Below are 144,179 nucleotides of genomic sequence, written 5' to 3'. Positions count from 1 at the left end.
GAAGGGAAAAGAGAATGATAACATGCAAACAATGTAGGCATTTAAAACAAGTAGTATTATTTAATTTGTATTGAATATAATCAAAGAGCACTTTAATGAACAGGACATAAACAAAACATAGCAGGCACATGGCAATGGACAAAAACAATAATGTAAACAAACCCAATGAAATTGCTTCAAAGTGACTTGGTAACATTGTTAAATGTTGATGACAAAATTGCTTAATTTTTGTACAAGATATTACTTAATTTATTCCTTTTACTGTACTAACCCGCTGACATGCAAAAAATCCTGACAAAATTCTCAAACCAAGAATATATCTTTGGTTTTCTTTGAAGGAGTCGATGTATGACACCCTCTAACAGTGATTAACAGTAAATTCTCCAAACCATTTTTGAATTTTCTCAACGTTTTTCCATGAAAAAAAAAAAAAACAGGCGATACAAAATCTGTCAAAACTTATACGTCTTGAATGGAATGTAGAGCCATTTTCTTGCTTTGTGACGATTTCCATTCACCTAAAATGTAATTAAATTGAAATTATATAGTTGGGAGAATTAAGGAATCGATCAGATCAGTTTTTCTCAATTTGTACCGTGAATAGTGGTCCGTTTTTCGCTCAAATGTTTGGATTATCTCATTGCATATTTTAAACATAAAATACAGTTACAATTGATTTGTCAATATTGAAATATATATATTTAACATGATAAGATTGCTTGGGCAGCAAAAATAAGAAAACAAAATATAACATGAAGTCAGGAAAGCGGAGAGGAGAAATATAGAAAAAAGAAACAAAAGAGGAAGTTGTAGAAAATGCATGTAAATCAACAAATATAAATTGCATACATGTATTTTTAAATAGTCATTAAGACAATATACGAATATAAAAAAATCATTGTTGAAGTTTGATAATGCAAGTTTTTGTATTATCGCTTAGAAAAAATGATTTTATAAAATATAATTATGATTAAACATTCCTTTTCATTCACATATAAAATGGCTATTGAAGGGAAAGGGAACGAAATTGTGTTATGTTGGTTTGTTATTATCGTATGGACAGTAAAAACCAGGAAAATTCAACATTTATGAAGAAAATATAATACAAATAAAAAATGAAATCAATTCATCTATTTTTATTAATTGGGCTTGGCTTTATTGAGAGGATCGACAAAGTAAGGTATGGGGCTATTTCGGAAACGATTGGTTTTGCACTTGAACTGTTGAAATATAGATGCATGGTCAAGGGCATGGGTATGTTTTTCAGAAGAGGTAACCAGGTACTAAATGTTGGGTGTTTAGCTAAGGATGTAGCGAAATCCAGACAAAGCTTTATTCTTCTGGATTCAAGCGTAAACATCAGCTGAACATCAGTTGGACTTAATTAGTGTCTTAAAACTAACTAACTTTGTGGAGGTCCATTTGAATCTGCAATTATAAACGTAATATTGAAACAGCTTAAATAATTTACGCCAAGAATTTATCTTCTTTCTACAATTATGGGTAAAGTAGGCAGTATTTAATCAATTGTATGGAAATCTGGCCGGTTCTTATAACATTTGGTCTCTCTCATTTTCTCTACACCTTCTTACTTTAAGGAACCCTGGAACCACCATAAGTTTGGTGTCAATTGAAAGAAAATTTAATTATACATATTTCTATATCAATTTAATGAAATTGAGATTAATTATCATCGCAGTTTTAATTAAAAACATTGGTAATAGCATTTAGATAATCTAATTTCCTTTTATATGACACCTTGAACAGTGGTTCAAGGTTTTCTTAACGTATATATTTATTGATTTTGAAAAAATAACTTTATTTTCATTAATGCAAAGTTGACATTTTGATTCGACAATGTTATCAAAATTCAATGCTTGGAAATATTCGAAGTAATGACTATAATAACTAACGAAACGCTTAAATACAGCCCGGCATAGCACCTAAAGAGCTCTCCGAACGCTGCTGAGATCACAGGATGGACATGATTTGCACAAGCAGACAATGTCCCATGACATTTCACACATTTTCAGTTTCTGTTTTTTCCATCTTATCTTGAGTTCTTTCTCTTACTTCACTACCGTCAGGGTAAATTTATAATATATTACCTCACTTTAAACCCCGTGCATGGTTTTATTTTGATGAAAAATGCGGTGAAATGCGGTGATTCGACAATGTTATCAAAATTCAATGCTTGGAAATATTCGAAGTAATGACTATAATAACTAACAAAACGCTTAAATACAGCCCGGCATAGCACCTAAAGAGCTCTCCGAACGCTGCTGAGATCACAGGATGGACATGATTTGCACAAGCAGACAATGTCCCATGACATTTCACACATTTTCAGTTTCTGTTTTTTCCATCTTATCTTGAGTTCTTTCTCTTACTTCACTACCGTCAGGGTAAATTTATAATATATTACCTCACTTTAAACCCCGTGCATGGTTTTATTTTGATGAAAAATGCGGTGAAATAAAAATATAGGAATCTGTCGCTTGTAAACAAAATAAGACGTCATTGTATATTTAGCTGCACACACCACGGTATGTGTATGGTTTTCAATTTGAAAGTCTGGTTTCTTTGATTGTTAATTAACCCCTATCCTGTGTATTTACAAACAAAAGATTTTAGTTATCAGAAACGGTTTCATATCCCCTTTTGAATGGTTTGAAATGCCATCACATTTATATACACTTAACTCACTATAATTTGAGAAATAACAGCTTTGCTATTATGTTCACTCCTTATGGGATGTCCTCTGCTTGGACAGTATTGGTCCATTAAGTGACGTCGTTAAAACATCGTTTTTTTTTTTCTGACGAATCTCTCGTTTATCCCAGATTATATGGAGGTGGTAGTATTTGTATTGTTATAAATCACCGGATATATAGTTGACCTAAAACTTGTACGATGGTCAATTGTTAGCTTATCAGTTTCTATAATTATATTGATACCTTAGTTGACATATTTGTGATTTTATTTGAATTTCCACTTTTCAAATGTATTTACTTTTTTTGATGGCCCCTCCAATTTAGGGTCGTTCTCTTAAAAAAATAACCCTCTGAAATATTGTGTATGCAAAATCTTTCGAATAAACAAGGTGTGCTTAGTTTGTGTGGAAGTGGCAAGCATATAGCTCCGTTTTATAGTCTCAATTGACAACGACCCCTATCGTCAGAGTCAGCAGCCTAACATGTTCGCCTATGGACTTTTCCCACAAAAAACGTTAAAGTTCTTTCTTTTTTTCTTTTTTTTTTAACGAAAAGCACATCCACCCCGACGTACGTTATCACTAGCTTATTCATTGGAACCCTCATGTCTCATTTACTTTTGAAATTTTACCCACCGTAATTTCATCAAAAAAGGTCGCAAGTTCGCCATTGCCTATATCACACATGTACAACAAGTCGAACTTTGGACTCAATTTACCACGCGATTGTAAGGTTATAAGTCAAGCACACGAAGGATAAGAAGCATGAATTATCAAAGATCAGTTCTGATTTGTTCATTATATCCATTTCATCCGACCCCTACCGTAATTGTTTCCATTTAGTAGAGGCAAGCATTTTGCCGAGGTAAGCAAAAACATGAATATTCATGAACGGTCAGACAATACAGCCTTTTAGTACGTAACGCATAGGGAATATAAATGGGCGATGATCCGTCCAGGAGGTATGGGTCAGTGGTTTGTGCTGGCAATGTTCCAGCGAGCGAAAATGAGACAGCCGGAGCAATATGCAAAAACCTCTTTTTGTCTTTTGCCTTCCACTTAATTGTTGTAGCTCAAAGTTTGACAATATTTCGGCATACTTGCTCTTTCAAATAAGGAAGAAGAAGAGGTAAAGTATCTGGCGAATACAATACCATCCCATAATGTAACAAATATGCGTGGCATAAAGCAGGGACAAATTAAATTAATACTTAATTGATAAATTAATTAAAAGTTGATGAAAATATTTTGTCAACAAATTTTTATGCCTAATTTGTATAAGCAGCGTCAAAGTTCATATTTCAGAAATACCAGCTTTAGCGAATTCCCCCTTTTTTGAAGCGTTTTCGGTGATATCCTTAGATTTTATTGTAACCATAATAACAACATACAAATAAAGCATCAAACAATATTGTGTACACTCAGGGGCGTACGCAGGGGGAGGGGGGGGGGGTGGGTAAGCGGACACTTTTTTTTTTTTTTGGTCTCGAAATTTGAAAATTTGACATTTTTTTTCGTTGGGGGGGGGGGGGGGGGGGAGGGTAAGGTCACTTTACGTTAGCCGTGGGCATAATTTTTTTTCTATTATTTTTTTTCAATTAAAAAACAAAACAAAACAAAACAAAAACAAAGGGGGGGGGGGTTACACACATAAAAATACCAAAGGGGGGGGGTTGAACCCCCATCCCCCCCCCCCCCCCTGCGTACGCCCCTGTGTACACTGAAGAAACAAAAATTCAAGCGCAGGTAAAATACAACGAATATATCTTCCCTTCTCCCCCCCCCCCCCCTTTCTTTTTTGTTCCTTCTAAATTCCATTGGCATATAGACCTCTTTCATCTCCTCCGAACTGTACATATTCTCCACCTAATACCTTAAACAAGCAAACACAACTGCCTATCACATAACCCCTCTCCCATACAGCTACGAAAAAAAAAACTCGTCTACTATTTACCCTGTGCCAAGTATTAAGGTAATCATCGTCGACTAAACTCTTCCATAGAACATAGACTTCTCTACTATCCTCATAGTTGTGGATGCTGACTAGATGCGCCCCAAGTCGGTTGCATGCATGACGTGCATCGTGCCAATCCACCTCATTTGAGTTGTAATAATAGCACCGGTTACCAACTTGCATGAACCTCTCAGGACAGCATCCTTGGGACAGGCATGCGATGGCGGCAAGGAGAAACAGGCTGATGGTGAAGTTTGAACTCATTTTGCAAACCTGTAGTGGAGACAAACAGAGAAAGGGGAGAGAAACATCCAAAGATCTTAGAGACACACCTCTCCAGATGGCAGATATATATCATTTTTGTTTTCTTTATCAAGTTAGTGAACATGTTTTTTTTTATTAGAAGCGCTTTGAGCAATATTTTGTATTTGGATTTTGTGCTAAAAGAGTAATTATGTTACTTAAATGCATCTTTTAACAATTACCAATCTGAGATGCATTGCTATAACGTGTTGTTAGTGCCTGTTATATGGTATGATATTGAAGCCCTAAACAAATTGCGCTTCGAAATGATTACGGAGTGCCCCCGAAAAGTTAAAATCTTTGAGTGACCGGTTTTTCCATACTCACTTTTTCCAAATAGACTGTAATTATATAAAATTTGTTAGGACATCGAAATTAACTTTTTGTCATAGGGTTCCTGGATGCCTGTTGGCAAGATCATTTTCGGGGACTTTCCCCATATTTTCACAAAGTAAGCCTAATTGGGTGATATTTCCTGTTATGTTAAACTCTCATGATCTTTCTTTCCAAAGTCTACAAAACTCCCTGGGAACTATTACAAATGCATAAATAAAAAGTAAGACAAGGAGAGGGGGAGATAGAAAGAGAAGGGAAGCTACGGACGAGAAGGGAGAGGGAGATAGGGAGAGGGTGTGTGTGTGTGAGAGAGAGAGAGAGAGAGAGAGAGAGAGAGGGAATATTGCCTTTGACACAGTTTACGTTGTCAGAACAAATCTATATTGATCGTATTCCTCTAGATGAAATGTTATGGTATTTCATTTTATCTGGCATCATAAACAAACATTACAAATCATTAATACAGAATGAATAATAGGCCAGTTTGTGCTTGAACGTGAGGCCCCTGTCCAGTTGATCAGATTATTAAATTAGATATCTATTCAAACTTATTAAGAAGAAGAAATACAAAAAGGACCGACCCTTAACCATCAGCAGGAATCACCCATTTATATGCACATACCCACAATCAATCACAAACACACAAAAGCAAAACAAGAAAAAGGAGAGTTCAGAGTGAGAAAGGGCGGAAAGGGAAAAGATGAGACAAAAAAATAGTTAAACGGAAGAGGGAAAATTGATAAAGAGCGGAAAGAGAAGAGGTGAGACAGAGAAAGAGAAGAAACGGAAGAGGTGGTAATGACAAAGAGCGGAAAGGGAACAGATGAGAATGAGAAAGAGAAGAAAGGGTTTACTCTTACAAGGATAATATCGTTTCAAAAATAAAATATATTTCTTAAACGAGAAAGTGCAGAGCCTGAGCTAAAGTTATGATTTGATTGGATTTGATTTGTTGGTTTCTATATAATATTTTAAATATACATAGTTGAAACATACATAATGTCCATCAGTGTAATATGATTTACGTTTCATAGTACAATACATGATACTTATATAGTAAAGAACATAGATATTACATAGGAGAAAATTACTCATTTTTACAATTAACATGATATAGGAGGGATACAGCGTAAGCATGAAGCTTGAAATGCTTGCGACCCTCGATTAAACTGAACTAAACTAACAACGTATATTACATTTTAATCATATGAAAAGAGAGAATTACTTGCGATATAATAGAGAGAGAGAGAGAGAGAGAGAACAGATAGAGAGAAAGAGGGGAGACTGTAGCATTCCAAAATACCAGACACGTGTCGACATTGGATGACATGTTTATTATACGTTGAATTTCATTCATCTATTCCTGTAACATATTTTTTTTTCTGACATACGGATGGTCGATGTTGTAAATATAGTACTAGGACTAAAAGATGGCAAGAGACCAGGATATGATGATATTGACTCCAAAGTTCTCAAGAAATGTATAATTGTTATGCCTTTAACTTATATTTATAATGTATCTGTACAAAGTGGTCACTTCCTGGCACCGACAAGTTAAAGTTAGCAAAAGTTTTGCCTATATGTAAGGGTGGCGAAAAGAATGTAGGTTCAAATTATCGACCTATTTCTCTTTTGTCTCTTTTTGTCAACATCTTTGAAAACTTAGTTTATACTAAATTGATGTCATTCATAAATATAATATTTTATATAATAGACAATTTGGGTTTCGCTCAGGACATTCTACTGCCCTGGCTTTACTAGAATCTATTGATAATATAAATAATGCCTTTGAAAGTAAGCATATTGCCTTTAGTATCTTCCTTTGCCTTTCTAAACCATTTGATAGTATCAATCATGGCATATTATTAAACAAATTAGAATAATTATGGAATAGGGGGAGTATGTCTACAATGGATAAAAAGCTATTTGAATAACATAAGTCAGTTTGTTTACTTGGGTGATATCAAGTCGTCTTTACTCAAGATTTTCCTAGGTGTACCTCAAGGTTCAATATTAGGGCCCATTCTGTTTCTACTTTAGATTAATGATGTGCAATATGTTACTCAACTTAATTGCCCTACAATATTTACAAGCTTATGATCAATCCAAAAAGACACAATGTATGGTGTTTAAGAAAAGAAATAGACATCTTGATGGAATTTAGGATATATACATCAATAATTACAAGATTGTTTACTGCACAATATTTCTTGGAATTGATGTAGACGATAGCCTGACTTGGTCTTGGCATATTGATGAAATCATGAGGACAATACCACGGTGCGATTGGAGTATTGTATAGAATTAGGCCGTTCATTCCTTTGAGAATTCTAATCAATTCATATAACACATTGATCTTGCCACATCGTTCTTATTGTAATAAAGTATGGGGAAACGTTCAAATGCTTTACTAAATAAGATATATGCATTACAAAAAGAGCTCTGCGCGCAATAACCAACTCTCATCCCAGTACACCAAGTGAGCCTCTTTTTAAGAAACTTAAAGTCTTAAATATTTTTCACATTTGTACATTGCAAAGCGCCCTATTTATGTACAAATATGTCAACATCTTGCTTCCTGAGGTTTTTAATAATATGTTAGTATTGGTATTGGTATTGGTATTGGATTACCCATTCAGCTTTGTTAATATAACGAAGCTGTTCTTCCCTGGGGTCCAGGATTTAAGATATCAACAGTTATTATACAACATACAATACAATATAAAATAATATAACTTAAATACGTATGAAACCTAAAACATAGCAGAGAAGCATAAACACCCCCCCCCCCATCCCAAGCATGTTTCATTACAGATCAGAATAAAAATTGATTTCTTAAATTTAGATTTTTGCAAAAAGTTTTAAACTGTTGGATAGCTTAAAAGTTAACGGTAGGGCATTGTACTTAATACGTAATCCTTTTATACACAAACATTTTACGGCAGCATTCACTCTTTCGCTTGGGGAGTTTAATATTTCCTTGTGATCGTAGAGAATATGGATAGTTACAGTATTTGAATGACTCCTCTAAATAAGAAGGAGCCAAATTGTTGAGGGATTTATAGACCATTTCATTTAAATGCAATTTACGTCTTGAATTGAGAGATTTCCACACTAATTTAACATGAATATCGTCATTTGAAACATGGTAATAAAAATTAATTTTCAAAATGATACGACCAGCCCTTTTTTAAACTGTGTTAAACTCTGAAATGAATCAGTACAATACCAGATATTCCAATAGAGCAAGTGTGCTATTTTTAAAGTATGAATCGTCCAGACAGACGGTCCGACACTTGGGACCACACCTATGGAATTCATCACCTGATGACATAACAAGCTTGTCTTTTTCAAAGGCAAATATAAACAATGCCTTTTTGAAATATTAAAATATGGTGCGAAAATATTCTTTGTGTATAATTTTCCTTCACACGGACCGCCTGTTTCACTTTTGTTGTGTACTTAATTATGTTCTGTAACTACCAATATATTATTATTTTATTTCTGGAGAGCAGCCCTTGATATGTCAATGGCCTCTGTTGGCTACACCACAGTATCAAGTATTTGTTTTAGGTGCTTTAAATTCTCTGAATATTGGTATGCTATTTTCTTGTTCTGTTTTGTTAATCAGATATTGTATGTACATTTTTGTAGGCCTATGTTTTTTATGAGAAGTGTAAATAAATGAATATAAATGAAAATTATATAGAATGTGGTCTTATAGCTGAAAGGGTGATGGAAACACAAAGATTAACCCTTGTTATAGTATGATACGTATTGAATAAAGAATTAGTTCTCAACATGTCATCAACAAATACTGAAAGAACCCCTGTTGTGATACTTAACCACGAATTCTGACATAATAGTTAAAACTCTGGGCGAATTTTTAATTTAACAAGTAGTGGTAGACTGGAATTACGAAAGTCACTTGTTTTTAGTCGTATTGCACGTGTTTGTAAATTATATAGTCTATCAATATATATTGGTGGGTATACAATATCTGAGTTTGGGTAAAAACATATACTTCTTGAAAGCTTTAAAGATATATTAGCAGTATCCCGTCAATGACATTTGAATGATATGTGCCATATGCATGATCCCCCCTGCTCTCTTTATTTTTCTTTCTTTTTTCCTTCATTTTTTAGCCGGCCAAAGGGTGGGGGGGGGGGGGGGGGGGAGGGGACACATACTGACTGTACCCCTGCCTGAATCCGCGTCAGAATTGATTGCACGAATAGTGAATAAGAATGAACGGATTTTAAATTGTTAAAGCTGATTTAACGCTGCGAGTGCGGCATGATGCCCCCCCGGCCTTATTAGGGTTAAATGAAGTCGCAACAAATATTTTATATACATATAAAGATGTTTTTTAAGTTGGGAAACTCAATTGTTCGCGAAAGATTCTCTTTCAAACAAAGCAAGCCGGCATTTCAGAAAAAAACTTTTTTTAAAGTAGTACAATACTGTATATACTTAACAATATATTTTATCAATTTCAACTCAGAAACATAGCCAAAAAGTACTCCATTATAAAATGGAATACAATGATGGCACTGATATAAAGCGCTCTTCTAAAACATTTGTATATCAACGCACACAATCATTTATCATATTAATGAAGTTCAGAAATAAATAAAAATATGCTATGAGGGCATATGAATGATTTATTGATTGCAAAGAAACTACCATATGTGAAGAAAAAAAATACATAGAAACCCAAACAAACAGATAAACAGAAAAACAAATTCTAGCCTAGGATTTTAGAGCAAACAATTATGCGCATTTGATTTTATACTCTTTCTACAAGCTGCTTTTAGGACTTTTGTTTACTTTTAAGAAAATATTCATGGTGCCAACGTTTTTTACAGTTGCTTTTTTTTCTCCAAAATATAATAGCCTTAACATAATCATGTTTCACTTCTAACTTACCCAGTGAAATTAGCGCTGAATAAAAGAGACAAGAATGCGGAAATAACTTCAGTATGTGGCAAAAATCTTCTAGCTGCTTCTAAAAGGAAGAACTCGAATGACTGCAAAAGATACACTCTGATATGCTCGATAAATGAATCGATGTCGACATTCTAAACTTATTTATATAAAAATCGCTTCACATTGAAGCGCGTTTTCAGATTGTGCTGTATTTCGGTGACGTCGCACGTTACCGTACGTGTCGGAAAAAAGTAAACACTTCGTAAGTTTCTTCCAGGGTCCTGTTTTATGAAACATGTTATCAATAACAAGTGCTATTTTTTAATGACAAATTTACTTCCAGCCAATCAAATGGGACGATTGTATTCGCTTATGAACGTTATTTTAACTTGATGTTAATAACATTTTTGTTATGACACAGGGCCCTCTAAACGTTAAATGGTTATGCAGGTATTTCAAGAGCATTTTTTTCTTCAGGTGCCTTTTTATTTTGCTATCTATCCACTCTAGCACAATAATAATAATAATAATAATAATAATAATAAGGGTGGCAAAATTATTTTGCCCCTTTCATGAACCAACCAAATCTCCTGCTCAACTCTCTACTCCACCGTCTTATAAAGAATAGATTTATATTTTCTATGTTATTGATGAAGCATAAACTTCTGGCAAAAGCAGTATATGAGTATGTAGAACATGCAATGTATTGGGAAACAAAATATATAAAAACAAAAAGGCATTAAACATGATCGAAGCCAGGAACGCCATTAAGAATGACTTCGACATTTTAACCATTACGGATAGAGCATCTTTCTTCTTTTCTTTCTTTTTCTCTGTTAACATCCTTTTTTCCCCAAAACCTCTCTCTTCTCCTTACTTTCTCCTCCCCCTCCTCTCTCTCTCTTTCTCTCAATCTCTCTTTTTTCTTTTCTTTTTTATATATACTTTTTTAATAGTTCTCTGGGAATTTTGTAGCCTATGTTGACCCGTAGATCATCTCAGGTGACAAATGCTCCCGGTTGAGGAAGGACCGTATCATGAGAGTTTAAAATAACGAAAAAAACACCCAGCCTGTATTCAAATTAGGCCTACTCGGTGAAAAATGGGGAAATTCCCCGCACATGATCTCGAAAACAGGCGTCAGTTGTGCTTCTCTTATTATTTACTTATACCCTCAGCTCCCCTAGTGAAAACGAAACAAAAATCATTCCAGCAGGGCACTACCCTTCCCCTCAACATGCCAGTGGTAAGACAACATTGCTAGGGAATATGATTTAAACCCTTTTTTACGTGAGAATGTACGTACTTGTTCCGTATTAAAAAAAAGATGCGGTTTATTATATATTTACTTGTTGCTTTAGAAGAAAATCATCAGGAGGTTTGTGTAAGCAGAATTTCTCATGATTCCTCTGGTATTATGACCTATTAAAGAAGTCATAATCTGCTCTGTGCCGATGCTGTGTTTAATTTAATTGTAAGCTATGGGATTCCGCTTTGGGAGATATCAAATTAAAAAACAATACGTTAGTACAGCTGGACAACTTTGGGTACAATCCCTTTATGCAACCTATGATGTTACTGGGCATTTCGATTAATTAGAAATTAACAAAAATATTAAAGTAAGCAAGAACAAGCAAAAACAAGCAAGAACAAGATGAAATACACAATTAAAGTAAATTAGAAAGAAAGAGAGGAGGAAAAAATATAAGAATTGGTAATGACAGATCGAGGTGATATTTCATCGTTTGTTGGTTTGATTTGTTTGTGTTCTCATTTTCACATTATGTTTGATCAATTTTACTTTTCTTTTGTTCTGTTTTCGCTTGACCTGAAATTTTCAGACATCAGTTATGCTCCTCGTGCAGTTAAACTATACCCTCAGCTCCCCAAGTGACAAAACAATAAATAATTCCTACAGGGCTCTGCCCATCCCCTCCTCCTGTCACTTGCAAAATGATATTCACTAGGGAATATGAACAATTAATACCCTTTCTATTTCACGTGAGAATATGCGTACTTGTTCCGTGAAACAATGCGGTTTATTTTATATTTCCTTTTTGCTTTAGAAAAAAATCACCAGAAGGTTTGTGGAGCCAGGATATTACACATTTCCTTTGATCTCATGACATATGAGGTAATAACCTGATTTGTGCCGATGCTGTGTGTGTAGTTTATTTTATTTTTGAGCAATGAAATTCTGCTTTGGGTGATGAAAAAAAAACATTACGATATTTCACCGGACAACTTTGGGTGCAAAATATGTTTGATCCCTTTATGACACATATTAATTTACTGGGCGTTTCAATTAATTCAAAATGAAAACGATAAGAAAGAAAACAAAAAAAAGAAAGGAAGAAAACGAAGGTAAGCAAGCAACATAGAAAAAAAGAAAACTAAAGTAAGTTAAAAAGACGAAAGAAAAGAAGAAAAGAATTGGAGGTAAAAAACAAAGAGATAAAATTTAAGTAAATAATAAAAAAAATAAAAATAAAACTAAAGCTTCGATTTGTTCCAGTCCCTCAAAGGCGCCTATTTTACGTAAGGAAAATGTTCCTTTTCCCTCCTAATAAGTGCCTCTTCTCCTTCGTCCCTTTTTAATTATACTAAATGTCGCTATCCCAGTCTTAAAGGTACCCTTGTACTAGGACAAATGTCCCTTTTTCTGTGTAGTAACTGTATTTTCCCCTTTGAATAGATACTCCTTTTCATCTCTGATGATAACCAATTTTTATATGATAAGTGTCCATTTCCTTTTAATTTTTTTTTTCTTCTGAATAGTGCCCTTTTTGCTTTCTAATAATTGCCCCTTTATCTTCCTTAAAATTCCCCTTGTTCACCCCTAATAAAAGCCCCACTCTTAAGGAACAGTTGAGCTGTGTGCGTAGAGGGCGCTTCACACAAACAAATGTTGTGTGATAATAAAAAACTGAGTGTCCAATTGTTAAAGAGCATACAATTTAAATGACAAAATCATCTTTGTTTAACAATGAGAAAACGAGATATCGCCGTATACGCTTTATTGCAGCCAATGCCGACGTTAGCTTTTCCGTGTTGTTTATAATACGCACAACCAGTCAGCCTATTTATTGGTATTATTAATTAATTAATTAATTAATTAATGGTCACCGTATTTGGGGGAAAGTGGAGCTAAATTGGTATGATCGTATTGGTTAAATTTCAGATATGAAGATTTTCATTACAAAAGTAGCTAAATCCACTTTGGGTACTTCTGAGTGAATAGTCTTTTTTATTTTTGCACTTTTCCTTTTAGCCATGTACCTTCATGTTGTTATAAATGTTAAATGTGTCACCCTGGACAAATAATATATTATAAGAAAAAATCTACCCGTTATTTCTGATTTTTGCTATACCTTTAGATTTTTTCTACTTCTTTTGGATTTAGTTCATTTTTAAATGAAACATGGTTTAACTCATTTTGAATTGAAACGTATTAAGCTTCTTTTGGAATGAAACGGTGGTTTTTTAATTACTTTATTTTCAAAATGTAATTGTGATTACCCTATTTGTATTATTTAAAATAAAATGTTTTCCATTTAATTTGAATAAATATCAGCGACTTTATTGAGAAAAAAAAATTATACACACATTTTTTTATCACGCAACCTGTTAACTTTCGAGAATATTCTTACATTTTACATTTTTCCAACACAAAAACAAACGCCGTGCATACGCCGTAAATGATATGAATCAAAATTTTAATTTGAGAACTAATACTCATCGGAGTAAAAAGCACTATCAAAGTTTAACCCTTTGCTTACGGGAACCTGGTGGACCCTGTGTTAAGCATATGGGACCTATACAATTCAGTAGTTAACGGGTTAAACAAAATCAAAACTTTAGAATGGATATAAAGTGTCAGTGATCTCTTTTCTCTTCTTCTAGAATGGATAAATCAATTTCAGTTGCACTAGGCGAGTACAGAACCACACAAATGCACAACATTTCCTATGAAATCAAAGCTCAATATGCAAATGAAAATAAATAACATTATTATATAAATAGCTTAAAGAGATGTTATACATTATGAGACTCTTGATTAAATAGATTGTTAAATTGTGAAATCTATGTTTGATGATGATCAAAAGGATACATAAAACAGCCATGATTATAACGGTTTTAAAATATATGATATTATCGAGATATCTATGACTAAATATCACTGTTTACAAGCTTTCATCATTGTTCTTCCTCTTTCTTGTATGATTAGTAATATCGATAAACTCTAATCTTGGGTCCTTCATAATTCAAATGTCATGCGCAAAACAGCTTATGTATTATTTTCGAAACAAAACGATCACAAGCAGAAATGTGACATTTTTGAAGCAGAAAGCCATGTTTGTGTACGTGTGCGTGTGCGTGCGCATTATCGATCGTCCGAGACCAACTGCAAGAAAACACACCTTTTGTCCGAGGACGAAATTTACTTCCGAGGACGTAACATGCTGTCCTCGGGAGTAATATACGTGCAAAAGGATATTCTACGTCCGAGGGTGCATCTGACCTTAAATAAGGCCTGTCCTCGGATGTTCGAAAAGAAAAGAATCGACACACTTAACACTCCCGTTGGTATATCGTCGTGTGTGTCTTGAAATGTTAAGAGCGCCCCCTGCGGACACACAGATCCTCGGGATCGATCGTTGTGAGCTCGCGCGCGCGAGCTTGCAAAAATGCAGCGCAGCTAGCTGGCGCGTTGTATTAGAAGCGCGAGACTCGACCGTGTCGTCGATGACCGATCGTGCGCGCGGGACTAGAACGGTGGCTTATTTCACGATTTGGCCCTTATTGGAACGATGCCGGTATCACTTTATGGACCAAAAGGGGTGATAATTACGGCCAGTTTATTTAATTATAATTTTATTTTAATCTTTAGTTTTCAGTTCAATCATTTAATCAGAACTAGAAGATTGGGACAGGTCTTTTTTATATTTGTTGATCGTCTGGTTGATTTGGAGAAATTAAACCAGTTCATTGAATTCAGTGTTTGGGAAGGCTCGAGGCCAGATGTTATTTGGTGCCAAGGTGAGTAAAGTTAGACCTAGTCTATTTCTGATTCACACATCTTTTTCTGGGGACTCTGGTGTGGAGATGTACTAGTGCACTGAACTTATAGTTTGCAATGTGTATGCATGTATGCATTAACAAAGTGTGGAGCCTTGAGGTGTACTGACCATGCATGGGAAATGTTGAGCCATGCAAAAATTCAAAGATTTTTATGAATATTTGCATGAGAAATGTATTAAAAAATGGCGGCGGAACATTTGGGGGAGGGCTGGGGTGTGTTGCCCCCCCCCCCCCCATTGAAATCAAATCAAATTATATTGATAATGAAAACTAGAGTATTTTTTATGTACATGTATAAAGATGGGGGTGCGGTGTCCGGAGACTTAACACAAATAAAATCGCCTCCTTCTGCCTTTGAATTTCACAAAAACTATGGATCAAATAACAAAAATAATCATGAGCATTTGTGATTTATAATATTGTCTTACATTACATTCAAACAAATTATGAAATCTTGCTTCCAAATTTCTTGAAATTGCCGTTTTGTCCGGATACCCAACCCGTCCGGACACCCAATGACACCCAGTGACATAATATACAAAATAAAGACAACAAAACAACAAAAACAAGAACAAAAAAAAGAACAAATACTTTTCTATAGAAGTATTTCAGCCATTCCGGGTAAAGAAATTGTACACCTAAAAGTATGAATTAAAGAACAATTATTTAGGCATTAATTTTGCTGCATGATATCATCTGCTATTGCTAATTAAGTTCTACACACGTATTGTTAATATATTTTTCATCAGATTTTGTTTACATAGAGAGGGTTCATTTTGAACCCTTCCAAAAAGTTCCGTAACTCGACTTTGAGGGGATATCTTTTTTGTTACGGAAACTGTTTAGTGGTATATATGGAAAGATTCATTTCCTTTTGATAATGATATGCCATCTGTTCTGATTGTGGAATCACGGATTATGCAGAACCCCAAGATATATAATATAGGGAATGTAAAAATTAAAATGCTAAATATTGTTTTCTGACAAAAGTTTCAATTTTTTTCTTGGTTTGAGGGACTTTGTTGGCAATTGCATAGGATGGACTGAGTTTGAATGATGTTGATGCTGATGCAGGAAAGTCCACACACTGTGTATATTTATTTGCAAAATGGACTGAATGTGTGCGGAAAAATGTTGAACTCCGTCATTAAAACGGTCTTATGTTTTGGACAAGTTTGAGATATTGGTATAGTTTTAAATTTACTTTTAAAAAACTTTCCACTTCAAACCCTAAATAATGCAGTAATATGTCATTCTTTATGTTTCAGATAACTCATACATGTATGCACATAATGGGAACATGTCCCGTCAACATCACAAATCATTCATTTAAAACATTAATGAAGTAATCATGGCATGAATACAAGGAAACAACAACAATAACCAAAAGGAGAAAAGACCAGACTTTTTTGTTAGAAAACAATGGATTTTGCTAGATATATATTAAGGTCTACTGTGCAGTCCATGATTACATAATGAGAACAGATTGCACACCATTGTAACGAACAATAATGAAGCATTCCAATAATACAAGTTTTACCATTCATAGATCAGTAATCATTCCACAAACTTTTTTGAGGGCTATATATCCAATCAGATCTATGGCTTTTTCATTTTGATTGTGGCTTCTACCTGCTTTTCTCCCAATAGACTTCCCATCTGGACTCCTGGTCAAATATTCCAGCACCTCCACCCACTCCAGAATCCTCTTTTTCTTCATCTTTATCTCTATCACCTCCATCTACATCAGATTCCTTGTCATTTAATCTTTCCCTTGTTGTTTTTCCTCCATCTCCACCATCTTCTCCTTCAGAATCCTTGGCTTCTTTTTCTACTTCTTCGTTATCTGCATCATCTCCATCTACATCAGATTCTTTATCATTTAATATTCCCCTTCATTCTCCTCCTTCCCCACCCTCTTCTCATACCTGTTCTATGTTTCATATGTCTTCACCATCTCGCACCTCCCTGTGTTCTCCATCTCTTCGAGTTGATGTTCAGTTGTATATTTTGTTCATCCTCTCCATGTTGATTGTGGTATTGATTGTATTTTTTGTGATATTTTGCTTGTAACTTCTGGTATTCTTGTTGCTGTTGTATCATTGTTCATCTATTTCTTATCATCACCACGCATATGGTATCGGGATTTTCTCCCTGCATGTACTGATATTCCAAAATAATATGGTGAGTGATTCCATATGCTATTTCATTGTATTTATTTTGAACAGATCACTGAAATCCCCAGTGCAAATAACTCATTCCTTTGGTCTTCATTTTTATCATACACTATAAGGGTCCTATTATACTATGGGGTTTGTCATCTTTTGTCTGTTTGTCTGGTAGCAGATATTTGTGGGGATAAGTCTACTTCCATTTTTAACTTAATATTTTTTTTGGGTATTTTGAGAGATGAAAAGTACAAATTCACACTTTATTTTTGTTAAGCGTCTGTACACCCCCCCCCCCCCCCCCCCTCTCCCCGGAAAAATAATTTTAAAAAATCCTTCATTGATTTTGGCCTTTGTTGGGCATAAAGTACATGTTAAACAATATTTGCCCCTTTGTAACTTCTTAAATGTGTTCCTCTAATTTATTCTCTGAGCACACTAGTGATTGATGGTGCATGCGCAGGAGTGTCACTGCTGTACATGAGAGAAAGCCTCATCTGGGTCATGTAGCATATTTAAATTTAGTAGATCATGCCTTTTTTCAAGATCAGACTTGAAGGAATTGACATTGCAGCAATTTATGACTTTGGATGGGAGATTGTTCCACAAGGTTTTTTAACGCAATATCTTTCATCATGCTATCTTAAATTTTAACTGGCCTTTGAGTCAAAATTTGATAAACAAGTTTCTTTGCAACCAAAACTGTACAAAAGGATAGCTTTACTAGGTAGATCAAAAAAAATACTTAACGTTCGTCGGTTTGAAATTGTTAGCATATGCTTTGATATTGCCATTAAATGTAAAAAGTATACTTATAAAACAACATAAAATAATGTGTCGTTTGGTTTTGGGTGTACCAACGTGCACCCCAACCTCACAAGTTTTGAATAGACTAAAGTGGGTCTCCATTTTCGACCAATGGAAATTTCACCAATGTAAGATGGTTTTTCAGGCTGTTAATGACCTAGCTCCACAATATATATGTAATTTGTTCTCTAAGTTATCTAATATTCATTCTCATAATACACGTTCTTCAAGAAATAATTCTGTTAAACTCTTACCGGTAAAAACTGAAATTGGAAGATCAAGTTATGTTCATTCTAGTTCTGTTATGTGGAACAGTTTACCCAATTTTGTTAAGAATTCACAAACCATCTCACAATTTGTTAAACATTTTTGGTATTCTGTTAAAGTTAATTCCCAAAATGCTGATCATTAGTTTAATTTAATTTTGCAGCCTAATGTTACTATTTTATGTATGTATACTTTACCTTTGTATTTTTCATGTATGTGTATTTTTTGTTGTAGGGCCCCAGTGAAAAACAGTGCCTTGATCACTGATTAGGCAACCCTACTAAAATAAAACAAATACATAAATAAATAAATAAACTATACTTGGGGTTTAAATGATACATGCAATTTATGGAAGATTGGTAACAAGCTGTTAATATCCTCACTGGATCTTCACCGCTTTGAGTATTTTGAGACGTCATCTGGTTTCTTTGAAAAACCCAGTCTATCTTGTTCCATGGATGTTTTTTGTTAAATTACAAACAAATTTAAGCTTTGTATTAGTCCATCAAAGGGGGAAACCCTTTTCAAAAATTAGGTATTTTTGTTAGCTCAATTATTTGGAAAATCAATGCATGTGTATCAAGTGTTTTTACTTTAATGCAAATATTTAGACCAAATCTATGACAGCTTTTTACACATGGATGGGCATAGTTTTAAGAATTTAATTTGCAGTGAACAGGGGAAAAATAGCCCCAGTACATAAAATTTAACCACCCCCCCCCCCCTCCCCGGCAGCTGGAATAAATCAGACATTTGAAAGAACTCTTTAAAAATGAACTCCAGACCAAAAAATAACTGAATTTTATAAAAATGTTCCAGAAAAATATTCCAGGGTAAAAAAGTAATGAAAATGTGATAAGAAATAAGGTACTTATGATTTTTTTTTAGTTTCCCATATTTTTAGAAAACAATAAGTCACAATTATTCTTCTATATACCTAACCTGCAAGGGCTGAATTCAATAGATATGGTTTAGTGATCCTACTGTGATTCTGTTGTGATAAAGCCTTTTGCAGGTTTAACCCATAGAGGTACATGCAGTGTCACCTTGTTGGCAGTATCTCCACATTCCAGAAAGCTGAGCGTTTAGCAACATAATTAGAGAAAAATACACTGAGTATTTTGAGCCTCTTTCCAGTGCAATGTGATTTTGCGTTCCTGAGTAAGGGCAGTTTGAATGTAGCAAATCACTGCGATCCTTAAATTGGTAATTTGCAAAGAAAATTTATAAATCACTACTTCTGCGTTAGCATTGGCCGTTTTTGTTCCAATTTTTTTCACAAAAAAATCTCTTTTTGATGCTATTATATCTAAATTCATTTATTTTTTATCATTTAATAGAGGGGAAAAAAATACATGTTGCCAATTTAAATATTGATTGAAGATTATTTTTTTATTTCCTAAAGGCTCTGTCCCTCCATGGATTAACAGGTAGAAGAAAAATTGTGACTGGCACTGTATGAATATTCATTTTAGTGAAGAGATGATGTTATACCATCACAATTTCCTACACGATTCGATTACAGAAAATGAGAAAAATCTCACTCAAATGAGAAAAATCTCATTTTCATGCAAAATAAAGTAAATCTGTTTTCTCTCTATAGATCTCCCAAAATGGGAAATTATGTCTACTATGACATATTTCAGGGTTATATTTTCAACTACATTTGCCAAAAATTTTATTTTTCTTGATTTCATCTTTATGATTTGTGTGACCTGATGACATCATCACTTCACTCAAATGAATATTCATATTGACTGGTCAAGAAGTGTTTTCCGAATCATAACTTCCATCTTTTCATGATTTTTGTAACATTTTGTAGGGAATATTTTTTTTTCCTTTTTATGAATCCAGTTATTTGGGCCTGGAGTTCTTTATTAATTCTAAGTTAAAGAGGAAAAAAAAGGGGGGGGGAGTGACATATGATATGTTACTTTACAGTTGACATACACTGTATAACTAGATGTTCATGTAGAGCATTTCATGATCCTCTTTTGACAGAGTCAGAGACGTAACCGCCGCATCTCACCCTACCATATAGCGGAGAGGTGGTGCGGCCTTGGAGAAGATCAGGAGGGATTTAAAAAAAAATTATCAACGATGACATAGGTACTGTACACATAGATTATGCAGTTTAGTAGTGGCTGTATTGAACTAGTCCTTTGATGTGCAAGTCATGAGATCAAGGCTAGTTAAACCTTTAGGAAGACTTTTTGTATTTTGGTTCAATACCTTTTGATTCAAGGCTCTGAAAAATATGGTTCACAGATAGCAGCATTGTACAAGCAGAAAGAGAGAAGAAAAAAATCTACACAAAGTCTGATCATTGTGATCATTTATCGATCATTAAACACAGAATTTTCAAAATGAATATAATCACTAAGATTGTAAAAAATCCTTAAATTAGCAGCATGTTTCTGCATTTGTTAATGTGATATTGAAAGATTTGGTCCACACTTGTGGTCGATTGTGCGGACATTCAGTAATAAAAAGAAACGTCAATTTTAAGCATTTTCTGGAGGTAACCCCCCCCCCCCCCACACACACACACACCTTTGCTTTGTATGACCATGATTACATGGTACTCTGCCATAAGGTTTTTTTTGTTTTACTTTTTTTTTAACTTTAACAAAATATTTTCCTTCTCCACTTTTAGGACATGGACTTGTGACAAATAAACCCTTTTTAAAGGGAGATTTCCTCCTGGAATATCGTGGAATATTGTCCATTGCTGATGATCAGGATGATGAGAATGCGGATTATGTTTTCCACTTCTCGCATAAAAGTACCGAGTATCGGTGAGTGATTTTAAAATCCTGTTTCTTCAGTTTATGCTGACTAACATTTGCATGCTTTATACATGTAGTCGAAGACTACATAAAGCATATTATGAAATATTATATTATGTTTTAAAAATATCAGCAAAATCATGAAAGTGTCTGTTAATGCAGTTTTTGTCTCGCCTGAACGATGTTCTGGCAGAGACCTAGTAATAGGAGTGGGCTATAAATGGATGATTCTTGATTTTCTTTTTGCAACAGCATGAAATGACAAAATATTTTGGCTTAGGGTCTGACAAAAATGTACGCCGGGCCAAACTCCATACCTGCCAACCAAAAAGCGGAATTTTTGTCTTTTGCATTTAATTAGGGGGTATCAAATATTTAGATGTTGATTACTATCTGAACACAACAATACCATTATCCATCCACCCGTCTTCTCATAACTCTTTATTATTAGCTGGTATTAACATTAAGAAAGCAAGACGCAAGAATTTCTCAAGATTGAGCGGTGTGCCTTTGTGAATTACAGCCAAAAATTTAGAGCACCTTGCATATCCGAGTCACAAGCACGAAATGCCAGTGAATATTGAAATATTGAAATACATTCTATTTAGAATCATTCACTGGCATCTTTTCAATTTGGTACCGCCCCATCAAACGTAAAAGCTTTTAGGTTTGTAGCTCTGAAAATAGAAAATGGCTACCGATTTACCCCCAAACTAGATTTTCGGGCATAACTAGTACAATCTTCCTCTAGTAACATGAATGTCATCAGTCCAATGTTGTTGCTGCCATATTTCATATCCAGTACCAGCCCACATTAGGTGGTCCACTTGTAGAGCTTCATCCCCATGGTCATTCATGTAGAATAATGTTGCAAGGACTATATGGAGGAAAAAGTGGTAGGAGGAAAGACTGGAGATATTGTAGGATGCCAGAGAAGCTGAAACTAGAATATTTATAATTTTTATAATAATAACAATGTCCCATGTGGTCGCTGCCATATTTCTTATCCAGTACGAGCACGCATAGGTGGTCTACTTGGAAAGTTTCATCCCCATTGTCATTCAAGAAGAACACAATTATATCATCTTTTAGTTCCCCTCTCTCATCCATAATAAAATCGAGTGGTTGTTGAGTTTGGAAGATACAGGTTCAGGAGAGTGAAATATTCTATTCTCAGCTTCTCTGGCATCCTACAAGATTTCCAGTCTTTCCTTCTACCACTGTTTCCTCCATATAGTCCTTGCAACAGTGTTCTACATGAATGACCATGGGGATGACATGACCTACATGTATCAGTGTTGTGGTGCCTTGATGCTTGGCCTTAAGGCCTGTTTTTTCAATGCCTTTGCCTTGAACTTGGTCTTGGGGTTTCAGGCCTTGGCCTTGGCCTTGCCTTGAGGGGGTCATGCCTTGGCCTTGAGAGTTTGGGCCTTGACTACAACACTGACATGTATACGCGTGCTCGTACTGGATATGAAATATTGTAGCGACCACATGGGACTGAATATATCCAGGGCATTTTAGGGGAAGATCGTACCAGTGCATGACCTTGAAAGAAACCTATAATTTATCAAGTAGAAAGCCAAATTTTGGTTTCAGCAATGCTAGAGAAATGGAGGATTGTGCAAACTTGATCTAAGTTAATATGTCCTCATACGTTTATACAAACCTAGACTGTGTTACTTTTGCAGCGCATGTTGTCCTCGTACATTTATGCAAACTTGAGCTGTCTTGCAATACAATGTCCTCATAAATGTGCGCAAACTTTATCTGTGTTAATATGTCCTCATAGGTTTATACAAACAAAGACTGTGTTTCATTTGCAACGTATGTTGTCCTCATAGATTTATGCAAACTTGAGCTGTGTTACCTACTTTTTTTTACCCACTTTTTTCAGTTAACACGTGCAAGCCTATGGGAGTGTGTAAAAATGGTATTATACACAGCCCCAATTGTGGCAGCCCCCCCCCCCCCCCCCCCTCTTTCAAAACGTTCCGCGGCTCCTGCTTAACTTCTTAGAAAAGTGAATATACGTTGCAAGAAACACAAATCAAGTTTGCAGCAACTCATGGGGACTTTGCAAATCTGCAGCCTGTAACATAGAGAGATACGATTAATTTTGCAATAAATCGTATCTCGATATGGTACATAATTTGCCATAGACTTGCGATTAATATTTATCGTAAGTTTAATTGCATGTTTTATAAACCCCTGGACTGTGCTACTTTTGCATGGCATTTTCTTCGTACATTTACACAAATACCATGTCCTCATAAGTTTGCGCAAACTTGATAAGTGTGAAATAACTGTGCAATAAGTCCTCGTGTGTTGCTGCAAACCTGATGGCCCGAATTCACAAAGCAAGGTTTAGCTCAGACCAAGGTTTAAGTTTAAACCTCCTTTTGTTTCGCCAAACCTCCTTTTGTTATTTATAAACCTGGTTTGTAAATAACAAAAGGAGGTTTGGCGAAACAAAAGGAGGTTTAAACTTAAACCTTGGTCTGAGCTAAACCTTGCTTTGTGAATTCGGGCCACTATGTGTACATGTAATGTCCTCATAAGTTTACAGAAACTTTACCTGTGTTAATATGTCCTCATAATTAAGTTTAAACAAAGACTGTGTTACATTTGCAACGTATGTTGTCCTCGTACATTTGGTCATTTTCAAACGTGTGAGACGCGACATTTTGAGAGACAAAAGGGCCTGTATCATTCCACTTGGAAATGAATAGTGGATCATACCTATCATATTTGGTAAATTGTAGGATGGTCTCATTCTACTACCAGTTTGAGTTAAATTCTGTATTTCTTAGAAAAATTACGACTACCGTACAAAAAGGGGCGTGAGAGACACGACAAATTTTGGACATGGTTTTTGGACTGCTATCAGTGATAATTTTATTCGTGCCCAACTAAACCTCCGACACTTCCATGACTGCTGGTACTTGTGTACTAGTAGTGTACCTTTCTAAAATATATAGTCGTAATAAATCATCTCGTCTCAGTGATAAATGATTCTCCCCTAAATACTGTGAGAGACGCGACATCCAAATCGTGAGAGACGCGACATGTCCACTTTAACTTAAATTTTTGATACTTTCTCATCAATAGGCAACAGTGATAGCACCTCAAATTGAAAGATATTAACCATTTCTTACTATCTGGTCCAAATTTGATTGATGAAATAATGCAAGAGAGGAGAAATATAGAATTTTCTAACATTTTGTGAAGCCCAGTCCCACATGTACAATTTTTTGTGCAGTTTTCATTTCTCCTATAAGGAGAAGGCGGACATCCAAAAAATTTTCGAAAAATGAAAATTCATATTGTATTCACATGGTACGTGAAAGAAAATTGCCCAAAAATATCATAAGTTTTGAAATACGGCCAATTGACAATTAAAAAAAATGTCCACTTATGTTTGAAAATGACCATTTATGGAAATTTGAGCTGTGTTACCTATTCAATACAATGTCCTCATAACTTTGCGCAATCTTGATCTGTGTGAAATACCTTTGCAATATAAAGTCCTCATGTGTTGCTGCAAACTTGATTTGTGTTTCCTATATATCAATGCTCGTAAGTTTACAGAAACTTGATCAGGAAAAAAGTGTTCTTCTTGAACGACAATGGGGATGAAACTTTCCGAGTGGACCACCTATGCGTGCTCGTATTGGATATGAAATATGGCAACGACCACATTGGACTGAATATATCCAGGGCATTTTAGGGGAAGATTGTACCAGTGAGCTTGTCGGAAACCTGTCATTTATCCAGTAGAAAGCCAAATTTTGTCTTCAGCAATGCTAGAGAAATTGAGGATATCTTTTCGATAAATATACTTATTTATGCAAATTAGCCCAATCCATTGTTCATAACGGATGCTAGCACTAGACATGTACCTGATAGATTTTACCACTTTTTAATGCACTTACAGATTACAAACATAGGGTAAGACACCAAATCCAAACAAAAAGACGTACAAATCACAAAGTTATAGCTGAAAGTGTGATCTGGGGGCAAAGTGGCGGCCATTTTGGATTTTGGTTGGACCCCAAGCCAAAAATTTTGTTATTCCATGTTGAGATAGAGTATTAAATGGAAAACAAAAAAAGTAGTAATCACTTTTCCTGTCTGTTGGTTTTGTTCAACTCGCTCTTGTTTTTCTACTTGTTGATCAATTTCGTTCACACTTCGAACAAATGATCCTCAGGTAATACCAGACATGAAGTGATAAAGATGTTGAGGTCAAAGGTCATCTATTGTTTGGTTGCCCTCCACCGACCAATTCTTTGAAATTAGCCCGACCTGATTATTTATATTTTTTTTATTTGTTTTAAAACTTTTCATTCACATAGAAATTCATAAATGGCCATGCGTTTTGAACTCGCCTCCTTTTGTGTTACCATCCCCCAAAATTAAAGCTGACAGTCACGCACCTTTCAGCATAAAAATGCCAATAACTTTAAAAATATTAACTCTTTCCCTGCAAAAGTATACATTTTATGAAAGGAAATACCCTGAGGATTTCAAAAATGCCATTGAAAATGGGATAGGGTGGAGTTGTAAAATGTTATGATTGAAAATATTTGAAGTGTGATGATTCCAAAAATACATTTCAAAATATATCTAGATCTGCAATTCCTTTACCCTGACTGTTAGTTTCTCATCATATTTGAATTGTTCAGGAAATTCCCTTTCAGATGATATCGAATTGTATGGGGTATCTCTATTCTATAATAGAAATATTAATATGCAAATATACGCAAATTCTCAGCACACAAAATTGTCAATTTGGAGGTTAAATTTACAAAAAAGTGATTACTAACAAAATAAAAATAATAAACATAAGCAAATAAAAGCACACTTAATTACCTTTAATTCAAGACCAAAACCATAGGTCTAGCCCCATGTATACCGAAATTATGAACGTTTAAAGCGAAAAACCCTTAAAATGCATTGTCTCCATAGAGTTTGTGTGTGTTAGTATGGTGGAATGTGACATTTTTATCACATAATTCAAGAAAAATAATACTTATCAATAATAAGTGTATACATAATGTAGCAGGCATCATTACCTTCAATATGAGACCAAAATCAATTGAATAGCCCCATGTTTGCCAAAGTTATTTACGTTAAACTGTTTCGCATGTCGCTCCCATAGATATACTGTGTACCGCTCCCCCCCCCCCCCCCCCCAACCGACTTTGCCATGTGTCATTCTATCTTACGTAGCGTCGTTATTTTACGCGCGAACGAGTTTATATTTGCAGATGTGATAGTTCTGTTAATTAGCTTTAGAATGCTACCAAATTCAAGACTATTACCCTATTTTTTAGGAAAGATATTAATATTTATAGACAATGAAATGTGAAAAAGCGTAAAAAAACCCAACATTTTGGGGTGGTGAGTTCAAAACACATGGCCAAAAATACATATGAAATATGTTTTTCAAAGAGTCATTAAAAATAGTCTATTGGAATTTCTTTGCCCCTCAGTAATTATTTTCCAACAGACAGCAATAGCCATCTGTTTCTGGTGAATAATTTAATTTGGGGGGATTTTTAGGGTCCTGGCGAGTTAGAGGCCAGAGATTTTGGTCCAATTTTTCATATAAGATGTCAAAACTAAAAATAAATAAAACAAAAATTTAAAAAATGCCCGACCGACCGACACTATTTTTCAAAAATGACATTCTTGGGCGACCAAACAATTTTTTTTCTTGGCCTAAGTGAGTTGAGAACTTCCAGTACTGTGTACTATAGATCTTATTCTTGGTTTGTTCATTCTCTCCAGGATTGATGCATCAGATAGCAATTCTTGCCTCGCTAGGTGGGTCAACGATGATCATGTGCATCCAAATAGCATCATGAAAAAGGTTGCATTTGATAATAACTCCCCACATTTGTGCTTGTTTGCTTTGGTGGACCTTAAAGAAGGTGTGGAACTAGCATACGACTATGGAGTAAAGAATTTACCTTGGCGGCAGGTAAATGGAACATGTTCTTGTTTGCTGATATTCTAATGTATGCACTTGGTAAAGGTGAATCTTAATGGGAAGCTTGCTTATGAAGTAACCTAATGCTATTAGACCTTTGACATTCAAGATAATTATAATGTGATAAAAGAAAGAAGTGTACCTCAATTTTTGTAAATGACTAAATTTTGCTATATAATTAGACCTCACATTGAAAGACAGATCCACATTTCAGAATAAACCCTCAGAAAAAACAAAAACTTTCAGGATAATTTTCTGTTAATGATGATTTATTAATTGTTTTCAAATTAAAAAGTAATTTGAAGTGCCTTGTTAGGTAAGAAAATAAAAGAAGGACAAAAAAATGTTTGCCAAACATGGTTCTGATACCTTTTATCCTCAAATTGGTCCCCCCCCCCTCAAAAAAAATTTGATGGCAATGGTGAGCGTAATAATCATCTTTACTATGGAGTCGTTACTATGTTTATGATACATACATGTATAATACCATACCTGTAGATGCCTTATTTGCACTTCCGTATTCGGCCAGAACATAAAAGAAAAGGAATAAAAATGGGGACAAGGTGAAATATAAAAAGGGGGAAAAAAAGAAAAAAAAAGTTTTAAAAATACAAGAAAATAAATGGAAAGAAAAGGGGTAAACAAAAAATATGGCAATGATGAAATGTTTCATGTCTTTCTCTCATGTATTGTAGCCCAGTCTGGAAAAGGAACAGAACATACCATCTTCGGTAAGTATAGAGATCCTCAATTAGTGTGTTGAAATTGCTTAGTATTAAAACATGCATGTCCTCTCTTGAATATGTGAACAATTTCTATGTCAAATAATCAGTGTACATGTAATGTTCTCAAACACTTATGGAAACAAGTTCATTGTTGCATTGCAGTGTAATCTAACAGATTTATGCAAACAAGTGTTACTTCCGAATTGTTACAATGTTTATGATACCTGTAGATGCCTTATTTGCCTTCTCGTATTCGGGCAGAATAGAAAAGAAAAGGAACAAAAATGGGGACAAGTTGAAATATAAAAAGGGAAAAGAAAAGAAAAGTAAAAGTTTTAAAAATACAAGAAAATAAATGGAAAGAAAAGGGGTAAACAAAAAAAGATGGCAATGATGAAATGTTTCATGTCTTTCTCTCATGTATTGTAGCCCAGTCTGGAAAAGGAAAAGACCATACTATCTTTGGTAAGTATAGAGATCCTCAATTAGTGTGTTGAAATTGCTTAGTATTAAAACATGCATGTCCTCTCTTGAATATGTAAACAATTTCTATGTCAAATTTGCAGTGTACATGTAATGTTCTCAAACACTTATGGAAACAAGTTCATTGTTGCATTGCAGTGTAATCTAACAGATTTATGCAAACAAGTGTTACTATCAAATTATTACAATGTTTATGATACCTGTAGATGCCTTATTTGCACTTGCGTATTCGGGCAGAATAGAAAAGAAAAGGAACTAAAATGGGGACAAGTTGAAATATAAAAAGGGAAAAGAAAAGAAAAGGAAAGTTTTAAAAATACAAGAAAATAAATGGAAAGAAAAGGGGTAAACAAAAAAAGATTGCAATGATGAAATGTTTCATGTCTTTCTCTCATGTATTGTAGCCCAGTCTGGAAAAGGAAAAGACCATACTATCCTGAATCTCCTATTTCAACTTTAAAAAAGTTAAAAGCAGAGAAAATGTATTAGAAACTTGATAATGTGCATAATTTGCAATACTACAATGAAGTACATGGACAAATAGTCCACTTAGTTTCTGGGAGAGGATACACGATTTCTAATTGGCTATTGAAAGGAGTGCAAAAAAGAAAATAATACAATTGAGACAGAAAAGAAGAATGAAAGAGAAGTTATAAATTGGACAATGGAATGTCCACATTTATATACAAAGTCGTTACATATTTCTGTGCCAGAATTTGTTGCACGATGTCTTTATGCCTTTATGGAGACAAGTTCCGTGTTACATTTCCGTGTAATGTCCTCAGACATTTATGCATATTAGTTTTATGTCTCATGTAATATTAGTCCAAACAAGAACTTTTTTGCACTGCAATTGTCCTGACACATTTATGGAAACAAGTTATGTTACATTCACAGATTAATGTCCTCACAAAGCTGTTCAATCAAGCCCTATACTGCATTAAAAACACAATTTCTTTCTCTCTGAATAGCAGAACGAGACATAGTGTGCCATTTTTATGTAAATTCAATGAAAATTATAGGGAGATTGAAAGGGATATTTAAAAATTATCTGATATTCCCATGTCACAAAGAATGCTGCAATGCATTGCATGATGCAAGCCAGACTGCTAGGTGCGTTCTGCTTTTGCTAGTTTATATTATGTGATTTTTTTTAATTTTAACACCACCGCAAAACAAAAGTTGTATAGGTCGGCCACTTGGTCCGTTGGTCCATCTGTTTAAAATTTTGCTGATCAAAGCACTTCTTGTTTTTTAGAGATGCTTTTAATATTTCACACACATATAGGTCTTGTGAATGTAAAACGCCCTGTTTTCATGTGCCAGAAACTATGATGCCATGGTTACAGCACATGGCAATAAATCAAATAGAAATATTGCAGATCAAATTACTTCCTCATATTGAGCAATGGTCAGGAGATTCAGTACACACATGGAGGATGGGGTATTATAATCATCTTTACTTTGGTATATTTGTATGCCTCCGCCCACCGAAGGTGGTGCCGGAGGCATTATGTTTTCGGGTTGTCCGTCCGTCCCGTTTTCGTTCTCGCGATAACTTTAGAACCAATAAAGGTATCAACTTGAAACTTTTGTCATGTATGCTTATGGAAGGGACAATGATCTGATTAGATTTTGGAGTCATGAGGTCAAAGGTCAAAGGTCACAGAGGTCATTGAATACATGAAAATGCACTTGTCTTGTGATAACTCAAGAACGATTCCACATATCAACTTTAAACCTTGGTCATGTATGCAGATGGGAAGCCCAATGATCCATGCAAATTTTTAGGGTCATGAGGTCAAAGGTCAAAGGTCATAGAAGTCATGAAATACATAAAAATGGCTTTTTCTAGGGATAACTTAAGAGCAGTTTGACATATCAGCTTGAAACCTTGGTCGTGTGTGCAAATGAAAAGCACACTGATGCAAGCAAATTTTGGAGTCATAAGGTCAAAGGTCACAGCGGTCATTTTATACATGAAAATAGTCTGTTCTCGCTAAAACTTATAATACGTTTAACGTATGAACTTGAAACATTGGTCATGTATTCATATAGGAGGGATAATGATCTGATAAGATTTATGGATCTATTAGGTAAAAGGTCACAGGGGTCATTGAATACAGGAAAACAGACCATGGTTTAGCTTATCAACTTGAAACCTTGGTCCTTTATGCAGATGGGAAGTACAATTATCCATAGGCCATGAGGTCAAAGGTCACATAGGTCATTTTATACACGGAAATGGCCTTTTCTCGCAATAGCTCATAATTTGTTTGACAAATAACTTTTATCATGCGAGGATATGGGAAGGACAAGGGTCTGATTAGATTTTAGATTTATGAGGCCATCGGTCACATATGTCATTGAAAACATGAATGTTCAATTCATGTTCTTGCTATTATTAGTATGCAGTATAAAGGAAGTCATGTGTTAATCTTATTCAGTTAAATATTTATTTCTGATTGCGTGATATAAATGGGAAAGATAATTCTGATCACGTGATGGCGGAGGCATAAATTCCGACTGCGTGCGGTCGAGGATTCATCTAGTTAATCCAGAAAATAATGTTGTTCTTTCTCTCTCTCTCTCTCTCTCCAGAGCTCTCAAATGAGAGGGATGGACCTCCTGGGTCTATGGAGCCAAAAAGTAGCCATCCTGTTGCAAAAAGGTCAAAAGGTAATAATAGCATGTAGTTCAAACTTTGCTTGTAGTCCTATTTAAACCCTAATTTAGCCGGGTTTTGGGGGTCTTCTTTTGCCAGAGGTTGATTTAACTCCCCCCCCCCCCCCCCCTCCCATCTTCAGATCTTGGCTACTGGTTGCACGATCACTGCAAAAATCTGCATGCAAGTAGAATATAATGTAACTACGCAATCTAAGAGTTAACATCACAAGCTATGTGCATGCCGAATTTCGGCGCGATTGCGCGATCAACGGCCGAGATCAGAAGGGGGGACCCAATAACCCCCCCCCCCCCCCATGGACTGAAGTGATCGAAATATCCCAATGGGATTAGGGTTAATTGCATGTACATGTTTGATATGTGACAATGTACTTTAGAAGGAATTGTGAAAATTTCTTGATTTAGATGACTTTTTGCATCACATGAAGTTGTCCTTAGGTTATCAAATATGCACATGCTTTCTTTTCACTCTCCTATAAAATCTCTTTTCATTTACAGCGGAACGCATTACCTGGACAGCAGCACAACACCATGCTGTAGACACATTTTCAAAAGAAATTACAGGACATTCCGAATTCCAGGGAAAGAAGAATGTGAGGAATGTAGAAATAAGTATCCTGAACTTGCAACACTACCCTGGACTAAGATTAAATACAGGGTTTATAACATTATTAAACAAAACAAACTAAAATCCTATTGAATCCATCTTACCTCAATGAAGAAAAGTGTACACACACACATGTATGTATATAAATATGATTTATTGCACTCCATGCAAATCATGAGGTTTGATTCAATCACAAGCAAAAACAAATAAATGAATAAAATGATAATAATTCAATTGTATACTATGCAAACATTCAAATAATTTATATAAATGTCAGATAATACAAAGCAAAAAGGTTTGTAATTAATATGGATCACCTTGATAAAATTATAGCTGCAAGAATGGTAATTTGTATAACTGCTGTTGAATTGTCAAACCATGAACAAACTTTCTACACACAATCGGAAATTGCACTTGAGAAGAAAAAAAACGATACAATAAATTCATTGCTGAAATAAAACAAACATAAACATTCCTTTATAAGAAATATGGATGTGATTGACATTCAATCTGCATCGTACAGCATGGACTGCAATGTATTATAACAAAGAGAATATGCGTGTGTGTCAGCATTTCTTTTATAAGCAAAGTGTATAAAGGTGGAAAGTGTGCACATGTGCAGAATACTCCATCCACATTTTATAGCTGTACTGTGCATTACTTGAAATTAATATTTTTTCCTGACCTATTTGATTTCTATCCCAAGTTATGTGTAAGAGATCAAAATAAATATTCCATATTTCCACGATATTCCAGGAGGAAATCTCCCTTTGAAAAGGGTTTATTTGTCACAGGTCCATGTCCTAAAACTGGAGAAGGAAAATATTTTGTTAAAGTTAAAAAAAAAAGTTAAAAAAAAAAAAAACCTTATGGCAAAATACCATGTAATCATGGTCATACGAAGCAAATGTGTGTGTGGGGGGGGGGGGGGGTTACCTCCAGAAAATGCTTAAAATTGACGTTTCTTTTTATTACTGAATGTCTGCACAATCGACCACAAGTGTGGACCAAATCTTTCAATATCACATTAACAAATGCAGAAACATGCTGCTAATTTAAGGATTTTTTACAATCTTAGTGATTATATTCATTTTGAAAATTCTGTGTTTAATGATCGATAAATGATCACAATGATCAGACTTTGTGTAGATTATCATTTAAGAAAAATGAAGAGGTGATTTCTGAGATTTTGTACATGTAAGAGAAAAGTTATTTATGCATTATGAATGACTAACTGCATGTATGTCAAGTTCCTGTTGTCAGTGTTGAGTTTTATTAAAAACAAATCTTTGAAAATGATCTACATGTGTACTTGAAGTGTTTAAATTTGCTTGTATCTGAATGATGTAAAGTGGAACCTTGTTGAGATAAACTCCTCATGATCGCTAAAAGAGATAAATACCTGTGCAAAATAAACAGATAAAGTTTATATGTCCTCATAAGTTTATACAAACAAAGACTGTGTTTCATTTCCAACACATGTTGTCCTCGTACATTTATGCAAACTTGAGCTGTGTTACCTATTCAATACAATGTCCTCATAAGTTTACGCAATCTTGATCTGTGTGAAATACCTGTGCAAAATAAACAGATAAAGTTTATATGTCCTCATAAGTTTATACAAACAAAGACTGTGTTTCATTTGCAACACATGTTGTCCTCGTACATTTATGCAAACTTGAGCTGTGTTACCTATTCAATACAATGTCCTCATAAGATTGCGCAAACTTGGTATGTGTGAAATACCTGTGCAATAAGTCCTCGTGTGTTGCTGCAAACTTGATTTGTGTGATGTCCTCATAAGTTTACAGAAACTTTATCTGTGTTGATATGTCCTCATAAGTTTATACAAACAAAGACTGTGTTACATTTGTAACGCATGTTGTCCTCGTACATTTATGTAAACTTGAGCTGTGTTACCTATTCTATACAATGTCCTCGTAAGTTTACGCAATCTTGATCTGTGTGAAATACCTGTGCAAAATAAACAGATAAAGTTTATATGTCCTCATAAGTTTATACAAACAAAGACTGTGTTTCATTTGCAACACATGTTGTCCTCGTACATTTATGCAAACTTGAGCTGTGTTACCTATTCAATACAATGTCCTCATAAGTTTACGCAATCTTGATCTGTGTGAAATACCTGTGCAAAATAAACAGATAAAGTTTATATGTCCTCATAAGTTTATACAAACAAAGACTGTGTTTCATTTGCAACACATGTTGTCCTCGTACATTTATGCAAACTTGAGCTGTGTTACCTATTCAATACAATGTCCTCGTAAGTTCACGCAATCTTGATAAGTGTGCGTGGTTGACCTCTGTCGAATGCTGAAATATGACATTTTAACATTAGAGAAAGCCACCTCAGACGTATACCAAAACAAGAATCATGTCCTCTGATGTATAGGTCTATGATAAATGTTTAAACTTAAACAAACGCATTCAATGTTGTGAGCGTCCTTTAAAGCATTCTCTTTTTTAGGGAGTCTTTTCACCATTATGTCCATTAGAGCTAGATAACACCTGTCCTCAAAAGAAGGTAGTTTACCATGGTCCTCGGACATAATAGGCGTGTATGTATGTGTGTGTGTGTGTGTGTGTGTTTGTGTGTGTGTTTGTGTACATTATGCCTGGAGACAAAGACAAGCCAGAGGTGTGTCTTCTATACTGCGCTCTGATTTGTCAATTGGATTGAGCTCCTTTTGGAATAGAACCGATTTGGATTTAGCTCCTTTTTGAATGAAACATGATATTGTACCCTACAATGTTCATACTTTCTGGATAAATTTTAGAATGTGATATAGTGCATTTTGTTTCAATGTAAGAAATCATTATTTTAAGACATAAAACCCAATTTTGATAAAATATGGATTAAGTTCCTTTTGGAATCAAGCTCTTCACATTTTGGGGTGTAAAATGGGCTTAAATGCAATTTTAGATCCTGAAAGAGCACCTGTAATGTCATAAATAAGAATAAGAGCAATAACCATGCACCTCGAAGGCACTTGCGGTCTAAAACAAGAACTTAAAACATTACAATTTTCACAAGTTTTAAATGCTTAATTGACATTTTCTTCACCTAGGAGGGGGGGGGGGGGTTCTCTCCGTCTTTCACGGTGCCCCCTTCCTCCTCCAAAATGACTAGATCCGCTACTGTCTCGCATCCAGCTCAAGTTGGTGCCTCCTTATTCGCCTTCTCTTAAAGGTAAAGACAAGTTATGGTCATGCGATTGCATTGTGAGAGAAACGTTGTGGAATCAATCAGAAAAGGTTGATTATATAGCATATAAGTATTGGTGTGTACTATAAGGTTCTGGAATCATCAAAATGATAAGAAATGTCTCTCCCTCTCTCTCGCTCTTTTACTCTCTTTCTTCTTTTTTGTTATTTACCTTTTGGGCGTGGAACTATCCTCAAACCTCCCCTCCTCCCTCCTTCCACTGGTACGTGGTGGTTTGTAAAAAAGTGCAACGCGACCTATTGGCTGGATGTTGTCCTTCTATTGACGGAAATGTTTATGTCAGCTATTACTCATATAACGAGAAAATGTTGGCCTTTGACAATAATCGTTTGCCCTTTATAATTGTCTTATTAGGTCAAGGATCGACATTTATTTCAGGTCGGATGAGCAAAATTGATACCTTATTTCTGACAGCGGCAGGTCACTCCATTAATGGCATTGGTCAATATTTTAAAACACACGTAATGATACTAAATGAAGACTTTTAGGCACTTAAGATAATAATTCTTAACTCACACGAACGGCTAAGATGCTCACTGATAATAATCCATCAAACACGAGGATTAGGTACAAAGCAAAACGTATCATTTTGTATTCAACAATTACTATTCGTAGCACAACAAGTCTCTTAATGTAAAACCAACGAAGCCATATTATTGAATGCCAATCATGTCAGATATTTTAGCATTTTGTCCTTGAAGTAATTTCTCTATGCCTAAGCCCTTATAAAACTAAGAAACTTCATTGAAATTATATTCTTTATATTAAATCAAGTCAATTTTCCGTCTCCAGGATAGCCATTAAGTATGAATTTGTTTTGAATGAAACATGATATTGTACCCTACAATGTTCATACTTCCTGGATAAATTTTAGAATGTGATATAGTGCATTTTGTTTCAATGTAAGAAATCATTATTTTAAGACAAAAAACCAATTTTGATAACATATGGATTTAGCTCCTTTTGTAATCAAGCTCTTCACATTTTGGGGTCTTAAATGAGGTAAATTGCAATTTCAGATCCTGAAAGAGCACCCGTAATGTCATAAATAAGAATACGAGCAATCACCATGCACTTCGAAGGCATTTGCGGTCTGAAACAAGAACTCAACTATCCTTTTTTAAAGTTCGTTCGTTACTTTAATTAATGTCGTTTTTTCTTATAAATAATTTCCCTTTAAATAGACATTTTGTAATTTGTCTTTACAAAGTGTGCTCTTTAAACATCTAAAGTTTCAAAGAATCGAAAGAATCGATGCAGCTTTGTGTAGTAACATGTTTGCTATTTCTACTAACACAACGAAAGGCACTGTTGAGAATACGAAAGGCCCGACAAAATATGGGGCATTTACATTATTAAATGTCATTCATATTAATGTTTAAAAGAATTATGATTACCATACCTACTATGACAAGAAGTATTTTTAATCATCTCTCATATCCCGATACAATACGTGTATATGCATCTGATCCATCTGAATTACGTGCATATAACAAAAAAACTTTTTTTGCATGAAAAAGTGAAGTTTTCTAAAAAGTGCGTTTCTTCCCAGCATTGGGGTTCCAGGGAGGCATTTGGGTAACCTTTCAATACGTATAATATACAAACAGAATATGCAACTTCTCTGTCCTTTTGTCAGAAAAAAGCATATAAATCCAGCATAATGTCGTTTCTTTTTTGCTTTGGAGAAGAGCAAAATAGCAAGTTTCAATCACACTTTGACCATTCTCTCAAGCCCTCACTCGTTCAATTGTTGATCATGTAGCATATAAGTAATGGTTCAGTGACCAAGCAATGGCCTCGTAACTGTGAGGCCCCAGGATCAAAACCGTGTCGATGTGTTTATATATTAGTGCCCATTTGGGGGCATTAATCCTCATTATTGTCATTTATGACTTAGGTGCGTAGGTCCCCTAGTTTATAAGCATAGTAGCATACACATGCTTTAGCAGTCACGCAAAACAAACGCTGGCAAATTACTATTCAATACAATCTGAAAGTGTATACTATTTAGATCTATTAGGAATAAATCATTGTCAAAAGAAACCATGCCCAGTAGTGTCCATGCATGAGTGATAATTGTCCTCGGTGGGTAGTTGTCCTCGGGGGGTAATTCTACTTGGGGGTAGTTGTCCGTGGGGGTAATTGTCCTCGGGGGTAGTTTTCCTCGGGGGGGGGGGGTAATTTTCCTCGGGGGGTAATTGTCGTCGGGGGGTCATTCTCCGGGGGTAATTTTCCGGGGGGTAATCGTCCTACGAGGGTAGTTTTCCGGGGGATGATTTTCCGGGGGGGGGGGGGGGGGGGGTGATTGCCCAGGGGGTAATTGTCTTGATACGACCCCAGTCCTGTCCCCTTTTCCTCATAATAGAAAGTGATACAAACATTAAGGAGGCCTCGCGGAACTTTATTCAATGCTTCAGGAGGCGATGCTCCCTGAAAATAAGAAGTTGCAATAGTTAAAAGAAGTGAAAACGAATCCCATTTCTTCCCCCACCCATAATTTGTTTTTCTCTTTTATTTGGTTCGCTATCTCTCTCTCTCTCTTTCTTTTTTAGTCTATTTTTTTTTCTTTTTTTACCTTTTGGGCGTGGAACTATCTTTAAAGTGACTCGGTAACATTGTTGAAGGTTGATGAAAAAAAATTGCTTAATTTTTGTATAAAATTTTACTTAATATATTCCTTCTACTATACTAACCCTCTGACATGCAAAAAATCCTGAACAAATTCTCAAACCACAAAGATATCTATGGTTTTCTTTGAAGGCGTCGATGTGAGGCACCCTCTAACAGTGATTAACAGTAAATTCTCCCAATCATTTTTGAATTTTCCCAACCGTTTTTCCATGAGAAAAATACATAAAACAGGCTATACAAATCTGTCAACACTTAACTGTCTGGAATGGAATGTAGAACCATTTTATTGCTTTGTCACGATTTACATTCACCTAAAATGTAATTAAATTGTCCTTGTCTTGATGCTGAACAGGCTTTGACAAGTAGCAAATAGAAGTAGAATAATATAGTTGGGAGAATTAAGGAATCGATCATATCAGTTTTTCCCAATTTGTACCATGAATAATGATCCGTTTTCACTAAATTTTTCAGATTATCTTTAATTGTACATCTAGCATTGAAGTCACTACCTTAGCACCACTATCTCTCATCTGAACAATGTTACCAAGTCCCTTTAAACCTCCCCTCGTCCCTACTACCACTGTTACGTGGTGGTAGGGACATTCTCTGGGTCTGTGAAAAAGTGCAACGCGACCTTTTGGCTGGATGTTGTCCTTTTATTGACGGAAATGTTTATGTCAGCTATTACTTATATGACGAGAAAATGCTGGCCTTTGACTTTGAATAATCGTTTGCCCTTTATAATTGTCTTTTTAGCTCAAGGATTTTCGACATTTATTTCAGGTCGGATGAGCATAAGTTGATACCTTATTTGTGACAATGGCAGGTCACTCCATTATTGGCATTGGTCAATATTTTAAAACACACGTAATGATACTAAATGAAGACTTTTAGGCACTTTAGATAATAATTCTTAACTCACACGAACGGCTAAGATGCTCACTAATAATAGTCCATAAAACACGAGGCTTAGGGACAGAGCGCACAACTAATCATTTTGTATTTAACAATAATACTATTCGTAGCACAAAAAATCTCTTAATCTAAAACCAACGAAGCTATATAATTTAATGCCAATCATGTCAGATATTTTAACATTTCGTCCTTGCAGTAATTCCTCTTCGCCTACGCCTTTATACAACTAAGAAACTTCATTTAAATTAGTTTTTTTTTTTTAAATTAAATCAAGTTAGTTTTCTGTCTCCAGGATAGCCATTAAGTAGGATTTTTGCAATTTAACCATAACGCATAGAGGATTTTTTTTTAATCTTAGGGGTCGGGGCAAAATGCAATGAATTATTGAAAATTTATTGATTAATAAACCTTTTTATTTCACGTGAGAATGTACGTACTTGTTTCGTAAAACAATGCGGTTTATTTTATATTTCCTTGTTGATTTAGAAGAAAATCATTAGGAGGTTTGTGGAGCCAGGATGCGACTTTGCGTTTTACACCCTGGCCTGGACCTTTTCCCAATAAATTTCAAGGAACCGACTGGGAAAAGTCTATCCATGACAAGATATTGCGCGCGCACGTAGCTCTTCTGCAATGCTCAACGTACGTCCTATATGTCCAGTGTCGCGGTACGCGGTACATGTACTTTTGTATCGAGACGTACGAGTGAGAGAAAAACAACGAATAACAACAGAAGGAAATAGAGAAAAACAATAAATAATTAAAGAACAGAGAGGAAACAAAGAATGTCATAAGCAGAGAGAGAAAACAAAAACTAACTTGAAAGAAAGAGAGAAATTAGAGAAGGAATTAATCAAAGTAAGGAAAGAGAGAAACCAAATAATATTATGGTTTTTGTGGTTTAATTCCGCCTTCTTCAGGGTTTCAATTTTTGACGTGTAGCCTACTTTCAAACCATTTGCTGATTCGGACCCCCCCCCCCCCTAACACACGTGTACACATATCGACACATACACAGACTACACTCGACATAATATGTGTAATGGTAATGTAATACATAAACTGTGATTTAAATATTGCACTCGTACCATTTTCTATTATTGTGGGATCACGTCTTTCATTTTTTAAATTCATGTCATTTGTTTCTAAGACCTAATTTCTCTAATTCTCTTGACCCCTCTCCCTTCATATTTGTTTTCTAAGACCTCCCCCCCCTCATCTCTCTTCATATTTGTTTTCTAAGACCCATTTCTCCCCCGCCCCCCCCCCCCCCATCTCTATTCATATTTGTTTTCTAAGACCTCTCTCTCTCGACCCACTCTCTCTCGTATGTATTTCTCAGACCCCTCTTTCTTTCTCTCTCATTAACCCCCTCTTCATATTTGTTTCTAAGGCCTCTCTCTCTCTATTCATATTTGTTTCTAAGACCCCCCCCCTCTCTTTCTCATTTCTTGATATTTGTTTCTAAGACCTCTCTCTCTCTAGCTCTCAATTCATGATATTTGTTTCTAAGACCCCCTCTCTTTCTCACTTCTTGAATTTATATTTGTTTCTAAGACCTCTGTCTCTCTCTCCCTTTCTCTCTTTCTCATTTTAAATTCATGATATTTGTTTATAAGACCTCTCTTTCTCTCTTTTTCCATTCATCACTTTGTCTAGTGTAATGTACAGACACATAACATATAAAGGAAATTATACACCAGTTTTACATGAATTCATTTGCACTTTATTTACTGCTTTACATTCATATACTTTTTGTTTTCGTGAAGGTAATCTAATCCTTCAATGTCAGAGAAGTAATACAAAAGATACAGGAGTATGTGTATGCATAAATAGTTATATAAAGAAGAAATATGTAGTAAAAGTGAAAGCAAACAATAGTAGAAATTTGAACAGATAATTTGACAGTGTGTTAAGATTTAGATGCAAGAAATGACTATAAGAAATTTTTATTTGAAAATACATGCACATGTAGATAAAAAGAGATCTGAACATAGGCGGATTCATGGGCGCAGAGGCGTGCACCGCACTTTACTTTGGAGATAACGAACTGAATACACATAATAATGGATGATACGTGAAAATAAGTTAACTCATGAACTGTATTAAGTTAGTAAGTTACACCTTAAGTTAGGCCCTCCTGCAGTCCTAGACTACATAACGTTAGATCTAACGTTATGTTTGTTTACATTGTTACTTATGCTTAGCTAGTCCAATTGACATTGCTGTTGTTAATGTTGACTGACAGACAGTACTGACAGTGACAGTGACAATGTGACACTGTGCAGCGACTCACTTAGTCTTACTCTTAGTTTTGCTAACTATGGATGCCTAACAGTTACAGTTAATCGTACTCATATAACTACTATTCAAAACTGGATTTACAGTATTCATACCCGCAAAGGCGTCTGCATTGCCACTCCGTCATCATCCTCGATGAATTCCATCGTGCAGCAAGCTTCTTAACTTGTTGTTCTGAACTTGAAATCCTATATCTTCTCCCTTAATCTTCAGTATTGCAGCTGCGTACGGTGTGTATAAATGCTGCATCGACGTACGTCTGTGCATGTACGATTCGATTTGGAACTGGCGCGCCCGATCGAGGAGCGTAGACTAGACTCATTCAAGCAGTTTCATTGCTATTTACCGGGAAAATGTCCAGGCCAGGGTGTAAAACGCAAAGTCGCAGCCAGGATATCGCACGTTTCCTCTGATATTATGACCTACAAGGTCATAACATAATCTGTGTTTTATTTCATTTTTGAGCTTTGAGATTCCGCTTTGGGGGATGAAGAAAATACATTACGAAAGTTCACTGCACTTTTCAATTAATTACAAATGAACAAAAAAAAAAAAAAAAAGAGAAGAACAAAAAAAAAAAGGAAGAAAATCAAAGTAAGCAAGAAAGATACAATGACAGAAACTGAAATCGAGTTAAAATGTCAAAAAGAAAGAAGGAAATAATAAATAAAGAGAGAAATACAAAATAAGCCCCAAAATGCCTATTTTACGTACAACTAAGCAAAATGTTCCATTTTCTTCCGAATAAGTGCCTCTTCCCCTTACCTTCCTTAAAGTACCCCTAGTTCACCCCTAACAAATGCCTCAATTTTAAAGGGACAGTTAAGTTTTGTTGCAGAGGGTATGATCGTATTGGCTAAATTTCACACATTTTCGGGTCTAGAATTACCTTCATAAATCATAGCAATTTTAGGTCCTAAAAGAGCAATAGAAATGTCATAAATAAGAACAAGAGCAATAACCATGCGCTTCAAGGCATTTGCGGTCTGAAACAAGAACTCAACTATCACTTTATCAAAGTTCCGTTCGAAACTTGAATTAATGTCGCTTTTTCTTATTAATAATTTCCCTTTTGAAAAGTGTACTTTTTACCGACATTTTCTCCTGTTCTTTACAAAGTGTGCCCTTTTGCGGTAATCTAAAGAGCAACATATAGTTTTACAGAATCGGAGCAGATTTGTGTAGTTACATGTTCGCTATTTCTACCAACACAATGAAAGGCAGTGTTGAAGAATATGAAGGGTTAGCAAAAATATCGGGCATTTACATTATTAAATGTCATTCATATTGTGATATAATGAATACCCTACTTGCTATGAAAAGAAGTTTTTAATCATCCCTCATATCCCGAAACACTCGGGTAACAAAATGTAATAAACAAACAAATATCTCACTTTCTCTGTACTTTCGTCGGAAAAAAAATATATAATGGTAGAATAATTATTTTTACCCAAATTTATTGAATGATTTTGACAATCATTTATTCCTAATAGATCTAGATAATAGTATACATTCTCAGATTGTATTGAATGACAATTGGGGAGTGTTTTTTGCGTGAACAGGAAAAATTCCTCTGTAGGGCCATGCATTATGAATCAAGGCATGCCCACATAGAAGATTTTGTAATGTTGGGGGTCGGGGCAAAATGCAATGAATTATTGAAAATTTATTGCATTTTCTTTGTTTTTGTTAATTTGTGTGGGAGCGTCGACGTACCCAAGCGCCCTCTGCGTACAGTCATGATTTATTGGCTAAGCAATGGCCCCGTTACTGTGAGCTCCCGGGATCAAAACCGTGTCGATGTGCTATATTAGTGCCCTTTTATGAGGCATTAATCCCCATGACTGTCAGTTATGACTTAAGGACGCAGGTCCCCTAGTTGATTAGCATAGTAGCACCCACATGCTTTAGCAGTCACACAAAACAAACACTCCCCAATTTTCATTCAATAAAATCTGAGAATGTATACTATTATCTAGATTTATTAGGAATAAATCATTGTCAAAATTATTTAATAAATTGGGGTAAAAATAATTATTCCACCATTATGACCAACAGTGTAGTAATCCATTGTAATGTCGTCTTTTTGCGATGTAAAAGAGCTAAATAGTGATTTTCAATTGCATTTCGGCCGCTCTCGCAAGCCCTCACTCGTTCCATTGCAGTCAGGCTGTGTTGGGGTGGGTGGATGATGAATAAACCAATTGCTAGCTTTCTTCTGGTATTAGACTTTTTTTGGATTGGTTGTATAATGCTGTCGGAATTTACCCATTCACATACTATGGAATTATCTGCCCGATGAACCAAGTGGCACGTGACCCCTGCATTCAACACTGTGTGGGAGTTAGTTTGTGGTGAACTTCTTTCATGAGACAAATCAAAGCAAACGTTTCCATAATTATGTGCCTCCTTTCCATTCGTCCTGTATTAATTTTCTTAAATTTCTAGCATTTATTATTCATCTCATTAAAGTAACATATCATATTAAAGTTCTTATTCATTCTTAAATCATGAGATTGTGGTCTCAGTAAAACCCGATCAGGATCGGTAAATCCATCTCCTAATAAGATGTTATCGATATTTGTTTTTATTCACTCGCTTCAGACTATCACACTCAACTGCAAAGTATTGTTGTAAACCAGAATCTTGGACCACTTAAAAAGAAAAATCTTTAACGTCATCCCTGATAATGTAGAAGGTCTAAATACCAATTTTTGTTTTCACTTTGAGGATTGACCTTTGCAGTTCGAAAAGGAAAAGGAAAAATAAAAATGTGAGAAAGATAGATTCTGACAAAATCAAAAGGTCGTCTGCCACGCTAGGCGGCAGATCACCTAAACAAAATAGATTCTGACGGTAACCCCAACCCTGTGTATAAAATCACCTTTAACTGAAACAAAACTTGGAGCGCAGACTACCTTCTGATTATTTTGAACAAATGCATAGACTAATCGTCGGTCCTGAATGTTCAAAATTGTAGAGAATACAGGCCATGTTGTGTTCAAGATGTTTGCAAAGGTCTTGGCGACGTAAAAGCCTCAAAGAGGAGGTCCCCCTGATATAAAGTTGGTTTTAATACAAGCAGACAAATGAGAGGAACAGGTCAATGAAAGTTTGAGCAATTTCCGATAGAAATAAAGTCTATCTCTCACGTAGATATTAACGCGGGTACGTATATAAATATAATTATGTGGAAATCTGACCGGACAAACCTTTTTATACACTTTCAAAGAAAACAAGTTTAAAGTTTAAAAGAAAAAATACTATGCTGTTCGAAGATTGAGCTAAGTATGTTTTACAAACCGTGAATAGGGTGTTAAGCTTTAAAGGGGCATTTTCCCCGTATTCCAGAGGGCGTTCAAAATACGTACCCGCTGGCGGACGGTGCTAGCTGCCTATTGACATCAACAGAATACGGCTCTTACGCAGATGGCATGTTCCGAATGCCCGGACAATGCCGATTATCGCATACATGTGCCGAAGTAATACCAATCGCAGTTCGGCTCTAAGATTCGGCTGCTGTTTCCGCCCACTTTCGTGACGTCGCGATCAGCAGGCTAGGCCGCGCGTACTTTGATTGACAGCTGTATGCAAATTAGAAGTCGACCTTCGGAACCAAGATGGCCATGACTAGAGCAGCGATAACTACACTGGCGGGAACATGCCCTTTTAACGCAGGCGCGGATTCAGGCGAGGGGGGACAGGCGGCCTGTGCGACCCACCCCCTTCCTTTTGACGGATAACAAACAAGAGAAAGAAAGGAAAAAGAGGGGAAAGGGAAAAAAATAAACGTTAACAAAAATCAAAGATCTGGGTTAGATTTTTTTGTACGCGTAAAGCACCCTACCTTTTAGCCACGGACTTCCCGGTCAATTTTCAAACTCAATTCACGCGACTTTGTGTATACTTTCAACAGTCAACATGTTATTCAACATTTTCTACTGTATTGGCTGTATCATTTCTCTAAAGTTTGCTTTTTTTTCCTATACAGTCGAAAATAAAGCCTGTGAACAGTATTTGGTTCACAATAGCATTGCAATATAGTTCAAAATACATTTTATCATAAAATGTGATGATTTTCAGTCTAATAGGACGACCAAATGACAAAGAATAACAAAAGTACATATTATGTTACATATCGTGAACATATTTTATAATCACATGCATAAAACAATCAGCGTCAATATGTAAATACATTTAAGGTCACTTATTCTACGAACATTGAATTCCAGGATATTTGTGGGCGTTAGAATATTTACATGATTAAAAAATCGTCGACGGTCAACGAACCATCGAATCGGTCCCTCCTCTGTGTGTTATATATATGGACCATTTTGACTGATTCGTCAGTTCGTGTGACCGCTGACCAATCATTTATTTGTGACGTGTTGTATCCACATATGTAATTTATTTTTAAATGAAAAAAAAAAAAGAGGAATAAGATGGTGGGTCTTAGTTTAGAAGATATGTTTAAATTTCTATTTCTTTTGAAATAACCGGGTCTGAAGGAAAGACTACGCTCTATACCCATGTTATTCCACAGGAATAAGATGGTGAGGTCTTAGTTTGAAGATTTTTTTTTTTTTAAATCTAATCACATGCTTTTGTTTGCTTTTGTTTTTTTCCCGGAAAGGAGACATCCCACCGACAGACATCGCATAGCCCTTGGCCGGTATTGGAGGTGCCTAGGCTACGCATGAACATGCAAGCCGAGAAGCCTGTTCAATGTACCGAACCGGGCTGGCCAGAAAATACGCACAAAACGGTCAAATGATTTTATGTTGACAGCCTGTCTGGAATCTCCGCAAAATGCGAAAAATTGAACAGCGTCGATTTTTTTTTCCCTCCTTTTTTTGTTGCTTCCATTTAAAATTATTAACAAACTTGAATTCGGCTTAATATTCATAATTGAATGACACACGCCCTTAAAACTCTAAACAACAACAACAACAGCTTTATTACCGGGTCTTAATACACCAGTTTACAGTTGTATCAGTGCGCATGCGCAGACAGTTGACCTCGGGTCATTGGCCCCAAAATTGGGGCCAATAACCTCTGACCTCTGGTATTTATGCGTAAATTAAGATTGCGCCCATGCAAATGATGATGTGCGCGCACAACGCAGCGCGTAGGCAGTGATATCATCAACATTTGCATGGGCGCGGCAGCCGATCTAGGCGCTCTAAGATGGCGGCGTAATCGGTCGTTTGGCGAGCCGTGACGTCAATGCATAAGGTCTATACGGCAATGCGTTCTTCGATCTACCCATTCCTGCTGTAGCTACTACTGCTGTTTCCTAATGCCGGACAAGAGATTCAACTCCCCGTCCAAAAACGGTGGATCGACCGAGAAAAAACAAAGAAAGTTGCCCGTTGATTGTCAGCGATCCAACGCCATGTCTTCGCCAGCCGGCCCCGGCAGCTCCCGGGTGAGTGACGCGGCCGCTGCGGCCCCTGTTTGGTTCATAGAATATGAGAGGCGTTTGGATTCAAAGTTTGATGACCTGCATAAGAGACTGGATTTTCATGAAGCTGCTTGTGAAGAAAAATTCCAACATCTGGAAAAGGAATTGGCTGCAGCTTTTGATAAGATTGACGACCTTGAGAATAGATCTCGAAGAAACAATCTAATCTTTTTCAACTTCCCTGAAGGTGAGGAGCCTGATTCTGCCAGTGGATGCAGTGAGTTGATTTCATCTTTTTTGGCCTCTATTGACAAGAATCTTGAGCATGTTCAGATCGAGAGGGCTCACCGCACGCCCCCAGGTCCACTATCATCTCGTGGACATCCCCAGAATGGCAGCCAGTACAAGCCGAAGGATCGTCCAATTCATGTTTGCTTCAGTTCGTTTCAAGATCGAGTGAGGGTCCGGAAGGCATGTGTTGCTGCGTTCAAGGAGGGGTTCAAGTTCAAAGAGAGATCAAAGTTATATGTTGCAGAGGATTTCAGTCATCGCGTTCAGGCTCGCCGTAAAGCTCTCCTGCCTGAGTTAAAGATGTTGCAGCAACAAGGAAAGCGAGCATTCTTTGTATACCCTGCGACAATTAAGTATGTCCAAGATCACCAGCTGAAGGTTCACAGGCCAGGTGTTTGAATTGCAACTGTAGTACACCATAACAACACTGTGATTATCATAGTGGCTGTCTCGTACAAACCGTCTGACTTTCACAGAAAACTTTTATATTTTACAAGATGACATGCCTTGAACTTAACGCGTTTTAACTTGCTGGACACCAGATTAGTTTAGTGATGTCGGTCTTTTTAAACATATTTTGTTCACTTAAACTTTTTTAGGAATTCTCGGGGTGCCCTGGAGGTGCCTTGTTTTTGGTTACCCACGATTCACCATTGGGGATAATAGTTTTTATTGTTCTTATCCTTGTTGATACTGGTTCATTATGATTAATTATGAGGCTCTAAGGTTTTCTCATTCTTGCCACATACTGTTGGCTGCCTTTACAGTTTGTTTTGTTTTTGGTGGGTGTTTGTGTGTATGCTTTTTTCACTGAGTGTGTGATGTGTGCCCTTTTCCCAGGGGTTCTTTATCATGAATCAAATTGTGTACATTTTTAGGATATTACACACTTAAAATAGTTGGGCAAAAAAATGCCCAACTTTTAACCAACACTGAGCAACATACGGTCCACACAACTATTGGTTAAAATCTGCCCAACTGATGTTGGGTAATCAGTTTGCTATGTGGTTGGGCAAATCAAATTGCCCATCAGTTGGTGACCCATCATATTTTACCCAACTCTACAATTGCCTAACAGTTGGTTATATTTTCAGTTGGGTAATTTCTTGCCCAACCAATTTTACCCAGTTAGATATTGCCCAACCTTCTATTTGCCCAACTTTTGAGTAAGTTTAATGTTGGTTAATTAAATGCCCAACCAGTTTTTACCCAACTCCCAGTCTGCCCAACTATCAAAACACCCATCTATTGGGTAATAATTGCTCAACAATTTCTCTGCAACATCCATTTGCCCAACTCTCAAAACACCCATCTATTGAGTAATAATTGCTCAACAATTTCTCCACAATATCCATTTGCCCAACTATCAAAACACCCATCTATTGGGTAATAATTGCTCAACTATTTCTCCACAATATCCATTTGCCCAACTATCAAAACACCCATCTATTGGGTAATAATTGCTCAACTATTTCTCCACAATATCCATTTGCCCAACTCTCAAAACACCCATCTATTGGGTAATAATTGCTCAACAATTTCTTCGCAATATCCAGTTGCCCAACTCTCAAAACACCCATCTATTGGGTAATAATTGCTCAACAATTTCTCCGCAATATCCATTTGCCCAACTCTCAAAACACCCATCTATTGGGTAATAATTGCTCAACAATTTCTCCGCAATATCCATTTGCCCAACTCTCAAAACACCCATCTATTGGGTAATAATTGCTCAACTATTTCTCCACAATATCCATTTGCCCAACTCTCAAAACACCCATCTATTGGGTAATAATTGCTCAACTATTTCTCCACAATATCCATTTGCCCAACTCTCAAAACACCCATCTATTGGGTAATAATTGCTCAACTATTTCTCCACAATATCCATTTGCCCAACTATCAAAACACCCATCTATTGGGTAATAATTGCTCAACTATTTCTCCACAATATCCATTTGCCCAACTATCAAAACAACCATCTATTGGGTAATAATTGCTCAACTATTTCTCCACAATATCCATTTGCCCAACTTTTTAATTCGTCTGTTGGATAATCATTGCTCAACATTTTTTCCATAACATCTATTTGCTCAACTCTTTTTCTCATCTAAAGGGTAATAATTGCTTAACTGAAACACAAATAACATACACAGTAAACACATGTTGTTGTTTACATCAGAAACGTAAAAACAAAACTTGTTCACATCAACTACAACATTACAATTTTTGGTGAAAAAAATACAACCTTTTAAAAAAAGTAAATGCAAATATAGCCCCTGTTTGGTGCAGCATGACAACTTTGATGTACACTGTATGTATCCCATGTACTCCCATGTGTGGCATAGTGTTCATTTATCCTGACACACCAATACTCTGCCTTAGAGTGTTACACATGCACACATTTTTTTGAAGTGAAAAAAAAAGAGGAAATAAATTCAAATCCCTCTAGATTATTTGACATGTGCAGAAGTACCACATGAAAGTTTGGCTATCTGTGATGGTGAACAGGTACTGATCAAATAACAAGGATACACACTGCCTACTATAACTTTTTGATTAGATTAAAGACAACAAAAATCAATTGACCCTACCTGCTATACTCAGTTTGATTGATTTTATTGATATTATCAATAATATCAATACAATTTTGCAAAATGTAGATGAAAATGTTGACTTCTCTACTTCTGCTTTGCGCGATGTAAATTAATGCATGCAGTCCATTCAGCAGAGAGTTCAGCGTAGGGTCAATGGACGATACACATTACATGAAAATTAATGGTATATGTAATTTACAATCATATACCCCACTTGCTGTTTTAAACGTCATAAATATCATAGCTCATGTTTTATGAAGAAATATATCATTTTGATGTACGAGTTATGAAACAGTACTCTTGGGATTAAGACCAAACACGATAAGCATTTGTATACGCCAGTGCAAAAGATTTATAGCCAATAATATGTTTTGTATTTATACTTGGCATATATTCATTTGTTTTCTTAAACTTTCAAGGTGGGGATGTTAAGCAATGATTGGGATAAAACAATTAGGCCTTTATCATTTTTAAAATGTACACAAAGACTTCTGCTGTGTATAAATTCTCTCTTTTTTTTTTATATTATTCAGCGATCCTCACCCCACCCTCAAATCTTCAGTCTTACACAAACATGTCTAAATTATGTAAAATAATGTGCTGAATCCAACTCAGTTTGTCTTTAAGGTTATTTTGTCCAAAATAATACTTTTTTCCAGTTTTTTTTCTCCCAAAATAAACTGGTTCAAGTAGCCAAAATGTGCTAAACGATGATGTGTCAGTTTCATCTGTAGGAAATATATCACCAGTAATCATCCTTGGCGTGAACACATCATGATGGCTTATGGCATGTTCATGAAGGCTCGGACCTCCCGCAGCTTTGGTGTAAGATGCTCCCCATCGGTAAACTGGAACACCACAATCTGGAGAAATTTCCAAACAGAACAGCTTTGCGGCTGATATTCGATATCCATCACATAAAGTGCCTTAAAGCACAAGTCGACTGCTTTAAGCAGTGTTGCGGCAGGAAGTATCCTCCTCTCTACTACGACGTACGCCTGTATTGGTGTGAGAATGTTCCCACGCACAACAACAAATGGCTGTGACCTGACTGCTTCATCAATGTTATCAACATAAGTCTGGATGTCGAGAACCTCCTGTAGTCCAAAGAGAAATCAAGAAGAAATCATTTGTAATTATATGGATTGATATATATATATTTGATGCTTGTCGAATGCTTCTGCTTATGAATCCACAATCACCTACAGGACACCCAAATTTGTTTATGCATGTTCATCCCTGTCCCATCAAAACATTACTGGGTATTCTTACATATCCCTGCGGCAAAGGTCAACTGTACCCAAACTGGTCACGTTCAGAGCATTACATCAACTAAGCTGGAAGGCATATACAGCCTGTTAATATAAGCATGCATTTTTCACATGTCATTTGCAGGTTAAAGGACTTGCTTGCATTCATGAGTGAAATGCGATGTGATGACAAATCTGAGGCCATTTGTAGTTGTACCACAGATAATGACGAACTGACTTATTAAGATTAAAGCGCCTAGTGTTGCCCCTGCAGGGCCTCCTTGGGGACCAGCGTGCCCATTACTAGGAACTTGAAAATGGTTGCTTTTCAAGTTTTACACAAATAAAATGTTATGGCAATGCCTTATCTGGTAAGAACATAGGTATTGCATTTCAACCTCAATTTCATCAGTTGTCCTAGGTTTGAAACTCTTAACAAATTAACTATTGAATTTGTTTGTAATGAAATATGATTACTATGGCAAGATTTTAAACACAAACCAAAATATATGCCTTACATGTCATTACTTTACCACCTCCCCAGCACATATACTTACTGGTTGAACGTCAATGAAGGACGACAATGTTTCTGCAGTGGTGTACGTTCCTCTCTTGGAATCTTTCCTTCCTCGGAACAAGACTGGGAGCATGTAGAATCCAAGATTGCTCTTTTCCTCTAAAAAGAGGGAAACAATGAAAGAGTTAAGTAATTAAGTCCCAATTACATATGAAGAAAAGGTGCAACAGCAAACAGGTCAATTATGGAACATCTTACAAAATGTACAGTTATATACAGCAAATTAAAAATAACGGTCGAATACAACAATTATTTTCTACAAATATGGGTAAAATCACTCAACGTAAATGTCAGTCAGTAATTTGGAGCTCAGCTTTCTGAGTAAAGAAAATCAAAATTGCACAAACTTCAGCATAGCCTTCCCAATGAGCTTTAAACCACCATCCCCACCCCAAAAAGCAAACAAACAAAACAAGCAAGTAAAAGTATGCTAAACCTTTGTCATGGAATCATGTTTTTATCATATGTTGTACATGTATTATATGTTTCAGAGCACTTTTATTTATTTCAGTTCAATTCCTTACAGGGGGGATATTAGACTCAATGTTTGGTCCTGGCCACAAAAATAAACATCATATAGTGTAATTGAAATAAATTCTTTTGACTTTCTCTCAAGTCATTTTCACTAATACTGTCAAATGTGTGTTCTGACACCACATACCAAGACTGAGTTTCCCAGGGTCATGAATGTTTTCGAATTCGGCTCTTGCACTTCTCCAGTTGCCAGTTTTCTCGGTGAAGTCCACTACTTTGTTACAGAATGTGGGCCACTTCTGGTACAGTGCGTTTGCTTTCTCTGGGAACAATTCTGCAAAATCTCCTTCAATCTGTAATTGTTAGGATAGTTATAGAAGCCAGATTAAAGGTAGGATATCTTTCATTTGCATCTTCTCTTTACCATTTTGCAAGGATTTGAATGGTACACACTAACAATTATCGGTTCAATAGGGATGCACGATTTCTGTAGGACCGTGTATCTCAGATTGTTAAACGATCCCTTTAAGGAGACTGCTAAAGTAAACCTGCCCATGCAACCAAAAAACAAAAAAGTTACTTCTCAAAACATGCGACTCTAGTTTAATTTAATGTCCTTTCTTGTCACATGCAGAAGAAAAATCAAGGTCCACATACCATTCCAGCATCGAGAAGTCTGGGATATGTGGTAAGAATGTTCTTCACACAACAGTCACTTCTCTTGATCCAGTCATGTCTTTTTGTTGCTGTTTGTTTCATGTAGTCCTTCACCATGTCCTCTGGCTCCTTGTTGTTACGCAGCCATTCTTCCATTGTCGTGATGTTATCATCGTTCACAGACTCAAGATCAGTATCTCCTGGATATAATGCAACAGAACAATCAACAATTAGCATGTATCAACAAGTTTTTGATGATTGTATTGGAAGGGGGGTTTTAGTTGACATTGCTCATGCCCCACCAGTTTGTTATGGCACAGCATGACTTCATCAGCCGGATCTGAATAACTCATAACTTTAACTATATGAAAAAGTAGCCAGAATACCTTGCTTTTGAGACTCTGCCTCGTCTTCAGCTACTGGTACCCTCAGGGACTTCTCCTTTTTTCTGACATACCTCAGATGCTCCTCCAGGTAGCCTGTTGCTGGCCGTCCCTTGGCCCCCACGCAGTACCAGGCCTCCTGCTCAAATAAATTAAAATTCCTTCATAATTCAACTTCAAAAACAGTAATGCTCAACAACATTTGTTAAACATTAATAATAATCAAATAAAAGCACAATAAAATTCCAGTGTAAACTGTACATTTACATATTTTGTTACATATGTCAGTGTTTGCAATAACAAGGTTTGTCCTCTTAAGTACCTATTTCTAACTGCACACTGTTATATTCCAGCAATGTCATCAGGTCATTGCAAAAACAAAGTGAATGATGGATAATTCTGTGAATATCCATTACTCAATGGCATGCAGACAAAAGTCTAAATATTAAGAGATGTGTCATTACTGGATAATATAACTTATAAACAAGTGGTAAAAATAAACAAAAATATTGCACGATTTAGTGATTGATGCCATATTAGCTTTTCATTATTTGTAAGCTTTTCAGGCCTGTCTACTGTCAAATTTACTATTGCCAGAGATGCTCTTATAATGCTTGTGATAATGTGATACAACATGCAATTGATTGAGCATCTCCAATATAATAAATACAAGAATAACAAAATTGAGGAAGCTTCATAGCAAGTTACACAAAATAATATGATCCAGTATTCCAAAAGTTATTGCATAAACACATAATTTATTTGATTTAGACCTTAAAGTAGCTTATTGCTTCTGGCTCAAACAGAAACTTCTCATAAAATTTCACTTTCTTGTAAATGGGGTCTGTGGGGTAGGGACAGATGGAGGTATGGATGGACAACCTAAGAATTAAGGCACCTCCAAGTAATAAATGCCCGCTGTGGTAAGAATCAATCCATAAATCAGTCCAGAAAAAAGTGGTGATCTGAGCCATACCTGAGGTCACATATATTAAGGAAAGCAATTCATGGACAGGACTTACATAGCCAAGTGGAGATTCTGGATCTTTTAAGAAAGGAAAGCTTGTCACAAGGGCATGGGCCATTGATGCCTTCACAAATGAGCTTGGCTTGGTACCATACTCCCGTATCAGGTACTGAGTCAACATATCCACAACAGTATGCCGGTCCCTTTTGCTGCAGAGATTTGTAGCATTGATGTTCCTTAATGCTGCTCTTCCCATGGTGGTCTCTCTCAATATACAAGCAATGTTCTGCAACAGATAAAGGATTTTTTTTTAAAGATCAGTAAATTCAGAATAAACAAGTGAAATGTGACAGCATGCAGTCGGTGGGTATATCTCTGGCTGTCCGACCTCCTACAATAAGCCCATCATAAATCACTCACTGGGCATTCCTTCCAAACTTTGTTCTGATAAAAAATTTCAATGAAACCTTGAAACTGACCTTAGACTAGCTTAAAACCCATAACCCCAACCAAACATTTTCCATAACATTCCTTTATTCATTCATACCTAAATGTACCTACCAAATCATATCACTAGCCATTCTGCAGATGTAGAAATAAAATGGTATTTTTAGTAAAAACTTGAATAACCTTTGAACTGACCTTTCACCTTTGAGCCCTGCTGCTTGTCAGAAATACTGACAGACAGATAACTCCAAGACATAATGCCTCCGGCACTCTTATGTGTGGGAGGCATAAAAACTGATGAATGATGGTGACTCGACATGCCCACTCTTCAATTGTATCAGCCCACTATATACATAAACTTACGAAATGCACTTTCTTGACCCGTTTCAGGGGAGGATGTTGATCAGGACTCTTGGATTCTGGGGAGTCGTAAAGTGGCGTATCCAAACTGGGCTGGGAAGGGCTTTGTCTGGGACTCCACTCACTTCCTGTTACACAAGAGAGATCTGAGCAGTCATCTAAGGAGAACACTGATGGGCTTCTTGTCGACGTTGATGCTTGTTCCATGCTTTGTTGATTTGCAGCATGATACTACAATAAATAAATGAAAAATAATTGAACTTTCAATGTACATGTAAATGACTGATTATTCTTTACATTATTAATGACACAAACAGCCCCAGGTTAGACTTTAGTATCAAGTTTATTCCTTGAAGGGGAAAATCATTCTCACTGTTTCTGTACCCTTGTCCTGTTTAAAGCAAACCCATAATTGAAAAGTGGTCACTCATGAGCCGAAGCTTCTTCAGTACATCTATAATATAATAATATCCAGTTAGGAACTTTCACTTTAGGCAGGAACATGCATTGGTAAAAAATAGCACATTTCCGGGGCCTCAATGAAGTACATATGCTAGAAAAACTTGGCATGAGTCATGGTACATTTAAGAAATTACAACATAATATGAATGAATGCAAATATAACAGACACATTTTCAGATACAGAAACAATGAAGTTAATAACGAGTTAAAAAATTCAAACCAGATATTTACTGTAAAATTTTCATTGGAATAATCAAAAAATTTTAGCAAGTCAGTACAGATCGCTCAAGGTTAGCTTCTTAGCTATTTTTTCAATCAAAATGTGTAGAATGATACACTAAGAACTGATTCATAGATATAATTGTAATTGGAATAACAGTTTCTTTCTTTTGCTTTGTTTTGGTTCTGTTCTCTAAGACAAAATTTGCAAGTGCACCTGTAATGTCTAGTTGTAAAAATATATCACTTGCTTGCAACGTGTTGCCTACACGTACCTTCTTGTTCCTAGATGAATGAATGGTGCACCACAATATACAAGCAGCGCCCTCTTCCACTATAGGACTGGACAGCATTGACTGGCCTGTGATCAAACAGGTCACACCATTCAACAGCAGCTTGTGCTTCCTCTCTGCCCACCTGTACTGCAAATGCTTCAACATGTCTGTTGAAGTACAAGGTCTGATACAGCCGAAGGAGCAGATACAACTTTTCTTGCACCACTACAATATGCTGAACACGTCCAAACGTGGGTCCATCATCATCAGTCCAATATAGAAGTACATCAACACCTGCCCGGAACTCATATCCATGAATGTCCACTTTCCCAGCAACTGTAACTTCGGTTCCCCTTCCACAGTTAATTTTTTTGCAAAGTGCCTCATCATCAAGTAGATCACCAAGCATTGCTGCAGCTTGCTGTGACACATTGATATCTTGGCTATCCAGTGACTGATTTGATACTGACCTGTAGCACCGTGCCATTTGGTATCTGTTAGCCAATGTTTTGACAATGTTTTGGTAGTTGCAAGATACACTGGCAATCTGCTTGAAAGGTCTGTGCATTGCTTCAAAACGCAATGCTGAATACTGGGTCAGTGGCCCAAGGTGTTTCAGTGCACGTGGGTAATGCACAAGAAAGTGCTGCTTCGGAGTTAGACTAGCTTCAGGGAAGAGCTGCATGAAGAGCCTGTGGTGATCATCAATCATTGCCTTCAGGACATAGATGGCAGACTTACTGATACTGGGACTCATAATGATTTTGAAGATGTCAATGATTGACAGTAAGAGTTCCCACTCATCACACATCTCATCAATCTTGTCTCCTATCATGAGAGGGATGTTGTATGCAAGGCACGTCATCTGTGCTGATGTCTGTCCACTGGCAGAATATGGATTCTTCAGTGATGCCTGCCTGATTGGGCTTGGTCTGTTTTTGCGGTCCACAAAGCCAAAATTGAATGAGGATATTCTACTGTTCACCTCATCCAGTGTTATGAAACCCTTCTGAACAAGTTTACTCAAAACAAGGTGCATTTCCAGGGGCAAGACTCCCTCTGTAAAATCATGCATTACATCTGGACATAAGTTTTGGGTGGAATGGTAGTAAGGCAATTCATTCAAAACTGTTGCATGCTTCAAGCCAGATTCTGACAAGGGCTTTTGAAGATCTGTATCATAGTTTATTTCATCACGGAGATATTGGGCATCCTCTTTTGGCTGTTTCTGAAGCAACGAGCGATGCCCTCTACAGAATCTACAGTAATAGTTGGCACGGAAACAGGTTGTACATCCCAGCATGGCATGAATGCCAAGATTGTCCCCTACAACTTGGAATAAGTAGGGTTTGACCCTACCCTCAAACTCTTTGCACTTGATAGTGAGTCCATCAGTCCACATCTGCTGCAGATCATCCTTGATTACCTTCAAAACTTCTGAGATGCCATATTTACTCAAAAGCGGAGATGTGATCATAGCTGTGAGCATGATATTTTCCAGCCTAGCCTGGTATTTCCTGGGAAGGGATAACACACTTGTATAAAAGGCACTTACCTTGTGTTTGCCGCGTTTTGACCCAAGCGGATTGGCTGTCTCAAACTCATCATTGTACAACAACAGAGGCACTAAGAATTCACAGTCTTGTCTAGCAGTAGCTTCCTGCCTTTTATAATAGTGACCATCTTTGAATGAATACAAAACATCATTATCTTTTGATCCTTTTTGAGACAGTATGGCGTTCATTACTCCTGGTCGCTCTAAGTATTGTTTAATAGTGTCAGCTAGTGGTATATATTGAAAGGTTTCTTTTTGTGTGCTTTGCAGTGGATCACCTGTCTTTTGATCAATTTTTGGTTTTAAGCAAGTTCCCAACAACACCTCACAAGGCTGAATGAAATCACCTTTCTCAGAGAAATATTTTTTCTGTTGAGTATCTGACATGAGCTCTGAAAATGGATTCTTTGAATTCTCGAATACATCTTGTATATCAGATCTCAGCTCACTGTTAGCTGCATATTGTGGCTCACTTAAGATATCCATCACATCCTGTTGCACAGTTTGTAACACAGAAATAACCAAATCTTGTGCGGTTTGAATGACCTTGTTGGTGTGTGAAGCAGGCACATTAGTCCTTGCCCTGAGTTCTGCTACAAACTTTGCTGCAATATCAGGTAGTCTCTCTGTTTGCGTTTCAAAAGAGACATCTTCCTGCTCACTGCTTTCTCCAACAAACAATGCCTTTTCCTGGTGCAGTTGTTCCAAATTCCCTTCAGTGTTGTTATTCTTTCCTACATGTAGAACAGATCCTTCATAACAGGTTTCACTTTGGTGATCTGGAACTGCTTTTGTAGTTGTGCTTGACGTCTTTATCCGTGCAGCGTGCTTTGAAATGAGATGTTTTCTATATCCTGATAATGTACGAAATGTTAGTCTACATGCCCCTTGCATGCATGTTATACTTACATTTTTTCCCCTGGTTGTTGTATGTGTGTATTTTAAATGATGGAATAGGCAAGAAATATCCCCCCTAATTAAATCAAGACACTGAAAGCATCTGTAACTATCCATAGTGAGATATTGTGCCACACTATTGTCCTACCTCTGCACGCCACCCAGCGAGAAACTTCAATCGAGGTCCAATCTTGGGTATGAAGGATGTGATTATACTTTCACTTAGAAGGGGAAGGGTTTCCACATCAACTTCATTTTCTGGAGAAGAAGAGGGAGAGATTGATAAATAAGGCTTAGTGCAGCATAAACTGATTGTTTTCATATAATACCACAAACACACGTATGGTTGCGCAAATTAAACAAAAGTATATGTTTTAGATAATGATAAGCTGTAAACATTTGCTCATGTTCCAGCTAAAATATCTTCCATTTTGAATAAATCGCATAATCAATGTTTTCTTATTCCACAAGGGTCTATGAAAATCTGAATTTTCAAATGCGATTTTCTCGAAAATTTGGTCTTCGTATAGAAAACTTACTTTTAGATCATACTAGCGAATTGTATCAACCAATTGCTATTTATTTTCAGGTGATGTTACTAACATCCACACAATCAAATTAAGAATGGAAACCTTTTCTAAAGTCATACTAGTAATCACATTAGTTTAGTCAAATTGTGCCTAATTTTTAACAATGTTGGGGCCTATTTAAAGTATAAAGATTAGTTGCATCAGCAATGAATTTGATTTCAAAGAAAGTCATTCAACTTACCAAATGAATCAGAATGATTTGAGAGTTAGCATAGAGGTCAATGTATGCTGATTGGTTAATTAACATTACTAATTCATTGATAATCATATGTGTCTTCTCCATGTGCACTGTCATGCCTATTACTTCAACTTTAAACTGCCATACCGGTAATTGTTTTTTTCAACCTTTTGCGGCTGCCATGATATTGTCTGCATTAGTAGCCATGTTTCTCAGCTTTAGTATGACAAATAACCTAGCTTTATCTGACCAGGGTTTCTCAAAAAGTCTAGCACTCAAGCCTTTCACAGGCCACTTACAGTACCATACAACCATATATAAATTATAGTGTGTTACCTTGAATAGAGGCAACTGACAATTGTTTATCCTAGAAAAGATAATTTGTGGTGTTTAATAATTCTTTTGTACAGCTTATTGTTCAGTGGTGTGAAACATTAAAAAAATGCATGTGCTGGAACATTTCACTGATATGAAGCAAAATAGGACAGTTAATCCTGTACTAACGAATGTCCTTCCTCCATGTGCACCTCCATCCCAAAATCGAATCAGTTCGTTGGCTTTGCAACTTGCAAGATACATGTACATGTCCCAAGTTTGGATTGTAATCCGTCCATCGGTTCTAATGATTTCATTGAAATCTGGACATGTAGTAAAATAGTGTACAATTTTGTCGGCATAATTTGGTGGCTTAAGCATCTGTAATTTTTCCATATTTAAAAATTATTTTCAGAAAAAGATTTTTTTAAATGAGAAAAAATGTACCCATGTTAAAAATTGTGCCCATTCGTGTACTACAGCGAGGTCACTGCAATTTCGAAAACCACCACAGCCTCTTGGTTTTGAATTAGGCTATTAATATGGGCTAAAATGTGGGTCAACTGCCTTTTAGTTGTGACAAGGAATATCGCAATAGCACATAATTAATAGCCCCATTTAAAACCAAGAGGATGTAGAGTCTATGCTCTGTAAAACAAAGTTAGGCAGATGTTACTGGGCAAATCAAAGTTTGGCGCGTTTTTGTCAAATAATTTCTCCCAACCATTTACTGTATGAAGTTACCTAATAAAAGGTCAGAAATAAGTTGGGTAGGTGTTACTTGGTAAAACTGATGTTGGGCAAATTTTGTCCAACAATTGGGTTATTTTCTACCAACCATGTAGTTACCGATGAAATAATTGGGTAATATTTTTGGGCAAATTAAAGTTGGTCATTTTTGTCCAATAATTGGGTTATTTTCTACCAACCATGTAGTTACTGATGAAATAATTTGCCCAACTAGTGTCGAATATACTACACATTATGGTGAGAATTGGGTGAATTTCCTATTGGGGTAAATTTTGTTGGTTAAAAGTTGAGTATTTTCTTTTCATCCAACACTGGGTAAATCATGCAAAATCTTTAATTTACCCAATAGTTAGTCGGACACATAAGTGCCCTCATGTTGGGTAAAAATTGGGCACTTGCCCAACATTTTTTTAGAGTGTTTGGATTTCAAAGTCCTGTAGAAAATGAAAGGGCAAAATCCTTAACATGGCAATGGGCAAGACAAATTGTCTCACTTTTTGAAATCTAGACTTCTAGATCTACAGGAAAATGAAAGATCATAAGATGATCTTCCACAAAATAATGTTCATAAAATTGTACATTATTTGACAACTTCAATTTTCTGATGAATCATTCAGTTCAGTGTTGATTATTAAATATAAGTAGGCCTAGATCTAGATCTAGACCTAGACTAGATCTAGTATAGTAATACCAATTTCAGATAACAGAGATAATTGTTCAAAATTACACCAGTCCCACGTACTGTAATACTATCTGGGTACACACCTACAAGTATGTGGTCCAATGTATTGGACCCACAGAACTCTTAAATACGTATTTAAGAGTTCTGTGATTGGACCCCATACAACCCATGATCCATAGAAAATGGAGGGTATTGTGTTATGTATGTATTGTAGCAGGAAACAGCACAGAAATCCGGGTTTTGGCCTGGCTTTGGGTTTTGTAAAATCTTGAACAAAATATTTTTAAATATTCATTTGTGATCTAAAATTCATGGAAACAGTACAATTTGAATTTGATATCTATATCAATCAAATATTAGTTTGGATTAGTAACACATGCATTAAAAGAGCAAATTTGAGGCAAAGTTTAATAGACCAATTGAATTGAAGCGTATTCATTAACCATTGCTGAGGCATATAGAACTAGTCTACATGTTGCCCATGTGTTATGGATATGGGAACAAGTCTACAGCAAGTACCTGTTGATCATGTTCTAAACTTCTAATCTCAATAAGATGTGAACGTACCTTCTAGTATCTTTAACACTGACGGACATCCCCACCTTTGAACGATTTTGGTGAGAGGGTCTATGAACCCATCTTCACTTGAACTATCTCCGCAGCAGTTGTCGAGCTCCATTTTTAGACCCTCAGGCTCTAGCATGCAAGACTCCGATATGATGCGTAATGTACGTACGACGTACGTACAGGCTGCTAGTTACGTTGGTGTATCATATAGCTCGAGCTCCCGGGCCGGGACGGCCGCGCCGGCTAGTATACCGAGTAAATAGAAATAGTACTGCGCATGGCATGCTGATCGCGAGAGACCAGGCCATGTGCGCGCTACCCCAAGACCAATACCAGGCAAACTTTACCCAAGTCTGGTTAAACGTAAGTCTAGTCCCCATTGAAGGTTTCCACTGCCATTTACGCATGCGCGTAATTGACGATGATAGTGTGTACGTTCCATGATCATTACTTACGTAGATTATGTAACTCTATAGGCCTACATGGTTAAGATGGCTCAGTTTTCACAAAAGATAAATCTTGGACTCTTTCAGCATCAAACTCGCACAAATTCATCGTCGCTTCAACACTCTGTTATTATAATTTTAAAATAGAAGTAAATGGTTACAATTACAGGAGAGATAATTTCAATTTTTCATAGCAATATTTACACAGCATATTGTGAGCTAAAGAAAATTGAGCTAAATATATTTGGTAAAAGTCGGTGGTCAATTACTACCCTATATAAGCAAACAAAAAAAGGCGCAAAGTGAAATTGGGTAACAGGCGTTGGTCAAATCAGTACCCAATGTATGAGCAAACAAAAATTGAGCAAAGTAAAATTCGGTAAGTGGTGATGGGTAATTATTACTCAGCATATGAGCAAACAAAAATATGGGCAAAATAAATTGGGTAAGGGGCGGTGGTCAATTATTACCCAATTATGAGCAAACAAAAATTGAGCAAAGTAAAATTCGGTAAGTGGTGATGGGTAATTATTACTCAGCATATGAGCAAACAAAAATATGGGCAAAATAAATTGGGTAAGGGGCGGTGGTCAATTATTACCCAATTATGAGCAAACAAAAATTTGAGCAAAGTAAAATCGGGTAAGTGGTGATGGGTAAATATTACTCAGCATATGAGCAAACAAAAATATGGGCAAAATAAATTGGGTAAGAGGCGGTGGTCATTTATTACCCAATATATGAGCAAACAAAAATTTGAGCAAAGTAAAATTGGGTAAGTGGTGATGGGTAAATATTACTCAGCATATGAGCAAACACAAATTTGAGCAAAGTAAAATTGGGTAAGAGGCGGTGGTCAATTATTACCCAATTATGCGCAAACACAATTTGAGCAAAGTAAAATTGGGTAAGTGGTGATGGGTAATTATTACTCAGCATATGAGCAAACAAAAATTTGGGCAAAGTAAAATTGGGTAAGAGGCGGTGGTCATTTATTACCCAATATATGAGCAAACAAAAATTTGAGCAAAGTGAAATTGGGTAAGAGGCGGTGGTCATTTATTACCCAATATATGAGCAAACAAAAATTTGAGCAAAGTAAAATTGGGTAAGTGGTGATGGGTAATTATTACTCAGCATAAGAGCAAACAAAAATTTGGGCAAAGTAAAATTGGGTAAGAGGCGGTGGTCATTTATTACCCAATATATGAGCAAACAAAAATTTGAGCAAAGTGAAATTGGGTAAGAGGCGGTGGTCATTTATTACCCAATATATGAGCAAACAAAAATTTGAGCAAAGTAAAATTGGGTAAGTGGTGATGGGTAATTATTACTCAGCATAATTATGAGCAAACAAAAATTTGAGCAAAGTAAAATTGGGTAAGAGGCGGTGGTCAATTATTACCAAATATATGAGCAAACAAAAATTTGAGCAAAGTGAAATTGGGTAAGAGGCGGTGGTCATTTATTACCCAATATATGAGCAAACAAAAATTTGAGCAAAGTCAAATTGGGTAAGTGGTGATGAGTAATATTCCTCAGCATCTAACAATTACCCAACTACTTGGTAAATTGCTCTCAACTCCTTGGAACGATGTTGTTGCTAAATGTATAATAATTGGGTAAATATAATGCCCTGAAATAGATTGGGATAAAAATTACCCAACTTTGGAAACGATTTCTCGACCAACCATCAGTTGCCCAACGAAATTTACCCAACTCGCAGTGGGAATGTGCCAAAATTACACAACTACAGGCAAAAATTACTCAATCCTAATTTGCAAAATAATGTTGGTAAATTTCTAGGCGAATTTCTACCCAACCATCAGTTGCCCAACAAAATTTACCCAACTCGCAAAGGAAATGTGGCAAAATTACACAACTACGGGGCAACTGGTTCCCAACCCTCATTTACCAATACTGTTGGTAAATATCCGCCCAATAATTAAGTAAAAATAATTGCCCAATATTGGTTAAAACACTTAAATGCTTAAATGGGTAATAATAGCCCAGAATAACGAATTTTTTTAACCAACCAACAATTACCCAACTAAATTTACCCAACATTTTAAGAGTGTACTTGTTTTGTCAACTCACTGTTGCTACTCTAGGTTTTTACTGTTATATGATGTTACAGATTAATACTTTTAATTGCAGAGGACTGCATGACAATTTTAAAAGAAAGAAAGTTTTTAATTTTTTAAGAGAATTTGGGTATGATATAATCTTTCTTCAGGAAACCCATTCTAGGATAGATGATGAGAAGCTGTGGCGTACTCAGTGGGGAAGGGGAGGCAGTTTTTGGCAGCTATGGTTCCAATAGCCGAGGTGTGGCTATCTTGTTTAAAGCTTCTTTGAAAATATCAGTCTTATCTTTTCACCTGGATCCTGAGGGAAGATATATTATCCTCCATGTTAATGTTAATGATGTACTCTTTATTCTTGTCAACTTATATGGCCCTAACAAAGACTCACCAGATTTTTTTTGTTAATGTTTTTGCTAAGTTAGATGAAATAGGTAACTCTCATGTTATTTTAGCAGGAGATTTGAATATTGCGGTAGGCCCTTTAGACTATGAGGGTTCTAATGCAACCCACTCTAATGCTCGTGCCAAAATTGCTTTTAATATGTATGTAGAAGAACTAAGTCTTGTAGATGTATGGAGAAGAGATCATACTCATGATAAGATTTTTACACGCCATCAGAAAATTCCATTTGTTTCATCCAGGTTAGACTATATTTTTATTTCTAGTGATTTGTTGAATTGCGTAAATAAATCTAAAATTGTGACTGGTATTTGTTCTGATCATTGTATGGTAACACTAGCACTGTCACTAAATGATTCACCTCGGGGCAAGGGATACTGGAAACTGAACACTGCACATTTGAAACATTCAGAATTTTGCAATTTCATTAAAGACAAAATTAATGAATTTAAGGAATTTCATGCTGAATGTGATCTAAATCCACATATTATTTGGGATGCATTCAAATGCACAATGGCTGGTCATTGTATGGAGTATTGCAGTAGAAAGAAAAAAGAAAAGAATTTGACTAAGAATAATTTACTAAAGAGTATATCCTTACTTAAAGAAAAAATTGGTTCATTGAAAAAGGATAATAGTTCAAATGAAGAACTGCAAGAATTATATAGCAAATTAGAAGTTGAAGAAGCACAGTTGAATGAACTTCTGGATACTGAAACTGCTGGCTCTATAGTAAGGTCTAGACTAAAGTGGGCTGAACACGGAGAAAAAAGCTCTAAATACTTCTGCAATTTAGAAAAACGGTCCTATGAAAGAAAAACTATACGCCAACTGAAGGCGAACAATGAGCAAATCATCACTGATCCTAAAAGAGTACTTCAGGAAATTCATTCTTTTTATAAAGCTCTATACTCTTCAGAGGTATCTCTTGAGGATAGGGACACTATCAAGGATTTTATCCCCCCTTTGAATATACCTACCTTATTAGATGATTCAATTTCTGCTCTTAACAGACCTTTAACCAAAAATGAACTTTGGACTACATTAAAGAATATGGGAACAAATAAGTGTCCAGGACTAGATGGCCTTCCTTGTGAATTTTATTTAACCTTTTTCAATGATATCATAGATTTATTACTCCACTCTTATAATTATTCCTTTCAAGAAGGAATTTTATCACAATCTCAAAGAAGTGGAATAATCACGCTTCTTCCAAAAAAGGGTAAGGATCCATTGTTAGTGAAGAATTATCGCCCTATCTCTCTACTGAATGTTGACTATAAATTATTAGCCAAAGTTATGAGCTCCCGTTTGAAGTCTTGTATAAATTCTTTGATACATACAGATCAACAAGGGTTTATGAAGGGACGCAACATTGGGGCCAATATTCGGGTTATAATTGATTTAATTGAATACACAGACTATATGAATGAGCCAGCTACAATTATTTTGTTAGATTTTGAGAAAGCGTTTGATAGAATAGAACATGATTATTTATTTTCAGTCTTGGACTATTGTAATTTTGGAGACAATTTTATAAGATGGATAAGGTCTTTTTACAATGACAGAACTAGCTGTGTGTTAAACAATGGTTTTATGTCCAATCCGGTTGCAATTAAAAGAGGAATATTCCAGGGGTGCCCAATATCCCCTCTTTTATTTATACTAGCTATTGAAATTCTGGCTATTTCAGTACGACACAATCCAGGGATAAAGGGAATTTCAGTTGGCAATTTTGAACAGAAGATAAGTCTTTTTGCAGATGACACAACTTGTTTTTTGAATGGGGAAACAGTTTCCTTTAAACATTTATTTGAAACGTTGACTCAGTTTGCAAAATTTTCAGGTTGTCGCATTAATTTAAGTAAGTCAGATGCAATTCATATAGGAAAGCTGAAAGGCAGTACAGTTATTCCGCAAGATGCATTAGGGTTGAATTGGAAATCAAAAACGTTTAAGGCTTTAGGAGTGGTTTTCTCATTGAACACAAAAATGCTTTATGAACTGAATTTTGTTCCCAGACTTGTCATTATAGAACAGATTTTAAATTGTTGGAGGCATAGAAGCCTATCCTTGTTGGGCAAAATTGCTGTTGTAAAGTCGCTTTTACTCCCCCAAATGTTATTTTTGTTTTCAGTATTATGCATTGACCTGCCAAACTCTTTCTTTAAAAGATTAAATGGTTTGCTTTTTAAATTCATTTGGAGCAATGGCAATGACAGAGTTAAGAGAGATATATTATGCAATGATTATGAAGAAGGGGGTCTAAGGATGATTAATCCTTTAGTTTTTGCACAAGCGCAGAAAGTTTTGTGGATGGCTAAACTCTTAGACGATAAATATGAAAGTTGTTGGAAAACAATAGAAATATATATTCTTTCTACCTTTTGTGATGACCATCTTGCCCTTTTTAAGGCAGATGCCCCTGATTCGGTTTTGGCAAAACTTAAAAATTGCCAGTTAACAGCGTCTATTAAGACATGGTATTTACGGTATATAGGCAAGAGATGAAAAGAGAACTAGGTTTATGTCAGTTTCATTTACAAGAGTTTATTTGGTGGAATAGAAATGTAAGATTGCAATATAGAACACATTTTTTCTATCCAGTTTGGTATGAATGGGGTATTCATTCCATTTTTCAATTACATAATGGTTTTGGTAACCCCAAAACATTTGAAGACCTCGTAATTGAGTTTGACATTCCTATTAGAGACCAAAGAAAATATGACTCCCTCATGAATGGCATATTTTTGGAGTGGTTTGATAATTCTCTTAATGTGGATGAGAATATATTTAATCAAATTTTTAAAGATCTATTAAATCAAAAGAAAATGTCTAAGTATACATACAATATTTTGCTAAAGAAATATAGTTGTACTAATGCCAAAAGGGAGAGTAAATGGGAGGAACTCTTTGGCCATCAACCCAAAGAGAAGGATTGGTCGATTATTCATACGAGTAACTTTTGTTGCACAATTGAGACTCAGTTAAGGAGTTTTTATTTCAAAATTTTCCATAATGCTATTGGTTTTAATGCATTTTTGTTCAAGATTGGGAGAAAGGAGTCTGCTAATTGTTATTTTTGTTCAGATTTTCCAGAAACTTTAGATCACTTGTTTTGTGACTGTAGGAGAGTTGTACCACTGTGGGAAAAATTGGTGGATAAGATTAACACTGGCACTGATCACAGTTATAATCTGACTCTGTCAAAATTTAATTTTTTGTTTGGGATACAGTCAAGGGACAAATACGCCTCTTGTATAAATTTTCTCTGTTTATGTTTAAAATATTACATTTACTCATGTAGGTTTCAGGGAAAAGAACTTATTTTCGAAGCATTTGTTTCAATGGTAAAGTTCAAACAAAAAATAGAATATAAAATTGCCCAAAAGAAAAATAAGTTACAAGTCCATTTTAAGAAATGGTCTATCAAGTTTAACTGAAATTTAGGAGTAGTCTTGCAAAGCTCTGTTGTCATTAACATCTTCCTTGGCTTTTTGAACTGTAAACTTGCCCTCTGGGAAAGTATATGAGTGTGAGTGTGTTTGTGTGTGTGTGTGTGTGTGTGCGTGTTTATGGGTGCATGAGTGCGTGCCTGTTTTTTAGTTTTAAGATGATATTATATTTTATATTGCTGCTTTTACTCTGTTAATTTTTCAGAAAAAACAATAAAAACAGAAAAAAAAAAAAAAAAAAAAACATTTGCATGGGCGCAATCTTAATTTACGCATAAATACATGACCTCTAGGTCATTGGCTTTGTTTAAAATGGCGCACACAACTGTAAACTGGTGTATTTGGAAGATGGAGGGGTCTTAGTTTAAAAGTTTTTTTTTTTTTTTTTTTTTTTTTTAAGTTTTGAATAACCGTGTCTGGAGGAAACACTACGCTCAATACTCATGTTCTTCCAAAGGAATAAGATGATGGGGTCTTAGTTTTGAAGATTTTTAAAAAGTTTTGAAATAACCGGGTCTGGAAGAAAAACTACGCTCTAAACCCATGCTTTATTACCGGGTCTTAGTTTGGAAGATGGTGGGGTCTTAGTTTAATTTTTTTTTTTTTTTTTTTTTTTTTAACTTTTGAATATCCGGGTCCGGATGAAAGACTACGCTCGATTATCATGTTATTCTACAGGAAAAGGATTACGGGGTCTTAGTTTCGAAGATTTTTTTAAATTTTTGAATAACCGTGTCTGGAGGAAACACTACGCTCAATACTCATGTTCTTCCAAAGGAATAAGATGATGGGGTCTTAGTTTTGAAGATTTTTAAAAAGTTTTGAAATAACCGGGTCTGGAAGAAAAACTACGCTCTAAACCCATGCTTTATTACCGGGTCTTAGTTTGGAAGATGGTGGGGTCTTAGTTTAATTTTTTTTTTTTTTTTTTTTTTTTTAACTTTTGAATATCCGGGTCCGGATGAAAGACTACGCTCGATTATCATGTTATTCTACAGGAAAAGGATTACGGGGTCTTAGTTTCGAAGATTTTTTTAAATTTTTGAAATAACCGGGTCTGGAGTAAAGACTGCGCGCTATACCCATGCTTTATTACAGGGTTTTAGTTTTGAACAAATTCGACAAAATATCACTTCAAATTTATTACATTTGTGGGTAAAGTGGTTATTACATTTGTGGGTGAAATTATTACATTTGTGGTTAAAGTGTTATTACATTTGTGGGTGAAATTATTACATTTGTGGTTAAAGTGTTATTACATTTGTGGGTGTTATTACATTTGTGGGTAAAGTGTTATTACATTTGTGGGCGTTATTACATTTGTGGGTAAAGTGTTATTACATTTGTGGGTGTTATTACATTTGTGGGTAAAGTGTTATTACATTTGTGGGCGTTATTACATTTGTGGGTGTAACACCCCTCCCTCTTCCAACATGTCTAGATCCGCTACTGCCTCGCATCCAGCTCAAGTTGCAGCCTCCTTATACGCCTGTTCTGAACCCAACAGAAATTGCCCATTCTGCTGTCAACAGGTTTTTTTTCCGTCCAGAATGACAACGTCGAGTTTTCACACTGGAAATATTTTGCTTAACCCCGTACTATAGGTGGGGTTAAGCCTATTCCACTTTCTGGTCAGACTGGCTTTTACCAAAGTGGGCTAAAGTTGGCTAACCCCACCTATAGTACGGGGTTAACTAACCCTGCAAAATAGCAGGGCTAACTCCGCAATTGTGGTGCTAACTCCTGCTAACCCCGCAATTGCGGGGCCAAGCAAATGAATGAGAACAGAAACGAAAAATAGTCCGGTACTTGCAATGGAACGTATCGCAGCGGGCCAGATGTGAAGTATGTCCAATCATAACATTTACGATATCCGGGGTTAACGAATTGCAATGAGAACAGCGTGAATTTTCTTATTCCGGAATTGGCGCTAGTACGGGACTAAAAACAGCGTGTGTGAAAAGCCAAACAAAATAGTCCGGGGTTAAGGATAGTACGGGGCTAAAGCTATGGTCACAAATCAGAGCAGCGACCGACCGATCAGTAGCCTGCTCGGTCGCTGCTGGAATTAGGCATCGCCCAGCGATTAGGTCGGTGCCCGGGCGGCGACCGCCCAGGCACCGAGCGTATTTTGGACGGCGAGTGAAAAGTGAGCAGGCGCCGCCCAAATTTTAACTCCGCTCTAAAACTTCAGCGGCGACCGAGCGATACCCTAAAACGAGCGGTGTCTGGGCGGCCGCTGCTCGGTGGCCGGGCAGCCGCCGGGCAGAATTGGTTAAAAACTCGCCGCTCGGCCGCCGAGCAGTCTACTTTTGGGTAATGTGACCATAGCATAAGCAAAGTACGGGGTTAAGCAAAACCAGTGTGAAAAGAGTATAACGACCGGGCAGTGCATGGCTCAACATGCAGGTATGAACATGCAGCAGTGGAGGTGTGACCTCATCCAGCGTGTCGGAATGATGAATGTAAATGTCATCACCAAAGAGAAGTGTACCCAGTGGTTCCGTTACACTCATGTTCTATATGCCACGATGTCTTGGCCGTCAACAATTTGAAGGTTAAAAAGAACATACAGTTCACATAAAGGTATGTTGCTTTATGAACTATATACATATTTTTTCAGGAGAGTTTGAGTAAATAGGGCAAAGCATGTTCCTCGAAGTATTCAAGGATCAAGTTTACATAAAGTGTTACCGATCTTCAGAGGATATTCATGCCTTTGTATTACAACAATTAATTTCAGATTTACAGGAATCAGTGTCGAAATTCAAGTCAGAAGTGCTGATTATTTACTGTACACCAAAATACCCTATAACTGTAATCATTTTGGGGTATATACCGGAATGTTAGATTTTATCAATGTAACAACAAAAAGTTAAACACATCATCATATAACTTGCCCTTTACTCATGGCACACACATATTAAACACAAAGTTGTAAACAGGGTATGAGCAGCCTTGATAAATCTGTATAGGAAGAGATTTAGTCTATTAAAGATAAACTCCAGTTCTGGTTAAAAAAAATCTAAAAAAAATCTCACAGAATCAAACGAAACTTACACTGAATGTTCAAGATTACAAATAAATGACATGTGCCAAACAATTTTGGAAGAAAATGTGCACTGGCTGCGAAATGAGCATAGCAAGACAAGGAGATCAAGGTAGTACTAGCCCCGACCCCATTTGTGTTGTCCCATATATAGCTTTCCGTGTACAGTGTTTGCTACTTTACCAAGACTTGGCCAAATTTATTATGATTTTGATGACTCCAGAACCTTGCAGAGCACACAAATACTTACATGCTACATGATCAACTGTTTCTGATCCATTCTACACCTTTTCTTTCACAATACAATCGAATTACCAGAACTCACCTTTATCTTTAAACAAAAAATGTCCAACTGTTATTCACAAGGCACTTCGATGAAAATCAACACTGGAAACAATTTGCTAAATTCCGACAATTCTTTTAATCAGCAACTCCAACAATGGTGTACAATTCACCTTAATATATTTTGTATAACCTTCAGATAACAATCTGTAATGATAATAAACAACCAAATAATAAACAAATCTTTCAGCCTGTAAGCATGTGAAAACACTACAGCTAAGTTGGTAAGATAATGATTACCATGCGTTAATACAGATTGAATATGACATGACACAATCTTAAAGTTAAACTTGATCGAATCTCTGTGTGAACACATCCTGTATTGAAGTTATGCAGTAAACAATTAGACAGTACACACAAGCACACATATGAGTGTGAGCAGGGCCACATTCAGACGTGATCCGTCAATTAAGTTCCTATGCTAAATAACTGACAAAGAAAATTGTTTCTTTCCTAAACACTTAATTTTGTTCTAAATTCGGCATAAACTTTATATACGTACCAGGACAACAATTATCCCCTGAAAAATCAACCCGGAAATTTACCCTCCGGAAAACTAACGTTCCCCCCCCCCCCCCTCAATTGTTTTAAGGGGATCGCCCCCCTCCCCTCAACATTTGAAAAAAGTTCCCAAAAAATGTATAGCAAATACTGACCAAAGACTGCAACACACTTTTAAGGCTTTGGAGGGCCCAAGAGTGCAGCGTTTAGACAAATGAAAATGCAAAAAAATCTCACTCGGTAGCTACGATTCCTCACATAATATTCTTCAAAGTGTACCAGTAAATGCCAAGCAAAGTGGAGTGTGTACAAGTATATTGCTTGTTTTTATACTGTAGTTTTGCTAATTAGGACTGTAATTTCTTAATACAACAAAACTTGAAAAACCTGTGAGGGAGTAGTCACTTCCGTCACCTTCACCCCTCTCATTCACTATTGCTCACTCGCACTTGCGTACTCATTGGGGGGGGGGGGGGGGGGGGGGGGGGGGGGGGGGGGGGCTTTGGGGGGGGGGGGCAGTTCCCCCCCCCCCCGAAAAAAAAAATCAAAAAATAAATAAATCAAACGTGGTTTATTTATAATTCGATACCAGTGATTTACAAATGTTGCTGAAATGGCATGATTTTTCCCTGATCTTCCGGGGCTCGGGCCCCTGGTTGTTCATCTGACCGTAATTAAATGCCTTAAACGCCTGATCTTCTGGGGGCTCTGCCCCCTGGACCCGACCAAGGGCCCTGAGACAGCCCCTGGATGCTCATCTGAACGTAATTTAATGCCTAAAATCCCTGAGCTCCTGGGGGCTCCGCCCCCTGGACCCCACTCCAATTAGTGACCTGCATTCCAGTGTCACATATAAGGTATCGAAATATGCTCATCTGACCTTAATAAATGCCTAAAACCCCTGAGCTTCATGGGGCTTTGCCCCTGGACCCCACGCCAATTTACGCTCCACTTTGCTTTGCTTTGCTCTACCTGATCATAAATACTTTAGCCCCCCCCCCCACTTTGAAAAACGTTCCCAGGGCCTGCGTAACATGTAGGAGTGGTGGTGATGTAAATTTGTTTCTGCCCCCCCCCCCCAAAAAAAAAAAAAAAAAAAAAAAAAAAGTTTTTGCTCATTACGCCACTGCTCTCTCGTTCTTCGAATTTCGTCCCCCCCCCCCGGTCATGAAAAGAAATCGCCGCCCCTGGTAATTGATTAAAGGGGGAGATTTGGAAGTGATTTAGGAGATGTTTGGTCTTTAGCAGAGGTAAGATCTCTCCCCTCTATACAACCAATTTGATCTATAGGGACCATTGGTAGCGATTTAGGAGGTGGCAGATCTGCGGCAGAAGTAGGGTTTCCTGGTTCCACAGGGGAAGTCATTCCACTTCTGCCTGTCAAAGTCATTGCTACCTCGGTTAAGGGGAGAAATACAATCTTCTCCCCTGTGGTTGTTAGGTTCGCCGGGATACCACAGGGAGTAATCCATAGGGGTCCCATCACTCCACTCAAAGAAGTTTTCGTTTTGCACGTCATGTAGTCCAATCCAATAGGCCTACGCGAGGGGGGAAAGGAGAATGATTACATGCAAATAAGTAACCAGTGACAAAATTGTATTATTATTTAACTTTGTATTAAAGAAAATCAAAGAACACATTAATGTACAACACATAAATAAACGAGTTTTAACAGGCATATTTCAATGGAGAAAAGGGCAATGTAAGCGAACACAATAACAATGCTATAAGAACATGCCTCAATTGTGTAAACATCTGATGAACATGAGTTAAATTCAATCATCAATTTCGCCAATGAAGACCAAATCTACCCTTATCATTGGATATTCTATACCCTAAATCCTGGTGGGACTAAATAATGAATGCCTTCAAACTACCTCATTTTGGGGAGGTCCATTTGAATCTGCAATTTTAAACGTAATATTGAAAGAGCTAATAGACTATACGGCAATAGATTATCATCTTTAACTAGAAAAAAGTTGTTATATCTATGGGTCTAAAGTAGGCATTATTTAATCAGTAATTGTAGTGAATTCTGGCCGATTCTTATAAATTGTTATCTCTCTTATATTCCCCACACTTTCTTATTTAAAGGAAACCCTAAACCACCATGATTTCGGTGTCATTTGGAAGTAAATTGAATTGTTTACTTTTTGAGAAAAGCATAACACTTCTAGCATAGTTAGCTTTCACCATAAAATTTATTTTCAGATGTGGAGGGAAGCCAGATTTGACCTGTGATGACCCTGAGAGGTAAAATCCAAAATGGCCGCCAGTCCACATGGTCTATTAAATGTACAAACACGCTTTAGAACCAAATAGTCCAGAAACAAACATGTTTAAAATGTCATTTCCAACTTAATTGGGGATATCAGTTCATTTGGTAATAATTTAGAGATCGACAGAAGTCAGGATTTGCAATCAGGTCAAGGTCAAATTAGGCCAACAAAGTGATTTGTATGCCTCCGCTACAAAGTACAGTATACGTATTGCGTTATCTCAAGAACGGATTGACGGATTCTCGCCAAACTTGGGTCATGTATGTATCTTGCAAAGCCAATGAACTGAAAAGATTTTGGCCCGTATTCTGAAGTCAGGTTTAGTTAAACCCAGGTTTAACTTTAAACCCGGGTTTAACTAAGCCAGACTTCAGGTCTAAGTATCATTTCAGTTTCTGAAAGCCAGGTTTAGTTAAACCCAGGTTTAAGTCTAAAACCCAGGTTTAAAGTTAAGCCAAGGTTTAACTACCATGGAGATGTAGTCTGCTTCTACTGCACATGCTCAGTACAGCTCATCCATCTTCAAGGGTAGCTGATATGGCCTTTATAGGCTTTGTTATAGCTGGATTTCGTGCTGCAAATTTAATAATTTCAATTCAAAATATTCGACACAAACAAATCTCTTTCGAAGCAACCATTGAACGTTATGACGTGATTTTTTGTTTTGTTTTACCCTTTGATTTATTGTTAAACTGCTGAAAAAGTCTGAATCGAGGTGGAATTGATCTTTACGAATAATAAATAATACAAAAATCGGGATTCTACAATTTCTGCATGCCCATGCAGATTAGTCAAAACTTCCAGAACAACATAAAAATGCTCTAAATAAGATTTAGATGACTAAAAGAGAAACTAAAAATGATCAAAAAGACCTTCTTGATGCAAAATAACTAGTCCAAAGTCAACATTGCTGAAGCTCATTTGTTTGATTTTTAGTTTTTTTTTAGGACAATGGAATCCTTTTTCGAACCGACATGTCGGGTATCATGATCCCCTTCTCGGTCACCGTGCGCGCATATCATCGATCGTGCGCGCATTCATTTGTACAAGTACACACGGTTTAGAAATATTGCATTGTCCTAACAAAAAACGCTTAAAATTCGACCATATTATATGAGCTTCAATGTTGACTTTGGACTAGTTATTCTGCATCAAGAAGGTATTTGTGATCATTTCTCTTTCAGTCATTTTAATCTTATTAAGGCCTAGGTCTAGATCTAGATCTAGACCTCTAGTGCATCGTTCGGGGCATCTTAAGGATGTTCTCGATGTTTTGACATCATAATATAAATAGACTAGGCGCGCCTAATTGGTCTAGGTCTAGAGTCTAGACTAGATCTAGGGCAGATTCTACCCAAAACTCTACTAGATCTAGGTCTAGAGTTCCGGCTTAATACACTCGTCGGCTCTTAATTATACTAATCCATGATTGTCTTATAAATATAGATTATTCTAATCCAACCTTAGGCCTACAGTTTTATTTTATCTCGCATTTGTTTACATCGTTGGGACGCAATTTGAAAATGTGTATTGCACTCACAGTTTCAAAACTACGTGAGCATAACGTCAAACTAAAGGTATGGGGCTACTATATTTGTTTTCCTCTGCAACAAAGTGATACGTGTTGATTTACTTTGGCAACTTTTTAGTTTCAAGGATTGTCGTACTATACAAATCACACAATCTTATATAAAATATAAAATCTTAAGACTTAGAAAATATTAGGCATAAAGATTCAATAAGCAAATAAAGTATCCAAATTAATGTTCAAACTTGCCGAAGGCATAAAATCGCAAGGCCCACTTTTATCCGCAAGCGATGTGTGTGTCTCTCCAATGTTGGAGTCAATGCAAATCGCTGTTTGTTTGGTATTTAAAAAAAGACAGCGATGACAAACAAATCATCGTCGCCATGATTGTGAAAGGTTTTTTTCTTTCCACAAGAGCTCTCTCGCGCGCCGGTCTCATTATTTGCAATAATTCGTCGTAATGTCTTTTAATGTTGTCTTCTTCTCCTCTGAATATCCAACAAATAGACTAGTTAGACCTGACTTAAGCCAGACTTAAACTAGGTGTACCCCAGGTTTAAATATGTGTACAATTTCCACAGAGTTAGACCAGGCTTAAACCTAGGTTTAAGTTAAACCCGACTTCAGAAACGCAAAATTAAACCTAGGTTTAAATCTGAGAGTTAGGCGAGGCTTAGACTAGACTTAAACCTAGGTTTAAAGTTAAACCTGACTTCAGAATACGGGCCTTTGGGTGTCACGAGGTCAAAAGTCACATGATTCATTATATATGCAACAATAGCCTGTAATAGCATTATCTCAAGAACCGATTGCTGGATTCCCTTTTATGAATATTCATGAGTTTTCTAAATACATGATTGGTCAATTGGTGGTCACGTGATAAAATATAATTTCACTATTTGAAACAAATCTCTGCCAGAGCTCCGAATATCTTCCACTATTTTTTCATGGGCAGAACTGCGCATGCTCTATGAGATTTGCAGGTAGAAAAGCATTGTGACGTCACATCATGTTCAGTCAAAAATAATGCGCAATTAGCGCGTCTCATTAAATGCGCGTTAATATAACTGTACGCAGGTTAAATTGACAAATTCAAACTGATTAGGCGGTGTCACACAGAAAAATCCCGACCTATCTTGAATAAACCAGATTTAAGAAATCTATTTTTTCATTTCAGTCGGTGACAGACAGGTTACGAATAATCCGGATAACTAAAAACCGGATTGTTGATGGGCCATTGGGCACGCGCCGTTTAAGCATTGTGACACTACACGTTCAATCGAAAGTATGCGCCGTTTAGGTAGATAAGCATTGTGACATCACACGTTTAAATGAGCGCATTTAAACGTGTGATGTCACAATGCTTATTTATAGGGATTATTTCAACATTGGTGTCACACAGAAAAATCCCATAAATAAACCCATGAAAAATCCTTTCAAGGGAGAATTATCTTGCTTCATATGAGGTTTTTTGAAGGGATTTTTGAAGGGTTTTTTGAAGGGATAATTGATGTCAGACAGCCAAAAAGAGGATAATTAAAAACCGGATAACTAAAATCCGGATTTTGGGGCTCTGTGTGACACCGCCTATTATAAACTTCTCCAATACCCACTGTGGGTGACATATAAAGTTAAAAACCCTATTGCCAGCCAATCATTAATCAAACGCCAAACCTGGTTGATGTGTATCTTGCAGAGCCATTGAACTCATTAGATTTTGGGGTCACGAGGTCAAACGTCACAGGGCTCATGTATGCACAAAATAGTTTGTGATCACATTATCATTAGAACCGATTGACGTATTACAAGCAGACTCAATACGTATATTGCAGAGCCAATGATCTGATTAGATTTTAGTGTCATGAGGTCAAAGATTAAAGGGGTCATACAGCGTGTCCACACACAAAACAATTTATCCCGAAACTCTATAACGAAACGTCGTATAAAGAATCATCATATAAATTTCAGAGTGTCAACACACAAGAAACGTCGTATAAATAATCACCGTATAAATTCCAGGATGTCCACACACAGAAGAAAGTAATCCTGAAATTCTACAGCGAAATGTTGTATAGGTGCGCAGTTTGCTACTGCGGTCATGAAATGGAAGCGGAAATGAGAGGTCTGGTCTCCTTTCACTCGAGGTCACGTTAAGCCCCGCCCAGTTAGTTACACTAGTTACACCCCCCCCCCCCCCCCCCCCCCCCCGTCCACACACAACATTTTTCGTGATTAGGCGTGATTCTTTATTGAGTTTCAGTTCGAAACGATGCCCAAACCTGCGTTTCGTTAGACTTGTTCCGTTATACGACGTATCGTGAGTGAGCGTCCACACACACAATTTCATCGTAAAACTATCGCGAAATCATATACAAAATCAAGTTTGATTATAATCCATTAACAGGTTCTTAGAATATCGTGATTACAAGCTATTTATCGTAAACATGTATGACCGCTTTAATGTTTGACCTCAAGACACTAAGATTTAATCAGATCATTGGCTCTGAAAGATACGTATTGAGTCTGCTGGTAATCCGTCAATCGGTTTTAATGATAATGTGATCACAAACTATTTTAGCATACATGAGCCCTGTGACCTTTGACCTCGTGACCCCAAAATCTAACCAGTGCATTAATAATAATAATAATAATAATAATGTAACTTATATCGCGCCAAATCCACTCCGTGGAGTGCTCAAGGCGCGTGTAAACAGGAAAAACGATCAAGACTTGAAAAGGAATGTTTTGAGATGAGTTTTGAAAGAATCAGAGGATAAACATTTGTTGATGTCTTCAGGAAGGCCATTCCATAATTTAGGACTAGAGTATGCAAATGATCTTTCCCCCCACGTTTTGGTAATTTTTAAGGTCACAAGAAAATTGGAAGTGGATGAGCGTAGAGGTCTTGCAGGAGTGTAGTTTTGGATTAGAGAGATAAGGTATTGAGGAGCAGAGCCGTGAACTATGGTGGCCCTGAAGGGACATCGCGAAAAGACTAAATCGTGAAAAATATGCGATAAAATTCACGATATCGTCAATTTTATCGCATATTTTTCACGAAGAAATTCACAAAATCGTCAATTTCTTCGTGAAAAGTTCACGATAAAGTTCACGATAACACGATATCGTCAATTTCTTCGTGAAAAATATGCGATAAAGTTCACGATAAAATTCACGATTTCGTATATTTTATCGTGAACTTTATCTTAAACTTTTTTCTCCTGGCTTGGGCGCTTCGTAAACAAAACCAGCCCTAGCTTGATTGACATGAATTTGAAGACGATTAAATATTATGACGAGACGTTTTTACGATGATTTCTGTGAAAATGGTAGGTTTAACTTCATATTATGCTCTAGAGTCTATTTGTATTTTATCTTTGACAAGATAGGGATAAAAGTAATTGCACAGCGGAAAAATTACCCGGTATGCAATGGTCTAACGTTAGAGATGCACTGTTTTTAATTCCCATACATTCATTTCCATGTTGTAATATCTAGGCCCTATTGAGTAATGTAATTGATCTAGATCTAGGCCTACTTTTATTAGTAGGCCTACGAACTAGCTCACTCAATTTATCAAACTGAGTCAACAAAGACTGATAGAGTCCATTGCAATAGCACACTCGTACTCGTCGACTAGACGCAAACTGAGCTGAGCTGAGCTGAGCTGATTCAATTCAATGAAAATTTAGATCTAGGCAAGCACCAGATCTAGATCTACAAATGTGTGTGTGTGTGTGTGTATTGGGTTTTTACAGACGTGTATCAATCAGATATGATTATTTACGTCTGGGACCGACCTTTAAACGTCACCATCCGAAAGACGTGACTCAGTTTCGAACCTGCGTCCTCGGCTGAATCAGTTTGTAACTTCCACTTTTTAGCTGGATTACAGGCGCACGCCACAACGCCTAGTCATGATCATGATTATAGATAAATCCAAGGGATCGTTTAACAATGTTAAGTCTCACTCTGAGATGCAATCATGCATGGCCCTAGATCTATGTGTTATTTATAATATTACCATGTCTGTGATACAGTGTAATAAATATCATTATTTTATGACATGATTAGGGGCGCTGGTCAGAGAATGAGGATCGTCTGCATAAACAAGGATATCCTAGAGTCGTAAAAACGGACAAATTGCGTTCGCGAACGTCTTTTTTTCATCGGCACTCTGCGGGTTTCAGGTTCCCAGCGCGGGCATCAGGGCATGCAAAAAAACAGATTCCTTGTAAGAAAATAACCCCAGTCTCCTTGGCGCTTGTTCAGAAACGTATCTAAAATTTGAGCTGTAACTCCGGCGTACTGGTGGGGGGGCTTGGGGGGGGGGGCGCCAGCCCCCCTCAAATAAAATTGAACCATGACTTATTTTCACAAGTAATGTATAAATGTTCGTGATATCATATGATTTTCAACAAAATGCTATAATTTCTCCATTATTTCTTGCAAACTGACCCATTCCCAAATAGCCAGGAAGAGCATGTATGTTGTTTATAGTCACTAAGGGCCTGATAGTGGCCACCAACAGTAACACTAATTCCTTTCCAGAAGCTACTGTGCAAAGCACGGTACTGTCGGGAGATAACATGCTACCCACCACTCGGGCTGAGCATGCACAGATTTGCGAACGAGCGTTCAATACTTACACCATGTAACACTGCACATATACCCTTAAGGGTAGAGAACGGTATAACGAATCGTCTTAATCTTTCTCTAATAATTAATGAAACACAAAAATGATTTCAGACAAGGATTAAGAGTAATAATGTATTAAACGTCTAAGCTTCCGCGCTTAGCACGGGAGGGGGGGGGGGAACTGAATTCAGACAAGGATTAAGAGTCGGGACCGGTACAATGAATTGTCTTCTTTCTCTAATAATTAAATTTAACGTCATAGCTTCCGCGCTTTGCGCGGGAGGGGCGAAACAAGCTTTAAGAGTTGAGAACAGTACAACGGATCGTCTTCTTTCTCTAATAATTTAATGAAGTGTAAAAGCTTCCGCGCTTCGCGCGGGAGGGGAAAACTGAAAAATAACTTAGTTCCTGGCCCCGGGTTTAAAGGGTAAAATTTGTAGACATTTGGACATTGACATTTTTATATTTGTCGGTAATAATATTGGTGGCTCGTTTTGTCGGTAATCGGCGGCCTCTACACCCTCCCCCCCCCCTCCCCCACTGAAAAAAATCTAGCAACGCCCCTGATAACGACACAGTTTATACACTCGAGATAATTTTTGCAAGTTACTGGTGAAGTACCGACCACCGTATTTGTGCATTGTGCGGCATCAAAGCATCATTTATACAACTTCTCACGACGTGACAGATCACTTTTCTCTAACTTCTAACTAATCAGAGGGCCTCTTTTTTCTCCATGAAGTGCCGGTGGACATTAATGCGCCAAATGTGGTTCTCAAATTGCAAAAGATCCCTACTCTTGGAAGGGGTAGGAGAAAGCAATTTTACGTCATATTACTCCAGGAAGTGCCTGAAAATGCGTCTAATTTGGTTCTAAAATTGCAAATGCTTCTTACTCTGGGAGGAGGCCAGGACCCCCTCCCAGACCCACCCCCTGCTTGGTCGCTCCGCTCCCTCGCCGTTAAAGCCTCGTTCTGTTACTTCATCGTTTTACATATATTTCACCCCATGCCATTTTGTGCCCCCCCCCCCCTCCCCCCCGGTAAGAAATTCCTGGATCCGCCACTGATGCCCATACCCCATGAGCTTCAGGGGCTTTGCCCCTTGAACCCCACCGGGGCTTTGCCCCTAGACCCCACTTTGAGAAACGTAATTCAGCGGGGCCTGCATGTTAGAGTGGGGTGATTCAGATTTTTTTTTTGTCAGCCCCCCAAACGTTTTTGCTCATTACGCCACTGCCTACTATAACATACCGGTACCCAAAATGATGTAAATATTCATTAAATGTCCAAATAAGATCATGAGTTAAAAGTCATTACCGGTATGTTTATTACCTGTTTCGTGTCAGTTTTTTTGTTATTTTTGGAGTATTTTTCGGAAAAACAATGATATTACTATACACTTTTTCTCAGGTTTCACGGCAAACCGCTGCACAATACAAGTGCATATCGATGGTGAGTTGCGGGCGGGTGCACGACTGTGTGAAGTTATCTACCGTAATGAGGATCCAAGACATAACTTCACACAGGCGCGCATCCGCCCGCAACCCACCATCGGTTTGCACTTGTATTGTGCAGCGGTTTGCCGTGAAAAAGTTTAGGTATACTGATATCATTGTTTTTCCGAAAAATACTCCAAAAATAACAAGAAAATTGACACGAAACAGGTAATAAACAAAACAACTTTTAATTCACGATTTTTATTTAGAAATTTAATGAATATTTACTTCATTTTGGGTATGTTTTAGTAGGGTATCTCCATGCCAGAGTTACGGGTCAAATTTTGGATAGGTTTCTAAACAAGCGCCATCTTCTTTTATGGGTTGTCCGTCTTCTCGAGGATTTATCGCCCCTAATGTGAAAGTCTCTGTACAAACTTAAGTCAATGTAAAATGCATCAATAAAAACATTGCGGAATCCGTTTTTCGCATCACCAACGCGCGGATTGGAAATTGGAAACGTCTGCGAAAATGCAGCTGATCCTTATTCTTGTACCAGCTTCCCTACTGAATATTGAAGCCCTAAACAAATTTCGCTTCAAAATGATCATGAAGTGGCTCAAAAAAGTAATAATCTTTGAGTGACCGGTTTTACCATACTTATTTTCCTGAATAGACTAGGCTTAGGCCCTAGTTTATAAAAACCGTTAGGAAAACGCAGAGTTTGATTTCGATTTCCAATCATAAATAACTTGATAATCAGACAGACGATTGGCTTGTAAAAGTCACGGGATTCCTGACTGACCTAACAGAGGCTAAGCTAAAGGTTTAAAATTATGATTGCAGCATGAGCTAAATCCATGATTTTGTTTCAGAATCTGAGGCAATGTTACCGAGTCACTTTAAGTTAGATCTATATTACTATTAGGTATTCACTAGTCTATTTAGCGAATTACGGCTAGCACCCAGGCCAGGGGCCCGTTTCTCGAAACCGTCATAAGTCTAACTTCTTGACCAAATCAGCTTTAGTAAGCTACTTGTCCGCTACATGTTTCACGAAGACCTCTTTGCCAAGATTAAGGACAACATCCTGACTAAGTACTACCGTATGTATTTATGACGCCTCTGACACGGTTATATCTCTGTCATAAACTTGATAAAAACATAAGACTCATAACTTTTTAGTCGATGGGCAGCGAACTTGTAGAGTCCTACGATGCATGAAGTCTAACCGTAAACGCTAAAGGGTAATCCAATCACAGTGTGATTATCTTACAAAAATTCATCTCTTGGAGTAAAAAAAAAGTGTTATGATATTTTTCTTTTTCTTTTATAATGTGCAAAGTTTATCACTAGATTTTGTTTGCATGTTTCTTTTATTATTCATTCAACAGATTACCTGGTTGGCATTCATGCAAGCAAGCCCTACAACTTGTAGTACAACTGCCATGTATCAACACTCCATACAAACCAGCTCAGGATGATGGGAACTAAGCTGAATGTATCCTTATTAAGTGTATGCGTTGAAATGATAACAAAATAAAATTATCTTAGATAATGACGGGTTATAGATTGCTAAGCTGCTGTTACAGACACTGATGTTGTTTCCCTTCATATCCCTCGCATTCCCTTCTCTTTAACAACCCCTGGGGGCTGGCCTAAGATGTTGTTTTCTTTATGAAGGAGTGTTACTACAGTCAAACGACTGGTAATACTTTTTTTGAAAATTGTCCTTGCTAAAAACCTAGTTGATACATATGATAATATAGTTGGGAGAATTCCGGAATTAAGCAGATCATTTTTTCAAATTTTGATCATTAATGATAGCCTGTTTTCACTCAAACTTTCAGATTATCTTTAAATGTATATCAAGCATTGAAGTCACTACCTTATCACCATTTTCTATCATCTGAACAATGTTAACAAGAACCTTAAATGAAGCTTGCACAAGAAATACTTTTATTTGTAAAGGTATGAACTAGAAATGTCCAATAGACACCAGTTTAAATATAAAAAGGACTACTTTATTTTTAAGACCTGTTAGAATTGTCAATGGAGAATTGGGCAGTTACCCTTTTTGTTTAAAAGTTGAAATGCAGTGTACATACCACATGTATGCTCATCTAAAGGTCTGTTAAAATGAGATCTGCTTACTATTCATAAGGACCGCTATTCATTAGGACCGCTTTCATAAGGCCCGCTATTCATAAGGACCACTATTCATAATTTGAGAAAAGGGTCATTATTCATTAGGGTCATTATTCATACATGTAAGAACCGCTATTCATAATCGAATAGGAGGGTTGCTTTTCATAATGTGAGAAGAGGGTGGCTATTCATGATGCGGAATGAGGGTCGCTATTCAAAATACTAGAAGAGGGTCATTATTCATAAGGACCGCTATTCATAAGGACCGCTTTCATAAGGACCACTATTCATAATTTGAGAAAAGGGTCTTTATTCATTAGGGTCATTATTCATACATGTAAGAACCGCTATTCATAATCGAAGAAGGGGGTCGCTATAATACGAGAAGAGGGTGGCTATTCATAATACGAGAAGGGGGTCGCTATTCATAATACGAGAAGAGGGTGGCTATTCATAATACAATAAGAGGGTCGCTATTCATTTTAATTAATATAACCAGGCGCTGATCCAGGGGGGGGGCCAGCGGGCCTTGCCCCCCCCCCCCCCCAAAAAAAAAGAGAGAGAGAGAGAGAAGGAAAAGAAGGGAAAGAGGGGAGAAAGAGAAGGAAAGAAGAGTTGCAAAAAGCCCTTGCCTCCACCCCTTCCCCAACCCCCCAAAACGGGGGGAAGGAAGGGAAAGGGAAATAGGAGAGCTAAAAGGGAACAAAAAAGAGGAAGAAAATGCTGCTGAAATGACATAATTTTCAGAGATTTTTCCCTCAATGTTTAGTAAATTATACTTTTTTATGCGTTTGTTGGAAAATGGCAAATTCATGAAGAAAGAAAGAATAGTGACCTGCCTTTGTCACAAAATAATAAGGTGTCAAAATTTGCTCATCTGACCTTTATTAAATGCCTAAAACCTCTGAGCTTCGGGGGCTCCACCCATCGACCCCACCAGGGGCCCGAAGGCAGGCCCCTGCATGCTTATGTGACCGTTATAAAATGCCTAAAACCCCTGAACTTCTGGAGGCTCCGTCCCGTGGACCCCACGCCAATTCATGTCCTGCCAGTGTCACAAATAAGGTATCAAAATATGCTCATCTGACCGTAATTAGTTGCCTGAAACCCCCGAGCTTCCAGGGGCACCGCCCCCTGGACCCCACGCCAATTCGTAACCTGTCAGTGTCACAAATAAGGTATCAAAATATGCTCAGTTGACTGTTATTAAATGCCTATACCCCCTGAGCTTCTGGAGCTCCACCTCCTGGACCCCACACCAATTCTTAACCTGCCAGTGTCACAAATAAGGTATACAAATATGCTCATCTGACTGTAATTATTGCCCAAAGCCCCTGAGCTTCAGGGGCTCTGCCCCCTGGAGCTAACCTAATTTGTGTCCTGTCAATGTCACAAATAAGGTATCAAAAGATGCTAATCTGACCGTAATTTATTTCCCAAAACCCCTGAGCTTCTGGGGGCTCCGCCCCTGGACCCCACGCCAATTCGTGACCTGTCAGTGTCACAAATAGGGTATAAAAATATGCTCATCGATGGTAATTTAATGTATAAAACTCCTGAGCTTCTAGGGGCTCCACCCCTTGACTCCCGCAGGGGCTTCCCCCAAGACCCCACGCTAATTTATGCAATGCTCTACCTAATTTGTACCTACCCCCCCCCCCCCTCACCTACTTTAGAAACGTTCAGCGGGGCCTGCATGTAAGAGTGGGGTGGTGCGGATATTTTTTGTCTATCCCCTTGACGAAAATTGTTGGTAATATGTACTTGTCCTAAGGGAATGCTGCAGGGAGGGTGGGCCAAATGGCGCAGCGTGGTCGGACTGATTGGGGGTAGGGGTGATGTACATTATTGTAGCACGCCTTTTTTCTTTATTTCTTCAAAAATGTTTGTTTTCAATAAATGTTTTCGACAAATATTCAAGGCCATGTATCATTCCCCCCCCCCCCCCCATCGCTATGCCACAGCCATGGGAGTGGGGGTGTCCCCTTTTCAAAATTCCCCTTGTTATTATTTTGTTTGCTTATTTAATTTTTATGAATAACGACCCTCATTCCGTATTATGAATAGCGACCCTCTTCCCGTATTATGAATAGCAACCTTCTTCCCGTATTATGAATAGCGATCCTCATTCCGCATTATGAATCAAGCAAGGTTACCACTTCTATAATATTGGCATCAAGAGAACTGTACTGGTATATTGGTATGCTTACGAGTCTTAATGTTCTTTTAATCAGGAACAATGTCACAGACCTAAATGTATGACCTTTGAAATATTTCAAGTCATACATATTTTCAAGTCATTGTAAATGTGCAATTCATTTGATTTCAACCCCAAAAGTGTTCTGCAATACTTCACTTTATGTGTAAACCATTGGTAGGATCTTAACACATGAGTAACTAGTATTCCAAAGCTAACCTCTTGATATAATAGATGTGAAAACAGTTATTTAGTGTATATGTGGATGCTTTTCTAAGTTTAAAAAAAAATAGTTTTGCTCCTTGATTTCACAAATTCTATAATGCACAGTACTTTACCAGATTGCATCTTACGGTAGCAGGGTATTCATGGAGCATTATCGAGATGGCATCAGGAAGAGAGGTATGAACTATGAAACAATTTTTTTATACGTGATGTTTTTGTATTTGTTATAATTTTATTCATGGATGTACCTAAGCCGAAATATAAATCTTTCAAAAACCTGGAACATTTCTTAATAACATAAAACCCACCTTCATGTATCATTGCTTTGAATGGCATGCTCATAAAATATCTGATAATGCTATTGCATAATTTTAAATCAACTGTTGGGGCCTCCGTATATTATTATAGTATATATTTAATTGTATTTAGGGTTTAAACTGTGATATATTTATCTTTCCCTTTATAGTGTTCGGCAGGTGAAGCGCATTTGTAGAATCCTCAGACTTCGACGCCACTGCCCAGAATCATCTGAGCATGACATTGCCCGAGCTATTTGTCCGATGCCCTCTCGCCTTATCCTTGCTGATCACACTGTCCAACACTGCAATGTCATCAAGCTGCTCGGAGTGTTTATGCAGTCCAATATCAAATGGGACACTCATGATTGATGTCCCATTTGCAGGCCAAAACAAATGAAAAGGTGAAATTCCATGACATTTGAAAGATAATACTAATTTAGAATTGCCCTAAAGAAAGTTGGGCTTGAAAAAGTCTTCAAATGGGCCAATAAGTAACAGTCTTGATGTTCAGACCATTGTACCGAATGGTCATCTGTTTTATGCTGCGCAAAGATTCAATCAGTTTAATTTTGGCCGTCACAAGAAGTGGGTTATTGATGTAGACAAATGTACCCTTTACAGCTCATTTCATGTATGTTATTACCAGAGAAGAAAAAAAAGCCAGTCAGACACTCAATAGTGTCTGACAGTGAAGTCTAGCAAGTAAACGGGTTTCCGTTTACATTTTACAGATAGGACATACATGACATATTCATAATTCCTGCAAAGTTCTACAGAATTTGAGGTTGGCTGCAAAAGGGACATAGTACCTTTAATATGAGGATTTTTTTAAATTTTTTTATTTTGTATATATATATATTTTTTTTTTTTTGGGGGGGGGGGGGGGTCTTTAGTAAAGATTAACTTTACTTTTATACCTCCGGCACATATTACAGCAGGAAGCATTAAGGTTAATTGTTCAATTTTTCTTTGAAAAAATACATCAGTACAACAAAATTTAATCAAATTTGGCAGGGATTATTCATGAGAAATGATAGGTTGTTGAGGTACCTTGCCCCTCAACGGAACCCCCGAAAATGTCCATACATGTATATAGCAATTTCTTTACTTTGACTCTAAAACTTAATGCTGGCACTCAATAAAATTTGACATTTTGAGAGGGGATCTGAATTTGTTTGTATTGATTACCTTGCCCCTCATGAGGACTCGGGGGCAGTGCTCCCCTAAGGGTCTCAATTGTGGAAAATTATTACTTTTAGGTCTCTTGTACGTAGTGTTGCCAGATGTTTATGCATGGGGGGGGGGGTATATTAAAGAAATAATCATCTGTGGTACATTTTCGATGTAGGTACCCAAGGGCACAAGTGATAATATAGTAATATAGTATAGTAATAATTGATGTGGCCACTAATTTTACAGGCTCTGTTAAACACAAGGTCCATTGATCTCTTGTTATACATGTGTATGTTGTAATAAAGGTATTGAAATGATATTGATACGCAATTATGGTTCAAGGGGAAAAAATACTTGCGTTCATTCCAAAGTTTTCTCTCCACTATTTATACATGTAAATTGTTTAGCAATTGTTTGGCTCTCACATTGCTGAAGCAAATGGTCATTTGATGCCATATAAGATACTCATATGTTTGCAATTTTCCATTCTCAAATAAGCAGGGGCGGCGATCCCGTCCCCCCCTCAATTTTTTTTAGGGGGGGGATCATCCCCCCCTGAAAAATTGAAAAAGTGAGAAAAAAAGTGTATAGCAAATACTGACTAAAGACTGTAACAAACTTTTAGGCTCTGGAGGGCCCAAGAGTGCAGCGTTTAGACAAATAAAAATGCAAAATCTTCTCGCTCCGGAGCTACGCTCCCCCGCATAATATTCTTCGAAGTGTACAGTAAATATTCTCGAAAAGTGAAGTGTGAAACAGGTATATTGCTTGTTTTTATACTATTCTTTTGCTAATTAAAGTATGTAATTTGTTAATACAACAAAACTTCAAAAACCTGTGAGGTGATAGTCACTTCCGTAACCTCTACCCCTCTCGTTCTCTTTGCTCCCTCGCCTTGGCGTAATGATGAGGGGGGGGGGGCTTGGGGGCAATTGCCCCCGTGATAAAATTCAAACTTGATTTATTTCTAACTCGATACCAGTGATTTACAAATGTTGCTGAAATGGCATGGCTCTGCCCCCTGGACCCCACCAGGGGCTCTACGACGAGCCCCTGGATGCTCATCTGACCGTTATTAAATGCCTAAAACCCATGAGCTTCACGGGCCTACGCCCCTGGACCACATGCCAATTTACGCTCCACTTGCTATGCTCGCTTTGCTCTACCTAATAAAATACTTTAGCCTCCCCCTCTATGAAAAACGTTCCGCGAGGCCTGCATGTACAATGTTAGAGTGGGGATGCAGATTTTTTTTTCTCCCCCCCCCCCAACGTTTTTGTTCAATATACGCCACTGCTCCCCCGTCCTTCGCATTTCGTCCCCCCCGGTCATGAAAAGAAATCGCCACCCCTGCAAATAAGCATTACCGCCAATTATGTTATTAAATGTACTTCTGTTTTGTCTTCCACACTAAATAGATGGGCATTTTTAAGCACATTTTTTAAATGTTCTTGAAAATCTATTACAAAAGCTGTGTGTATCAACTACAGATCTATTTTCCTATGTTCATACTTGTTTATACAGTTTATATTAAAATAACCTAACAAATGTTACCATAATCATGTTTGGTGTTGGTTATTACTTCATGTGTCAACAAACACTACACGTTTCAAGTGTAATCAGTTTTTGAGAGGTTTCAAGAAATGTAAAGTGTTAGCAGCCCAAGTTTTGTGGCAAAAATTAACACACACTTCTGCAAATATTTTTTAAAACAAATATGTTTGAAGATGAATATTGATGACAGAATGCCCTATTTGAGTTTATTGTTGTAGGCAGAAAACCCCAATTTCAGTTTCTTAAATTTTGCAGCAGTTTTTGTTTCAATATCACTTTATTAACAAACATGATTATAGTACATACACTTGTATAGATACTACAAGTAGAAAAGAGAAGAAGCCCAGGTCATGTTTTATTATTAACAATGCAGGGCTAATACTTCATATTATTCCTAATGGAATTTGTGATGCATAATGTAGACAAATATTAACGGACACGTTTAACATATCGTCTGTTTGGGGTCACAAGGGCCCTGACTCCATGTCAAAGTAATACAGATCAATGCCACTGTGGCTCCAAACAGACAATGCATTCAAAATTAATAAATAGAATTTAGAAACGATATATGTGACTGATATGTGTAAATTACATTATAGAGAGAGAAAACAAATTGATTTTATCTGAACTCTACATTCATACAAAAGCTGTAGAACAAGTATGTATGATGAATTAAGCATAACAAGAAACATGACCAAGAGGAATGATAGGAAGCAGAATGAGAAGAATAAATAAGAATGAGAGAGGAAAAGGGGGCAGAAGAAGAAAGAGAAGAAGAAAAATAGACAGAAAGAGAATAAAAAGGGAGAAAAGAGAAGAAAGAAAGAAAAGGAGGGGATCAAGAAACAGGAAGAAAAAGAGTAAGAATGTGGAATATGCATTTATTAAGACTTCAGAAGGCTGTGGCCCTCCCAACATGGCTTATCCTTAGAGCAGTATATTGTAAAGGAAGAAGTTACTGCAATCTTTGATACGGTGTAAAATACGTTCAGAAATTATACAGACGTGTCCTTGTAACAAACACAATCAAATAATTGGATCAAATTACCATAAAAAATGAGTGCTTCAGAGCATGTTTGTGGCTTTTTGAAAAGATGTTGCTGCATATAGAGTTTTGGCAAGAACTGGATTAGGAGTTGAATGATCATGATCGATGATCGTAACTTGGTCAACATCCCAATTAATTCCTAATTTAATTATTCCTTTTCTCTCTACTGTGATTCACGAGAGACCAGACAGCTATAATACAAAATAGTGGACACAAGATATATCATTTAAACCATGAGCGTTTATTCAAATCCGTGCTAAAATCTAGCCAGGAAAAAATCCAATAACAGTCACATGTTAACAATTAAGGTAGTCTATTTATAAAGCGAAAGACTGCCGCTTTTCAAATTACACTACATTATCATCAAACTTGTCGAATGCGTTGATGTTATTGTCAATGATGATGAACCGACGATGTCAAAGAAACAATTAGGGTCTATTCTGTTGATGACGACAAAGGTAGAGTTTTTGATGATCTCGAAGAAACAAGATTTGACGATGTGGAAAAGAAGACCGAAGTTTCTGACGATGTCGAAGAAACAAGAAGAGACGATGTGGAAAAGAATAGCAAAGTTTCTGACGATGTGGAAGGTAAGCGTAAATCCTGATCTTCAAACAAAGAACGGAAGTCGACGGTGTAAATATACAAACTGGGGTTTGTATACTGTTAAACAGAAAGATGGCGTGGTCTTCATACAAAGAAACGATGTCGATGATGGCGAAAGTAAAGTTATCATGACGATTATGAACAAAGAAACGAATGGTCGATGTCAAAGGTAGAGTTCTGATGATGAATGAAGACACGGAAGGTCAATGTTGAGGATAAAAAAGGAAAATGGCGACTTTCAAACAACCAAAATAAGGTTTTCAGCACAAAAGTGATGATGCAGGCAAGTCAGTCAAACTGTTGCTTTATTGATATATTGCCGAAACAACACAATACAAAAGAAATATCACTGGATACTGAATGGTGCCAAATCGAGGAGGAACAAATAAGCAAAGGTCCTCCCGTTACCACTTTCTCCCATTGCCAAACAGTACTGTTGATCAATTAAATCCAATTGCGTCACATCTATATCATGCTTGTAGTCAGTAGTTCCTGCAATAATAACATAAAGAATACATTTTTGATTACACAGAGAAACAGAATTTAGACAATTATTTGGCAGAGAGATTTTCAGGATTGAAGACAAGTTTGATTTTGCTCCACAAGTTTGGATCTATCACTGCATCAGTGTCATAAATTATCAATTATCTCCAAGCTCCGATACAGTTTTACATATTGTTAGTGTTACCACGGTTAACAGTCCGTGTCTGCATGCATGGGCCTGGCCATGTACAATTTTTGGTTTATTTTTTAAATAAATATCTTTCAAACCCTGCTCTGCAGTTGCAGTACCATCACTCTGGAAACAATATCCGACCTAGGCCACACATAGCAGCATTAGTGTACTTTTTTGTATTACCTCTATAGATTGATTCTCAACATTTTAAACAACACTGTACAAAACTCAACGGAGATCACTCAAAATAAATTGGTACTTTAGTGACAATTGATGACACCTATATAGCAGTAAAATAGTCTTTTCAACTAACCGATGTTAGAAAAAATTCTTTGAAAATTAAAATCGCGAGTCTACTGTCAAACTTGCCGATCATATCAGCCACTTCGTACTCATTGTGTTCACGAGTGTGTAATTGTGTGCAATCGATTGCCCTCTCAGCACCTATGCAGCGCTATAGAGGTCTACTAGTGCTACTATGCTTGGGGTCCAGACAACTCGCCACAAAGACAACCTGCCCCAAGACAACCCGCCACAATACCCTGGACATCTCGCCACAATACCCTGGACAACTCGCCACAGGCGAGTTGTCCATGGTGGGGTGCCTTTTCGGACAACTCGCCAGACTTTTTTCCCCTCATGATTTCTAGATCTAAAATCCCTCATCTTCATGATCTTAGATGAAATTGTCATTTTATTTGTTCATTATTCTTTTATAAACACTGTCATGACAGGAAACATGGAAATTGTGAGTATTTTGAGAGCTGTTCTAAAGAATAAAGATGATTTTCCTTGCGCTTGCAACAAGACCCGCAACAAGAATCTATTTTGGACTGTGCGAAACTAACCTAGAAAATCTAGAAATAGACCATATTTCAATTTTATTTCGCGGGTCAACTGCCCCCTCCCCCATCAGGACGCCAGTGCTTCCAGTACCCTTTCATGAATTCCTACCATTAAAAATTATCAGAAGAGAAAAAGGACATGTACAAAGGATAAAGGGGCCCTTTAGGGGAATCTGAAAATGAAGAATGCCGCCTCTGACGAAACTAACCCAGAAAATCTAGAAATAGATCACATTTCAATTTTATTTCGCATGTCAAATACCCCCCCCCCCCCTCATCAGTACACCAGTGCTTCCAGTATCCTACCATTAAAAATTTCTGAGACAGAAAGATGCAGCTGCTATAGACCTCGAGATCTAAATACCAAGTTATCCCAATGATATGGCGATCGTACGCCTTCGGTTTGTCAAAAATATATTATTGTTGCAAGGGAAATCAGCTTTATTCTTTATTCTTTGTAATGACTGTGTTTATAAAAGCACGAAAATCATGAAAAATGACAATTTCATCTAAGATGAGGGATTTTAAATCTAGAAATCATGAGGGGAAAAAAGTGTGGCGAGTTGTCCGAAAAGGCACCCCACCCTGGACAACTCGCCTGTGGCGAGTTGTCCAGGGTATTGTGGCGGGTTGTCTTGGGGCGGGTTGTCTTTGTGGCGAGTTGTCTGGAATTCCTATGCTTTACTGGAGTGACCTAGGCTAGGCCCTAGCTTAATTAATAATTCATGTTGTTGCAAGCATTGAAAAAAATATTAAAAATAAAATGTCTGCCAATGCAATAATCACTGAAGCCTATAGTCTACATGTAGATGCAGCTAGTGCACTAGACCGAATTTTCTGTCTCTCTCATTCATTAGCCTCTTATTGGGGTAGGGTCGGCTCTCTCTAAAGTGAGAGCCGACCCTACCCCAATAAGAGAGGGAGCCGACCCTACCCCAATAAGACTCAAGAGGCTAACGAACGAAAGAGACGGAAAATTCGGTCTACTAGTGCACTAGAATGCTACTATTATATTCTGCTAGCCGCTGCTACCTATTACTTATTAGTATTAGTTCTACATCGACTCTGTCAGTCTTTGTTGACTCAGTTTGAGAAATTGAGTGTGCTAGTACGTAGGCCTACTAATAAAAGTAGGCCTAGATCTAGATCAATTACATTACTCAATAGTCTATTACAACATGGAAATGAATGTATGGGAAAAAACAGTGCATCTCCAACTGTTAGACCATTAATTAATTGCATACCGGGTAATTTTTCCGCTGTGCAATTACTTTTATCCCTATCTTGTCAAAGATAAAATACAAATAGAGCATAATATGAAGTTAAACCTACCATTTTCACAGAAATCATCGTAAAAACGTCTCGTCATAATATTTAATCGTCTTCATTCAATCAAGCAGCTAGGGCTGGTTTTGTTTACGAAGCGCCCAAGCCAGGAGAAAAAAGTTTAAGATAAAGTTCACGATAAAATATACGAAATCGTGAATTTTATCGTGAACTTTATCGTGAACTTTTCACGATAAAGTTCACGATATCGTGAATTTTATCGCCAATTTTTCACGACGAAATTGACGATATCGTGAATTTCGTGAATTTCATCGTGAAAAATTGGCGATAAAATTCACGATATCGTGAACTTTATCGTGAAAAGTTCACGATTTAGTCGATTCGCGATGTCCCTTCAGAGCCACCATAGTGAACGCAATGAAAGGTAAGTAACAAAATTTTGAAAACAATGCGATCTTTTACTGGGAGCCAGTGTAGCGACTGCAAAACTGGGGAAATGTGGGTACGCTTGGTGGTCAGAGAAACAATACGAGCTGCAGCGTTTTGAAGCTTCTGGAGCTTGGACAGTAGATTCTGGGGTAGATTGATTAGGAGGCATTGCCAAAATCAAGACGGAAGGAAATCAGAGCATGAACTAATTTTTCGGTGGCAGACTTGGACAAATATTTACGAATAAAACCGATATTTAATACGCAATTGGTACCTTACTGATCTACAAATATTAAAAACTTGGTTAGACATTGTCATATGTGAGTCAAACATAACACCGAGATTGCGACACGTTTGTGACAAGTGAATTATGTGGCTAGAAAATGAAATGCAATTGATATTAACTTTACTAAGCTGTACTTTGGAACCAAATATAAGGAATTCACATTTGTCTAAATTTAATTTCAAGGAACGTGCGAGCAACCAATCAAGAACATCAGCCATGCAAGATTCAAGGCGATGAACGGCTTGTTCTGCAGCGGCTTGATCTGAATTGAAGGAAATCATAAGTTGAATATCGTCTGCATAAATATGATAATCTATGCCATGTTGTAACAAAACTTGTCGCAATCCAATTAAATAAATTGAGAAAAGATTGGGCACGCCCACAGAACCCTGTGGTACTCCACAGGAGAGAGGCAAAGCAACTGATTTGCAACCATTAATACAAACGATCTGAGAGTGGTATGAGAGATAAGACTCGAACCATTTGTATGCCTCACCCTTGCCACCAAGTGAACTAAGTGTGTTCAAAAGGATAGTGTGATTAACGGTGTCGAAGGCGGAGGACAAGTCTAGCAGCAGGAGAGCAGTTGAGTCACCCCTATCCATCCCTTGCAGAATGTAGTTGGACACATTCACAAGCAGTTTTTTCACACTATGATGGGTTCTGTAACCTGACTGGAAAGGGTCGAACAAATCATTGTCCAGAAAATAATCCGAAAGACGAGAAAACACAACCCTTTCAAGAATTTTGAACAAAAAAGGTAGGTTTGAAACTGGTCGATAATTTTGGAGGGAATTTCGGTCCAGAGAAGGTTTCTTCAACAACGGAGTAACATGAGCTATTTTCAATGAGGAAGGAACATGTGCCTGCTCTAAACTCAAGTTCAAGTAAGAAAGGATGGGAGCGAATGTGGAGGAACAGTCCATTAATAATTTTGTGGGAACAGGGTCTAACTGACATGATTTGGGGGGTAGTTTACGTAAGAGTGACATAATCTCATTAGGGGTAGTAGGTTGTATTACTTCAAAGGAAGGAAGAGGAATTAAGGGGATGGTGTGGTGTTTCGTCAGGTGATAAACTGTCGCAGATGGTCTTGACTTTCGTCTGGAAGAAGTGGATGAATGTAGAGGCCATTTGCTGGCTGTCCGTGTAGGCTGGAAGTGGTGGTAACTGTCGACGATTCAGAAGTCGGTTTGCATTGACTCTGCAATTAAGATTCACATGACCCAAGTTTGGCGGGAATCCATCAATCGGTTCTTGAGATAACGCGATACGTGTACGCTACTGTGTAGTGGAGGGATAAACAAGTCACTTTGTTAGCCTAATTTGGCCTTGACCTTGACCTTGACCTGTTTGGAAATCCCTGACTTCTGTCGATCTCAAAAGTATTACCAAATGAATTGGCACCGGCCCCTATTAAGTTGGAAATGACACCTTAAACGTTTTTCTTGACTATTTGGTTTAAAAGTTAAGCTTGTTTGTACATTAGACCATGTGGACTGGCGGCCATTTTGGATTTGACATCTCAGGGTCATCACAGGTCAAATCTGACTTCCCTCCACATCTGAAAATAAATATTATGCGAGAAATTTCTTCCTTTTCTCAAAAAGTGCACAATTATCTTGGTAAGCCGCTGCATTATTCAATTCATACTTAATTGACAGAATTATTAAAAGTGGATGAAAGTTCATATTTTAGAAACACCGGCTTTAGCGTGATCCCCAATCTTAAGCGTTTTTAGCGATTTTATTCGATTTTATTGTAACCAGAATAACAAGTTATACAAAACATCAAACAATACTTTATACAATGAAAACAATAAAATTAAGTCAAACGCATCTACACTGCATTGAATGTAACCTGTAGCTAGTGGCTCATGCTCTCTTTTGCCCCCCCCCCCCTCTTTTTTTTCTTAATAACATAAACATAGACCTCTGTATCTCCTTCGAGCTGTACATATACCCCACCCAACACCCTCTTTTTAAAATTACATTTTGCCAATCAGATCATCATTCCCCCATACATTTAAGAAAACAATACTCATCTACTATTCACCTTGTCCCAACTCTCATCGACTAAACTCTTCCATAGAACATAGACCTCTCTACTATCCTCATAGTTGTGGATGCTGACTAGATGCGCCCCAAGTCGGTTGCATGCATGGCGTGCATCGTGCCAATCCACCTTGTCGGAGTTGTAATAATAGCACCGGTTACCGACTTGCATGAATCTCTCAGGACAGCATCCTTGGGACAGGCATGCGATTGCGGCAAGTAGAAACAGGCTGATGGTGAAGTTTGAACTCATGTTGCAAACCTGTAGTGGAGACAGAGAGAGAAAGGGGAGAGAAAGATCGAGAGATCTTAAAGACATACTCTCCAAATTTGTTTTTCCTTATCAAGTTGTTGTTCATGTTTTTGTATTCGAAGCGCTTTGAGCAATATTTTGTATTGGATTTTGTGCTAAAAGAGTAATTTTGTTAAAGGCATCGTTTTAACAATTTTCAATCTTAGATGCATGGCTATAACGCGTTGTTAGTGTCTGTTATATGGTATAATATTAAAGCCCTAAACAAATGCGCTTCGAAATGTTTATGGAGTGCATGCCCCCCAAAAGTTAAAATCTTTGAGTGACCGGTTTTTCCATACCTATTTTTCCAAATATACTGCAATTATAGAATTCGTTAGGAAAACGAAATTTTAAACTTTGATTTTCACTCATAAATATCTTCATAATCAGACAAGCGATCAGCTTGTAAAAGTCATTGGGTTCTTGTCTGACTGTTGGCAAGATCATGTTCGGGGACTTTCCCGATATTTTCACAAAGTAGGCCTAATTGGGTGATATTTCCTGTTATGTTCAACTCTCGTGATCTTTCTTTCCTCATCTAAGAGCAGAGGTCACCTCAGATGATCCAGGGATCAACAAAGTCTACAAAACTCCCTGGGAACTATTACAAAATAATGTATAAATTAAAAGTAAGACAAAGAGAGAGAGAGGAGATAGGGAGAGGGGAAGAGACGGCAGAGAAGGGAGAGTGAGATAGAGAGAGGGTGAGAGAGGGAGAGAGAGAGAGAGAGAGAGAGATGAAATATTGCCTTTGACAAAGTTTACGTTGTCAGAACAAATCAGCATTCATCGTATTCCTCTAAATTAAATGTTATGGTAATTCAATTTATTTGGCATCATAACCAAACATTACAAATCATAAATTCAGAATGAATAATAGGCCAGTTTGTCCTTGAACATGAGGCCCCTATCAAGTTAATCACAATATGAAATTAGACGGCGAAATAAATCAAACTTACTATATAGATATACGTACGTATTATTAAGAAGAAGAAACACAAATATGACCGACCATTAACTATCAGCAGGATTCCCCCATGTATAAATATGCACATACCAACAATCACACACAAGAGCAAAACAAGAAAAAGGAGAGTCTATAATGGGAAAGAGAGGAAAGGGAAGAGGTGAGACAAAGAAATAGAAGAAACGGAAGAGGTGGGAATGACAAAGAGCGGAAAGGGAAGAGGTGAGAATGAGAAATATAAGAAAGGGTTTACTCATTCAAGGATAATGTCGTTTCAAAAAAAGAATATAGTTCTAAAACGAGAAAGTGCAGAGCTTGACCTTGAGTTATTACACGTTGAATTCCATGCATCTACTCCTGTAACAGATAAAATGTGGTCTTATAGCTGAAAGGGTGATGGGAACACAAAGATTATCCCTTGTAGTAGTGTAATACATATTGAATGAAGAATTAACATAGTATCAACAAATACTGAAAACTCCTTGTTGTGATACTTAAACATGAATTCTGATATATTAAGTTATAATATGTCAAACTCTGAGATAATTGTTAATATAACAAATAGTGGTAGAGTGGGATTATGAAAGTAACTCTGTTTAATCAGTCATATTGTACGTTTTTGTAAAATATATAGTTTATCAATATAGATTGGCGGATATACGATATCTGAGTTTGGATAAAACACCTATACTTCTTGAAAGCTTAAAGGTATTACAAAGTTTTGGTATGAAGTCATGATTTTGGTTCAAATGGACATATTGGAAGCATATGCGATCCAAAAATATTCAGCGATCATTGTCGCGGTTGAAATCGAGTTTAAAGTTATGAAAATAACATAATAAACTCTTTATGTTGTATAGCTCCCTCTCAAGGTCAAGATATTAATTAAGCTATAGAACAATGTTTCTCGACTAAAATCGACCGATAAGCTATTCCTGTTTGGAAATTTATATCACAACTACATATTCTGAGATTTTCATGGTCACTGCTACCATTTGTACGGCTGTAGGCGCTTTTTGAAATTCATCAAAATTTACCGGGAGCACCGTTACTTTTTTGTATTCAATTTTTCTCGAAAGCAGAAGTGTATTAGGGGCTAAATTTTCTAGTGCTTATAATACATCCAAAGGGGCATCCAAATATATCAAAATTGTATAGAATGACTGTCCACCCAATTTTTAAAATTTCCCAAAACTTTGTATTACCTTTAAAAGATATATTAGCAATATCCCGTCAATGACATTTTCATGATATGTGCCATATGCATGATTTTTCCCCTGTTCTCTTTATTTTTATTTCTTTATTCCTTTTTTTTTCAGCCGCCAAAAGGGTGAGGGCACGGGCTGTCCATGCCCCTGCCTGGATCCGCTCCAGAATTGATTGCACGGATAATAAATAAGAATGAACGAATTTTTAATTTGAAAGCTGATTTAACGCTGCGAGTTTGCATGAATTCGAATGCTCAGAATATGAACTATAACAAACAAAAAGTTTGAAACTGGCCGCAAAAACCTATATTTAAAAGAAAGTAAAGTGACAGTTTAGGTAATCAAAAAAGAATATGTTAAATGAAGTTGCAACATATATTGTATAAAGATTATTTTTTTTAAGTTGGGAAACTCCATTGTTCGCGAAAGATACTCTTTCAAACAAAGTAAGCCGACAGTTCAGGTAGTCAAAAAGAAATATATGTAGTACAATACTGTATATACTTACATACATATTATTATTAATTTCAACTCTGAAACATAGCCCAAAAGTACACCACAATACAATGGAATACAATTAATGCATTGGCTTAAAGCGCTCTTCTAAAGCATTCGTATATCAACGCACACAATCATATATCATATTAATGAAGTTCAGAAATAAATAAAAATATACTATGAGAAAGTATAAATGATTTATTGGTCGCAAAGAAACTAAACATGGGGGAAAAAACATCCAACTAACAAATACAAACAAACCCAAACAAACAGATAAACATAAAAACAAATTTAAGGCTAGGATTTTAAAGCAAACGATTATGCAAGTTTGATTTCATACTCTTTCTACAAACTGCTGTTAAGACTTTGTTCTACTTTTAAGAAAACATATAAATGATTAAAACTTATATTTCAGTTTGTTTTGTTTTCATCAAAATCAAATAGCCTGGAACTATGTTTTATTCTTTAACTTACCAAGTGAAATAAGCGCTGAATAAAAGAGACAAGGATGCGGAAATAACTTCAGTAGTTTGTAAAAATCTTCTATCAACTTGTGAAAGGAAAATTTCGAATGACTGCATGGGATCCACCCTGATTTGCTCGGTAATTGAGTCGATGTCAACATTCTAAACGTATATATGAAAATCGCTTCCTCTCGAAGCGCGTTTGTGCTGATTGTGATGTACTTCGGTGACGTGTCACTTTATGGTACGTATCGAACGAAAGTATATCCTCGATGGCCCTGCTTCATAAACCATGTTACATGCGTATAACAAAATCTCTTTGTTATGACAATTGTACAGTGAGCCAATCAAATGCGACGTTTTTAGTAGCTTATAACAGTTATCAAAACTTGCTATTGCTAACAAATTCTTATTAAACAGGGCCCTGTAAACATTAAATAATTATGCAGGTATTTGAGGAGCGAGTTTTTTTCTTCATCTATTTATTTATCTATTTGTTTTGTGTTGGAGAGGGGGGGGGGGAGGGCTTTTATATATGCTCATTATCCACTCTAGCACAAAACAATGAACGAGCTCGCAAATTATTTTGCACCCCTTTGGAATCCAAACCTCTTGCTTTACTTTCTACTCTTATGCCAACAAATATATATTTATACATTTTTGTTTAATGTTGATGAATCACAAACATCACGTGAAAGCATTCAATGAGTATTTCGGACACGCAGTGTATTGGGAGAAAAGGGACACATACAAAAATAAAAGCCCTTATCAAACATGATCGACGCCATAACCCTAGTCATGTCCTTTTTATCCTGCATCTTTATATATTTTTCTTTATTTTTCATTACAATAGAAAGTAATATACGAATTAAGCAGTCCCTACAAAACGGGGGTTGGAGGGGGGCTGAAGTATTTACGATCAGGTAGAAGGTAGCGAGCAGAGCGTAAATTGGCGTAGGGCTCTCAGGGGACGGAGCCCCCCTAAGCTAAGGGTGTTTCAGGCATTTCATCACAGTCAGATGAGCATGAAGTTGAAACCTTATAATTATGTGAGACGTAATCAATGTAAATTTGTCAAATTTGAATACAAAAATTGGAAAAATGTAACAGGTGTGAAAGTGAAAACCCATTATTGTTTTCCCTTTAATTTTGTTTCTTCTCGTTTTACTTTTGTTGGCTCTTTCTTTTTATTTTTTTCTCCTTCTTTTGTTTACAATGCTTTTGGGCGTAGAACTACCCCGAGCCACCCCCTCGTCACTACCACCACTGGTACACTAGTGGGTGCAAGAATATCCTGTTCTGGGTTGGGAGAAAAGTGCAATGGTACCTTTGGGGCGGATGTTGTCCTCCGAATGACGGAAATGTGTATGTCAGCCATCGGTCACATGACGAGAAAATGTTGGCCTTTGGCACTAATCATTAGTTCTATATTCATGTTTTTGTAAAGCTCAGCCGTTTTTTGTATTTATTTACGGTCAGATGAGCATAATCAGATATTTTTTTTTAGACACTGGCAGGTCACTCTATTAATGTCATTGGTCAATAGTTGAAAACACACGTAATGTCACTAAATGCAACTTTTAGGCACTTTAGTTCAAAATTATTATAGGATTTCCCGGCCAAATTCGCGAGTTTGTCATTCAAATTAATTTGTCTTGCGTTCAAATTCGACGGTTTTAGTGCAGTCAGGTATATCTCGGGTTTATATTCTCTTTTCTAGTTTTCAAATTTATGGAATTTTCGTTAGAATCTACGTATGTTTCATTCAAATTAATGAACAATGTGCTTCTTTCGCTATTTGGTCATTCGAGTTGGCGCAACACGATTTTCTGACAACACGACGGTGTACTTTTAGCATTCTAATTCATTTGTAGCATTCAAATTAGCACTTTGTGCACTGACATTGATGGTCAATATACATTTCTTGTTTATTACACACTTTTTATAGCTCATTCTTTTTCTTTCAAGGTTGTTTTTTCATGTGTGTTTCACTTATTAGATTTATCTGATATTCATCAGCATTTAAGTTTGATTGTTAAGAAGAAAAAAACGACTTGCATCTACGGACCTGATGGTCTCAGTATATTTGTAAATGTTCATGTACGGAAGTTGTTTGTCTTATGTTTCATCATAAATTTATCATAATTTCATCATAATTTCATTATGGAAGAAGGGTACAATATTGTGATGGGGTAGGGACTAGAGTAAAAAAAAATTGAACATGTCTTTAGCCATCGATCTGCTGGCGGGCAAGTAAACTATGAAACTCTTTAAGAAAAACAGAGGGGTGTCCTGGGTATAAGAGACGATGTGAATTACTTTAAAAAAATTCCGAGTCTGTAGTAAATAGGGGCGATCGAGGGTACCCCACCTTTCCCGGGTATATGAACATGTCCGTGCAGAAATGCCATATCCTTTGATTTCGCCCCTTCTCACTTTATGTCTGACTACACCCATCTGCATTGTCCTGAAAATAAATAAATGGAATAACAGCTTAGACCCCAATGGCAAATCATGCATTTTAACTGCATTATTTAAAACTATAAAAGTTTGTTGCAATTCTTCCTCCTAACATTCCTAACTTGAATAAAAATATTACGAATACGAATGACAGGTGTTAATTTGAATGATAAAAATTACGCTTCGACAAGTGAATATTAATTTGAATGCTAGTTGTGCAGTTTCTAAATTGAATGACAGATCTATGAAACCCTTCGACCAAAATCCTAAATTAAATACAAAAACTGGAAAATTGAATGATAATTGGCATGGCAAAGCCAATCTGCGCTAACTTAAATGCAAAGTAAATGAATTCGAATGACAAACACGCGAATTTGGCCGGAAAATCCTTTAATAACTTACACGATCGACAAAGATTTTCATTGATATTAGTATCTAAAAGACGACGTTTAGGTTAAATTCCTTTACGCTTACGCCTCCTTAACGATGACAAACCTAAATACATAAAGTCAGTTCTCCGTTAGCAGATTTTTTTCTTTTTTTTCACTTGAACCATTAAAGATATAGGGTATTTCTTTCTATTTCTCTTTAACATACTTTATACAAAGGACTGGGGGGGGGGGAATAAATTCCCCAAGCCCTGCCGTTCCGCGGGCCCTGTAAAGTACATAATTAACATATGATAATAAAATACATGATCAAAAGGCAACAATTGTCAGATCAACAAAGAACATTAACTAAACTATGGAGATTTCATTGTGTAACAGTGAATACCATAAAATTCCTGGTAATCAATTGAAATAAATCAAAGTTTACCGCTTTAATATTTGGAATCCAGTTGAATATTATACTAAATTGACTGCACGTAGTAGAAATTGGTCACCAAAATGATATTAAATGCCTTAACAGGCTCATCGTAAGCGCCGCGTTAATGTGAATGCACGGAATAGGTATTTGTACGCATATTCGTTAATTTGATTTCACCAAACATGAAGAAGAGTGCCAATAAATTAACTTGAATGCACGTTCATGAATTTGAATGGAAAAAATCCGGAATTGGATTACAACAGTTTATTATCCCATGTATATCCTTTTAAATTTGTAGGGACGTCAACTAGTACATTGTCGAATTTCTTTTCAATCTCGCTTTCAGTCACATACAATTTTTTTTTCTTCATCACTTTCTTAAAGGAACTATAATTTTCTTATAGAGTGAGCTCCGTTCCACTATGTTGTTGCGTTGCTCCTATTTTTTGTTTAAACATTATTATCATTTGTATAAATGGAATGCTTCCTGGGAAGAATTTCAATTATTTTAACATATTTGTGGCTTACACCCAGTAATTACAGATCGATCAATCGATCTTATTAACTTATTTCATAAGTTTAAATAATTATTATCATTATTGTAATTATCTTATTATTTTAATCTCTTTATTTATGTATTCACATTTTTTATTATTTATTCATGTGTTTTATATGCCTTTAGTGTTATTCACGTTGGCTTCTTCAGCAATGTGAACACTGTTTAACAAGAAATCGCTATAACAACCATGATATAAGCAGTATAATACAAAAAACGAATACATTAAGCAAAACAATTGCCGCAAATAAGAGACACTACAAGCCAAATGTTTACCTATTGTCAGCTGGAACCGGGTAGCTCCTGTATTACGCCTGGGGGATGAAATAATTCAGCAGTCAACAGGTTAACACTCTTTGAAAGATGAGCGGGTCATGTGTTAACAAGGTTTGAGATCGAACTCAGATTCTAGACACGATCGTCATTGTCTGTCTCAAGGAATCTCTACATTTCGAGGAGTGAGTTCATATTGTTACACCCTAGGATAAGTAAGCCAGTGTGAAAATGATCACCTGAGGACAATTATACCCTAGGACAAATCTCCCCCCCCCCACCCCTTCCTGGGAATTTACCCCCTAAGACAATAATATTAACCCCTCAGGACCAATAGCCCCCTTAGAGCAATGACGCGCAGGACAATCAAACCAAGACTATTACCCAAACGACCAAATACCCAGAGGACAATAACCCTCTTTAGGAAAATTTCAAAACACACAAACATTATATATTATTTTGTCCATAGTTGTTTATTGAATCGAAAAGAATACAAACCATTTTTAAAAGTACAGTTTAGTTTCATTTCGGCATAAATCAATGCATTTTCATTCCATAGATTAGAACCTGGTTGAATACATTAAAGTAATCCAATGTATGTTAATGATGAAATTGTCAATAAACATGATTAATAAAATTACAGAGTGCTATAAACAGTATTGTCTGCATAATGTACAAATAAGTTTGCATGCCTGCGTATTAAAATGCAAAGTTAAAACAAGGATAAATATAATACACATTTACATCATGACTAATTATATGTATTCGCAATATAAATCAGCAAATTATTTAACCATGCTCGTCGGCTTAGAAAATAAATCCTCAAGTAAACGTGAAGTACAAACTATGGCAACAAAGAAAAAGCATTATATAATCATTTCGTTTTTCCTCTCATTGTTACAATATGTCACAGGTCTAAGAGGAGCTTATGTCTCCTTTAAGTACATTCCTTACCTTATACATTTTTACAAATTGAATTCAAAGATAATTTGAAAAATGCATTGTCATTATCAAAACTCCGTCGTCTTGTATGTATGATATATATATATATATATATATATATATATATATATATGTATGTGTAGAGAGAGAGAGAGAGAGAGAGGTAGAGAGAGAGAGAGAGAGAGAGTGGGATAATAGAGAATATAGAATGTATGGAGTCTTGCAGTTGGAGTATGGAGTCGAATATATGAAGACAATGGTGAGGTTTTAAATTGTCAAAAGACAGAACAAAGAAGTTTCTTAATTTTGTAACGACATTGCAAGTTGGATTATGAGGTCATGCTACTATGGTGTAATTAAATGCTTGGAACTCCTCATATTACTACAAAGGCTTTTATAAAAAAAAAAAGAATACGGAGGGTACGTAACGGCTTTTCTTTCGAATATATGAATAAGAAAGCATTTTATAAATGTAATCACTGTATGTGAGAGCTAAAGCTCTTTTGAAGCAGCTAACACATCTTGTATAACAGCTTATCGAAAACAACATCATCCAAGGGATCCAAGGGATGACAAAAAGGGAGAATTTGAACTGTCATCATTCCCCTCTATACAGAACCGAGTGATATGGTAATATATATGTATACAAATATATTCCATGAATGCAAATCACATCAACTCTGTATAAAAACGTATATTTATATTTGCAATGAAGTACATACATTATACAAGAGGAATGATAACAATAAGTTCATGTTATAGTATTTAAATAACAAAAGTTATTGTTATATATATATATATATATATATATATATATACCGTTGAAAATCTCTACTAACAAAGGTAAATAAAATGAATTACAACATATAATAATACAAAAAAAAAACTATTCAGTCCTTGGACAGCGCATAATACGTTATGAAATACCACCTCTATGCGCTTTCAAAGAGCTTTGGAAAATATGACCCTAGCTTTAGCGCCGGCAGCCGTTATCAGCGTACAGTGCATTTCAAGAAATAATCCTACCAGGTACACATTTACCTCACCTGGGTTGAGTTTGGCAAATGTAGATCAATGTCTTACCAAAGGATATTAGTGCCGCGGCGGGACTCGAACCGCGGATCTTGTGATCGACAGTAATGTTTGCTAAAAGGGAATCGTTTCCAACATTGAAAAATACGTTATGAAATAGCATCTCTACGCGCTTTTAAAGAGCTCCGGCAGGAGAACAATAACAAATGCATGTGTCTATATGAAATAAATTGGATTGTTTATGACAGATACTCTTAACTTGGCCTTTAACGCAAACACTGAAGAACGGTCATTGCTTTACATTAGGTGGGAAAACGGTTCCATAAAATATGACTACTAAATGGGATTGTCTCTGCTAAAAAAATATTTTAAAAAGTCTTACATAGAGATAAATGGAAATTAATTTCATTTCCTGTAGCATAGTATATCGAATGAAAGGAGGCGTTTTCACATACAAAATAAAAAAATATATATTCTTCAAGTTACTGCGTTTGTAGTGCAACATGAACTGACCGAGCTCTTTAACATAACGTTTGAAATTTAACTTAACTTGTTTTTAAAATTTAACTTGTGAACAAAGCACAACATGCAGACTCTAAAGTAATACGATCTTACGTTAATTTACAGTAGTTACTCTCTTTCAAATTTGCATTACTTGTTTTGCCATTCACATCGCCTTACTTCATGCATCTAATCATTCTTCGGCACAGCTGGTTAATGCTCGTGTACGTAGTCGGGAAATATTTCAGTAATCAAACCTGCAACTTCTGAATCTTGTAGCACCTTTATAAGCTTGTCCCTGTGATTACATTCCGTTCGCTGATTCCATTCGTTGAGAACTTCCATAAGTGCTTTCTGACAATCTTTACCATGCTTTGCTAGTATATTATCTGAAGAAGTAATAGAGCATCCCAACCTGACGCTCAACTCGATGTATTTACCGTGGGTGATTTTCTTTGAGACTTCGATGAGTTGATCGTCCGTTACTTTCTGCGCAGATCTGCAAAACAAATAAATCATTCAGAATAGACCAATGGGATGACTAAAGAAATTCTTACTCTATGTTGTCGGTGATTTCCCCTACCTAATCTTGGCTTGGAAACGGCACTGAAAATGCAGAAACACTATTGGCATATGATGCCATCTTGCAAATCCTGCATTGTACCCCAAAATAATTATTTGGTTGTACAAATCTGAGCTCCCATATTTCAGTTAAGAAGAGTATTCACAACCTGTGCCTTATACATGACATACATTATACAGTGCACCCCAGAAAAAACGAAAACGAGAATTATCGATGTTTTATCATAACTTAATCACAATTATTATTGATAAATTACACATATTTGTAAATCTTAGTTCCTCCTCTTTCATTTGATACTACCCATATAATGCATATTTCACGCATGGGTGATAAGCATCAATTTGAAGGGAGGAAACCAAAAAGTAATAAGCGTGAGCACTTTTTTTTTTCTCCTTAAAAATGAGAAAATCACGCCGGTCGAAAAGTAGTTCAGTGGGGGGTTGGGGGAGGGGGGAAAGGGGGGGGGGGTAGTGAGCACTTTTTCTTTTTTGTTCCCGAACATTTGAAAATCGCGCCGGCCGAAAAGTCGCTCAGTGGGGGGGGGGGGGGGGGGGTTTAGTGATCATTTTTTTTTAATTTAAAATTTGCACCCCTCCCCCCCCCCCCCTTGAGCGCCAGTGGGGGGGGGGGGGGGTGGGGGCAACCCCTCCCCCCCCCCACAAAAAAAGGTTAAAATCACGGATCCCTGGGTCCGCCACTGACGACATTTGCCCAAAACAATGGAGGTAGCAGCTGAAATAAAAGATTTAAAGGTACTTGGTAACATTGTTAAGATGAAAGTAAATGGTGCTTAGGTAGTGATCTCAGTGCTAGATGTACAATTAAAGATAATCTGAAATTCTGAGTGGAAACAGACCATTATTAATGATAAGAATTGGGAAAAAAATGATCTGATAATTCCTGAATTATCCCAAATATATTATTTTAATTTAATTTAGTTTTAGGTTAGTGTAGATCGTCACAAAGCAATGAAGTGAATTTATATATAACTCAAAACATTTAAAAAGAAGGTTGAGTTCTGGGAAGAGGTGAACAACAATAATGTGTGAGCGTTATCATTCTTATTTTGCAAGTGTGGAAGAACATCAGATAAGACATGTTCCGTAAAAAGGATGGCTCTTCAAATTCCTCCATATTCTAAATATGTCATGCTATGGGGCGTTCCCACTGTCGTGCGATCCGTTACGAACCCCACGATTGGCCATTCGTAGCTGATCGTGGAATTTCTCTGAATTGCCAGATTTGGATACGAGGTGATGCGAGCCGATACGTTCTGGTACGATTTGGTGCGCTTGGTTGCGATATGGTCACGATTGGTCGATTTCAGGTGACACGATCGGGTCTCCCGTTCAGATACGATCATATACGTTCCGACATGATTGTCCCGATTGAGTCCACGATTGGGTCTCGATGTGACGCGATCATCACGATCGGATTCCCCGATTTGGGACGATCGGGTACGTGCAGATACGTTCGGATACCTCCCGATACGTTCATCACGAACCGATGCGCTCTGTTGCGACAGTATATGGTTGTGGTTGCGGTGTCTTTCACGATAAGGGTCGAGAGTGATCAGGATTTGAGCTGCGATTGGACCCCGGCGGCTATATATACAGGCCGACTGACCATGGACTTCATTGTTTCTTGAACTTCTAGAGTAACCACTACAACCCAAAACCATTAATGATGGCAGGAGTTGAAGATGATGACAACGTGACATTTGCACTATTATTGTATGCTTATATTATCGCCAGAGAAGAAGACGAGCAGCAGCCAAACCAGCCACCGCCCCAACCACAAAGGGCCAGGAGAGCTGCAGTCGGGCATTTCTGGGTGCGACCATGGCTCACAGAGGAGAGGAGACAACAGCTTGGCCTGTTTTCCAGCCTCCTAGACACCCAATTGAGGCTGGACGATCCAGTAGCGTTCCAAAACTACACACGGTTAACACCACAGCTCTTTGATGAAGTCTTGCAAAGGGTAGCCCCAGCAATCGAGAGGAAACGCACCAGTTTCAGGCAACCTCTCTCACCTGGACTGAAACTGGCAGTGACACTGAGGCACCTTGTCACTGGAGACAACTATCGGTCCCTTGCGTATGCCTTTAGGTGTGGAGTGTCCAGCATCTCAGAGATGGTTCCAGAAGTGTGCCAGGCAATTGTGAAAGCTATGTTATCGAAATAAATACAGTTGGTATCTATCATTTTTTGATTGTATGGGCACAACTTTCTATTTCAAGACTGCAGATTAATAGTAAACATGTTTACATTACATTTCCATGATTGATAGGGAGAGAGAGGGAGAAGGAAGGAGAGAGAGAGAGAGAGACAGAGAGAAGGAAGATTAACAAGAAGAGAGTGTGAGGTTGAAGAAGCTGATGGAGTGAAGGAAAAGGAGTTACTATGATTAAGGACTATAAAGAGAATAATAGTAAATGAGAAACAAATTAAATGGTTGAGAGAGAAAGAGGAGAGAGAGAGATTTAAAAAAAACAGAGAGCGAACTGACTATTCAAAGTCAATGTTTTAGAGCTAAGTAAATGTTAGGGTTATAACCGCAAAGTTGTTAAATCTAGGGGACATATCAAATATTAAATAACATGGTAACACTTACTGGGGTTTCCTCCGCAATACAGCAAGCAATTATCTTCTTGGTCTCAATAGTATACTTTTACTGCATTGCACGTACAGGTACCATATCATATATTTCTCGTTTGTTAATATTTTAATTGATATGACTATGCAAAACAAAAAGCTTTGTAAATTCTATTTGCTGTTATTGTGGAAATAAATGTAATGAAATGAAATGTTACCCCTTTCCTCTTCATTTTTAAAGAAATCTTTACGACCAACAACCAATGTCTCAGTAATTTTACTGAGACAGCACATATTGTTGCTTTGATGAGTTTCTTACTTAGTAAATATGCTATTTTCGGCAAAGTCAGGTAAAAGGGCAAGGTCACAGAGGTAAACAAAAAATCACAAACACATCTTTTTTTTTCAATTTATTTTATTTGTTGTAATCATCACATAATGTTCGTTTGAGAGAAAGTGGGTGGCCCTAAAAAGGGCCGTTAAGGAGTTTCTGTCTCGGGGGGGGGGGGGGGGGGGGACTTTTGCCACAAGGAGTCTCTACTGGTCGTCCGGGGGGTCTGCCTGTGTCTGGTACAGGTGTGTGTCATCATCCTCAGCAAGTAGATCAGGGGTATTGGGTCCCATCAGGCTGACATAGGAGGCATGTAGGGGGAGGACAGCGCAGTGTTGATCGCCGTGGTGGTGGCCCTGGCCCCTGAGGGTCCTGGCTGTGGCTTATTGGTTGGTGGTAATGGGCTGGTCATCGGGAGCGTGGGGGACTGTCGGTGGACGTAGCTGTGGTCCTGACTACCCCAGACACTGGGTTGAGGCCCCACATGGCGAGGTGGCCACTGAGAGGGGTGAGGCTGCCACGGGGCCTGCTGGAACTGGAAGGGGGTTTGCTGGTCTTGGCTTGGTGGTGGCTGCATATGGCTGTGCTCAGCTCCCCGTTGAGTCCTGTGCAGCACCTACATGATGTTCGACTCAGCATCCCTCCTGATCTCCCCTGGCAACTTGGAAAGGGTCTCCTCCACATACTTTCCAAAGTAGGAGCTGCCAGAAGCAGCAGTTCTTCTGGACATGAATTCCACCAGCAGTTTTTCTGAAAGAGAGAAAGCGAGGGGACTTCTTCTTTATTTTAGGAATATCATTATGTCTATTATTTCTAGTCAGTATATCTCCAAGTACAGTCACACTTGTGTCTTAAGCAGCCACCAAGGGGAAGTCAATATTTGATTGCTTAATACAAGTCAAATATAGAAGAAAATGCTGTTTCGCTTAATCTTTAAGTGGCTGCTTAATACTCGTCGGCTGCTTAATAGAGGTGACCACTATTAAACACAATTTTGACTATATCTTAAAGGAAACCTACCCCCAAACAATAAGTTTAGGTATTCTGAAAAATGACATGTATTGCTGCCCTTTGATGTACAAAATGTATTACGAAAATGTACAAGAGATATATAAATGAAGATATCCTTGGCATGATGTGATGCTTTTTAGCATGATATGGGCGCTGCCATTTGAATACATTTACTTGATGAACGAGTTCACATAGTACGTAGCGTTATCAAGAAAACGGCGATGCCCATGTAGTGCTAAGAAACTGAACATAATTTGTACTCTATGCCTCTCTCATACACTTTGGTGGGGGAATCTTGTAGATTAATGGACAAGGATATAATAAATCTCTCAGAATATTTTAAGTTATTTCTAGGGGGGGGGTTCCTTTTATGCGAAATCAAATGAAATTACAATTGTTATTAGGGGAGATAATACTTACTCATTTCTCCAGAGGTCACCTTATCCTCACTGCCCCATCTGGAGCAGACCGACCCTGGCTGGGAGGCTGTCTGGCAGGCTGATGGTGAGGCTGATGGTGAGGCTGCTTGGAGTGGTGGTGTTGGAGCCCTGCTGGAGGTAGAGGCAACTACTGAGGTTTGGCTGGTGGAGGGGTTGAGTTCTGTGCCACTGCCACTTGCTGCTGCCGCTGCAAAGGAGGCCACATTTCTGGCCTCTACCGTCTCAATGTGAGGGATCAAAAAAGAGAACTTGTCCCACACCCACTTCTCTGTGCTGTTCATGTCAGTAATGGAATCTCCTCCAGACCCACTCTTCTTGGCGCGTTTCTTCAGCCGGCCCATCATGGTCCTCATGCTTGCGTACCATACTTTCAGTTGCGCCACATAAGTGTTTATCTTTGCAGCCTGTTCAGCCCAGAGATCCTCCTTCTGGGTGACATCCTAGAAGCATGCAAGGCGTTTGCTGTATAGGACCTCATTTGTCATGAGGAAGTCAATTATTTCTTCCTTTTGCTCTTCAGTAAAGGCAGTTACTGTTTTCTTCATCTTGGCTTTCTGGGTAGGGGTGGTCTCCCCTGCCTCCTCTGGTACCGGCCCTGGCTGGACTGGTTCAGGCTCAGGGGTGGGACAGCCTGTCCCTGTCCCTTTCCCTTCTTTCGTCTGGTACCCTTGGGTGGCATCTCTCAAAGGCTCTAAAAATTACTAGTAAAAGCAAGTTGACTGAAAAGATGCGCCTTATTCAAGTGAAGATCGCTTAATGAGGCATTCAATCTTGTCCGGTATATATTATATGGGCGCAAGAACTCATAACAGATCGTAAACGTCCGTGAAAGAGCGTGACTTCTCGAATCTACTCGCATTCACTCGCATATACTCGTATCAACTTGTATCTGCTCTTGAGTCATTCATGTCAGGTCGTGAGCAATGGTACCTGACAGAGCGTCACAGAGCGTGACAAATTGTGGGAGATCGCAGCAGATCTCAACAGAGCGTGGTGTTTGTCTTGTTCAAGGTTGATCCCGATCACCACGATTAGGAAGCATGATTAAATGCGATATGTTGCGCTTTGTTACGATCCAATACGATCTGATGCGATGATCACGAAAAATTCTGCGATCAACGCGATTACCACGACTGACCCCAAGATCTAATAATATCTGATAGGATCACCACGATTACTCCACGATTAAAACCACGATTTCAATCGTGGCGCCAATCGTGATAGTGGGAACGCCCCATTACATTGTAAAACTCCGGGGTAGGATTTTTACACCACGTGTTCGTGTAGTCCCTTATACATCTTTCTGTGTACAGTGTTTGTAACTTTACCAAGACTTGGCCAAATTTCTTATCATGTTGATGATTCCAGAACCTTGCAATACACACACATTCTTATATGCTAGATGATCAACCTTTTCTGGTCGATTCCACACCGTTTCTTTCACAGTGCAATCGTATTACCAGAACTCAAATTCATCTTTAAGTGTTGAAATGTGTTAAACCTGTTTTATGTATTATGTTTTATTGAAAAACGGTTGGTAAAATTCAAACATTGGTTGAGATAATTTCCCGTTTAGAGGGTGTCGCTCTTAGCAGTCGGGTACAACAATTGTCATCAAGTCATCATTATATCTACTACAAGGAGAAAGGGATAACATGTATATCTCAGACTTTTGGAAATCCGCAGAAAAGATGCTTGAGAGGATGTCTTAGAAACAACGCCAACCAAACAAACATTCAAGGTGATATCAGCCAATGATTATTGTAATGAAACCTACTCATCCTGCAATCCGGTTGATGTGAGAAAACTGGACTGGTTTCGAAAAGAAGGAAAAAGTACACAAAGCCTCTATGCACCGGCCAAAACACGTAAAGAGTTTTCTCCAGTCTAACAAACCATGCTCAGGGCCAGGTGAAGATGGTATCAAAGGGCGTCAATCCCGGGGGGGGGGGGAGAGACGGAGATGACACGTCCCCCAACGAATTTTTCTAGGGGGGGGGGGGGGTTATATCAAATGTCCCCCATGTTTTGTCAGAACAGAAAAGGGACCACCAGAAACAACGATTCTGTATACATTGCCAAGGAGACGAGAGTTAAATTAAATTAACAAGAAACAACAAAACAAAAACAAAAACAAATACATTTTCAGATTTGGCGGAAACATATAGTATCCCCCCGCCCCCCCCCCCTCGCTTATTTGCTGACTGGCTTAGTCGCCACTAATATTTCGTCATGAATTAGGCACAAACAATATGAATTAGTGTCCCCCCCCCTGCTTATTCACTGGCTTGCTGAGTAGCCGCTAAATATCTCTCACGAATTGGACAACAAAATAAATAATAGTGTTCTCACGCCCCCCCCTCCTTCCCCCCCCAAAAAAAACAACACAACAACAACAACAAATAAACAAACAAACAAACGCCCCCACCTTTTCACTGGCAGGCCGATTCGCCGCTAACTATTTCCTCACGAATTGGGCACACAAATGAAAGGGTTCCTCCCATGCTCAAGCTCGGATTGACGCCCTTGATGGTATCATAAATTATATGGAGTGTTGAAGAAGCTTCCTAGCTCCCTATAATGTTGGGCTACACTCTTCTCCAAACTACTGTGAACACCAGATCCGCCCGATGATTGGTCAAGCAGTATTGATACCTTGATTTACAAAGGTAACATCACGGATGACCCAAGGTGCATCAGCATGATTGCCCTAACGTCATGCATAGAAAAGATCTTCCTCCAGAATCTAGCTGACTGCGTTGAACAGTAATGCCTGGATTACATTTGCCTCGGGCGCCGTGCGATAAATTAGTCTACGATTTTTCGTAGACATCGTAGGAGGCTACGGGCTACGATGTTTGTGTTTACATTATCTACGAGCATCGTGCCAATTATTGTATTGGCCCTCGGTGGCAGGCCGGGGCAAATCCGTACAGAGGCTGCTCGGAGATTGTACGGAAATCGTGCAATTTGAATGCAGTAGCCGTGCAGTCTCCGCAGCCTCCGCACGGAAATCGTAGGGAGCCCGTACAGTTGCCGTGCAAAGGTTGCGCGAGGACCGTACAGCCCCTGTGCCCCCATGTTTCAACGAAAAATCGTATGTTTGCTGCACAATCAGTGCGAGGCCTTCGGGCGATGCCTGAGCGGGGATTGTGCAATGCCACCTACGACATGTATACGGGCTACGGGCTTACGATTTTTTTCAAATTTGTTTAACTTCTCGTGAAACATAATCGTAAAGGCTGCGGAGCCCGTGAATCCGTACAAAAATCTCACGGCCGCCACCTGCCTCCGCACAGAGGCCGCACGGAAAAGTGGATACGGGCAGGACACGGGCTCCGTAGACTAATCGCAGGCCAAATGTAATCCAGGCATTAGCAGTTGGTAATGGGGCTTTCACATATACACTCCGGGTCCGTACGGCGAGTACAAACAGACATTTTGGGAATTTTCGGCGGGTGTCCGGCCGGTTGCCGTAAAGTTCCTACGGGCGCCGGGATAGTTTTTTAAGCCGTACGGGCGCCGTGGTGCTGAGTTGGCAGCTCCCAATTCTCCCGGCGTTTTTATCTGACCGTTAGGCCGTAGAAAGCCCGTAAAGGGCTCTTGCGGGTCCCATGCGGGCTCACGATTTTGGGGGACAATTCTCATGACAAATATTTACGGGCGCCTTGCGTTGCTCAAGGGCTCCGTACGTTTACCCTACGCCGCCCTCACGGCCCCTTAAGAACCCCGGATGATATGCACAACAACAGCCGTCCGGGGGCCATTTAAAATGAATATTGCCCGTGCGGGTCCCTAAAGGTGGCATCTTTAAATGTACAACGCAGTTTTAAATACAGGAGGTGCGGATACCAGAGGACACAAACAGAGTGAGTCAGAAAAAAATTCCTACTTTTTAAAAGTTGTATTGTTTGACGTATGAATATTTAATCATGAGTTTCATTATATGTCTTGATAGAGTTATCCTTCCAGTACGTTTAGGTACCATTTTCATTGGAATCTCTGCATGCATGACTGAACATCAGACAATCTGTATAAGCCTGCCAGATCTCACTTGCGCCAAGTTGCTAGGTGAGGAATAAAATAATGTTTGAACAAAGACGGCCAGTTTTTTTCAATTATCCAATAAGCCAGACAGATAAAAATACACAAACAAACGCACACGCACACGCACGCACACACACACGCACATGTACAGGCAAATGAGCATTCCATTCCCGACAAGGCCCACTAAAACTGTTACTTTTTGTCGGAAATTCTTCTTATCGTACGAAAAGTTGAATGGCCGCTGTCCTCTTGGTGCGTATGGGCGGATGTTTTACTTCATGATAATGATGATGACGATGATGATAACGAAGGTAATGATGACATGATGGTGGTAGTGAATGTGTACAAAAGGGAAAGATTTGTAAGGGTAATGCCACTTAAACATTCAGCGATTTTATAAAAATCAATACTCAATCAGAAAAGGCGTAATTATGAAACAATTGACACCGTGTGTGTTGTATGTGCGTATATGTGTGTTTGTGTGTGTACGTGTGTGAGAGTGGGTGTGTGTGTGCGCGTGTGTGACTGTCTTTGTTCAATGCACTGTTTTATTCCTCACCCAGTAACTTGGCGCAAGTGAGATCTGGCAGTCTTGTAAAGATTGTCTGATATTCACTGATGCATGCAGAGATTTAAATGAAAATGGTACCTAAATGAACTGGGAGGATAACTCTATCAAGATATATCATGAAACCTATGATTAAATATTCATACTTCAAACAATACAACTTTTAAAAAGTGGGACATTTTTTCTGACTCACTCTGTAGTTAAGTGCACCGCACGGCATCCGGCCGGGCGCCTTGGGGACCCTGGCCGGACCCCGGCAGGGCACTTTCCGGGAGCCATCGGCACATCTGCTCATCGGACGGAGCCCGTAAGGTTACCGGCCGGCACTCGGCCGGCACCCTTACGGGCGCCTTGCATTTCACTCGACCAATTTTCTCCGGGCACCTCCCGGGCGCCGCAGAATATGTGACCACACATACCGTAGAAATGAAAATCGGACGGTTCCCGTACGGTCTCTAAATCCACGGCAAGCCACCGGGTAGGGAAAATCGTAAGAGCCCGGTTTATATGTTACCTAGGCATAACGGACTCACTGATTCTGTGACGCAGAAAGCATTCTTGAAAGGGATCAATGGCTACATAGAGAAAGAGAAACAAATGGTCCCCGAACTGCTCCACGATGCCAAAAGCCGTAATGCCATGATTCGTGTGACGTTATTTGATGTTCATGACACCTTTGAGCGTAACCTTCTTCATCAGAATACTTCATACGGAACGTTATAGTTGATGCTGTATATGTTTGTGGTACTTGCTTGCAGATGATGGTCACCTAATGAAAAGTCGACCTCCGTTTGCTTCCCACTGCTAACGGACAGGCTCCAGTTCTGTTATGCCTCAGAGTGAAATTTACTTTTGGTCAAATAACTAATTAAAATCATCCATACATCGTTCATGAGAAGGTTTGTTAGCGGTTATTATGTCGAAGTCATCAGCGAATGGGACGCTTATAAACTGTATACCATTCAGATCATAACAAAAACAACTTTCCATAGGTTTAAGAGGATTCAACACAGGCTTGGAGACTACAAGAAGACTATCGGTGAGAGTGGGACTCCCAGGGACACACCCCTGCGGAACGGAAATGTGTCTGTTATCCAATTCGGTTAGCACACATGCCGTTGGAGCCTGAAAACCTTTTCGATGGACGGACGGAAGCATACTATAAAAGTATCATGGTTGTAATTGCCCTGGCAAGCCTATTAATTGGGAAAATGATAATATTTGTAACAATTTATCTAAAAATACCAGCGTTTATCGATCTTCTGTCAGTTCACATGTCTCACCTTGTTTGATGGCAATGATTTGAGTTACATTATCTTTCTTCTATTTTTCGTTGGTAAGGATGGGCTTTTTATAATGATCTACGTTATATACAGTATTGTTATTAGTTATAAGATCTCATAATTATTTCAATGACCAAAACAATTTCATCAACTTTGAGTTCATTATTACCACACGTTTTGGTTGTTGAATGAATATAAAAATTGTCTTCAATTTGTTTCCAATCAGTGCAATGTGCTCAATAACAAATATATATATATATAAAGTTGAAATTCTGCGAAAGGGAGGAGAGGGAGGGGGGGGGGGGGGGAGGGGTAATTGAATTGTTTATGATATATCGACATGCTGATGAATTGGAACTTTCACATGTGTTATACACCTACTACATAGTTAAACTATCTAACTATTTAAATATATAAATATAAATACATATACCATAAAGTGTTCTAACCATCTAATCAGGTATAATAAACATCATGACAGCAATATTTTTTTCAAAACTATGCTTTAATTTTTGTTTGATTGATTTATTTATTTTGTAATATGCATTGTTTATGAAAAATTGCAAACAGTTGAGTATAAAAATGTGCGGGAGACTGAAACACGAAACATGAATCCGGAGATTCAAGCTGTTTAGATGCAGCGAACAAGTATGGACCCCACCCCCTCGACCTCATCAGAGTTGAGCCCTTATCTTCTAGGGTAAATGTTTTCACGACAGCTTCTCTAACCCGACAACCCTGATGGAAGGAATGAAGCCGCTTTTTTCAAAGTTGAACCGAGTAGGCCTACTGTCCTTTGTCATCCAAAAACGGCCGTCGTTTACCCCCAAATACGTTGTACCCCCTTTTTGTAGGTACCCCAAAACAGCCTCCTTTTACATAGGAAAGGTGCCCCTTTTCTTCTCTAATAACTGTCCTTTTCCTTGATTTTCATCTCTCGTGAGTACATCTTTTCATTTGCGAGAAATGCACCTTTTCATCTCTAATATTTTTGCATTTTATTTTTACTTTGACTCGCGCCCCTTTTCCTTTTTAATAAGTGTACTTTTCCCTGTTGATAAGTGCCTACTTTTTCTTTTTTCCTTAACATGCACCCCTAATTCAATGCAAATAAGAGCCCCTTTTTCTTAAATTTATAGATGTTATAATTATGTTACTTATAAAAGCACTTTTCAGTCTGTCTGCATTAGTTTATGCCTAATACTCATCAGTGTTTGTTTTTTGTCTTCTTGTTAAAATGTAATTTTTCGCACTGGGACCTCACAAATCTTTACTTTACGAAAATTAATATACAGACCATCACACCCAACTGCAAAGTATGTTGCTTAATTAAAGGTACTGTGTTCCATTTGCAGGCCAAACAAATGAAAGGATAAATTATAATGGCATTTGAAAGATAATACTAATTCAGAACTCCCCCCCCCCCCCCAAAAAAAAGGGGGCTTGAAAATGTATTTAAGTGGGAAAATAACGATTAGTTGTCGAAGCGACCGTCCTACAAAGACAGTAATAGTCTGATTTTCGGACCATTGTACCAAATAGTCGTACGTTTTGTGCTGCGCAAAGATTCAATCACTTTAATTTTTACCATTACAAGAAGTGGGCTATTTATGTAGACAAATGCTCATGTACTCTTTACAGATCATTATATGAATGCTATAACCAAAGAAGAAAAGAGACAGTCAGTAACTCAATAGTGTCTGACAGGGAAGTCTATCAAGTACACGGGTTTCATTGCATAATTTTAATATTAGCACACTGCGAACGTTTAAATTTCAGAGATAGGACATACATGACATATTCATAATTCCTGCAAAGTTCTACGTAATTTGATGTTGGCTGCAAAAGGGACATAGTAACTGTAAGCAGTATTTTGTACCACGTAAAGAAAGAAACACAATATTTATTATCATTGTTAGTGTAGACACAATCATGACGCTGTAGGGGTATATTACCAATGTTAAACAAAATTAAAAAAAAACCTTTAAATTTTCCATTTGTAGGTGCCCCTTTCCCCCAAAAGTGCCTTCCTTTGTTGGTGCCCCCCCCCCCCCCCCCCCCCCCCATCCCATTTTGAAAGACGCCGTCATTACGCCAGTGCACGTACGTCTGACAATGGAGGACGTAATTTCGCCAAATTCTTTAAAATCGTCTTCTTTTCTGTTTTTTTTCCTTCGGTTAAATGGGAAGTCTACCCTGATATTAATTTGGTTGTAAAAGAAGCAGATAACTGAGAGGAATCGGTCAATGAAAATTTGAGCAGAAACCCTTAAAAAAGTTGTACATTTCGGAATGTTCAATTAATCAAACACAAATTGGAAACTCTGTAACGTATCTTGCAAGCTATAATTCCATTTTCCCTGTACGTACAAACTTAAAAAACAAAATTACTTTGCGAATATTTACATTTACATTTACCGTAAATATCATTGCTAAAAGCTTTTACTAGATAATTATATAAGAACGATATCGAAATATTATTATGTAAGATATGAATTATCCCATCAATGATATTTGTATCAACATTGATTTGTTTTTATTTGCATTATCGATTAAGAAACAATTCTAACCTGGCTTTAGAAGTAGAAACTTCATCGGCTGCTGCTGCTGCACCTTTTCTTCTCGGTGATGTCTTGGCTGTTACTGATTGTAAGAATGTGAAAATTGTGATAACATTTGAAATATATAAATTCCTTATGTTTATGTTATTGCTTGTATGATCCTGCTTTCTTTGAAATTGAAATAACAATTTAGTTAAACATACATTCACCTTAAATTTGTGAAGCCTTGCTATTTCAATTTATTATTCGAATTTGAGTTATCCGCTAGCGATCAACATGCATTTTTAAAAATCATAACCGTTTTTATTATTATCATCATTATTGTAATTACTTTCATTACATTTTTTGTTTTGTTTGTTTGGGGGGGGGGGGGGGAATATCCTTCTTTGATGATGCCACTTAATTTCTGTATAATGTTAACTCCTTTTTTATTCTTGTGTTGTACCTGTGTGCCCATCGTCATAATGTTGAGAGTTAACACGATGTCACCTACTGTTGGCAAATTAACCTAAGGCAATTGCAATTGCCAGGTAATTCACATTTTGAAATGAGCCAACATGTCGCGACATATCTATTACGTAATGCTAACATGATTTGTATTGGACAAAGAACAAAGAAATGAATATGCCCTTCAATTGTTGCTATCATGTTAGTTATCCACGCATGGAATATGAGGCGTACGACTAACATTACGTTCTAATCACATTTTTTTTAGCGATTATGATCATTAAATGTTCACTACATCACTAACTTCTTCATACTATATATATATATATATATATATACATATATATATATATATATATCTTTGTGTGTGTGTTTGTGTGTATCCAAACTTCGTTTAACAGTCCTCTACATGAAATCCCAGTCGCTTCTTAAAACACAATTATTTTAAAATATGGGCTGTTTTAAAACCGTAATTTGTGTTTGGGACGTTATACAATTCCTTATTCATTGATTTATCAAGTAGTTAAATTATACACAAATTGCATTACTTTCTCAAAAGTAACCTAAAATACTAGCAGGATTATGTAAATTCCTGCTGACCATCATCACCTGTTTACCAAAATTATGCTATTTGTGTAATTTATACGAGAATGATAAACTTTAGCGTGGCAGTCATATAACCCACATACGTAAAAGGTACTGTAGTGTATCTTTAAACAAGTGATTTATATCGGGAAATTATTTACTGTCTAAGAAAATAGGACCCCCGGAAACTTTTTGTATTGTCAAAATATCTCCCAAGATAACAGCCAAGATACACCTCCATACAAAATTTGAAAGAAATCCGTCAGGGAATATGGCAGTTTATAGAGCGCACACAAGAATGTAATACGATGATTATTATACAATATGATCATAATATGAACAAAACAATAAATGTGAACAATTATTATTTCACAGCTAGGATTACAAGAAAGGATACGTTTACTTTTCATATCCCCCCCCCCCACCCCCGAAAAAAGTCAAATTTATGTTTGTATATTTGTTGTGTAAAGTGACCCTTATAACCAACATATGTTTTCCGAATGCTATTGGACCGTATTCTGAGACCAGACACAGAAATAACATGGTGTCCTTTATGATGATGATTTGAATATATTATGTTCCGTTATAAAAACAATCAACAACGTATAAATGAATGTAATAACATAAAAGAAAACCGTGGGTAAACGGTACAGCTGGATAGGTCTTTTCATTTCTGTTATGGCATTACAGCGTTACTGTTCTACCGAGGGTTCCAAATTATATGATATGATGTGATATGATGATATGGAAAATAAATGCATTATTTGGGCCAAAAAATATTTGATATTTTGGTTGTTTTACAGCTAGTATTGCAACAAATTATACGTTGACTTTCTCATATCCCAACCTAATCCTCCCCGCACCGCCCCGTCCCGCCCCGCCCCCCCCCTCCAAATAAAAAAAAAAAAATACACAATTACAAAATAAATATATGTGTCTAATTTTTCCAAAAGGTGACAATTGTAACGACATTTCTTTTTTCGAATGATCTTATACAGTGTTCTTACACTAGACACACAATAGCAACAGTTTCCTTTATGATGGTGATTTGGACGTATTGTTCCGTTATAAGAACAATCAAAATCATGTATATATGCATGTAATAACATTAATGAAAACGTGAACAACAAAACAAAAACATAACAAACAAATACAGTTTTGAGATGGAAAAGCAGTTTTCAAACACAGGAGTCAATTCATTATTTTGCCACACAGCACACTGCCATCGTCACCATCATCATCATCATACCCCATCCTCTCTCACTCCCTCTCTCTCTCTCTTCCACATCGTTTTGAGAATAAGTTTGTTTCAATAGGACCATTGGGAGAATTTGAAAAACTATGTGAACCTGCAAACGCAGAAATAAAATAAGTTTAATATGTGCAGTGCGCTAGCTAAAGAAATGTAAGTAAACACAACAACCGGATAATTGTGATAATGCGGAAGTTTTCAGTAGAGCGTTTCTGCTTGTGTAGTATGGGTTTGGCTTTATCGGTGTGAATGAATTGCCCACTGAGAGGATTATATTGGATTCTTGACGAAAGACGGAGCCAAACCAGCGAAACGGGAGGGGTTTTTTTAATATGATTTTTTTCTCTGCAATTATACAATTTCTTTTAAATAAGGGAGTTTACAGATAGCAAATGGTACAAATGACCCCAAATATCCACAGATCTTTTACACATGGAGAAGTTCAACTTTGAGCATCTTAGAATAATAACTGCCAAAGTCCTAGATGTGCTTCATGAATACCTTTTGTTTGCCCTCTTGAAAATAATACTTCCACCTGCGTATCTAAAAATGTACCGTTGGTGCATAAATGAATAATGTTACCTAACTTTCATGAGCGCATATCCAGTATTCATCTCTGTGGGTTTTACCTTGTTGGTACAAATGAACTTTATCTGCTCATGCTCAGACTGCAACCGTAAACCGGCTTATTCCTTTAGCAAGAGTCATTTATTTGTACTGCTTAACGGTTGGTGTGAACTTGAATAGAAACTGATTCAATGTTTTTGTAACATTACCAGAACTTAACCTTTGCTTAATACTAACCTTTGCTAAAAGCTTTCAGGATACGACCAACATGAATTGGGCACCCTTCATCACAACAGGCATTCTCATCCTGGTCTTCCAGGATATCTCTAATGTGGATCCATCCCTGACGCTTGAATTTAGCACACCGTGGACACCATATTCCAACACGATATTCTATCCGTCTTGCCCATAGCTCTTTGAGATTCTCCAGTGTTTCATGCAGATAGTCAATAATCTTAATCAATGAAAGAACATACAATCACCAGGAGCGTGATAAAACAACAAACATAGAGGTATGGATTGCCTAAGAACAGTACCTCATACCCCCCCCCCCCCAACCCAGCCGATTCCATGCACCTTGTTCTTATGTATACAATTATGAATAATCTTACCCCTGAGTATTTAAGAAATGAATTTGAGTTGAGAACCCATTCCTACCCTTCCCGAAATGGAGCTCAAATAAAATTACCCAAACTGAGAACAAATTACCTCAAAAGATCATTCAAGTATAGAAACACAAAGGCCTGCAACACACTTCCTCCTCATATCAAATCGTCCCCTAGTGTTAATACATTCAAATCTAAGATTGTAGAACTGTTACAGTGACACAGGTTCCCCCCTCATTATTTTGTTATGACTACTTGTTTTTTAGGAAATGTTTTTTATCTTTTTCTTCTTCTTCTTTTTTCTCAAAATTTGTTTACTGTTGTTCAAATATTTATTTATGTTCGCTTTCGTTTATGTAATTGTTCCGAACCCCATAGTAGCATGTTGCTGCGATACCCATTGATTTACGTGTTAAAATGTTTTATGTGCGAACGCAGACACCATACAGTGCTTTTTTTAGCTGCGATTCCCTAATGATTGAAAATTTCAGTCATTTTTCAAGCAAAGATTACAGACAGTGTCTCAGATTGTCCGCGATGTTTTAATCAATCTTTACTCAATAAAAGGATAAGGTAAGAATTCTTGATATATTTTGTTTTCGATTCGGTATATAAAAACATATCGACTGCTTTAATATTCGAGGTCTGGCTGTTTTTTGTGCTCTCGGAAATAGCACATCCTGTCAGGACCCCTCGGCGCGCCGCCCACCCATGCGCGCCTTTAGGTCATGGCAAGATGCGCGCACGTTCCCCTGAGCATATAAAACAGCCATGCCTCTCAACGCAGTCGATATTTCTATATTATTTACATATCTGCGAATTTCCAAATCTGCATTGTGTACAAAGCATATGAGAACATTGTCATGTGGGCCGTAATTTTAACGATTCGCGGTATCTGGGCATTTTTGTTTAAATGTGGTATCAAATGACGCTTAAGACTCTTGCTTAAGGCAATACAACCATAAACGCATACAGAACCTGGCGGATACCGGCGCTATATAAATAACCATATTATTATTATTATTACAGGATAAAAATAAACATATACATCCTTGGATGCATGCTGCAAGGGTGGGGTGCCACCCAGGCCCACCCGTCCATTTTAGGGTTAATACTTACTTCCTCGTTCAAGCTGATTCTGTTTGTAGTTCGTTCGGATGGTGCACCATGTGGGGCCACTGCATATATCATGACCTATTGATAATATTAGAGAAGATGAAACAAGGTAATCGTGCTGAAGATGTAGACCTAATTGGTGAAATTTTACTGGTTGTCTGCCCTTACAACAAAGAAGACGAAAAACTTCATGCATGGCTGATCGTCAAAGAAATGGAGTTGTTTGTTTGTTGTTATGACAGGCAGCCAATGCGTTTAATAACATTATGGAAATGCAACCATTTTTTTTTAACAAACATTACTTTGTTATTCCTGGCTCATTTTTTTCTGATTGAGGTGTCATATCAAAGAGCAGAAAATAAACATTCTTGAAAACTGAGTTCTGTTGTTGTTGAAATTCAGATACCGTTTGCCAAATGACTTTCTTATAAAATTGTTCCTAATACCTCATGCGTGAAATATGCATTATATGAGTTGCATCAATTGAAGGAGGGGATCTAAGCTTTACAAATATGTGTCATTTATTAATTATAATTGTAATCAAGTTGATAAAATATCAATGATTCTCGGTTTCGTTTTTCCTGGGACGCACTGTATAGCGCTGTAGTCCCAAAGAGCATACACATTAATTAGGTTTGTCAATATTAAGGCTATTTTTTTAACGAACGAACTGTGAATTATACGTAGATCAATATTGATTTTCTTTCAACTTTATTTTCATCCGCAAAATAGATCACAGTGTCATCGGCATAAAGATGTAATTTACACGAATCTACTTGCTTCATCAGATCATGTGGTAGTCCATGGTATATAGGCCTATTAAAATACACTTTGTAGCAGAATCAATACAGGTTAGCCCCCAGGTATATAAATAACGCTCAAACCCCAGTGAAACATCAATTTAGTGGTATATGCAGTCCTACCTTAATTTCATGACCCTCGTCGATCTCATTTGTCATCACCACTCTATGACCATTGTCAATATAGAACATCATTTCTCTGCAGTGGAAGGTCGGTTTGATAGACTGATTTCTCTTCATAGACCATTGTGCCATTCGAACATAGAACCGATGTAAGACACCATCTATCAAATAACACCGGATTCCCCAACATTATACATTTTTGCACTGTTTACATTCAGAAACGACCGGTTACTTCTAAAGAGTAAACATGTATAGACTTATGGAAATACAAACATATGATAGCAACATGAACGACAACAACAATATAAATGATCAGTATGATAATATTCATAATAATTATATTATTAATAATAACAATACTTTATAATAATAATAATTTTAATAATAACAACAACAACATTAAAGATAACAATAATTATTGTAATCATAACAAATACAAATTAATATATAATAATAATCACGTATATACATGTTTCAAAACTAATAAAAAGGCATACAAACATATTTTTGTAACGCTAGTTCCGGTCGGTAAGCTCGGTATATCGATTACAAATGTAATTTAATATTCAGATTCTTTATTTAATTTGTAGTTACCTGCATACAAAACACAGGCCCTACTGAAGGACCTGGTTCCCTAAATGATCGTAATGTTGACTCCCCGGTTGGGCGTAGGGGTTGTGGTAATGCGTATATTTTGTGGGCGCATTGTTTAGAAGAATGATCAAGTAAATTCAGCATCAGTGAACATACGTGTCCTTTCGCTGTGCCTCTTTCTACAATCTCCTGATGGCAGTGACTTGGCTAATGTGAATAAAGTTACGTATTTCTAGAAGTATATGTTTATACACACATGAATTTAAAGGTACCCTCGTGTTATGTACTTTCATATCAAGGGTATAATCACTATATTCACGGCAGATTATCCTCATAACTCCTTCACAATAATATTATTTTCACGTCAGGAGCGCATAACAAATATATTGTGATGTCATCCCTTTCATTATTAGATTTCAAAATAAAACAAAATGCCCTTTTAATAGGTATGGGAAGAATAAAAATAGCCAACCTGGTAAGAAGTGGTGGAAGTCAATGGTAAATTCAACGTTCTCGTCTTTGTCATGGATTTCCCACTCGTCAAGCTTAGGAGAGGAACGACAGGGAACGAAGAACTGTCTCTTCTGAAAAAGATTATTTTAATGATGTCATCCAGTTGATGAGGGATACGCATATCGTTATATAAACATTGTAATTATGAAAGATGTTACACTTTTACTTGAATAATGCTTAACCCTTACTGTACTGGGGGGGGGGGGGGGGGGGGGCTGGGAGCCCCTGTTACACCCTCAAATGTAATAACTCCCACACATGTAATAACGCCCACAAATGTAATAACACTTTACCCACAAATGTAACAACACCCACAAATGTAATAACACTTTACCCACAAATGTAATAATTTCACCCACAAATGTAATAACCACTTTACCCACAAATGTAATAATTTTTAATCACCCACAAATGTAATAATGACTTTACCCACAAATGTAATAAATTTGAAGTGATATTTTGAATCACCCACAAATGTAATAATGACTTTACCCACAAATGTAATAAATTTGAAGGGATATTTTGTCGAATTTAAAACTAAAACCCTGTAATAAAGCTGGGTATAGCGCGCAGTCTTTGCTCCAGACCCGGTTATTAAAAAAAAAAAAAAAAAAGTCTTCAAAACTAAGACCCCACCATCTTCCAAACTAAGACCCGGTAATAAAGCATGGGTTTAGAGCGTAGTTTTTCTTCCAGACCCGGTTATTTCAAAACTTTTTAAAAATCTTCAAAACTAAGACCCCATCATCTTATTCCTGTGGAAGAACATATATAAGTATTGAGCGTAGTCTTTCCTCCAGACCCGGTTTTTCAAAAGTTAAAAAACAAACAAAAAACAAAACAAAACAAAACAAAACAACAAAAAAACCTTTAAAACTAAGACCCCTGTATCTTCCAAATTAAGACCCGGTAATAAAGCATGGGATTATAACGTAGTCTTTACTTCAGACTCGGTTATTTAAAAAAAAGAAATCTTCAAACTAAGACCTCACCATCTCATTCCTGTGGAATAACATGGGTATAGAGCGTAGTCTTTCTTCCAGACCCGGTTATTTCAAATGAAATAGAAATTTAAACAAATCTTCGAAACTAAGACCCACCATCTTATTCCTCTTTTTTTTTCATTTAAAAATAAATTACATTATTACATATGTGGATACAACACGTCACAAATAAATGATTGGTCGGCGGTCACACGAACTGACGAATCAGTAAAAATGGACCATATATATAACACACAGAGGAGGGACCGATTCAATGGTTCGTTGACCGTTGATCGGAGAGACAAAAATCATATAAATAAATACAGTACGGACTACGTCCAACTTTCTATCTCTCCCGCCCCCCCCCCCCCCCCTTTTCTCTTTCTCTCTCTCTCTTTCCCTCTCCCTGACTGTCTCTCTGTCTATCTGGCAATGTCGTTTTCCATCTTCAGCTTTTTTTTATAATGTTTTCTATTCCTCCATTTGCTTCTTCGCCGGCAGCATATCTTCCTTGAGATTAATTATTATAACATAATTATCCCTGATGATTTACACATTATACCTTATATTTATTATGTACTATGACCCTGTTTTTTCTTTTTTTTGGGGGGGGGGGGATGATAATCGGTTAACAAGCAAATAACAACGCATACTTTCATATAACAAATCATAAATAGCTGTATAACGAGATCGCGCGAAACATATTTGCATGTTTTGGATGAACGATTGCAGAACCCTTTGACTGATAAAATATCTATATACTCTCTCAATCAATGTGAGTAAATTGCAGAGGTTATGGTATTATAGTATTGAATGTAATGATGGATACATAGATTTTGTAAGATAGAAAGTATTTTATTCCAAACGAATGAAGAGGTTGTTTCATTAATATACAGACGGTAACAGAACCAAAATAATTATTACGTATAAAAAGGTGGAGTAACTCACATGTCTTTTACAAGCAAACAAGGTTATAATTTGGGCAATATTGAACCTGATAACATCAACTGAACTTGATATAAAACGCAAACAACCTAACACGTGACAATTCTTCTAAGCTAGGAAAAACAAGAGAACAAGATGCCGAAATACTAAATATACCTGACTTTCTGTAACTTAGTATTCGTCCATATAAAACTACTTAACACGTACAACTCCAAAAGTTGTTTCAGTAATACTTTTCAGATGCTTTAAGAGTAGACGGAGTTGAAATGAAGTATGACTGATCAAAAGGAAATAATTATTTTAATTATACAATGAGATAAAGAATATTAACAACCTTTACCTGATCTGGTATGTTTGGTACATTAAGTTGTTTTTCCTGGGATCTAATCGTTCTTTTTTTTACACGCTGCAAAGCCTTGTAAGCCTTTCTTCGAACAGCTTGTACATTCTTTTCCCAACCATGGATAGTATAGTTTGTTTTTTGACGGGAGATATAATTTTGTTCTGGTTTCCTACTAAAGAAAATCTCGAAAGGAGATTTCCATCCAAGGACCTTTTTCGGGTCCTCGTTTAGGAGTTTTGTATAAGAGGGAAGCTCTTTAACCCAGTTGATACCCTTTTGTTTGTTTACAATAGAATATTTACATGATTAAGAAATCGTCGACGGTCAACGAACCATCGAATCGGTCCCTCCTCTGTGTGTTATATATATGGACCATTTTGACTGATTCGTCAGTTCGTGTGACCGCCGACCAATCATTTATTTGTGACGTGTTTTATCCACATATGTAATAATGTAATTTATTTTTTAAATGAAAAAAAGAGAGGAATAAGATGATGGGCTTAGTTTCGAAGATTTATTTAAATTTCTATTTCTTTTGAAATAACCGGGTCTGGAGGAAAGAATACGCTCTATACCCATGTTATTCCACAGGAATGAGATGGTGAGGTCTTAGTTTGAAGATTTTTTTTTTTTAATAACCGAGTCTGAAGTAAAGACTACGTTATAATCCCATGCTGTATTACCGGGTCTTAATTTGGAAGATAGAGGGGTCTTAGTTTAAAAGGTTTTTTTTGTTTTGTTGAAATAACCGGGTCTGGAGCAAAGACTGCGCGCTAGTACCCATGCTTTATTACAGGGTTTTAGTTTTAAATTCGACAAAATATCCCTTCAAATGTATTACATTTGTGGGTAAAGTCATTATTACATTTGTGGGTGATTCAAAATATCACTTAAAATTTATTACATTTGTGGGTAAAGTCATTATTACATTTGTGGGTGAAATTATTACATTTGTGGGTAAAGTGTTATTACATTTGTGGGTGTTGTTACATTTGTGGGTAAAGTGTTATTACATTTGTGGGCGTTATTACATTTGTGGGAGTTATTACATTTGAGGCTGTATCAGCCCCCCCCCCCCTCCCCGAAATTTGCGGAGATTGCGCCGCAACCGCTTGGAATTTTCAATTGTCGTTTCATGACTTTTTTCCCTCAAGTCTTACGCACATTTTGATACCATTTTCGTCGAAATCGGATATACCCGTAAGGTGTTACCTAACAATTAGTTTGCGTATGTCATCGAAAATATGCTATAATTGCATATATTCATCATGTACAGGGAGAAATGTGAATACTATGAATTGATATCAAATTGCTTTTATATGTTTCTCAAAATAACTTGATGTTTTCCAGAACAAAAGAATACATTCGAAATAAAACAATATATATAATAAGAAATAAAAAATAAAAAAAATATAAAAGAAAATAAATGTTTGAAAATCGCATCAAATTTGCATAAATTATCATTATTAATTACATCAAAATAACTACTTTGTGTTAGAAAAGAAGTTTCGCATGAATAATGGGTTTCAATTTACATTTAAAAAGTGGAGTCTGACAATTTTTGTAATGATTCTAGTTCCCTGCATATTTCTAGATTTTATATTTATGAATGCGTATTCATAATTCATGCAAATTAACCTATGCATTTTCAAATATCATACAAATAATGTAACCTCATGAATTTGAGATGAAGGAAAATATTTATTCAATTAATTTCCAACATTCTTCACAAGCCTACAGACAAATCTGAAGAGTTTTCTGTAAAATGCATAAAGTTAGCATTTTGCATAATAAACTAGGTTATAACGAAAAAAATTGGCAGATTAGGAAAAAACTAATTATACCATCTTGTTCCTTTAGTAAATATCTGCAAACATGCACATTTTCGCGTTCATCGGACTTTCGACGGCCGAGATCATAGGGGGTGGGGGGGGGGGGGGGAGGGGGGCCTCCCAGTCACGAGGTGCTCAAAATAGCCCAGTACAGTAAGGGTTAAGGGACTGAAACTTGGAACCTTAGGCGGAGAGGTGACCTAAATGCTGAGTATATTGTCTCCGGTATTAAGAAGTGCAGTTTTGACTAGAGACAGTTATATTAATGATTAAAGTTTACCCTCATATGCCTTGCCTTCTCCTAATCTGTTAATGGTTCCCATATGCAAAATATATTTGTGTAAAAGATCGAAGGACAACCTCTACTGAATCTTTGGAATGGAAAGCGTGTTTACATCTTACCCCATTAGACCCTTCAGGTATTTCACAGATCAGATCAAACTTGATCATCATGTTGATAATGTTATGGAGCTGATCATCGTCTCCTTTATGTTCCTTCCAGACATCTTGGATCAATTCTATGCTAAGAATACCCTTTTCCTTGAGATCTGTCCAATGTTTGCCTCGGTCCCCTTTCTAGGTTAGAATAAAATGTAAAGAAATGTTGAATGTGTAATTCTTCAAAAATGTTGTCAAAATTATACTAGCTTTACGTTACCACATTTGAATTTGAATCGTTTATTTGTTTCCATATACAATTTGTGTACTGTTGAATCAGAATATGGAGTATAGAGAAATCATGTGAAAGTCTTTGCTCTTCATCACTTCCACATGTTGTAACATTCCTGTCATTAATTTATATCCCCCTCCCCCCGGCAGAAATTCCAAATCATTGTCTTTTTGGCATTGTGTACTGCTTTGACATTTCTCAAAAACAATAACAGAAGAACAACTTTCATTAAAAAAGAGGCATCCGTTTTGTTATCATACATTTGCCACCCTTAAAGGTAATACAAAGTTTTGGGAAATTTCGAAAATAGGCAGGATAGTAATTCTTTACAATTTTGATATATTTGGATGCCCCTGTGGATTTATTATAACCACTAAAAAATTTAGCCCCTGAAACATTTTTAATTTCGAGAAAAATTGAATATAAAAATTTACCGGTGCTCCCGGTAAATGTTGATAAATTTCAAATTGCGCTTACGGCCATACAATGGTAGCTGCGACCATGAAAATCTCAGAATATGTAGTTGTGATATGTCATTTCCAAACGGGAATAACAGATTGGTCGATTTTAATCAAGAAACATTGTTTTATGGCTTAATCAATATCTTGACCTTGAGAGGGAGCTTTACAACATAAAGAGTTTATTATTTACAATTTCATAACTTAAGACTCGATTTCAACCGCGACAATGATCACTGAATATTGTAGGATCGCATATGCTTCCAATATGTTCCTTTGAACCAGAGTCATGACCCCATACCAAAACGTTGTATTACCTTTAACGGGTAAAGATGAATAACTTGAATCTGACAATACAACTATGGGTTTTACTGCATCTAAAAGTTCACTCTTATCTTAAGCCAGAAGGAATCACCTTATGATAAATTGCACACATTCTAAGTAATTATTTATTCGTTCCTTTATAACTATTTCGTTTTTAAGAGTACTTGTCTCTTATATGTAGACTACATGGCAGAATAAACAGGGGGCCTTATATACCCCTTGACTTTTGTCTAGTTCGTTGACCTTGTCTGTGGGGGTAAATTAGAATGTTCCTTAGTTTGTTGCCTGGTCTCATGGCTGTGGAGATGCCATTTTTGTTAATTGGCGGCTAACTTCAGTCTTCCAATTTGCGTCTGAGGAATATGTCTGATCAATAGACATCAAATCTGTTACCGGTACTTTTTTCCTTTTGGATGCGATACAAAATCGTTTAAATCGTTATTACACTCATTCTGAACAAGCTCTTGTATTATCTACGCCACAAATGTGGGCAGAATGTCGGTTTATAAATTATAAAGTTAAAGTTAAATAAAACATGAAAGATTGTGAAAAATCAGTTCTGATAACAGGTGTGACCACACCTTCAGAAAGCAGTGTATATAGATATATATATAATGTTATATACTCACATATACACATGTTCATGCCTTCACATCCTCAAAGAAATAACTCAAACGGTATGAAAAATATAATCATAAGAACAAATTCTATTTTTTCTTTTCTCCTTTTAGTTTTGCTTCGTCTCATATTTCATTTCTGATCTCCTTTTTCCTGCTTCTCGCTTTACATATTTCTACACAATGTAAAACTAGTGTAAACAATATTTCTTACCATTTTCTTGTCATCGATGACTGTTATGATATTACTGACGATGCTGTTCAGAAATTGTGGTTTAAGTACAGTAAGCTTACATCCCTGGTGATATATGAGGTGTCCTATTTCATGGTAGAACTTCAGAACATCATCCACTTCTCTGTCGTTGTTGATTCCCCAAGTTTTCAACATTGAGCGGGCCTGTGTAAAAGGGTAATTTAAACAAGTCCGTGACCATTTGTGCAATATGTACCGCAAAACATTCCCAAAAGCTCACTCATTATTAATGTAATGTGCACATTGCGCATCACATATATACTGCTTCGGTTCTTCAGATTTTCAAGCATTTTTGTTAACATGTATTTCGATCAATTCTTTTTTCTTCTTCTTGAAGTTTTAATCACGAATTACCATGTAATAGGCTGATTGCAACAACCGAAACTTTGACTCTCTGACTAAAGCCACTAGGGTGACCAAAGATAGGAAGGCGTGGTAAGCCGTTTTGAAACAGAATCCATAATCCGTAATAGTTATGGTGTGGACGGCTTTAGTCAAATCAAGTCAATCACAGATTTACAATACATATACATTGCTGGTCAACAAGCAATTACGGGGGTTGCTCGTGATGCTACAATTCATCAAAGAAAGAAAGAATATTATTTAGAGACTGAAGAGTGATTGGAAGAGATAAGAGAGAGAGAGAGAGAGAGAAAGAGAGAGAGAGGGGGTGGAAGTAAGAAAGAGTTACCGATTATTGCACATATATTTGCTAATAAAGCAGGAAAAGCCAATCTATAATTAAACAGTATATACGAAGAGCAGCATTCTCTTAAATGCTGCTTTGATTGAAAGCTCTATGTCGATATTCATTTGATCCAGAGGCAGGGAATTTCATATGTCCAGGCCTGTATCCGGACAAAAGTCCTACCTCCTAGACATCCAGCCCCCAGATAACCACCCCAGCCAACTACCCCCTAGGACGACTACTCCCGACGACAACGACCCCTGGACAACTACCCCCGGAAAACTATCCCCAGACAACTACCTCCTTGGACAACTGCTTCCTAGGACAACTGCCCCTTAGGACAACTAACCCCTTGGACAACTACCCTTGGGACAAATACCCCCCAGACAACTCCCCCCCTAGGATAATTGTCCATTGGTAGTTATCCTAGACGATGGTTGTCGTAAGGGGTAGATGTATGGGGGTAATTGTCCGGGGGTAGTTATCCCTGAGTTATCCGGGGGAGTTGCCCTGGGGGTAGTTGTCCGTGGGGTAGTTGTTCTAGGGGGTAGTTGTCTGGGGGGGGAGGGGAATGTCCCGGGGGGATAGTCGTCCTAGAGGGTCGTTGTCTAGGGGGTAGTTTTCCTAGGGGGTAGTTGACTGGGGCGGTCATGTGGGTAGTCTTTCCTTGTCTAAAAAAGTGCAGTTAGAGTTAGAGCCTTTTTTGTTATATCTTAAAATTGGGTCGTTGAGACATTTGGAATTCGCCCAGATTGCATTATACTATGTTGTAATAGTGTTATATGGTATGAATATAAGTTTGTATGGTACAGAACATTAACATTGCACTGAATGTCTTTCGATTTTGACATTGTCTGACCAATATAAACGGTCTTTGGTATATACTCAAATGAATTTAGTATTGGTTTTCTGTTCAATCACACAGTATCATCTATTTCCAACGGTACATCAAAATGTAATGGTTTATCATGGGTTTTAAAGTATATGCAGTTTGTTGTCTTAAGATTTAAAGATAATATATTCCATCGAAACCATTTTGGCAAGTTTGGGCAGTTCTAAGTTTAAAATGTCGATGAGTACATTGACATTTGAATAGGAGAGAAATACTTTTGTGCCATCAACAAAGATTATATATTGTTAGACTGTTGATGAATTATAAATATCTTTGACATAAAACTAGAGACAAGAGAAAAAATATTGAGCCCTTTGGGACTTCACATTTAATGTCCAATATTTAGTAAGAGTTAAAATTACAATAATAATTCAACTGTTTTATGTCTAGCAAGCAGCTCTGAAGCCAATTTAACGTAATCTTTTAACACCGTAACACTGTAGTTCCGTTTGAAGAATGATGATGATGATGATAATAGGCATTTCCATAGCGCCATCTGTGTAGAAATTCTATTTCGAGGCGCATTTATTATTACCCCGGCTTTAGCCTAGCTGCCATTACAGCGCTCTAGCATTTCAAGGAATTCATTCCTGTTCGGTACCTTTTTACCTTATCTGGGTTGAGTGTGGCAAATGAAGATGAATGCCTTGCCAAAAGACATAAGTGCCGTGTCGGCGATCGAACCAGGACCTTTGAATTGCAAGTCAAGTGCTTAAACCACTAGACTACGACACTTCGAGTGTCGAATGCTTTGATCAAATCCATGAAGACGCAAATTACATTTGTATGACCAGCCAAGGAATTCGACACTCTGTCATACATATGTATGAGTACAATCTTAGTTGAATATGATTTGCTGTAGCCAAACTAATTCTGATGAATTGGACTGATCAGGACCTACATGTTTACGATATATTCGGGGTTAACCAGTTTATGTTTATTAGAGTAAAGGTTTGTACTCTGAGTGATCTTTCTTTTGTAGAAAGGATTCGATTATTAACTTTTCATGTAGTGTTCATATTATTTTCATGTGCATTTTCGAGCTGTTTTGATAAGTACAGTTAACTTGAAATCGACATAATTGTAGTCAATTTGCTTTTATATTTCTTGTAAGATCTAATATTATGGTAATTGTGATTATTTGCTATTATAGGCTATTCCTTTTATTTTTTATTTTTTTATAAACCACGGGTTCATTTGGATATTTTTTTGGGTGTGCTTTCAACTTTTGGAATATTCTAATCGAAATTATATCTAAATCTATGCTAGAATTTCTTGTTGCATTTCTTTGAAAAGACGACTTATCGTCAATGTTTAGTATCCGTTCGCGTTCTGCATTATTATACTTCTTATTTGCATTGATAACTTTCGTAGTTGATTTGTTCTTTTTCGCGTTCTGAATTATAATTCTTCTTCTTCTTGTAGTCTTCGTCTTTTTTCCCCGAAATCACATTTGTGTTGCACGTAGTGCTTGTTATTCCAACGTTGGTCCCTTCCTCTAGCCTGGTTCCTTTCGAATTACGTATACGAAATCTCTGATATCTTTCAAATCGTGGTCACCTGCTTCTCCCCTTTTTTGTTATCACTGATGCGTAACGGCCCAGGCGCCATTTTTTCAATTTCTGGTCTGTTTCTTCTTTCGTATATCCACTATCCTAGATCTTAAAGACTTGTAACAAATTCCTCTAAATAGTCCAAGAGAGGTTCTTTCATATGCGACGAATTGTACATTGACCTTCAAAATGCCATCTTGGTACTCAAAATTTATATCAGAAATCGAATCTGTCAAAAGTTGCCAAAATTCTGTAAAAGTTGATCCCTTAAAACCATAACTTTCTCATATCAAGTCCGTTTTGTCACACATTTGTTCAGTATCTCAATATTGCGCATATCCAATGGTAACGTATGATGACAATCGCCTTGTTTCTGTGACCGTAGCTCCGTAATTGCATGCTTATCGAGTAACCCTAGGTGGATTGGGTTTTGGGCTTAATTCTTATAGGTATGTTGGGTTCAAATAAAAGACGGAAGCAAAAAGTGTCGGTTATGCCCTCCCGTTATTTTGGCACGAACTTATTTTCTTTTCATTTGCAAGTTCAAACCTTTCAAGGCACGTGTTAATAATATCGTTCTATTTTCAATTTTAACGTATCAGATTCAGATTCCCCTATTTTACCTACCCGTTTTGTAAAATAAGCCACTGTTTATCTCGTTCCCCACTTCGTTCTATTGGTTTTGTCTGCTTTTTTTCTTATGACACTGATCCCCCTTCCCGTTTATAATCTTTTCCCTGTTTGTCATCCTTTCCACCTGTTTTCAATCGACCTTATATTGGCAACATGACGGATGCTAATATTCAGAGCTTTCGGGCGGACTTAGCATCAGAATCTTGGGTTGATGTATTTAATGTAGTAGTTGCAAATGATGCTTACGATATATTTTTGAATAAATTAATGTATTATTACAACAAAAATATACCTTTGGTTCGAATTAAGTTAAATAAAAATAAGGCTAAGAAACCATGGACAACGAGGGGCATTTTACGATCGATTGCGACTCGCAATCGATTATATAAGAAAGCGTTAAGAAGTAAAGATGATATCGATTTAGATAAATATAAAAAATATAGAAATAAGTTAACATCTATTATTCGGCTATCACGCAAATTATATTACTCAAATAAAATTGCGAGTACTCAAAATAATAATTCTCTTTGGAATATTATCAAAGATCTTACTGGTAAGAAAAAACATATAAATAGAACCATTAATGTTAATGGACAAGACATTAATAATTTGAATGAATGTGCTAATTATTTTAATAAGTACTTTGTTGATGTAGGTCCCACATTAGCCTCTAAGATAGATGCTGGCAATAATCATTTTTCTCAATATCTTTTAGAACCCTCTGAAAATTCATTATTCTTTACTCCCACAACTATTCATGAGGTAATTAGTATAGTTCAATCACTGAAATCAAGCAAGTCATCAGGATCAGATGGGTTAAGTATGAATCTCATTAAGCAAATAATACACTTTATTGTTTCCCCATTGGTTCATATATGTAATATTTCTCTCTCTACTGGTTCCTGTCCTAACTTATTAAAAATTGCTAAGGTTATACCGATTCATAAAAAAGATGACCCATCTAAACTTCAAAATTATCGTCCCATATCATTATTATCAAGTATTTCAAAGATTTTTGAGAAATTGGTATATAAAAGATTGATTTCTTTTTTGAATGAGCACGATATTTTGATTCCTAACCAGTTTGGACTTAGGAAAAATCATTCAACTGATTTTGCTTTAATTAAACTTTGTGATAAAATAATTGAATCTCTCGCAAATAAGAAGCATGTTATAGGTGTTTTTATGGATCTGAGTAAGGCCTTTGATACCATTGATCATACAATTTTACTTTATAAACTAGAACACTATGGTATCAGAGGCCTTGCTCTATCCTGGTTTGAGGACTATCTTAAAAATAGAACACAGTATGTTTATTATCATTCTAATAGTTCCTCAAAATTGAACCTCACATGTGGAGTTCCTCAAGGCTCCATCTTAGGCCCGCTCTTATTTTTGATTTATGTAAATGATATAATAAAATCTTCAAACACTCTAACTTACATTCTTTTTGCCGACGATACAAATATACTTTACTCACACAAAAATATTGATACACTTGTTGATACTGTAAATCATTATTTGTGTAATATTTCAATATGGTTTAAATGTAATAAATTATCCTTAAATATAAGTAAAACTAATTTTATCCGTTTTAGAACTATTAACTCCCAGGACCAACCACAATGTAATTTGTTTATAGATGGTTTATCCCTGGTTGAAAAACAATCGACGAAATTTTTAGGAGTTATTATTGACTCAAATTTGTCTTGGAACGAACACATTCATAATGTAAATATTTTGATATCCCGGAATATTGGTATTTTATATAAAATTAAATGTTTGATAAATGATAGATCTTTGTTTATTCTTTATAATACTTTAATTTTACCGTATATAACATATTGTAATATTATATGGGCAAACTGTAGTAAAACTAAAATAAACTCAATATTTCTTTTGCAAAAGAGAGCAATTCGTATTTGTACACACTCTAACTATCTTGCAAATTCGAACCCGTTATTTAGTCAATTAAAAACATTAAAGGTTTATGATATACATACGCTCCAAACTGCCATTTTTATGTATAAGTACACTTCCAAAACTCTTCCAGCATCTTTTTTAAACTTTTATTTATTAAATGTAAACGTACAATCATATTTAACTCGACATGCTCATGATTACCATCTTAATAATCCCAAACTTAGTTTAGCCCTACGATCAATTAGACACCATGGACCAGATATTTGGAATAACTTACCAAACCATATTAAAACTAGGACCTCCCTATATTCTTTTAAAGCTTATTTGAAAGCCTATTTGTTAACTCAGTATAGTTTACTAGATCTTACATAGAAATTTAAAAATTATCTAATTTGTTATGTCTTGAATTGTTCTGTCTTTGTTTGTCAACAGAAATGGACCCTGCATACATTTAATATTATCACCCGTTACTGAAACCAACACATAATTAATATCAAGGTATTAGTCTCTTTTTATTCCACCAAGCTAAATTTTTGCACCTTGCACAAATGCACTTCTCAACACGAAATATTTCACTAAATTTGTTTTGTTATTTTCGCTCAAAATTAATTCAGCCATGCTCACTTTTAATCACTTCAATTATATCTTATTTAACATTGAATACAATGCAGTTGCATGGGTTGTTCTTTTATTTTGTTAACTCGGCAGAGGCCACGGTCATGTTCAAGCATTTACGCTTACGACATGTGGTCTCCTGCTTTTTCCTTTTGTATGAAACTTTTATTTTAACTAGAAACAAATTTTGTCAAACTTACATGTTATTCATCATATTTATTTGTATGTTTCTTTGTATTGATATGAAAAAGTGGAAATAAAACAAAACAAACAAACAAACAAAACATACAACATTTATTTGTTTCCCACTTCCTCGTTTTAACCCAAGTAAGGTAAATAGTTGAATGCCCTCTCACTCCCTTTCGTGCTACCTAAATGTATTGATTATAACTTTGCATTCCCGAAACATTTAAGCAATATTTAGAAATTATGTTTATGTAATATACAATATGGCGGATGCCTTAAAAGCAAAGCTGTATACAAATAACATTGTCTAGTTCACGATCTGGTGTTAGCCTGCACTTCAAAACGTTTTTTTTTTCTTAATCTCGATATTCAGATGTACAGTAGTCTAACGCAAGCAAAGGAGCTTGTATTTTTTTCATGATTGCACTAAAAACGTATGATATCTGCCCTGCTTACCTTTGAAACTGTTAGGGTGTTTTGAGCGCTGCCCTCAATTTCAGTTAAAAAGGTTCTCCACTTAACTGGCTTCCGAACTTTCATATACTCTAAGTCCTTTATGAGTCCATCAATGCGATCTTGAATTTCATTCACCTGGAAAATAAATGTCATAAAATAGATATTACATAACACATCCAATACCTTTACGTACCTGTTCACGGCTTCTTCTCCGTTCTTAAGGGGCTTTCACACCGGGCCTTGCGTAGAATTGCGTACAGTCGCGTACCGACTACGCCGATCGTACGCAACCCTACGCCGGCCTACGCAACTGTACGCGGTGGGACGCAAATGGGAACGCGAGATGAACGCCTAAAAAAAAACATGTTTAATATTTTTCGCGTACCTTCGGCGTAGACACTTTACGCAGAAAGTACGTAATCTGTACGCAAGTCTACGCAACACTACGCAAGTGTACGCCAATCCTACGCAACAATACGCTACCCTACGCCAGTCCGACGAAGCATTACAAACGTAAACAGACGTCTTAGATCCAACCTGCGCGTAGCTTAGCCACAATGACTGCTTGATCCCTGCTGGACTTTTCATTACTTTTCCTGCAGTGCTACATTTTAATCGCCCCGCTGGACTCTATTGTCGCTGCTGAACTATATCTGCAGGATTTAATTATTTCTGCTTTAATTACTGCAAAAATGCCAGGAAAGAAGGGCAAGGGTTGTGGCCGAGGCCACTTGTTTCCATTCCTTTGAGTATATGGGCACATGAGAACTTCGTCAGATAATTCATCGATTATTGCCTGGCACACTTGTGGGATAAACACAGAAATAGTGTTATGGGCAACTCGGAATCCATATTGAAGTGTCTTGTAGCTCTTGCCGGTGGTTAGAAACCTCGGGTGACAGCCAGCTTTAAACCAGGTTCCAGAGACTTCCTGTACTTAGTATCTCGTTTGGTAATCCTCGGTGCAATTCGTGTCAGAAGTACATGGAAATCCTGTGGTCCCATCCGCATGAAATTGGTAAATGCAGAAACATCTTCAGCATGCAGTTCTTTCATCAGCTGTTCATATTGCCCCTGCAGGGGCCTGCGCTGGATCCAAGGTTTTACCCACACACTTCTTCTTCTTCTTCTTCTAGCTTCGTTCCTTCTCTGTTCTTGTTTTTCTCCCAAGCGTTCATGTTCTGCCACATGACTAATTAGTCTTTCCAGGGCATCCAGATGCTGGAGTATTGTACTTTTTGCCAAGGGCCCGAACAGCTCATGATCTTTTTCTTCCTGTAATATTACAACAGTCATCTGTAATTTAAACAGCAGTGATGTGTTCTGGACAGCAGGCAGCAGTGGATTGAGGGCAGAAAACTAGGTTTATAAAGCGCCAATGGCTACACTCGCGGCTCCTACGAGCGTCTTTTGCATTTTACATGGCACTTTCGCACACAGTAAGCACCCGTACGCAACCGTACGCAACTTTACGCCAGGCCTACGCAAGCGTACGTAACTCTACACCAGGCCTACGCAAGCGTACGTAACCCTACGCCGTAGGTACGCGGTGCCTACGCACATGGTACGTAACTATACGCTATCGTACACAAGCCTACGCATAACCTACGCAGGGACTACGCCGAAGCATTAATTTATTCATGAGTACGCAGCTTAACTTCGGCGCAGTCGGTACGCAACACTTCGCAACTCTACGCAGATCCGGTGTGAAAGGGGCTTTAAACATAATGTTCTTACTACCTGTGATAAAGACACATTCATTACATTTCATTTATCTTTTTTTACCTTCGCGATCATCAATGTTCGATTGTCAGCCAATGTGGGAAAAACATATTTTTGCTGTAAATACACTTCATAATTATATGAAAGGTAGTCATTGCAACATCCAAGCAGGAAACTGCTCTCATAATCAATGAAATAGAAATGCAGCCTTTCAAAATGTCATAATGTGTTATACTACTACTACTACTACTACTACTATTCTTAAATACAATCATATAAACAAGACAAATGCGACTGCACCCCTATATGCCTCCGCCTTAAAATCAGAATAGAAAATGGATGGTAATATTCATGATGGTTAAAGAAAAAATAATAATCGAATGTCAACTGACAGCTATGATCGATCTTTTCCTGCTAGCACCTGAATATAATTGGGTCATCTTCATATAGTAATACTGCTACCATGTTTGAAGCTCATACCTTAAGAAATTATATACATATTGTGATAACAAGGGTAATACCTCAACATTTCTAAAAATGGCCTCTTTAACTTTTGGCCTTTGTTCTACTTAACCTAAAATCTAATTTGGTCGTCTTCCTATGGTGATACAAACTACCACAATGTCCAAAGCTCATACATTTGAGGTGTTCTTGAGATATTGCGATATCAAAGCAGATACCTGTAATTTCAGCCATTGACGTCTATGACGTTTGATCCACTAACTCTCTAATCTAATGAGATAGTCTTCGTATGATGATACACATTATCCCCGAGTTTGAAGTTGATACCTCAGGTGGTTCTTGAGATATCGCGATAACGAGGATGATATCTGTATGCATTTTTCAGAGATTGATCAATGTGACCTTTGATCTACTTTCTATCCCAAAGTCTAATCATATTGTTTTCTTATGGTGATTTACCATACTTTCCTCAAGCTTGAGGCTAATATCTCTAAATGTTCCTAAGATATCACGAAAACAAGGATAAAAACTTGTTATTTCAGAAATTGATCTCTTTGGCCTTATTCCATTGACCGACTTTCCCCAAAACTAATCAGATTTGCTTTCTATGGTAATACATATAGCCATGAAGTTCAATATTTCCAGTGGTTCTTGAAATATCGCGATAGCGAAAACAAGGGACGAACGGACAGACAGACGGGCGGAAGGACGGGCAACCTGAAAACATAATGCATCCCGAACCACCATCGTTTTACACAATTTTTTTTTTTAAAGATTTTCTTGTCAGTGTTTATACATAAAGACTGAAGTGCAATGAAAAGAGGATTGAAAAAGAAAAGAGGATTAAAAAAGGAAAGAAGAAGCCATGTCGATTGAGAAGGTTTTAGGCAGATTAGAAAAATTGAAGACAATTTTGTTGTATTGCTCTGTAGAGTCGTTCTTAAAAAGAAGAGCTATCTTAAACCAGTTCGTAGATACACCTACGGTACATTATATCATACAAGAGGGCAAACAAAAGCTATTCGTGAAGCACATACATGACTTTGGCATTGATTATTCTAAAATAAACAAAGTGGGACTTCTCCATGAGTAAAAGATCTGTGGATATTTGACCCATGTTCTAAATACGAAATGGTCTTTACTGACGTGCCTAAATAAAACTCTATCTGTGTTATGGCCATTATCATAATAATAATGATAATAATTATGATGAATGAAACGGCAAAATATCATCAGATAGTATATTTTCATTTGATATGAGAGACCTTTATATTTCCAAGATTGTAGGCGAGATACCTTTTTAACTGTAAATTGTTTTCGAGATGGACTAGAACTTAAATTGTTAAGCGCATTCAATTTTTGTAATATCACGAAATGTAAAAATTATTAACCAAAACTTACTTCAGACCCTTTTGACGATTTATTGTCAATCACACAAATGGGAAACAGAACTTGCTTCTGATAGGGTTGGGATCCTATCAAGACCTTCAGTTCTTGAACTTTGGACTCCACCTGTGTATGAAAAAAATTATAGGGGTAATATTGCCTTATATTTAATTAGTACTAGGAACCACTCCCTCTTTCTCTCTCTCTCTCTCTCTCTCTTCCCTCCCTTCTACTACTGAATCTGATTTTGCATGGTGTTCTTCCAAATGCGTCGCATTAACTGATTAAGTAACTCATACTAATTAGTTTAAAATTCTAATGACAGACACATAATTAGAAACAAATAATGATATTCTTACATTCCTAATGACATCATGTTAGTCTGAAAACTAGAAATATATACTTCATTTTCCCTTTTCTCCTTTATCTTCTTCCCCAAGATCTGTGTAAACAATATCATGTGTGCAGTTGCTTTTCTTTGTAAAATATGATATAACAATTTCATAACTTCCTTTTTTAAAGGTATCTTACCTTTTCCTTGCTGAATCGTATGCTCTTATCACCAGCAAACGTGCCTATTATCAAGACCTTAGGTTCATATGTTGAGTCTACTTGAGAATATGGTACTGCATGGGTGTATACTGACATCAACCAGAAATGTACCAAGTCCAGAATGGTACGATGTGTTTCGACAACCGACCCTTTCAACTGAATTGAAAACCAAAAGTGAAGTTTTAATTGCCAATTACGGAATTGTATTAATTTAGCCTTAAATTTGAATTTAGATGAAATAATGAAGATCTACCAGATGGGTATCATCAACGAACTTGTGTTCTTCAGCAATTTGCAAAACAAAATACAAACATGGGATAATTAAAATATATTTTCTTCTTCAGAGTTTAGTTGGAAAGGAAACAGAACAAAAGAATCCTTACCGTTTCTGTATAGTAAAGAGCACTGAAAAGTATGTTCCTAAGTATCCTCAAGGATTTCCCTGGTATCCCTAAACTAAAGGACCCCCCTTATTATGATAAGAGAGTGTATTAGAAAATATGTTAGTAACTGCCACCTCATTTGCCCCTGCATTTGTTCATAGACAACTGAGAACAAAAAAAAACTGTAGCACGAGTCTAGTGTGTAAGTGGATCGCCGCTTTAGCGATTCATATTTCAGGTTCATAGGTATTAATCTATGAATTATTTCGAATATTTCAGTATTGCAGCTCAAAACAAATTTACAAACATATGCACGAGCTGCTTACCCCACAAATATGTAAGGGGGTGGACATTCCCGTCCTCGTTATCTCCGATAGCCCCGAAATGATGGAATGTGCGCCTCTTGGATACAATGTTGGACCTCTTCCAGGACTTACATACTTGTACGGT

General features: G+C 37.0%; 4 protein-coding genes and 2 long non-coding RNA genes across 8 annotated transcripts in view; 2 read left to right on the top strand and 4 right to left on the bottom strand.

Moving 5' to 3' along the window:
* The window catches only part of LOC115927099 (low affinity immunoglobulin epsilon Fc receptor-like), a 10,574-nt gene extending 240 nt beyond the window's left edge, over positions 1–10,334 (bottom strand). The window contains exons 1-2 of the mRNA XM_030992574.1: positions 10,236–10,334; positions 4,668–4,940 (exon numbers count right to left, since the gene is read on the bottom strand). Of these exons, the coding sequence (XP_030848434.1) occupies positions 4,668–4,931 (264 nt within the window). The 5' untranslated portion in view covers positions 4,932–4,940; positions 10,236–10,334. The remainder of the gene's footprint in view (positions 1–4,667; positions 4,941–10,235) is intronic.
* Positions 10,335–19,895: 9,561 nt separating this feature from the next.
* Positions 19,896–33,145, top strand: LOC115918191. Of its 2 annotated transcripts, XM_030993106.1 has the most exons (7): positions 19,896–20,668; positions 21,216–21,357; positions 27,145–27,337; positions 28,042–28,077; positions 28,501–28,536; positions 31,156–31,233; positions 31,738–33,145. In XM_030993106.1, the coding sequence occupies exons 3-7, from the start codon at positions 27,218–27,220 to the stop codon at positions 31,777–31,779; spliced, it is 312 nt and encodes a 103-aa protein (XP_030848966.1). In that variant the 5' UTR covers positions 19,896–20,668; positions 21,216–21,357; positions 27,145–27,217; the 3' UTR covers positions 31,780–33,145. The 2 variants fall into 2 exon arrangements, with proteins under 2 accessions (XP_030848966.1, XP_030848967.1); XM_030993107.1 differs by lacking the exon at positions 19,896–20,668 and having other exon boundaries at positions 20,675–21,357.
* Positions 33,024–34,444, bottom strand: LOC115927327. Its single transcript, XR_004065564.1, has 2 exons — positions 33,421–34,444; positions 33,024–33,248 (listed from the first exon to the last, which is right to left on the bottom strand). It is a non-coding gene; the product is annotated as an uncharacterized LOC115927327 (long non-coding RNA).
* Positions 34,445–49,852: 15,408 nt separating this feature from the next.
* LOC115927326 lies at positions 49,853–61,679 on the bottom strand. Of its 2 annotated transcripts, XM_030993104.1 has the most exons (9): positions 60,841–61,679; positions 57,907–58,016; positions 54,354–54,581; positions 53,599–53,829; positions 52,580–52,715; positions 52,194–52,393; positions 51,724–51,889; positions 51,043–51,161; positions 49,853–50,332 (listed from the first exon to the last, which is right to left on the bottom strand). In XM_030993104.1, exons 1-9 carry the CDS (start codon positions 60,974–60,976, stop codon positions 50,018–50,020), a joined length of 1,641 nt encoding a protein of 546 aa, XP_030848964.1. In that variant the 5' UTR covers positions 60,977–61,679; the 3' UTR covers positions 49,853–50,017. The 2 variants fall into 2 exon arrangements, with proteins under 2 accessions (XP_030848964.1, XP_030848965.1); XM_030993105.1 differs by lacking the exons at positions 57,907–58,016; positions 60,841–61,679 and adding an exon at positions 55,307–57,898.
* Positions 61,680–72,297: 10,618 nt separating this feature from the next.
* LOC115927324 (low affinity immunoglobulin epsilon Fc receptor-like) lies at positions 72,298–99,450 on the bottom strand. The gene is made up of 3 exons (XM_030993103.1): positions 99,273–99,450; positions 95,832–96,092; positions 72,298–72,658 (listed from the first exon to the last, which is right to left on the bottom strand). Exons 2-3 carry the CDS (start codon positions 96,081–96,083, stop codon positions 72,428–72,430), a joined length of 483 nt encoding a protein of 160 aa, XP_030848963.1. The 5' UTR covers positions 96,084–96,092; positions 99,273–99,450; the 3' UTR covers positions 72,298–72,427.
* On the top strand, positions 78,089–86,386 carry LOC115927325. Its single transcript, XR_004065563.1, has 4 exons — positions 78,089–78,256; positions 82,398–82,504; positions 85,679–85,750; positions 86,040–86,386. It is a non-coding gene; the product is annotated as an uncharacterized LOC115927325 (long non-coding RNA).
* Positions 99,451–144,179: the final 44,729 nt, after the last annotated feature.

The sequence above is a fragment of the Strongylocentrotus purpuratus genome, unplaced genomic scaffold (assembly GCF_000002235.5).
Source record: "Strongylocentrotus purpuratus isolate Spur 01 unplaced genomic scaffold, Spur_5.0 spur5_scaffold_20, whole genome shotgun sequence".
Lineage (NCBI taxonomy): Eukaryota > Metazoa > Echinodermata > Echinoidea > Camarodonta > Strongylocentrotidae > Strongylocentrotus > Strongylocentrotus purpuratus.
This window is presented reverse-complemented; position numbering and strand designations above follow the sequence as displayed.

Coding starts and splice junctions, on each gene's coding strand:
- LOC115918191 (XM_030993106.1), top strand. CDS start 27,218: ATGAAAAAGGTTGCATTTGATAATAACTCCCCACATTTGTGCTTGTTT. Junction 28,537..31,155: donor AAAAGACCATACTATCTTTG/GTAAGTATAGAG, acceptor CTCTCTCTCCAG/AGCTCTCAAATGAGAGGGAT. Junction 31,234..31,737: donor TGTTGCAAAAAGGTCAAAAG/GTAATAATAGCA, acceptor TTTCATTTACAG/CGGAACGCATTACCTGGACA.
- LOC115927326 (XM_030993104.1), bottom strand. CDS start 60,976: ATGCTAGAGCCTGAGGGTCTAAAAATGGAGCTCGACAACTGCTGCGGA. Junction 58,017..60,840: donor AGTGTTAAAGATACTAGAAG/GTACGTTCACAT, acceptor CTTCTTCTCCAG/AAAATGAAGTTGATGTGGAA. Junction 54,582..57,906: donor TCGCTGGGTGGCGTGCAGAG/GTAGGACAATAG, acceptor TATTTATTGTAG/TATCATGCTGCAAATCAACA.
- LOC115927324 (XM_030993103.1), bottom strand. CDS start 96,083: ATGAGTTCAAACTTCACCATCAGCCTGTTTCTACTTGCCGCAATCGCA. Junction 72,659..95,831: donor TCGATGAGAGTTGGGACAAG/GTGAATAGTAGA, acceptor CCCCTCGCGTAG/GCCTATTGGATTGGACTACA.